The sequence below is a fragment of the Marmota monax genome, unplaced genomic scaffold (assembly GCF_021218885.2).
Source record: "Marmota monax isolate L192 unplaced genomic scaffold, Marmota_monax_Labrador192_F-V1.1 WCK01_AAM20220418_F8-fsc00961, whole genome shotgun sequence".
NCBI classification, from domain to species: Eukaryota; Metazoa; Chordata; class Mammalia; order Rodentia; family Sciuridae; genus Marmota; species Marmota monax.
The window spans coordinates 1-115,051 of NW_026693090.1; the positions used below are offsets into that span (position 1 = coordinate 1).

General features: G+C 38.1%; 1 protein-coding gene and 2 non-coding genes across 3 annotated transcripts; 2 read left to right on the plus strand and 1 right to left on the minus strand.

Moving 5' to 3' along the window:
- Nucleotides 1–34,127: 34,127 nt before the first annotated feature.
- LOC124099601 (U2 spliceosomal RNA) lies at nt 34,128–34,318 on the plus strand. The gene has a single exon (XR_006854007.1). It is a non-coding gene; the product is annotated as a U2 spliceosomal RNA (small nuclear RNA).
- Nucleotides 34,319–50,957: 16,639 nt separating this feature from the next.
- On the minus strand, nt 50,958–96,913 carry LOC124099600 (growth factor receptor-bound protein 10). Its single transcript, XM_046454751.2, has 3 exons — nt 96,675–96,913; nt 92,734–92,872; nt 50,958–51,264 (listed from the first exon to the last, which is right to left on the minus strand). Exons 1-3 carry the CDS (start codon nt 96,857–96,859, stop codon nt 51,097–51,099), a joined length of 492 nt encoding a protein of 163 aa, XP_046310707.2. The 5' UTR covers nt 96,860–96,913; the 3' UTR covers nt 50,958–51,096.
- Nucleotides 96,914–108,375: 11,462 nt separating this feature from the next.
- Nucleotides 108,376–108,481, plus strand: LOC124099602 (U6 spliceosomal RNA). Its single transcript, XR_006854008.1, has one exon. It is a non-coding gene; the product is annotated as a U6 spliceosomal RNA (small nuclear RNA).
- Nucleotides 108,482–115,051: the final 6,570 nt, after the last annotated feature.

A 115,051-nucleotide genomic window follows, 5' to 3' on the forward strand; every position in this document is an offset into this window, starting at 1 on the left:
TATAAAAGAGCAAGTTCAGTCCCCTTCTTCCTCTCTTGCCTGTCTGCCTTCTGCCTTGTGATAATACAGCAAAAGAGCACGTGCAGATGCCTGTATCTTCACCCTGAACTTTCCAGCTTCCAGAATTGTGAGAAAATAAATTTATGTTCTATATAAATGACCCAGTCTCAGATATTCTGTTACAGTAGCACAAATGGACCGAGATAAGGATCTCCTATTTTTTTTTCCCTGTAAGAGGTCAATAAAGACTTTTCTCTTAATAACTCAAACTTTATATATGGTTTTCAACATAGAATGTCAGGCTTTTTTTTTTTGCTTATGGAGCCTGGGATATTTATGGAGGAAATTGCTTATGCAAATTCTGAACCCAAATTTAAAGATAGAGAATCTTGTGGGGTATAGACATTACGTATGAACTTCATCAAGAACCATGGTTGCAAGGTGAAAATAACTCCTCCCAAAGCCAGCCTCTCATTGTGATTTGGGTTCTAGGATTACAGTAATGAAGAAAGGAGAGGAGAAAATTGTCCAGATGTCTTTAGCAGTAAGATATTAAGAATACCTGGATGTAATAAAATCTTGATATTTGGTTATGTTAGTTCATTTAAAGTTATTTCCCTATAAGGGAAAATATAAAGTTAGAAACAGAATTCCTTTAAGTGTACAAATTCTAGAAAATAGGCTGTTTTCCCCACAAACATGATTATGACCAGGGCAGTTATCTGCATTCACACTCACAGTAAGAACCAAATTTGTCTAATCACATTTTTATCCACAGCTCCTCCTTACTAGAGAGAATATTTTTCCAAGGGTGGTAACCTGTTTTCACTGGAAATACCTCTTCACTGCATAGTCTGAAGGTACAGAGTGATGGAGGCGATGGAGTTAGGTATGGTTAATGTGCTACATCCTTGTAAAGACCCTTGCACTCCTTTGGCTGAAGAACTCCATTGACTATTGACTATTACAGTGAGATTAGTATCACTTTTTATTTTTTGACAACTTCTTGTCATCAGATCAAGAGGGTTTGAATATAATTATGCTCCTTCTGCCTACCACATTGCTCACTGAACAGGCATGAGAAATAGTTGCCACTGGGAAAGCAATTAATTTTAGGAAACAACTGAGAATTCTTCAGACTTGGATGGCTGGTGTATGAATTCTGAATTGGCATCAGTGCATGATGATAGGAAGGATGGGGACAAAGATTCTTTTCCCATTCTTCTACAAGAAACAGTTCTATTAGGTTCTTAGGTATTTTATTGAACGTGGGATTATAGCAAGGAAAGGATTAGAGCAGAAGTGTATCTATTTTAAGCATGTTGATATAGACTCTGCATTTTACAACATTACCAAAGACACTTTATACTTCTAATTATGTTACCAGCTACTCTAGCTGCACACATAAAGCATATAGAAGAGGCCTGGAATATAGTATTTGTTTATCAAGTTTTAGTTGCTGTATTCATTAATATTACCTGCTGAATTAAGGTTCTCCCCTGATTGCTTAGAAATAAACAGAGTGCCAATGCTTCTCCTCCCCAATTTGGGAGAATGTGCATGCACTCAAGTCTCTGCAAGGCCACAAGGAACTGAGAAGCTGACATTCCTCAGCGCTTCTATGGGTATCAGGCATCACTAAACTCAGAGCAATTGATGCCCAAACATAGAATATTGTTACTGGCTTATAAGACTAACCCTGCAATCATTTTATATAAAGGGAAATCAAGATAATAGACTTGTATGATAAGTTGTACCATGGCTCTAAAATGCCACTTCTCAGAATAAGATGAACAACCCAAGCAATAGGAATGCTCTACTATTATTAATAGTTTATAACTAGGAACATTTGCTGATATTCACTAGAAGCCCCTTGGAATTTTCATTAACACAAGACATATCATGTGTCTAAAGGGTAAGTATTTTAGGAATAAAAGTGGTTAAGCAATATGTATACATCTTATTAGCATACACTGATATTTGGTTTCACATTTGAGAAGGAAGTACCTAGGATAAAAGTTTAAGTTAAATATAGCTAAAGTTCAAGTAAAACAGAGAATGAATGCTCAGATCCCAGTAAGTCTGGATCTTAACTAAGTTATCACTTCAAAAAGCATTAGAACAGAAAAAGAAAAAAGACATGCTTTTCTAAATTAATGAGTGAATTCTGACAAAGAGGAAATGTAGGAAGTAGCCTCATTCTCAATTTGGAAGATAGTGACCACAAGGGAGGGCAAACCTATAAGAATGTTGTAGGCAGGCTACAGTGCAAGAAGGTACATGGCATTATAAATATAATTCAACAAACATGCATTGAATGTATGTGCATTGGTATTAAAGTACCAACTAGGAGCTGGGATTATTAAAATGAATTATTAATGATTCACCCTTCAAGAATTCACATTTTTGAAGAAAAAAAGAGACATGATAAAAAGCATTGCATTTATTTTTGATATTCATATTGCTATAATGGAGTTATGACTTCCAGCCTCAGGAACAGTCTTTAAAAGTGCAGCTTTGAAGATGATTAATTTTTAAAATATTCATCCATGTGGATTAAAAGTGAATTTAAGACATTCTTTATAATCTAGTCTATGAGTTAAAGAAAACACACTTCATCTCAATGAGAATTAATATTATTATTATTTTCTTTTTAGTGATGAACACCCAAAATTACAGACTTCAAAAAACACAGTTTGTGGAATTATATTAAAGTGAATGTGCACATATAATAACTTCTGGGTTTTAGCTGCATGGTAGAAATTGTTCCTCTGTCCCAACCAATTTCTACTTCCTGCATCCTCTCTAAAAAATACCTCTATCCTAACTACTTAGAATAGAGATTAATTTAGCTTGATTTTTTGACACTATGTATATAGAATTATGTGACATATTTATTTTAATTGACAGATAAAATTGCATTTATCATATAAAGCATTTTGTTTTGAAGTATATATGTATCATGAAGTGGTTATATTTAGCTAATTAATGGAAATCTCATATAGTTATCACCAAATATTTTGTTGTATCAGGCTTGTTAAAATTATTTGCAATTTATCCATAATTTTGCATGTTTATGTAATTTGTTTAATTTTATCTCTTATTGCTGGGAGCCATTAGCCAAGTAGGTATGACAATTTCCTTGCCAGCGTACCCCATGTTGCAGTGACATTGAATGTAGGTGACCTTGCTCAAGGACCAAGGCGGATTAGGGCGTTTGGGTTTAGGTTCCAGGTTTAAGGTTTAAGATTATTCCTGCTGGGAATAGGGCGTATCCTGCTGCCTGAGTTCCCCTTGAGTTCTCATGGGATTCAGACAGTATATTTTGGAGACAGAAGCCCAGTGGAGGTGGATTTGGGCAGAGAACGTGGATTTCCCCAGAACGTGATTGTAGACGGCTGGTGTGAGTTCGGGAATAAAGAGTTGCTGTTTGAATCTACAAGCTGTGTGGTGGCTCGTGATTGTGTGCCCAGCCAGACTGCGGCATTTGTGCCCAGCCAGACTGCAGCATCTTATGATATATTATCATATGATTATGTCAGAATGAATTCATATATTCTATTATTGAATGTCATTAATAAAAACTTACAATTGTTATTATGAGTAATAGTATTGTAAATATCTTTATCTTACTTTTGTTATGTATATGCATGAACTTTTGTTTTGTCTCAAATTTAATTTGTAAGACACAATTCCCAAGTTTTTGTTCCAATTTACATCTCCACCAGCAATGTGGATTCCCAATGTCTATATCCTTGTCAGTCAATGTCCTTCAATCCACTGTGAATGCTATAATAAAGTACTATAAATTTTGTAGCTTATGAGGAACATAAATTTATTTCTCAGAGTTCTTAGAGGCTAGGAATTCCAAGGTCAAAAATCCACCAAAGTTTATGTTCAGTGAGCCCTACTTAGCTGTTCCTGGACATCCAACCCTGCTGTATTCTCACATGTCATAGAAGAGACACATGAGCTTTCTAGGGCCTCTTTTATAAGGCTGCTAATCCCACTTACAAAATTCTACCCTCCTGATATCAAAATCCCCAAAATCTCCAACTCCTAACAAAGTCACCTGGAAGGTGAGGATTTCATTATGTGAATTGTGTGCGTGGAAGTGAATGCAAACATTCAGACCATAACAGTCATTTAAATTTTGTATTGTAACATTGGTCATTTTAGTTTATTCTATTTGCTCTATAAAACCAGTTCCTTGTGTTTTTTTTCTTTGAATTTTTCTTATTTCTGATGAACTTGAGCAAATCATTATATATTTATTGAAAGTATAAAGGTCTTCTTGGTTAACAATATGCTTGGCTTGTTCCAGGTACTTTACCATGATTGTTATTGCCTGTTTTACTTCCTGATGTATAGCTTTTTATGCTTGAGATATGGGCCCATTTTAGTATCTATGCTGGAATTATTTTTTTTTCTCATTCTGTAGTTTGTGTGTCCTGCCTTCTAATTATGTAGTTTAATCCAAAGAAGATTTTTACTGATAATGTGTTCTCCTTCATAATGTTTTTAAAAATGTAGTGTTTTTTAATCATGTTTAAAATATATTCTTAAACCTGATAGGTTGACAAAAGGTTAGTAGGATCTATGTATGCTACCCATGTGTTACAAATGTCAAAAAGTATTTGAGATGCAGTTCCAGCAGGAAGATTGAATAAAATACTGACTTAAAATTTCAGATATTTGATTCGAAGAGAAGATTAGGAACAGAGATCTAGGCAAAATCCTAGTTAAAGCAAGAAAGCACAAATTCACAGACTCATAAAATTAGCAATAGTATGTTAATATCATGGTGCTACTTCATTGGGGATCTGATTTACAAGGGAATAAATGTAGGATTTTGGTCATTCCATTAGGTCATTATGTTTCCTATAAATGAACAGAGTCAGGCGCTTGGAAGTATTCACTAGTCATCCTCCAATCTTCAACTAATAAGAATTCTGAAAGCCCAGTGGATTGGATATGTGAACTGATAATGACTGAACACTTTCTGGAATGAATCATGATTTTTCAGTTATAGGAAATGGGAAGGGTTTCTTGTGAAATGAGAGTAAAGGAAATTTAGAAATGAAATCCAGAAGACCACTGTCAAGGAACTAGGAAAGATGGAGGTAGAAAGACTTCAGTCCATTCACTTATGCTTCTTAAGGAGATAACTAATCTGAGACCAGTTTGGGGAGTATTATTTCCCATTGATGAAATAAAGTTATAAAGATGTAAATACACTCAACACATTAGAGGTAAAAAAAAAATTGTCAAAAATAAAGCTTAATCTAACAGTGCTAGAGGTGTAGCTCAGTAGTAGAGTGATCAAGGGGCCCTTGTTTTGATCCCCAGCACTACAAAAATGTATATATGTAAATAAATAAATGATAAATAAATAAATAATAAAATACAACTTAATATAAATATATATGTATATTTTTGATTATAGGAAGCCATGACCTACCTATAAAACTTCACTTACCCAAATATAACAGTCTCCATCTTATCTTGGTTCTTCTGTGAGTTTGTCATCATTTATTTATTTTTCTTAATTACTATCAGCTTTTGATAAAATTTATCCATTTGTTTTAGATTATAAGCTAGAAAGCCTGTATGTGCATGCAACTCCTAACCGAATGCTTTTGTGTTTCCTGTGTAATTCTACAGGACAGTGGAGAGACTTTTCAGTTTCTTTCTTGGTAATCTGGGAGTGTGCATGGGAATTTATTTTACCATAATTATAAACTGTCTGTAGATCTTCCTTTGCAGGAAATATTGCTTGGGACTCAAATAACTAACAAGTTCTAAAGCTTTCTGAATACACGTGTCCAGAGATATTCTCTTTCTTATTCTTCTTCCTATAAAATTTCTTAATTTAATGATGTAATTTTATCTGACCTGTTGACTTTTGCATCTCCTCATGCTGCATTGTCAGATGCAGAAATAAATTCAGTAAGGGTACTTCCCACTGCAGCTTTTGAGAGTCTAAATACTCCTTCACTTTATATCATGTAGAAACAGTTTCCTTCTCATTTTATTGATGAAGTTCCTGATATTTTGATGGGCCAGAATGTGAGCATCTCTCACTTCCTTCCTTTCCACCCTGATTGACCTGAAGTAAACCATTGAAACTTTAGAGGAAAACATTCCAGTAGTTTTACAAACATGTCTCTACTAGTGGCATTTTTAATTATTTTTAAAAAAGAATATTTAAATGGGAAGTTCAAATGAATAAAACACTTTGAGTTTATTTTCCATCTTATTTGAAAGCTCAAACTTTCTATATATTTCCTCCTCCTGATAATATTCAAGTCATCGTCTAAATGCCCTTCCTCAATAGGCATATCAAACGGTGTGGGCAAAACTTAGGAAATTCATAGTGTTATCTTCTATCTTGACACAATGGGGTACAGAATGTTATATTAAAACACAGGAAAACCCAATTTTCTAATTACTGTCATATGTAGAAAGTGTTTCTGGGATTTGAAGTGGGTCTGGATTAAGGTGAAGATTTGATCAAAAAAGATTGATTGGAAATCATGCAGATCACTCAAAATTATATACGATGGCTTCATAAATGTTGAATCTTCTTATTATAAATATTGTTTGTCCAGTATTATGAAGAGAGTGAATACAGGGAAATGTCAAGGCCTAGTGATGGTAGGAATATGGATTTTAAAGTCAGAATTATCCTGAGATAGAATAGCTCTCTGGCCACTGGAGGTATTCGATCTTCTATAAAAAAGGAAAAATAATACCCAGCTACAACTCCAGTGAATTTTAATATGATGAGACATACAAAAGTATCTGGCTCAATGCTCAACACATCAAAATCTCAGCATTAAATGTGGAATGTATAGTTAATTTGGAGCCATTAGCAAATTAGTGATGAGGAAGTTATTTAAGTTGAAAATCAGGCCATTTAGTAAACTGCATGGGAGTCAGGAAACATTAAAGCCAACTGAAGTAAGCAGAAAATACTGCAAGCTACTTGAGTAAGATGGTGTCCCTGAAATGGAAAAGAAACATTAAAATAAGATATGAAATAATGAAACTGAATTTCTTGACTTGTCTTTTGAGGAAGACAAAGGCTTGCTGCCATTCTGACCCAGAAGCCCAATGTTTACATTTTTATGGTGGTCAAAACTGTCACTGTGAAATAGCTTATAATAATACATGTGATCTTCTGTTTGTTTTTATCAATTGTCTGTACTGTAAACTGTTTCATTCTTAGGAAGTAGAAACTATTATTTCCCTGGTAAAATGATTTCCCCCATATGCATATTTTCTGGATATTTCCACCAAATTATAAACAAGTTCAATGGAGGAATTTATATTTCTTTCCTTGAGAATCTAGACAGAGTTCATCTATCAAAGAGAATTCTTTTGATAACTCATCCCAAACTTGCTTTCCTTTAATCACCATGTCTGACTCTGTGCTATGTTTTTTTTTTTTTTTCCTTTTAGCAGGAATGGCTACTGCTGTTACCCCAGTGAAAATGTTGGTCCATTGGGATAGTGCTTCCCACCAGTTCCTCTCACTGTCCCCCACTAAGGAAATCCAAGTCTTGAGATTTCTATTTTTATGGATACTTCTCTGAGAACACAGTTGCCCAAACATAATCATATAATCATGGAGCCCATCAGTTTTTTCAACCAAAACAAGTACTTTGCTATTATTAAGTCTTTAGCATTTTTGCATCATTCTTAGTAGCTCTTATGTTTCAATATAAATTCACATTTAATTTGTTTCCCATTAACACTCCCAGGAATCATTCAGTAATAATGGATTCAGCCTTCTCTGCTCATTGAATATCTATTACTATTTATGCATCCCTGGAGATATTAGTTTGTATTCTTCTCAGCAGAATTACATTTTGTTATTTTGGACTCAAGTTCTAAGACTTTTGCATCTATTTCAGTTGTATTTCTCTGAATTACAGTTTTTCCCAACAGTTTTAGATTTCATAGCTTTTCTAATAATTTCAGATTTCATATTCTATTTGGTTTAAAAATATCATATGATGGTATGTATTATCTCCTACAGATCATGCTAAGGCTGATATTAGAAGAAGGGAGTGCAACATGTAGGGTTTATCCAGAGGTCACCTGTGGATGTTATCTTTACTTCTTGTCACCTTTCATTTTGATCTGGTGTTTTAGATAAAGTGAGTGTATACTTTAACACTATGTGAATACATATTACGAAAAAACAGAAAAATAAATGTAGTTAAATTTTTAGATAGCAATAGCTCATAATAATTATATTAAAAACATAAATTTATTGAGGTCATCATTTGTGCCCTGCCATATTGCAGGGGCTTTATATGTATTACTTCAGAAAGATTAAAAATACCCCTGTGTCTTGGTGACCCTTCTTATCCCCATTTTTAGACAAATAGATAGAACTTCTGAGAGAGTCTGTAACTTCTCAAAGGTCGAGCACAAAGCCAGGAAGTGGAAAACCAGAAAAATCTTTTTTTTTAAACTGGTATATCATTATTCTTTAATCATGTTACTGTATGTTTATAAAAAATTAATATATAGCTAAAATTCAAAATAACTTCTCATGCAACTATATTGGGAAAGTTTGGAATCTGCTTGAAAAAAAATCTATTTATCTACTGTAGATAAATAGATATATAGATATAAACATATACACACACATACACATGCACACATTTTTTTTCACTGAATTCTCTCCTCTTTTTTGTGGATCTTTTCTGTCTTTTCTGAAAACTTAGAAAAAATCACATTTTATCAGGTTTAAATTATGAAAGTTACTAGTAAATAACAGTGTTCTTTCTAATGATTTCACTAAGTGTGAATAAAAGTTTTATGAATAAGAAATATATGTGATGGCTTATTTTTACAATATGGCAATCATAAACAGCAAGATACTTTTCTCCTATTTTGTTGAATATGAATATCAATTCTTCTGGATGAGAATCTTATTATAGTTTAATATTTGTGAAACTCAATAAATTTTACATGTATCACCCTTTTCAAATTGGTCTATTTGTTCTGTGGGGGGGTATAAAGACAAATCTTCAGGTAAATCTGTCATTTATTGAGTGATTGCTAAGAAATTGGGCTTAATTAGCTATTGCATTTTACAAGTTTGTATTTTTTCACTAGTATTTTGTGATATTTATCTTATTTTGGACTAAATATTAAAGAATATAGTTTACAACAGCATATCTTACAGGTTTTTTTGCCTGTATTTGGAAAGATCCTCCACTGTTTTGGCATGTATCGGGACAAGAACAGCTTGCCAGAAATGAGCACCCATTCTCCGAGTAGAGAAATCACACAGATTATGATCATGAACTAGAATTAGATTATGTTAGCATCTGGGCAAATGCCAGTCTCTCATTATCAATATCAAATGCCTTTTAGTTTCCTTGTGATAACTCTCATTTTTAACCAATTTTAAACTCAATTTTGCGATTTACCAAAGTAGACAAGCATGAAATGGATTTTTCATAAAAAGGGAGATTCTTAGTGAATAACAATGCTGTTGTTTTTCTCGATTTGTTTTACCTTCTTTGCTATGCAGCCCCTGTCTTGTTGTGACAGAGATGTGTATCTCTTGCTTTTTCTGGGCTTACGGTTACCTGCTTCCTTAAGCACTTGAAGTTAGGTAAGAACATAAGACTTACCTCAGGCCATGAAAAATGAGTGTATGAATTAAACCACCTTCATGCAGTTTTACAGCTTTTCTATTTTGATAGACACCCTGGAAATTAAGTGTTACAGATGGTGTGTTATAAACTGAACCTGGCCAGTGTCTGTCTCCCCCTTTTCTCAATACACACATGAATGTGTGCATAGTGCACATGTGTGTTCTCTCTCTGTCTCTCTCTCTCTCTCTCTCTCATATAACACTCAGACTCAGACACACACACACACACACACACACACACACACACACTGGACTTTGGTCTGAGCAATGTTTCTATAGTAAGCTGCTGAGATTTTGAGTATTAGGGTAGAAATTTGCCCTGAATAATACAATTAGAATTATTACAGGTGTGAAGTATACATAGTGAATAAAGAGTACAGGAATTGTATAAGATGTATTAGATGTACTTAAATCCATATATTGGCTTTCTTTTTGCTGATTGTGTGGCAAATTATTTAACCTCTCTATGTTTCAGCTCTTTTGTCTACAACATAAAAATAGAAGCTATCTTACAGGTTAAGTATTGAACAAGTACATACACACACATATATATAGTGCTTAAAATATAGTAATATTTGATAAGTATTAACTTTTTTAAGCTTTCTCTTTTTGTAGATACTACAGTTCTTCTTGGTCATACTCCATCCAGAAAAAACAAAATTGGACTCAACAAATACTCTTACTATAATGCTTCAGAAAGAGATTTAAATAATGAAAATCCTAATTAGGGAATGGTAGAACTGAAATTTCCATTTGATAACTGAGAATTAATTGTGTCTTCAACTCTTTTAAAAAGTTTATAGGAAGTAAACTTTGTTCATGATGATTACATTTTATTAAATATTATTCATTGGAACGTCAATCTGCACCTCCCTACCTTGCCCCTGCCCAATCCTAGATATCTGTTACTCTCTACTTGGGGCTGTGCTCAGATCTCCTTAGCTCTGTGGGAATTTCTAGGCTTTTCACTGATGTGTAGACCATATTTAATTGTCGGGTTGCTTGGAATCTTTCTTGGTCATGCAAGACACCCTGAAATGTCCATGTAACTACTCTAAGTCTGGCATCTTTGTGTTGAGATAATTATATTCACTCTTCTTGGAGCTCATATAATCTTTGAAAGCAAAGATTTAACTCGGATACACCACAGAAAATAATTATGAGACATTTTATATAGATGGAAATATTATAGGAGTAATTGCTTTTCCTTGAGTCCTTTATGATTTCAGACCCAATGGGCTAGATTCAGAAATCTTTTGCTAAATATTGCTCAGGAAAAACACCCTTTCATACTTCAAACTTCTCTTCTAGAGGAGGTGCTTAATGATCTTCATAGGGGAACAACAAAATTCTCATAGACAAAAAGGGCTACTCATTCTTGTTCTTTTGTTTTGCATCTGAGTTTTTGCATTCAATATAAAAATTTAGTTTGGCCTCTTCAAAGTTCATTGAGAATCAATCCAGAGAGGGGAACTTGAGTGTATAAGAAAATGTGAGCAGTTCACCAGGACTGGTACTCAGTGAAATGGAAGATACAAGAGAGATGGGTGCTACATTGTAGAGAGAGGTGATTGATAGTAGGTGTCTCGTAACACAAGCTCTGTGATAAAGGCAGTGGGAACTGCTGGAACGATTTCTAATGAGGGGCATTTGTGCTCAGAATCTACAGGAAGATTACTTTCAATCTGTATTTAGGTGCCTATTTAAAGATTAAAGAGTCATCATATCTTACAGATATCATTCATTCCTTGATTTGTTTAGGAAGAAATTGAAGGTGTCCTGGTGCTCGATCTAGTTAGAAATCACCTAGAGGCAGAGCCAGGGTAAGAGTGGAGGCCCCACATTCCAGACTCATGCTTAGTCTATTATAATGGGCCATTTTCCTTTTCACTTCTCTTTTTTTGCGTTTATACTGTATCATATTTTAAAGCCAGGTATGTCAAGTAATGTCACTGGATATTTTATAATTCCAGTTAAATTAAAACAAAGAAACGTGAAAAATTTGAAATTTACTTTTCCTTTTTACTTTTTTTTTCTTTTTAAAAATGTGTGTGTATTCAGTGTTTGTACAAGGGCTGTAAGTCAGTTGTGAAACTTTTATTACTTATTTAAAAGACAGAATTTTAAATGTGTTTCTGGGAAATGGAAATCTTTTTAAAAACTGGCATTTGTGATGACAATAAATACAATTATAGTAAAAAAAAAAAACTCCTGATGATGGATGAATATATACCTGAATATCTCTGCCAATCAATGCTAAGTCTGATTATTTGATTGATTAAGTATTTTGAAAATATTCAAATCTCAATTTGTAAATGAATTTATGCCTTTTATACTTAACAAGTTTGAAGTTTGTGTATGATTAAAAAATTAAAATTATCTGTGATTCTGTCTATTGACAGAATACCTGTAAGCCCAGCAACTCAAGGAGCTGAGACAGGATAATCTCAGCCTCAGCGATGTAGTGAGACCGTCAACAACCTAGTTGTGACCCTCTCTCAAAAAAGACAAAATAAGGACTAGGGATGAGGCTCAGTGGCTAAGCATCATGGGCTCAATTCTTAGTAAAAAAAAATCCCTTGCTTTTATTTGATAAAATGGAAACAATTCTAGGCTCAACAAGATAACACTATTTTGTACCTGTATGATCCAAAGAGTACATACTTGAGACTATCTACGAATGAAGTAGGAGTTCACATACTCTCCATTATGGTATGAATGTTATATTTTATCAAATTATGACCTGCTTCATAACTACCCAAATCCAGACCTAAACACACAAGATTTTCTTATTAGCATATTTTTAGTAATTCTTTTTCCATTTCTTCATTGTGGTGATGGACAAGGACCTCCCAACTTCTATTCCCTGAGTATAATTTTTAAACATCAAATTTTAGTGTGTTAGGTTTCAAATAACAGAGCTAATTGGCAGAGATAGAAAGAGAGAAAGTGAGATTATAGGAATTTGATTATGGAGGTCAAGTTCAATGTTCTGCCATCTGTAAGAGATAGTTCAAAAGGAGTCTATGGTATAAATCCTTGGCCAATTCTAAAGGCTTGAAAACCAGGGGCACAAGTGTCTGAGGATAAGAAAAAACGGATGTCCCAACTAAAACAGTGAATTCTCCCTTCCTCCTTTTCATTCTATTAGAACACTAAATAGGTTGAATGATGCCCACTCACATTGGGAGAGTGGTCCTTACTCAGCCTATCAATTCAAATGCTAATTTGTTCCAGAAACACCTGCACAGACACACTTAGAAATAATGTTTTACCAGCAATCTGGGCATCATTTAGCCCAGTCAAGATGGAACATAAAATTGACCATGACAGTTAGGAAGGAGAAATTACTAATGTGAATGAACAAACATCCCTCCTGGGCCTTCTATGTTGTATTAGTTTGGAAAAAAATTGATAAGCCTTTAAATACAAAATTGAAATAATTCAATAAATTCAATAATGCATTGGAAGAAGCAGGGTGCTATATCTAAAAACAACAAAAAATATTGAAAAAAAAAGAAGCAGTGTGTTTTTTGCCAATGAAAAGACTTTCAGATATGGAAAAATAATTTATGTATTGGAAAGGAAATCTGACTAGATAGCTGTCTCAGTCAGAAGAAGAATCACAAGGTGTAAACTGATAGACAAATTTATTTTCAGGAATTGCATTATGCAGTGTGGGTATATTATGGTTTAATTCACTCTCTCCTCTATATGCTTTGGGTAACTGAATGTGCTCAGGTGCTACCCACTTAGAGCTCTACCAACTGTCATTATGTACTCAGATCTCTATTATGGTCTGTGCCTCAAATTTTTATCTTTATTTTTTTTTGGGGGGGAGGTACCAGGGATTGAAATCATGGGCACTTAACCACTGAGCCACATCCCTAGCCCAATTTTTGTATTTTATTAGAGATAGGGTCTCAGTGAATTACTTAGCACCTCACTGTTACTGAGGCCAGCTTTGAACTTGCAATCCTCCTGTCTCAGTCTCCCAAGCTGCTGAGATTACAGGCGTGCTCCACTGCACCTGCCTCAAATTTTTATTTTTTGCTGATAAGCTAAGATTCCATTTTGAATGTAGGGTCTAGAAAGAGGTAGGAAGCTCTCCTTAAACATCTAGTATAAATCCATGAAATCACATTTTTAATAAGAGTCCTGTATTTGGGATAATGATAATTTTATTTTAAAATTATTTAGTATTTGATTTTTAAATGTATCTACTGTTCCTTTCACATATCAGCATTGGCAATACAGGATGAAGACAAAAAAATAATGTATAGGTATATTTAAATAGACCTGGACTTGATGATTTTTCATCTCAGTCCAATGAGATTGCCTAAATGAGATGTGTATCAACAGTGGGAAGGAGGATAGTCATTTAGGATGTGTTAGTGGGTGGTAGTAATAGCAGCTGCATAAGATACTTCTGGACAGATGATTTATAAATGACATGAAGAGTCCTCTCCTCCATTTTTTGTTTTCCTAATTGTAAACATAAAATCCCCAAATTACAATGATTAATATAGGTTGCTCTAGTGGTTAGTTTTACCTGTCAACTCAGCTAGGCTATAATACTCAGTTATACAAGAGCACTAATTTAGGTGTTTGGGTGAAGGTATTTCATAGATATGGCCAATATCTGCAATCAGTTGACTTTTAAGTAAAAGAGATTATCCTAGATAATGTGGATGGGCTTCATCCAATCATTTGGATGAAATCCTTAAAGGCAAAACTGAGATTTCCCTGGAGAAAAGGAAATTTTGTTTAAGACTAAAGCATCATCTTCTTCCTCTACATGGGACTCTACAACCTGTTCTGTGGATTTCAGACTTGTTAGTACCCTGTTTTAGTCAGCCTTTTCACTCCTGTGACTAAAAGATCTGACCAGAATGACTTTAAAGGAAGAAAAGTTTATTTGGGGGCTCATGGTCTCAATCCATAGACAGGGCTTGAGGTGAGGTTGAACATCACAGTAGCAGAGTGTGGGGAAGCAGCTCACATCATGATCAGACAGTAGAGAAAGAGGTCTGCATTTGCCAGATACAAAAATACACCTCAAAGTCATGCCCCCAATTCCCACCTCCTCCAGCCACACCCTACTACTTCAGTTGTCACTCAGTTAATCCCTATCAGGGGATTAATTCACTGATTGGGTTAAGACTCTCACAACTGAGTCATTCTCCTCTGAACCTTCTTGCATTGTCTCTCTCACACATGAGATTTTGGGGATCATCTCACATCCAAACCATAACATATCCACAACTGCATAATGCAGTTCCTGAAAAGAAATTTGTCTATCATCTCATATCTTGTGATTCTTCCCCTGATTGAGACAGTTGTCTAGTCAGATTTACCATCCAATACAGAAATCATTTTTCCATATCTGAAAGTCTTTTCATCAGCAGAAAACACACTGCTTCTTTTTTTCAGTATTTTTTTATTTGTTGTTTTTAGATATAGCACCCTGCTTCTTCAGACAGCTTTTTGCTTATTTATTGAATTATTTCAATGTTGTATTTAAAGGCTTATACTAAGTTCATTACTCCAGTTCAATTGTCCTAAAATCTTTTCAAGGTTATTTAAGTATACTTAAAGATTTCTTCTTTTTTTGTTGGATCTTGTGATGTCTGTTGACCAAAGTAGCACAACTATTATCATAATATGCCTTGTATTAAAATTCTGTATAAATACACTTTGAGCATATGGTGGATAAGGACTGTAAAGAACTGTGTTATATTCACATGACTATCCCTGTGAATTTCTTAGGTACTTAAGAATCATTGCTGAATTCTATTGCAAACTTGGGATCAGAGAAGTTTGCCTCACTATTACTGTTAACCAATGTTCTTCTCTTCTCTCTAGTACACTGGTTTTCAACTCTGACTTTAGCCTGATCACCTTTCAAAATTCCAGATACTACCCTGAAACATTTAAATGCAACTTTCTGGGATTGAGCCCAGGTGGGGGAATTTTTAAAGAATTCCTCAGATGACTCTAGTCAGGGTGAACAAATGCTTCTCTGGAATAATGTAGAACATCCTCCTGCCTCTTCCCCACAATACAACTTTAAAACTGAGGACATTTATTATATTACTCTGACTTCCAAGTGAAAGCCATATTAATAAATCAAATGATTATTATTGTTTTTTTAAGAACCTTAACCATGCAGTTTGACTTGCTTTGTGACTAATATTAATAGATTAGAACTTTCATTAAATTGTAGCATTCTCAGTGTGTAGCTTGTGAGCCTTTTGGAAACTATCAGCCTCCCAACTGAGATTCAGAATTTATGAGATAAACACCGTTTCTATGGAGTCAGTTTGTGTTTAGTTCATATTGCAAGTGAGACTCAGAGTAGTTTTGTTGGCTGTTCTTCCCTATCTCTGATGGAAATATACTGTTTAAAAGATTTTTTGTGTGTGTGTGGATTTCTGTCTCCTAAATAAATAACAGACCAAGATTATAGTTGGAAATAACAACAAAACAAACAAACAAACAACCCCTAGACTTTGAAATCTGACTCACCATGAATTTATTTCTGGTTCTACCAATTGGTTGCTACCAGATCAATTTGGGGAAGTGAGAACTGGAAGAAGAAACAATGGTATCCTGAAGTCATATTGAAAATTATAAATAACATTTGTAAAAGATTGATCATAGTATCTGACACTTTAGAGGTGTCTGTGGAGTTGTATCCATGATTATAGTATGCAGGGATTTAAGGTGACCACACTTCTTCTATTTGACCTCCAATCATTTCAGTTATTATTTGACTTCCTATGAACTATGCTGCAACATTTTTATACCAGTAACAGAAGTTCTAGCAAGGGAAATATTAGCATTACCTAGTTTTATAGCCAGGGAGCGCTAGAAATATACATGGACTGCAGAGCCATTCAACACTTCCAAATGATTCAGGCATAGATATTATGGGTGTGATCCCACCCCTTCCTGCTAGTAAACTTGTTACCAAACAGCTGAGGGTTTTTTTTTATCAATTCAGGCAGAAATCACAAATAGGCAAAATGCAGATCCTTTAGTGTTAGCATCTCTGAGCTTAGAAGACCAGTGGCTTTTAGCTCTTCCTATTAGTGACCTTCCTCCCTGATGTGGCAAACAGACCCCTCAGCTACTAGCAACTCTCTATAACTCTTCCAGCAACCCCAGCTAGTGGCTCCCAGCAACTCTACCTTGCTCCCCATCCTTCTCTGGCTACTAGTCACCTTTAGTGTTAACAGCCCCATTGCTGACTGCTTTCAGCTACTGTTATCAATTAGTGTTATCAGTTCTTCATTTAATCAGCTCAGCCTGCTCTACTCAAGATAGAAATAAAACAAAAAATTAAGATAAGTCATCCAAAAGAGGCTTTATTAGTACTGATGCTGAAGCACAAGGAGAAGCAGGATATGAACTGTTCCAGTAAGGGGAAGGGAAAGACTGTTTATATGGGAAAAGGGCAGGTTTACACATATTCAGTGCTTTCTGGCTAACTGTAGACTTTGTTCATCACTAGAGGTTGCTCTCCTCATGGACCAGAATGGGAACTGGGTTATCTGACTGCAGAGAGGTGGAGTCTTCTGGGATGGACCTTGGACTGATTGCCATAGCTAAAGCAAAAAGTCTCCCAGAGTAGTTATGAGGTGTATGGAGGTATATGATTTATTTGCAAACAGCCTGAGGCATGCAGGGCAGCCAGGGCTCTCAAAGATAGAAGAAGAAAAAGTCCTTCTAGGAAAGTGTTGGGATCTTCTCTTCTGTTTCAAACCAGAGGAGGCTGTTTGTTAGTCAGCCTGAATATCAAACAAGGTTGGTACAAGGTTAAAAGAGTTATGTAAAAAGGAAAAATATACTAGACCAGAATCAGCAAGAGAACAAAAGAAGGCACAAATCCCCCATCTCCTATTGTCTGAGAGGTCATGGAGGGACTAGGGCATTTGGGTCCATGTTCAAGAAGAAAGGTTGTTTATTTCCATGAGTTTTATCTTGTATTTGTTGTTTGTTTGTGTTTGTGTGTGTGTGTGGTGGGGGGAATGGTGCATAGTCATTTTTTAAACATAAAACATCAACCTCATCTGTGGGGAAACACTTTGATAATTTGTCTCCCAGAATTTAAGAATTTGTAGCTACCTATTGATAGGTATTTTCCAGGAAAAGCAATTAGAGTCCCAGGGAATCTTCTTTAGGGGGAAGAAAGTTACTGTTTCTGTGGGAGCATTTCTTGGATCAGCTCAATCTATTTGGAGAATGGAATCCCTAGTGTCCAGCAACTCATGACACCCAGAGTTAACTTTTTAGGACTGATATATTCTCTTCCACTTGATTTTGACCAAAGAGTCAAAAATCATATAAAAATGTTTATACTGAGAAGTCCTGCTTTTATACGAACTACTTTTATATTCCTGGAGTTTTACTATGTTTGCACATATTTTTAGGCAATGCAAGCAAATATATCTATATGTCTTTATATATACCCTGTATTATATTTAAAAACACAGGATACAATATTCTATTAAGGTTTGTAATGACTTTTGATGCTGATTTCACTGGGGCAAAAGTGAGAAGGGAGTAGAATATGAAGTGTATTTCCTCTTCACTAGTAGCCAGTTCTCTTATTTAATTCTCAGAGCAGTGAACTTCATTGTTTCTTACACTCATCTCCTACTATTTTTCCTTACAGATCTTGGTATAGCTTTCCTTCACTCTTCTATCCAAGTTCTTAACTTCATGCTGGGCACACAGGAAGTTTTTTATAATGATAAATGCTTGTGGAATGAATGACCAAATAAATAAATGAAGTATCTCAGGGCCTGAGCCATAAGGTTTTTGCATGGCACATCACAGCGTTTCTGTCAAAATATCACTCCGTGTTGTAAATTAATATGTGTCTCAAGAATTTCAGTACGTCTTAGGGGATAGCATTTAGTTTGTCAGTAAAGTGTGGCAAAATGTATTTTGCTCTTGCAATGAGACAGTTTCAGGTGCTCATGATTGTGCTGTGCACTCAGCCAGTTTTCAAATATATTAAAAAAATGATTCATGATGAGTTAGGCAAAGAACATTATGCAAATGATATACCTCAAATGTAGTTTAATTCCAAAGACTCAATCCTTCTCACCTTTTAAATATTAATCATTTGGTTGAAATGTCTGATTGTAGGTCAAAAAAACTGGAATAAAAGCACAGATTTTCCACTATTCAATTGTATCCTAATGCATTTCTGTCTCACTGGAATTTTAAATAAGTAATTGAGAATGGATACTGGATTATTTTATAGCATAGAATTTGAAGTCTTATGAAGATAGTTAATAAAAAAATTTCCACCAAAGAGAAACTGAAAGGAAATTTAATCACTTGGTCAAAATTATAATTGTCCATTTTAGGGTTTGCAATACTGAACTTAAATGACTGTAACAGTGCATTTAAATTTTCATACCCAATTCTGTTGGAGGATAAAGCTTCAGAATTTTGCAACATCGTGCAGGAATAAGTAACTCCTCTGTAGTGAAAGCATAATGGCGTTTTACATTAAGTTTTCCCACATTCTTTCCAAGAAATAGTTCCTAATGATAGGGGTAAGAATATATCTAAGTAGATTTCTTAAAAATTTATTTTCACATTCAATATTATTTTAAAATCTTATGTATAAATTTTGAATATATTTTGTTTTATTGCATTACTATGAATCAATCTCTCCATCCTCAATTGCCATCATATTTAATGCTATGAGTATTAAATAGTAACTCATATCAAGATTTGAGGTATTTAAAAAATATTCATAGTACACATACACACACACTCATATACTCAGATCCCAAAACTTCCAAATCTATGAAGAACTTGGCACTGAAATTTAACATTAGTATCATTACCTTAATTTTTTAAAGAAGTAAATAAAAATGAAGTCACTGTGATATATTTTCAAAGGAAAAAGAGACATGTCTCTGAAATATGAAGTTTAGATCCCTATTATTGAGACTGTTATAAAAAATACTGTTATGAAATACAGTATTATGCATCACAATGCAAATTTGAACAACCCCCATGAGATTTGTGGACTTGTTCACATGTTGGAAATGTAAGGAAATTTAAAAGCTTGTTTACTTTCCTATAATTCTCAGGAATTTAAGGAAAATTATTAAAAAGGATAGAAACTTATCAAAGCAGTATAACTTCCTCAAATTCTTCAATGTAATATTACTTGATTCAATGTATTTCTAATTGTAAACAAAACTTTACTACTTAAAGGAGTGAAATTCACTTAATTTCTACTGAACAGATTTGCAGTTAGTTTGAAGTTTGCTTATTTTAACATAGATGAGTATTGAGGTATATCTACAACTCATATTTTTCAGTTCAAACTGGTATTCAAACCAACATAAATATGAACAACTTAAATAACAAAGACAAGGAAATATTGCACAGTTAATTAAATGAAATTACATTGGTTTGAAGATATAATTTGGTGGATAATTGCAGTGAGGATCAGAATTTCTGACTTGGATATTGATCTCCAGCAAACTATCCCTTTACATTTTTCTTTTCTTTTTTGGTACCAGGGATTGAACTCAGGGGTACCTGACCACTGAGCCACATCCCCAGCCCTATTTTGTATTTTATTTAGAGACAGGGTCTCACTGAGTTGCTTAATGCCTCACAGTTGCTAAGGCTGGCTTTGAACTTGTGATTCTCCTGTCTCAGCCTCCCAAGCTGCTAGGATTACAAGTGTGTGCCATGGCGTCTGGCACCCCTTTACATTTTTGAGAAACTTTCTTTGTCAGTGTGTGATGTTACCATTCACAAAATTATAAATATTTGAAGCCATGAAGTTCACAGGTTGAAAATCAGTACTCAGCTTATTAGGCAGCATACTTTGGTACAGGGTTTTACCTATCATGAACAGGGACAGATTTTCTTCATACAGATTTGAAGTTCCCTCTCCCACTCTAGAGAAAAGACTATCCTGAGGTGAACTTCAAATAGTAATGAGTCAAGTGGAATAAGGACAAACTTTTGCAAATGGGATTTTCAGGGAATTGCTTGATAGGTAAAATAATGACAATTTTCTAGGAGCTCTGAATTCACTCTGCCCTCTTCAGTGGGTACTAGGCAGCTGGCTTTTATTGTGACTATAGGGCTACTAATTTTCAAGGCTACTATAGGCCAAGGAGATTTGAATGGGATTGGGTATGTTAAATTGCTACAATGTTCACTATTTTTACCAAGTTGCAGTCATTCATCTTGAATAATCACTTTCCAGTATTACAAACTTTTAATTTTCAGAGTTCTTAAAAAATGGATTTTGATTATGATTTTTTTGCCATTTTGTCATGGGGACAACCACGGTCCTGAGTCTGAGAAGTCTTAGGTTAAAATGGGCTAGTCAAGCTATCATTAAAAACAGGGACATGTGGCACAGGTTTATTTCAAACAAGTTCAAATGCAGCAATAACTTGGGTGACATATCAAATTTCCCCTTCATTATATGAAATAAAAAGAGCTGAAGGTGCTACTACTTTAACCCTTCTTCTTGATATTTGCATGATACAAAAGACTTCAATGAGTAGAATGTTTCATACTTTATTATAAAGTTTTCTACATTTTTTCTATCAGATCTATTGTTTACTGATTATTTTTATTTGAATTGCAAATGTAGGTAATTATATAGGTAATTTTCTTGGTTATATTTTGGGAAGTTGGTTAGAAATTTATCGTAGTAGTATTTGGAATACATTTACTCTGTGAACATAATGCAAATACATTCCAAGAGAGTGTTTTCTGTCAGAATAGTTAATTTTCATAAGCAGTCTACTAATATTAAGCAGGAGATGCCCATGTGTGATTCTATTTTGATGTGTTCCTATTTGATTCCATGAAATATCCTGATAAAGTCTTTGTAAAAGGGGACTCATAGAAAATGTCACAAAAATTCTTTAAAAAGATATATATTTATATTTCCCTCTCAAATTCCAAGCAAATATTTCTCCTGACCTGAGCTATGTAGACATATAGTGTTTATCCTCCCCCTTTCTTAACTATGCAATATCATATTTGTGCCAGTAAATAGTTTGTAATATGAGCCTAGACATAAGATGTGTCCAGAAAACAATGCTGACCAGGCTCCTCACTCAATGGGAGCTTGTCTTAGACTAAAGGTTGCTGTGAAGGGTAAAGAAGAGAAAAAGAATGCCCCTCTGATTTTCTGATTTGATTTCCCACCTCATTATGCACAGCTTCCTTGACCAAGAGAGTTCATCAGGTCAGATTATACCATGGCGCTAAATATGATATTATAATATAAAATAGGTGCTAATATTTGTATAATAGATGTCTATTCCTAGATAGGAGAGTCCCATTATTATACAGAAGTCAAACAAAAAACTTGAGGGTTCCTTGTTCATTTTAAGCACATACTCTCTTTTTCTTTTTGGTACTGGGGATAAAACTCTGGGGCTTGATAATACAAGCCCATGCTCTAACACTAAGATGTCCAGCCTTAACTCTAAACATGTTCTAAAGTGCTACAAAAATGCAATAAAATACCAAAGAAATTCATTTCAATATCTCTTATCCCGAATCCTAAGGAATATTTTAAAAACAATTAATACAGTTTCTTTTGGACTGCTTTATTAACTAAATTTCACATGATCCCAGAAGTCTTAGATTGATTTATGAGCTATAGTCTTACATTCATCATCATACTAACTTTTGAGGCTTGCTAATTGTCATTTGTGCCTGGTGTCTGTCACAGATCATTGTTCTGTTTTTTTTTTTTTTAATTGAATGTAAGAATGCATCTCTTATAAAATGTTTACATGAGTTTTAAGAGAAAAATAGAACAAACCATCTTTATGTTTGTCTCATGTTTTTCCTTAGACTGTTTAAAATTATAGATTTGTTTTTTGATTGAATATATTTTTGAAGTATAAGCTCACATACCATCACTATATTTTAAGCTGTTATAAAAAAATTATTTAATGATGACAATAGAATCAAGATTCTAAATTTTCCCCTAAGTTTTCTCAAAAGGTAGGCATAATCATCATTTTCTGAAGTGTTCGAGAAAGGTAGAAATATAAAAACATTTTCAGGAGTCTTACTTCATAGAGAAAAATCAAGCTCAGTTCATATATTTAACAAAGAAAAAAATAGTAAAAATGGAGTAAGAATATCCTTTCAGTGTGTGTATGCCTGTGTGTATGTATGTGTGTTGTGTGTTTGGAAGCAAACAGATGTTACCATCCCTATGATTATCACTTGTCTATGTGTTCCACAAAAATAGCACATTTGCAATATGTTTGTTCTTAAGACAGATATTTTCAGAGAAAAGATCAAATGAAACAGAAAAAAATCATTTTGAAATTTTTATCTGATCCTGATCCATTTAATCTTGAGCTCAGCTACACAGCAGCACTTTCCCCTTAAACCTGATTATCAGTAGAAAAACACTTCTTGTCAAACTACAAAGAAAATCTTTCTAAATCCAGACTCCTGTGAGGTCTGTTGTTTTCAGTAAGTCATAGAACTGGTGTGGTGTATTTGTTTGATTTAGAATAGAGTTGTGATTTTTGTTGCTGTGTTTGCTCATATTGTGTTTATTTTCTGGAAAACAGAAGTTCTTACATCACTCTATGAAACTCATAATGGTTTTAAATAAACTCCATGGAGACTTTTATTTCAAAAAGCTTAACTTTGGGGAAGTAAAAATACTCTGTTCTTCATGTAGAAGCATTTCATTTCATAATAATGTTTTTTAGCTTCACTGAAAAGTTTGTGGGGATCCATATACTTTCTCTGGCTTCATCTTTTATAAACCACACTGCAACCATCTGCCTTAGAATAGGATGGAGCAACTAGAAGTTAGCCCTGCCCTTTACCATTTAGCTTGAGAGGTTATCCTGGAATGTGAATCTGTCAGAACCAAAGCAAATATATTGACCAAAGTGGGGACTGAGCCATTAATCAGTTTCCAATCTCTGGTAAATAATCCACATCATAAAATATTTTATTAAATAGTATATTTGAAAATTATTTTGATATTTTAACTGCTATAGATTAGATCTAAAATGTTCCCCAAAGTCCCATGGGTTAAACCCTTGGTTCCTAGCCCATGGCACTATTAGGAAGTCCTAGAACTTTTAGGAGGTGGGGTCTAATGGAAGAAAGCTATATCATTGTGGGTGTGCCCTCAGAGGGTATATTAAGACACCATCCCCTCCTTTTCTTTTCTCTTTGACTCTGGGTTGAGTACCTTGCTCCACCACAAGCTTCATGATGTGCTTCCTTGCCACAGGCCCAAAGGCAAGGGAACCAAGTGATCATGAATTGAAACCTGTGAGACAATAAGCAAAGTAAATCTTTTCTGTATATAAGCTGATTATCTCAGGATTCTGTTACAGTTACGGAAAGCTGACTAACACATTAACCAAAGTTTTCCTTGAGACAAGGCTGGTATCCTGTCTATTTACATCCTGGGCCTCTTGGGTTTCAGTTCAGTATTTGTAACAAAAGGCAAAATCTGCTTCTAGAATTCTTTGCCTCTCTCCCCCGTGATTATGAGTATTTTTTTTTATCAATCAAGTTCACAAGGGGTTTAAATGAAAAATAGTGTTGCCATGTAATACCTATGTGATCTGCATAATAGTGTAAGATGAATAGAGTTTCTTCCTCTTCAGCAATGGGAGAACTGTGTATTTTTGTGTGGTTGATTTTTTAGCATTGTGCTTGATTGATGTTCTTGAGATGACACTTTCAGTGCCTTGCTGAAAACAAGGGCACATATCTGAGAGAAGCACATCAGTCCCAAGGCTCCTACAAATGTGATGCTTTCTGTTTTGAGATAGAAAAAAGTGTTTGTCCTGGACCCATTATTTTTTTTCCTTCTGTTTCTACAGTGGCTAATTTGCACATTTTCTAGAATATCATCTCACTTGACAGTTTTCATTAAATGAAGGAGTTAGTTTGTCAGTGTGCTTACAGGGAACTATATTTATCAGAGGTTTCTTTTTGATACATTATGATCTTCCTGAAGTCCTGGAAAGCCTGTGGAGAATTCAGTCCCTAGTGTTTTTTGCCTTTTTGGTTTGAGTAGGTCCTAAAGGGCCCAGGTTTATTCCACTATATTTGATGATTAAAAAGTCAATTGGAATATTAAAGGAAATAATTGCTTTGTAATCATTAGAAGAATTTTTTTAAAGACAATTATTATACTTTTCTATTTAATCTCTACACATTTGTTTGTCTTGGCCACATTCAGCTTTTTGCTTTTTGGTTTCAGACTATATTTCACAATATTGACACCAGATCTTTGCTTGCCAGTTTTACGGATGATTGCTGTTTACTATTTGCTACACTTTCCACTAATTAGCCATGGGAAAGTTGCAGCCAAGTTCATCAGTGTTTGAAGGGATCTTATGGCTTTACTTGTTGTCTCTCTCTGTGTTATAACAGCAAGATCCAGCTTTTGACAAATTTCCTCTTCTAAAATTTTCATAAATGCATTGAACAAAAGACCATGTGTGCTTAGGTATTAAAAGATGTCAAATAAGATGTTTAGGAAAGCTCCTTTAAAATCATAGGTTCTTTTCCATATAGGAGTCAATGACTACTTTTTGTCTCAGACTTCTTTTTTCACATTTATCAGTCATGCAGTAGATGTATTAAGTGTTAATTTCTGTGATTAGCAACTCTAATATGGCATTAAATCATGGATAAGACATGTTCACCATCCTTTAGGAGTTTATTGTGTTATATAATATAAAACTGTCATGAATATAAACTTGATTTTCATAAACTCCTTGAATTAACTGCTGCATCAAGAGATAAATCTCCAAGAATAAGCTGCTAACAATGGTGATATAATATTGTAGGAAATGTAAGGGTGTCAGAATCAGAGGATAAGGTTTCTGCCTTTGGTTCTGTCCCTGCAGCCAATGACGACTTCAGGTAGTCATTTTGAATTAGAAGATCTGCATTTTCACAGTGGAAAGAGCTTGATAAAGTATTGTAAAGGTTAAAGGTATTGTAGCAGTTGGTCAAAACAACATTGGTCATATACTTTTTCTTTAATAAAGTTGGCATACATCATAGTTGAATGCTATCACTTTCAGATGCTTCTGAGGAGAACCATCCTGTACAGAATCCTGGCCTCTCAGTGGAAAAAAAGTTTTAAGCTATTTTGGCCTTTCTTTGTTGTTCCAGTGATTGTAGGACTATCTCCTGACAATATTGATTTATGAGTTCCTTTTCACTTTTGTTAATATGCATGAAGAGTAAATAGGGTAATGGAAAAATAAAACCACTAGGAAAGAAGAAAAATTGAGCTTTGTAAGGTGTAGGAACTCTACATAATTTATTTCTGTGATATGTGCTAAACAGTGCCTAGCATATATATAGTCAGTTCACAGTAAAGTTTTGTTAAACAAAAAAACAGACAAAATGACCACTATTTCTACTTTAATAACTGTAGTGGCTAAAAAAAAATGTTTTCTTCATTTGGACCAATGTAAAATCTACAGGACTCAGAACTGATAATTAAATTTCAGACTAAACATTTGTTCTGCTATTTTTAAATAGCATAGGAGGAAAATAGTATTCAGAGAAATGTTATGTAAGTGGAACAGAATGACATTGGGCTCATTTTACTGCAGATACACTTGCCATAGCATGCATTGTTGAGAAAGGCAGTTGTTGAGTCAGTTTTGTGGTTAGGAGAAAACATATTACCTTTGTAAACAAAGTACAAAATACAGTAACAATGACAATTATAATAATTATAATAATTAAAACAATAAATTAAAATTAATTATAATAACAGTTAATATTTTATAGCTATGTGTTACGCATTGTTAGATATACTTTATGTGTGTAATCTTATTTATTTTGATGAGCGCTGTAATACACTGGGTACTATTATTATTTTCCATTAAAGATGAGGAAACAAAGTCACATGGAAGTTGGTAATTTGACCACAGGTATGCAGTTTTTATAAAGAAGAACCAGAATTGGAGCCCTGACCGGGCTGATTCTAGGATCTATAATGGTAACAAGCACCATGCTGCAAAATATGAAAGCATAATGTTCTTGTATTATGTTTACATCTAATTATAAAAAGACAATAAAAAATATTCTCATGGCACCAAATTAATTATAGCTACTCAATATAAGATAAGCCTCATCACTATCATATCTTCCTACCTTCTCTTACCTGATGTATATAATATTCATATTTTTACCTTTCTAAGAGAAACTTTATCACAATCATAAAATTCTACCTCTAGAAACTCACAGCACTGATGTTTAAGTAAGATGCTTAGGTGAACTGACTATGAATTTTATAAGTCTCCCATTACCCTGAAAACATTCATGATAGCTTACATCAAAATGGCCATATACAAAAAGCTTCAGAACTATGTTAGGCTCACCAGTAATTAGATATTATTTTAGGTAAGTTTCTAGTTGTTTTAAGGCTATTTCATGATTTTGAAAAATCATGATTTAATTGTCATCTTCCCAGCATTATTGGTAGAAAAAATTAATTTAAAAAATAAAGTGCATAGCTGAGTGGCTACTACATTAGAAGTGTATAGTAATTGTTGATGATAATAATATCATTAATTTATCAGAAGATATACATTTTTTTCTAAAATGATGTTCTAAAGTGCCAAGGTCTTTTAGATCAGAATTGCTCCTCAAAAGTATATATGTTAAAGGCCTGGTCCCTAGCACAGGGCTTTTGGAAAGTAGTGGAACCTTTAAGGGTTGTGGATTCCTGGGAGGATGGCAGATAATTAGGGCATTCCCTTGAAGGGAATTTTGGGACCATAGTCTCTTTTTCTTACTCTTTTTCTTCCTTGCTATGAATTGGACAGTTTTTTTTTTCCCACAATGCACCATTTGTCATTGCCATCTGGCATTCCACCAGAGACCTAAAAACAAAGGGTGTGTGTATTAATGGACTAGAAACTCTAAAACTATGAGGCAAAGTGCTCTTCCTCTTTATAAGTTGGTTGTACTGTAGGAAGCTGATTGATGTAGGTTCTATCTAACAGTCTGATTTATTAAACAAAGCATCTTGTAAAGGAAAAGAGGGATACATTTAGAATGAGTATATCCAGACACTAGTACTGGCTTTTGAGTGACCTGGGGATATTCTCACATTGATTTCCACAACTGCAGAAGTATCCTGGCCTTAGTTGTCTTCAAGACCATTTTTCTCCATCTTCCCTACTTCTATTGCCTTTTGTCTGAAATTGCCTGTTGGTGAAAACTTTGTAGTACTTTATTCCTTAGGACATTGCTTAGAAGAATCCCCTTGTCCTCCACCTGCCTGATCTTCTGGCTGGCTTCCTCTCTTTATTCAAGTTTTCATCTAAAGAGTACCTTTTATGGGGCAAGAAAGTAGAGTGTTGCTACTCACCCTATATAAACCTGCCTCAGCTGCCAATCTTATTTACATCTGTATAATTAATACCTGAAATGTTTTTATGTATCACTCTGTTTACTTGATCTTGTTTTCCTTTGATAGAATGCCATCTGTACAAAAGCACAGTCCTTATCTCCCAACCTTAAATGTATTATACCTAGATGCAAAGTAGGTTCTCAATAAATATATGTTGAATGGAAGAAAGAATATGTGTCTCAATTAACTATCCAAATATTCTAAGGTATTGACTATGAGATAAATAAGACAACAGATGTGAAAATTTCTCCTAAACTGTAAAACACATTACAAATTACTGTCACATGAATCTTAGAATTTTCATGTTACTCAGCCAGAGTGACATAGCTATTATATAGGAGAATTAGAATTTGAACCCACAAAGTCTATCTGACTTAAAGGCCTATACTTGTAACAAGGTTGCAACAGTTCACGGACTGCTACAGAAAATGAAAAGATAATGATACCTACTCTCTTCATATAAAATCATTCTTTCCTTTATAGGTTCAAAAAGATCTCAGCCTGCCAAAACTTCTAGTGGAGCGGATGGAACTCAAAATAAACGTGGTGATTTTTGCAATTTGCTTTAAGGACTTGGTATAGAATATTTAATTTTGTTTTAGTGTCTATGTCTCCTTTGATAACAAAAAAACTATTCAAATCATCACTATTTACCTTTCTATGTCAGGGACTTCATAGTGAAAAGTATACAATGGATTAGAGCTACATGAATCCCCATAACTTGGCAACCAACTCTTCTACAACCTCCAGAGATAAATGTGACTCCATGGAGGCTGATTTCCATATTAGGGCATATTTGCCTGGAGTGAACTCTCCTAGGAATTCATTCGCAGCTGCTAGGAAAAAATGATTTTGGAGAAGCCATATGTGCATTTTATAATTGTTTCAGACCCTACTTGACAAAATTCATTTCTTTTTGTTTACACTTTGAATATTGTTTATAGAACTGGCTTATATGTGTAACAGTCCTTAGAGTCTTTTTGTGATATAATCAGAATGTAAAGTGAGCTTGAGTTTTTCCTTATTCTCTGTCAATAACATTTATGCTAATTTAGTTGTCTGTGTAGTTCCTACATATTGTTCAATACATTTTTCTTTTAAACCTATAGCAATTTTATATTCTTATTTCATTATCAGTTACTTTATGAAGTTTGTCAGGGTCATAGAGTCATATGCTACTATTATGCCACATAGAAAATAATGACAATCTATTGGAGAAATCAAACCCTAAGGAACTTTTATTTTTTTTTATTTTTGATCAAATATGTTGTGTAATGAAATAATCCGAATTTCATAGTAAGAAAATTCCAGCTGGGTGTGGTGGCTCATGCATGTAATTCCATCAGCTTGGGAGGCTGAGGCAGGAGAATTATAAGTTCAAAGCCAGTCTCAGCAAAAAGTTAGGTGCTAGGCAACTCAGTGAGACCCTGTCCCTAAAATACAAAATAGGGTTAGGTATGTGGCTCAGTGGTATAATACCCTTGAATTTCAACTCTGTTACCCACCCACCCCTCCAAAAAAGTAAGAAAATCCCAATAAATATATCTGAAAATAAAATCTTCAAATCTAATGCAACACAGCTTCTCATATTTTAGAGCAACACTTATAAGGTAGAAAAAAAAGAATGCTTAGAATTCAAGAGTAGGTTGCACATCAATAATAAAACAGGTGATTAACCTAAGGGAGAAGAGGCCATAAAATTACTTACTACTATTCTCACAAAATGGAAGAAACATCCTCTTAAAGAGTATTTCAAGTTCTTGCCATGTGGTTCGAAAGTGTGACCCATGAGAATACAGATTTCTTATAGTAGTGTCCCTGACCTAGTTAAGAGAAAGGGTATTGTGTTAGGAGATGGTAATATTCTCATCACTGAAAATACTTAAGTGTGAAGGAGATATCTGCTTAGTGGAGACAGGATAGTTAGGAATGAAATTTTTGAATTGGCAAAATGTACTTTAGATTCAAATTCTTAAATTCTGTGGAAAATTTATTAGTGGAGCAGACCTTCATGTAGCATAAGAACTGAGATGGAGACCTAGTTCTCTGGGAAAACTGTGGGTGCCTAAGCAATGTTTTACCATCTTCTGTTTCTCCTTTAGATCTCGCTAGAAACTCAAGGGGAGCTACTTTCCTGTATATGCTATATAATATATATATATATATATATATATATATATATATATATATATATATATATATATATATATATATATTTTACATTATACGATATCAAATTCCAAATAGTAAATTTAACATTACTAGAAAGTAATGAGTAGTACTGAGTAGCACTTCTCTTGAAAATTTTAAGTACTGAGGAGTACTTCTTTTGAAAAATTTAAGGCTTTTCCTTAGTTACCTGGGACCAGCTTGAGATAGCAGTTTCCAGTATGATTCCCCAAACTCATGCCAAGGGCTGTGTGGGCCCCATTCTACTTGTGTTGTTTTTTGAACTCTGTCTCTATGCAAAAGGTCAAATAGATGCCCCAGAACTTAATACAAGGTAGTTTCCTAAAATTTCTGTGTTTGAACTCAAGCCTGGCAATTGCTTGCCACCATTTACCAGCATGTTATTCCTTTGGACAGATTGAATGAAAATTGGTTTTTGAATGGTGTGACTTGTTGATTCTCATACACATTAGACTCAGACTGAATTTAAGCTCTGGTTTATTGATGGTCCACTGAGAAACCCTGGGTTTAAGCCATATGTGTTTTTATGTGTACATTCTCATTCATTCATACGCCAATGTTGGTTAAGCCTCCAGGAAAAAGCAATTCAGGGCAACAGGCAACCTTTACCCTGTGTACTTGTGTCACTGATGAATTCCTGATGGCCACATCATCCTCTGCATGGTCTCTGTGCCATGCCCGCTGCAGCAACAGAGGTGATCTTTTCCACAGACTTTGAAGACTTTTCCTCCTCATATCTAATAAGATTTTCTCATTGATATCCTCTTTTGTACCCAGTTGGTGCCATGATGTTATCCTGCCACAGGTCAGCCTTAAGCCATGCTGGATAAAGAACAGATGTTCATTGAGTAAATAAAAACATTTATTACTCAACTTGTGAATTATTTGTCTATCCTTTCCATTGTTAGTTGTGTATGGAAAGCAAGGGTATGGTCAAAATTGAAATAAATTACATTCAAAGGAAGTCATGTTTAAGACCTAGGAAAGTTCAAGAGAATATATTATTGGAATTATGTGTTAGTCTTAATTATACCATATTAATTCCAAATAATAAGTTTAACATTACCAGAAAGTGAACTGCTATTTACATTTTTCTGTTTAATCTGGATGAAATTTGCATTCATGGTCATTGTGAATAATGCATAGTAATAACTCTGGAGAAGGCCAATGGAGTATTATCCATAGTTAGTACAATGGATAATAAAACCATTATGGGACATGATATAATTAAGTACACAGTATTAGAGAATCATAGACACAAGTAATTTCATATTATTGCAATATAATCAGGTTGTATTAAACCATTGCATTATAGATGATAGCACTGCTGATTTTTTTTCTGAAAATATAAAGATGTGACATTAGTAAAAAGATAGAAAATTTTGCAATATAGAATATAAAGGGAGAATTTTTGAACTTGAAGAGGATGAGAAGGTGTTTGAAACTTCATGTTCACTGACTGATGATCAATAAAAATGTACATTCTTTCCTACCCATTATTCTATATAATCATCAATTAACAGAGGTTTTACTAATAAATTTTAATGCAAGTGCTTATATAGACAGGAGCATCAGAGGAAAAAAGGAAATTGCTTAGGGTTCTTTATATCCTAAGGGTGGCGCTGATTATCTATTTAAGAAATTGGTCTGGGTACCATAAAAAGTCCTTTCTAACTCTAACAGGTGGTGACTGTATATTTTTTATCTTTTCATAAATATATTTGGCATTATTTTATCAAACTTAATAAGAAAAAGCAAATGGAAGAAGAGTAAGTTTGATGTGCAAATAAGATAAAATACTGTGGGATTGGCAAGACAAAAAACTGTATCAGATGTGAATACTATAAAGAATAACAATTCAATCTTGACTGAGTCCAGTAATTAATTTGACTACCTCACTAGCATGCAAATTATACAAATTACTCATATATAAATGCAATATCAAGGATAAGCAAGGTCTCCAGTGAATGTAGCATCTAAGTTTTTAGTTCCACGTGAGGACACAGCTAAACCTTGGGGATTTACCAGGAGTGCAAAATTCATCATGCTAGTGGAGCAGCCCTGAGAGATCTGTTTTTTATTCCACTTTAAGTGAGAGTCTGAGGAGAGCAGAATGTCTCTGCTGAAAAACCTTTTTTCACTGCATAACCAGAGCCACACATTTGGACAATGGGGTTCTTGCTCCATAAGTCAATATACTTGAGAGTTCCTCAGCCAGGCCTGGCCATGGCCTACCATGCACATGGTGACTCTCCCATTTACCAAAGCATCTTTCTTTCCAATATGGGTTCAATATAAGAGTTCTTTAAATTGAAAAATACTAAGAATTCAAATTTCCCAGGAGTTTAAGCATTCCTCCAAAAAAAATAAATAAATAAATAAATAAGTCAACCCCAGATCTTCAATCAGGGAATAATGGGCTTGATTATTATTTAAGATAGGGATCTCTGAAATCAGAATTTTTTTCCCTCGAAGTGTAAATAACAAAGCATGAAGCATTATATTACTCAGGGGCAAAAATAGAAAAGATACAGCCATAGGTGCTGTCACTGATTCCCAGGAAGGGGATGGGACGTGTTAGAGATTTGTAGAAGAAAAGTTGAATAGTAGCCCCAGTAGTGTCTCAAAACTAATTTATCAAGTTTCTTAGAAAATTGGGGAGGTAGGGTACCAGGGATTCAGAAATTTTATAGCATATTGGATATATATGTGTCTTAGCATCAGACAATTTGACGTTAAACCTCATTTACTATTTATTAGCTGTGTCCTCGTAACAGAGGATCTGTGTATCGTTTTGCAGCTTGTGCACTGCCCAATTATCTTAGTGAGTGAGGAAACAGCCAGTGATCTTGTTAAGAGACACTCAGGTTGCTTCTTTTGAAAGTACGGAAGCCCTTTCTTCATTCCTGCAAAGATACTATGCACTATCTGATCTAATCTTTTGTGTTAACCTCTCTGAGTCTCAATGTCTTCATCATAATATTCACTCTGCAGGAGTGTGAAGATTATAGATAACTTGTGTAAAGAGTATCCAACAGTAAAAGCACTGATTAGAGGCTGTTAGTTTAATAAGAATCTAAGTGTTCAGCTGTGTGTGTGTGTGTGTGTGTGTGTGCGCGCGCGTGCGCATGCATGGGGGATTATACAATCATGTGATATCTTCTAGGAGATTACAAAATATTTGTGGATGGTAAAATTTAGACAGTAATCATACTAGGTGGAAAAAAAAACAGAGTGTCCAAGGGGATTGAGTAAAACTACCTATCAGAGGCTGGGGCATTCTACTACACATTAAATATAACTTCTTACAGAAAGTTTTGAAAATTCTGTTTTGGAAAATGCACATTCATTATGATTAATAATATAAAAAATAATCCAGGAAAAGAAGCCTGGAGTGCAGTAGCATGTTAACAGCAAAGAAGAAACACAGTGGAGGACATTTTTGGAGTTAAAGAACTTGGTTTAGACCTTTGGTCTGCTCTGCCAGCTTCATGTTTTTTAACAAATTATTCTCTGAGCTCCCACTTCCTCAGTAAAAGTGTCTTATATAATAGAACCCATTGCATGCTTTTCCTGTAAGAATTAAATGACATTATGAGTTTTATAACTATAAATATCTATATATGCATTCCATGTGCCCTGTATGTTTTTAAACAGTTTATTGCCAATATACTGAGGTTAGGCTAGTTTTTCTGTAGCTGAAGATTTGAACAAAGAACTGTTCAGGCTAGGAATTGCCTGTAAGAGAAACTGATAAAACATCATTTGGGTGCTAATTTGTAAAAGTGCATGGTGATTGCTTCTTGGTCTTTCCACTAAGATCAAGGGTAGTATCTGTTCTTATCAGTTTAATATCTGATACGTCCTCCATGTGAGAACAATATATTTAGTGGATTTTTGGATCAGGGGGATGGAATAGGAGCTTGCTAGATTCACTCCACTCATCGACCTGGTATTGCAGTACTTCCAGGAATGGTGTACCCCCATCCTGTTTTCCGGTTGTTGAAAGCAGGTTCATGGGCTAGGGCTGGGGCTCAGTAGTAGAGTGCTTGTCTAGCACATGTGAGGCATTGGGTTTGATTCTCAGCACCATATAAAAATGAGTATATAAAATAAAGTTGCATCTACATGATGAAAAGATGAAAGGTAATTCCTGTTCTAGTTTCCATTTCAATCTTTTCTACTTGTGTGAAGGAAATTTTAGCTTGAGATCCCTCTGGCTATATTTTCAACATTTTAATTATATAAGCATTCCTTCAAACATCTTAGGAAGAACTGTTTTGTGAAATTTTTTCTGCAAATAATTATGTAGAAACATTATGAAAGTGTAATATTTAAAATTTCTAACCTACTTTTTTGGGAAAAAAAGTTATCTTCTTTGCATATGATTAGGAAAGAGCTTTAGCATATATTCTTTTCAAAATTGTCACAGGATTTTCGAACATCACACAAGGGTTGCTCAAATAACTTAATCTTGGATTCTTTTGTAAATAAGTCTTAGGATACATTTTTCATGGAGTAACAATATTTATTAATATATTTTAGTAACCATAAAATTATTAAAAAGAAAAATAGAAAATGGTCAAAATGAAATGCAAAAGTAAAATTCATATCAAAATTAATTTATTCTATAGTGCTAAAGTGTCACTTATTTTAACTAAGAGAATTAAGGAACTACTAGAATGACATTTTTCCTTCTTAATTTATTTATGTTTTGAAACTATTAATTGAGCCTCACTGATTAGAAGTATTGAATATAAAGTTCATGGCAAATAAAATGCAAAAGACAATTATGACTTCAGTATAAATGACAGCAATATGCAAAATCATTTTATAAATCGTGATGTGATACTTTAAAAGAAAGAAGTACTGACAAAGAATGATTTTTTTTTTGCCAAATTCCTTGCAGGTTTTTTAATACTCTCAAGTAGGTTCTCACTTTTGGGCTTCTGCATTCATCTTTACAATGTTTAATTTTAGTAAGAGTTGTGCCAGTTCAGTTTATCTTGAATCGTTTATTTCTGAGCATGTTCCATATTTGGTCAGATTCCTTACTATTCTCAAGGTAATGTGATTAGGTGCCGCAGTCTGGCTGGGCACAAATGCCGCAGTCTGGCTGGGCACACAATCACGAGCCACCACACAGCTTGTAGATTCAAACAGCAACTCTTTATTCCCGAACTCACACCAGCCGTCTACAAACACGTTCTGGGGAAATCCACGTTCTCTGCCCAAATCCACCTCCACTGGGCTTCTCTCTCCAAAAAATATACTGTCTGAATCCCGTGAGAACTCAAGGGGAACTCAGGCAGCAGGATACGCCCTATTCCCAGCAGGAATAATCTTAAACCTTAAACCTGGAACCTAAACTGGGAACGCCCTAAACAAGATTATCTTAAAACCGGGAACACCCTAATCTGCCTTGGTCCTTGAGCAAGGTCACTTACATTCAATGTCACTGCAACATGTCAGCAACATGGGGTACGCTGGCAAGGAAATTGTCATACCTACTTGGCTAATGGCTCCCAGCATCTCCCCCCTTCTGATTAATTAAACAACAAGCAATGTGGCTTAAGGACCGTGCCTGGTAGGTTGTCCAATTCAACATATGGTTCTTACCCGTCATCGGAAAACTGACCTTTAGGCGTCAGCCTCCTGTCTTAGGTTGATACCACTGCAATTGAATCATACCCGTCACTGACTACCGGTCCAGCATACAGCCATACTTGTGGATAGGTCTATGCACCAGTGGGGGGGTGAGGTTCTTTGCCTCACCTCTGTTGGCCCCCAAATTTGGCCTTGGTGCCAGTGGGGGAGTGAGGTTAATGTGGCTTATGGACCGTGCCTGGTAGGTTGTCCAATTCAACATATGGTTCTTACCCGTCATCGGAAAACTGACCTTTAGGCGTCAGCCTCCTGTCTTAGGTTGATACCACTGCAATTGGATCATACCCGTCACTGACTACCGGTCCAGCATAAGCCATTGGCCCCCAAATTTTAGACCATCACTAGCAGAAGGGAGGAGGATACAGAAATGCCACGACACCAAGCCAATTGACGGCTCCTTGGGAAAAATTGCATCACTGGTGACACCATCAGCAAAGATATGCCACCATTACCACAATTCGCTGCACCAAACGATAGTTACATAGTCCAGGCAAGTTCTGCAAGCAGTTCAAAGCAGAGGAATCTATCAATATGTCCATTTCCTCCCAAAATCCGTTTCCTCCCAAAGTAAGTTGACTCTTTGATTGAGCATTACTTGTTGAGTTCTTCACTGGCACTGGGATGGAGATAGGAATTCTGGCAATGATGCTAAAGAGACATTATCCTGAAAAGAATTATTAAATATAATGAAAAGGAAAGGTGAAAGTAAACAAACAGATCTGTTAACCTACTTTAAAAACAATGCTTAACAGCCTTTTACCTAATTTAAACTAGTAAACAAACAGATCTGTTAACCACCTTTAAAAACAATCCTTAACAGCTGTTTACATAATTTAAATTAAACCATTTAAATCACGTGAATAAAAAAATAATAATAATTCGGATCCATTTTTTCATGAGCGCTCCTCATATAAGAAATATGGACATACGCACATACAGACATACAACACAAAACACAAGAGTGTACACAAACGTACAACACATAAGAAAATAGTAAAGGCCTTGTAGCTTTACCTGGGTGAAATCTCCATTGCAATGTTTAAAAACTCCACAGTCAAAAAATAAAACTGATCAGAAAAACATTAACCTAGGTTTGTATGAGCTCAAAAAATAAAAATAGAACCTTATGATGTGGAAAAATGCAATAATAAAATAGCTATTGAAAAAAGCATCCTGGTTAATCACTGTCGCAGATGTAAGAATGGCCAAGCTGGAGTTCTGGATATCAACTGTTATGGATTTGAGTCAAATCATCTTCTTTTCGATCTGTAGAAACTGTTTTAGTTAATCTCTCTGGAATCCAAATGGGCTGCTGTTCTCCCTGTGGAAAAACACAAACAGACCCCCGACTCCAGACAATCACTGGGTCAGGACCTTTCCATTGTCCTGTTAGAATATCTTTCCAAAGTACTTTAGGCTTATGTACATTTTTTGGATACATATGCCTTTCCGCAGCACTAAGTCCTGATGAATCCAAATTTAAAAAGTTTAGAGTAAAAAGCGTTATTTTAAGTTTATCTTTGGGGGATATATACCCCCTTCCAATTCCCTCTTTTTGCTTTAATAAGTATATGTCTGTATCTAATAGTTGTCTTAGCTTTTTGCATTTTCTATCTGTGTAATACCTTACTTGACATTTTCAACCATTTTCTATCTTATTTCTATCTTCTAGTTTTTTTTTTTTTTCCTAAGGTTTGTATTTTTACCCTTAGTTGCTTATTTTCCTCCTAGTTTTTTTTTTTTTTCTATTTTGTGGGTTTATTATTGTCTTCCTACATCTTTTCTATCTTCCTATATCTTTTTTATCTTTTTTCTTTTTAACTTTCTATACTTCTGTCTTTAAAGTTTTTCACTTCAAATTTTTAATCTTCTTTATCTAAATATCTTTTATCCTATTATCTTCCCATTTTTTAAAGTAATGCCTTTAAGATTAATTAGGCTTCGAATGATACAATAAAGCAATCTTTTTTCCGCCATGAAGGTATCTCGACCACCTTCAATTTAACCTTTTAATTATCATCTATACTGTACTTTTAAATGTACTTTTTCACCACCTACAACTTCACTCTTTTAAACGAGGCTTAGATTTTGTTTAAATTGCTTTAATGTTAGTTTACATGGCTGCCCTTCAACCAAAGGCTTTTTTTTTTAAACTCCATTGAGAAGCTTTGTCTCAATCTGCCATGTACAAATACCTTTTTCTTCTTTCTTCCTTTCTCAAGCTTTTAAAGTAAGTCTAGTTTCCTCAAAATCTTTTTAAATGGCATTTACAACTTTTTACTTTACCACACAGAGATTATCTCATCTAGAAACATTTCTTTTTCCTTTAACCTTTTATATTAAAATATATTTCCACATCTTGAATCTTTTTATATCTCTTTTTTAACTGTTAACCCTTTTTATAAATTTACATTCTGAAACAACTCTTATAAAATTTCTGATTTAGACAAATTACTCCACTTTAATAAGATGAAAAACTTCCATGTTTTTTATGATCCTATAATACTATAATTGAAACCCAACTGAAAATTTTTCTACTCTTTGTATATAAATTACACATGATAGAATCTTAACACTTAGTAACCTTGTTTTAACAAAGACACAGACCAAAGCAATATTAAACCTTTTTCCATTTACCAATTTAGGAAAACACACATAATGTTTAAATATATTACCTTATGGAACTTAATAAGTAAAGAGTACTTGATTTCATATTTAGTGGTTGATATTTTAACACTTTAGCTTTGTAAATTAATCAGATGTCTGTAAAAACCAAGATCTTAGACAAATGTAGTAAACAGAACTAGCCATCTCTTTCTTGTTGAGGAAAAATCCTTCTACAGGATACCATGATGGTCCCATTGATATACTTAATAACTCGTCTTTAAAAAGCCATGGGCTACATTTTTGTATTGTATCAACATATGCCCTAATTGTTCTTGGTCTCACTGGGGTGCTTCCTTCCTCTAACAATTTCTCTTGCTCGGAGGCGAATAACTTCAAACCTTGAGTCAACCATTTTCCCCAGTTTGCCTGAGAAAGTTCTAGGAACAGGCAACTTGAAATAAAAACAAAATAAATCAAAACAATAACACATTGTTTTTTGAAATGTTCACCCATTCTTTCTCTCTTCCTCAAGGGTGAGAAATTTCACTTACCTCTAAGATTCAGAAGTTCCCCGCACGGGACGCCAAATGCCGCAGTCTGGCTGGGCACAAATGCCGCAGTCTGGCTGGGCACACAATCACGAGCCACCACACAGCTTGTAGATTCAAACAGCAACTCTTTATTCCCGAACTCACACCAGCCGTCTACAAACACGTTCTGGGGAAATCCACGTTCTCTGCCCAAATCCACGTTCTCTGCCCAAATCCACCTCCACTGGGCTTCTCTCTCCAAAAAATATACTGTCTGAATCCCGTGAGAACTCAAGGGGAACTCAGGCAGCAGGATACGCCCTATTCCCAGCAGGAATAATCTTAAACCTTAAACCTGGAACCTAAACTGGGAACGCCCTAAACAAGATTATCTTAAAACCGGGAACACCCTAATCTGCCTTGGTCCTTGAGCAAGGTCACTTACATTCAATGTCACTGCAACATGTCAGCAACATGGGGTACGCTGGCAAGGAAATTGTCATACCTACTTGGCTAATGGCTCCCAGCAATTAGGCTGGGCTTATTTTACCAAGGATCTTATTAAATTTGTATAGCCAGAAACTCCCTGTGTTAACCAGCTTTTCATTGCTATCACAAAAATACTGGCGATAAGAACTTTAAAAAGGAAAAGTTTATTTGGGCTCACAATTTCATAGGTATTATTCCATTGTCAGCCAGCCTCATTGCTTTGCACAAGAGGTGAAGTAGAACATCATGGTGGAAGGACATGGTAGAAGTAATCAGCTAAGCTCATATCATTTAGGGGAGGGAGGGAGGGAGGGAAAGAAGGAGGGAGGGAGGGAGGGAGGGAGGGAGAAAGAGAGAGAGAGAGAGAGAGAGAGAGAGAGAGAGAGAGAGAGAGAGAGAAGCCAGGAACAAGATATAGTCTCAAAGCGAATGTCTCCAGAGTCCTACTTCTGCAAACCATGCTCAAACTCCAAGAGTTTCTTCTTCTTCTTCTTCCCAGTAGTCCATTCAAATTGTGAATCCATCAATTAGATAAATCCACCATTGCTGTTAGAGCCCTCATGATGCAATCACTTATCTAAAGTTCCACATCTGAACACTGCTATATTGGGGATCAACTCTTCAACTCATGTGCTTTTGGGGGACATTCTGGAATCAAACCAGAATTCAAATCTAAACATTTTTTTTCTTGATATTTTCAATCCACTGCCTCTAACCGGGTACCTTAGCTTTAAATTACCACTTTTCCTTTTGTGTTCAGAATTGAGTCAGATCTCTTTTTGTTGCTACAAAAAAACTTTTTATAGCCTCCTGCAAACCTATTGTGATAGTCTTTGTTAAATAAAGTCTGCCTTACCATTCATTAACAAGTGCTATGAATATTTTTATCTTCAGCAGCACTAAGCACTGTATGCATTAGTGTAGATAGCAGTTTTAGCTCTGTAAGAACACAGACAATTAAATTAATGGTGCAAAATTTCAATTCTTCCCTGAAGGATAGCATTTCATCTTGTAGAGATAGAAATAAATGAAAGCTCTTTCACACAGACCAAATAGCAAAAATAAAAAAAAAAGTTGATTTTTAAGTGACAGTGAGCCATGTATCTCCCCCAACATCTCAACAGGTAATTTAAAGAATAAAATCTTGATTGTCTGCAAATAGAATGCTGAATACTCAAATGCTCTCTCCCCTTTATTTATACTGTGTCTTGAGGAAAATATTCCAAATATACAGTTGATATCTTTTTTTTACCTTTCTTTATTCTTTATTCAATTTTATATAGTTTAACAAAATACATAATAAAAATCAAAATTCTTATGATATAAAAACATGTTTCTTATTTGCATTTTTTTAAAATTTTTTATTGTTGGCTGTTCAAAACATTACATAGTTCTTGATATATCATATTTCACACTTTGATTCAAGTGAGTTATGAGCTCCCATTTTTACCCCATATACAGATTGCAGAATCACATAAGTTACACATCCATTGATTTACATATTGCCATACTAGTGTCTGTTGTGTTCTGCTGCCTTTCCTATCCTCTACTATCCCCCCTCCCCTCCCCTCCCCTCCCCTCTTCTCTCTCTGCCCCCTCTACTGACATTCATTTGTCCCCCTTGTATTATTTTTCCCTTTCCCCTCACTTCCTCTTGCATGTACTTTTGTATAACCCTGAGGGTCTCCTTCCATTTCCATGCAATTTCCCTTCTCTCTCCCTTTCCCTCCCACCCCTCATCCCAGTTTAATGTTAATCCTCTTCTCATGCTCTTCGACCCTACTCTGTTCTTAGTTACTCTCTTTATATCAAAGAAGACATTTGGCATTTGTTTTTTAGGGATTGGCTAGCTTCACTTAGCATAATCTGCTCTAATGCCATCCATTTCCCTGTAAATTTTATGATTTTGTCATTTTTTAATGCAGAGTAATACTCCATTGTGTATAAATGCCACATTTTTTTTATCCATTCATCTATTGAAGGGCATCTAGGTTGGTTCCACAGTCTTGCTATTGTGAATTGTGCTGCTATGAACATCGATGTAGCAGTGTCCCTGTAGCATGCTCTTTTTAGGTCTTTAGGGAATAGACCGAGAAGGGGAATAGCTGGGTCAAATGGTGGCTCCATTCCCAGCTTTCCAAGAAATCTCCATATACAGTTGATATCTTAAAAGAAAATTTCACAACAATGCACATTATAAAACTGAATGATTGCCAGAAATCATTCAGAATGAAGTGACATTGGTTCTTTAAGTTTTTAGTGCTTTAAGTATTTTTCCACACTATGAAAACCTGCTTATGCTAGGATTGTACAGTTAAGCTATAATATACTTATGCAATTTTAATTTACCATAGCCATACTCTGTGACCCCAGAATTTCCTCATTCTAATTCATATTTTGCACCAGTTCCTTATTAAACTTTTTAAAAAATAATCTATGCAGGCTTAATTTAAAAAGCCAATTTTTATCCTTACCTATGTGTGGCATCTTCTCTGCTAAGCACTGGGAGGACTGTGGAGATAAATATATATGAAATTCATTATATATATATAATGAATTGTTACATATATAGATATATATATATCTATATGTATCTATCTATATATATTATATGTTATATATAATATCTATATATATGTTATATATATATATAGATATCTATATCTATATCTATATCTATATCTATCTATATATATATAGATAGATAGATAGATAGATAGATATAGATATAGATATAGATATATAGATATATATATAGATCTCAGATGTAGGTGGACACAATAACTGTATTTTATCTTTATGTGGTGCTGAAGATCAAACCCCGTGTTTCATGTGTGCCAAGAGAGTGCTGAGCCACAGCTCCAGCCCCAGGATTGTGGCTTTTGTGGACTATATATTCTGCAACCACACCATTCTCCTACTCTAAAAAAACTAAAATAACTTTTTTTCTTTTTTCAATATTTTGCACACCAAATCAGAATATTATGAAAATGTGTATTTTTTAACAAGTTCATCATGTGTGAGGATTAATATTCAGCATACATATCTACACTTTAACAACAAAACCTAATAATCCAACCTATAAATGGGCAAATGATATGAATGCACACTTCAAAAAAGAAGATGCACAAGTAGCCAATAAATATATGGAAGAAATTCTCAGTATCTTTAGCTATCAAGGAAATGCAAATCAAAACTAAAGTGAGATTCCATCTCACCCCCATTATGATGGTTATTATTTTTAAACATGAAAAAATTGGTCAAGTTGTAGAGAAAAATATATTCTTATGTACTGTTACCAGAAATGTAAATTAGTGCAATCAGTATGGAGCTTCCTCAAGAAACTAAAGCTAAAACTTCCATATGACCCACCTATCCTTCTCTTCAGAATATATCCAAAGGAAAATAAAGTAAGTTTAGAAATGAAATACCTGCATACCCAGGCATTGAAAGACTATTCACAAAAGCCAAGATATGTGTTCAGCTAGGTGTCTAATCACAGATGAATGCATAAAGATAATATGATACATATATATATGAATCATGTGGCCATGAAGAAAAGTGTGGAATTGTAATATATTCGGCAAAAAGAGGAAAACACAGAAATACAAATATTTCATGTTCTTTCTCATATGTGGCAAATTAAAAAAATCAAACACAATTAGAAGAAAGGGTTTTGAAATGGGGTCAGGGCAGGGTAGAGGAGGTTATGGGAAGAAAAGTTAGAAAAAGGAGAAGAAGAGAGAGAACATGATCAATGTGCAATATATACATATATGAAAATGCCACAGTGAAATTCATTAATCTATATAATGAATGTGTTAATCATTATACTGATTAAAATTCAAACTAAATCAAATAATAACAAAAGGCATTTCAAAGACAAATGCCTAGTAAATTAATTTTATTTACTCTTCTATTTAAATTAAGTACTACTTACTGATAAGTTTATATTTTGCAAATGTTTCTACAAATCACTATAAAGGTTAAATGTGTACTGGGAAACTTTATTCAACTATCACAGAACACACTCTTTTATTCCCCATATCAAATTTATACCTACACTTTAAAGGCTATCTCAGGCTTGATCTTTTTTTTATGATCTTTGTTACCAAATTAATGTAAACAAACTAGACCTATCCAGCTTTGACACTTTTATACACAAGTGGGCATAACATTATATGTATATGTTAATTAAACTAACCCAATGTCACTATCAGCAGATGGTGTCAAAATATGAATGCATTAATTCCAGCTGAGATAAGGCAAATGATACTGAAGGTCTTGAATAGATGTTAGTGATAGTGTTGACTAATAATCATTGGGACCTACAAGTAAGGCCAACATGATGGTAAATGAATAATAAATGGTAACATAGATACTAAGCCATTGCCAAAAGCTTCATGTATGGTAAGACAAAGAAAAAAATAGACTTAGGTAGATCCTTGTAACACCAGTCGAAATATATTAAAAACAAAATAGGAGTGTTGAAAACAAACACTAATTATTTGATTAGAATGAAGCAAAATTTCATGTAATTTAAAAGAGCAACATTGCCAGAAGTCTAAGAACCCTACAAAATTCATATTTGATTAGTGAAGGGACTTTTAGTGGACGATTAGGATTGGATGTGGCCATGAGAGTAGGGCTTTGACGATGGGTTCAATTCACTCTAAGAGACTGATAGTAGAGACTTTGCATACTCTTGTCTCTGTCATGTAAGGTCACTGAAAAAAAAAGTTGTCCTGGAGAAAGACAGCAAGAGAGTTCTCACCAGAACATGGCTGTGTTGATACCCCAATTCTGAGAATTTCAGCCTTCAGAAATTTTATTTTATATACCTCCTGTATATAGTATTTTTGATGGCAGTCTGAGCAGATTAATTTAGGTATCACAATATGAGGTGGTATGGTAGAGCCATTATTTCAAATGTACTAAATAAATTACATAAAGAACAGATTAGACAAAGGGAAATGAAGGGAAGGAAGAGGAAATAGGACAATGAAAGACAGTGAAATGAATCTGAAATAATCTTCCTATGTACTTATGTAAATATACCATCATGAATCCCACCATAGTGTACATCTCTAAGAGTTGGGTACTAATGAGAATAAGATATATTGAATGTTTGTATAATTATATCTAAATGAATTCTACCATCATATATAGCTACAAAGAATCAATAAAATAAAAGAAGTAGGAATGGAGAAAAAAATTACATGTACAACTACTCTAGAAACTGAAAGAAAAAATTCTCAACTTGGTGGAATGAGGAGTTGACATGTCTAACTAAATACTAAGAGAAACACTCCTTGTTATAGAAGGAAAAGAAATGCAGAAAATCATGCAGGAAAAAAACTGCATTTTTAATCACAAACTAAACAACAAACTGAAATTAGTTTATTCTCAGAGAATTAGTTCATGAATGTTCTATAGAAATTATTGGAATCACAATACATTTAAATTTTCACTTTTTTTAGTTTTACATAGTAATACATTTGTTCAAGTTATAATTCATATTATAATTTAGATTTTGTTACTGAAATATTTTCTTATTTTAATTTACTTCCTAAACATTAGTACCTTAACATTGTATATTTACCTTTACCTCTGAAACAAATGTTTGTTAAAATGTATTAAAATGTACATAAATTTTGAAACCCCTTTTAGTGTAAGGGATGATTGTTTGAATATGATAAAATAGTTTTCAAAGGCTAAGTTGTCATTGTGGCTAAAGATTCTAAATAATGGTCTATAAATTATATTGCATATAAACAGACAGAAGCCTATCATAGAAACTGTAAAAAACACCTGACAATAAAGCACAAAATAGTAGATTAGGCCCTCTAAAAACTATGTCCAGATAACAATTTCTGATATTTTGTTCAGGATTTGAAAGAATCTAATATATGCACAACCTTGTAGTCAACATTCTTCCTCACAGAGGAAATAAGCTATCTCCAGTTTGTAAAGTGATGCATATAAACATAGTTGCTATAAATTATGCATTCTGTTTAGAGAACCAACTCCTTGGAACTATGCTATCTGGAAAAATACAAATTATGTACATTGTTTAAAAATTAGTAGTATGTCTACTGTATTTAATAGGTTTCTTTTCATGCAAAAGAAAATGTGATTCCTTTTGTGCTGGTTTTACATGGTTCCTATTGTGGGTCGTGATCATGTGTCCTATAGCTTTTCCCTTTTATGCATCATGTCTGATGCAGTGAAAGTACAATGACTGGGTAATATCACCATAAAAAAAAAAAAAAAAAAAACTATTAGATTTATGATTCAAAATAAATTGAATTAAAGCATGTTGTATTTATTGAAAAAAATATTCATTGCTAAAGTAAATAAGACTGAAAGAGGGTAAAAGGGTATTATAATTAACAGGTTCTGCAGTCTGGAACTTGTTAAAATTAAATCTATAAATTTTATGTATTTAGGTGACTGTATGACCAATGTGATTCTGCAACCTATACAATCAGAAAAATGAGAAATTATACCCCATTTGATTCAAATGTATGAATTGTGAAGATCATTGTAGTGTCATGTGTAGCTAATAAAAAAAGATCATTATAATGATACCTTAAAAAATCTGTAATTTGCTTAATCTGAAAACAAAGTTGGAACAAGTGGCATAGGGAATAAATTTTTGTACCAAATTTTTAAGGGTGGAAAAGACCAGCAATTAATATAATATTTCTGTAAATGTATCTTTTAACTTGGTTTTACTCCTTCTTCTAATGGGAGGAAACTTTTAGCTAGTAGCTTAAAAAACACAGACAGGAGAAGTCTAGGATTCCTTTAGCCCAAAGTCAGTCCACACTAATTATCAGCATTTTCCCCTTTTTCTGAAGGGGTCTTCTACTTTTACCTCTATGCTTTACTGTGATTATTGATTTCAGCAATTCAACAACAAAAACAGGAAGTTTGGGTAGATTCTTGCATTTTGTCAGTAATGATTTTCTCAAAAAATTTATTGTATTAAATGATGTAAATATTTCAAATTGTTGAGGCTATCGCAATGATAGACCTTAGTTACAAATAATATAGATAATTATCTTTAAACTAAAGTGTGTTGGCAACATTTAATGTTTCTTTATCAAAAAATTATATAAATCAAAATGTATTATAAAATATCTAAGTAAAGTTATTTAAAATAATCTAATTAATTGTGATCAAATTGACAGTGTGTTGAGTATTGTTAGTATATGTGTGAGAGTTCACATGGTGTGTTTTAAAGGAATTGAAAGGAAATAGGAGAAATATTCATAGATACAGCTACTACTGGGAAAAAAGTTATTTAAATTTTTACATCATTTTTTCTCTATACATAATTTGGAAGAGCCAAATAGCTTAAGTGACCTACTTCATGTCACAAAAGCAGTTGCAAGTGCTCGCACTCAATTTGCTCCTACCTAATGGTTTGCAGAAATTACTGAATTTCGCCAAAATAAACACTAGAAAAATACTTCTTTGAAAGCACTGTCTTGAACAAAAGAAGGCACTTAGCTAATGTTCTCCCTCCCTGATATAAGTAGGATGTCAGACTGTAGAGTCCATTTACTAAGCACAAAGTGGTGGAGAAATGGGAAAGAAAGGAAAGGTTTGTTTTTTATATTGGCTTAACTTTAAAATAAAGAACAGTTTACATGTAGTCCTTCAATTAATATATAATAGCTTTATTTAAAATAACTAAATCTACATGCTACTCCACGGAATCATGATAGGAGACTATAAAAGGTATTAGGGAATTACAAATTGCTAAGAACAACAGCAGTCACTGCAAAATGCCACAGTCCTCTCTTCCTCTAGCCACTTGATTTCTTTGTGGAAGGTTCTTGATTTTTTTTTCTTTTACAAACACAATGAGATTTTAAATTTTACCATGTCATGCTAAATTTGATAAGAAAATATCCTGGCTAATTAGGACTTTGTTCAGTAAATTAGGCATCTGCTAGTACTGGGATGTTCATCTGCCTGAGGCTTGGCCTTAATGGAAAGTCTAGCCTATTGCCTTATTTTTACCTTTAAAATTGATTTCATTATTGGTTCTTAATTTATATGCATCAAAATTCACTCTATGTGGTATATGGTTTTATGTGCTTGATAGAAGCAGAGCTATATGTCCATTACCATAAGCATGATATAAAACAGTTGCATCACATTAAAATTTCTCCCTCAGCATCTTATTTATAATTAACCATTGTCACTACTCCTACACTCTGGCCACCACGAACCTACTGTTGGTCCCTACAGTTTTGCCAGACAAAAACATTCATTTAATGGGTAATCTTTCTAGTTTGTCTCCAGAATGTGTGTTGATAAATATAAATCAAAACCACAATGAGATGCTGTTTTGTCTCTCATTAGCATTGCTGAAATTACAAAAAAATTACAGACAACATGAAATATTTTCTAGAATACAGAACATTCAGAAATTGCTGAAGGTATGTTTCATTCTATAACTGTTTCAAGTATCTGTGTGTCAGTTTTATATAAACACATTCATAGGAAATGATTCCTTGTATTTACACAATGGAATGAAAAATGTGTCTTTGAAACAACTTGAAAAATAATTACTATGACAATATTATTTATAATAGCATTTAACAGAAATCATTGGAGATAGACAAATTTCATTTTAGTCATAATGTAGAATATGACTAAATATTAAACAGTTTCATCATTGGTGATAGACAAATTTCATTTTTGTCATAATGTAGAATATTATTCACCTATCAAAAGATATGAATTACAGATACATAATAGATAATTTCAATTCTAGTATGGTAAACAAAATAAGTCAGATATGAAAAAGCCAGACTGCAATTTAAAGGATTTTGAATCTACTATATTGGAAAACTAACTTGTATGTTTTGAAAAAGAAAAGTCCTTGCCTTTGTAAAGCAGAGAAAGGATAGATGGGCAGAGTAGGAATTGACTCAAGAAATACAGACAAGATTCTCTCCTGTATTAAGTCGGGGTTCCGTGTGGTGACATGATTGTTCAAACTTCTCCAACTGAAGAGTTTAAAAATGTGCAATTATTAATGTTTTAGCCTTCAGTGAGATGAGACATTTTGGTAAGAATATGCAATTCTAGCCATTTTTTTTGTGTGTGTATACTTCAATTTCAGAAATGTTTCCTCTTCATTCTTTCTCTCTTTTTTCTTTTGAATCAAATAGGGTATAATTTCTCATTTTTCTGAGTGTACAGGTTGCAGACTCACATTGGTCATACAGTCACCTATATACATACAGCAATACTAGTGTCTATTTTATTCTGCTCCCTTCCTATCCCCCCTTTCCCTCCCCTCCCTCCCCATCACTTCTCTCTACCCAATCTAATGTGACACACTTCTTTTTTTCCCCCTCACATCATCATACATGTATTCTGTATAACGATGAGGATCTCTTTCCATCTTCCGTGCAATTACCCTTCTCCCTCCCTTTCCCTCCCACCTCTCTTCCCTATTTAGTGGTAATCTTCTTCTCATGCTCTTCCTCTCTAGACCATTTTGAATCACCCCCTTATATCAGAGAAGACATTTGGCATTTGTTTTTTAGGGATTGGCTAACTTCACTTAGCATAATCTGCTCTAATGCCATCCATTTCCCTGCAAATGACATGATCTTGTTATTTTTTTAGTGCTGAGCAATATTCCATTGTGTATAAATGCCACATTATTTTATTCCATTCATCTATTACACTTCTCAGAAAAGGATATACAATCAATCAACAAATACACGAAAAAATGCTCACCATCTCTAGCAATCAAAGAAATGCAAATTAAAACTACTCTAAGATACCATTCTTACTCCAGTAAGAATGACAGCCATTATGAAGTCAAACAACAAGCACTGGTGAGGATGCAGGGAAAAAGGTACACTCATACATTGCTGGTGGGACTGCAAATTGGTGCAGCCAATTTGGAAAGCAGTATGGAGATTCCTTGGAAAGCTGGGAATGGAATCACCATTTGACCCAGCTATTCCCCTTCTCGGACTATACCCAAAGGACCTAAAAAGAGCATACTACAGGGACACAGCCACATCAATGTCTATAGCAGCACAATTCATTCTGATTATTACCTTTAATTCTCTTTGTTGAATAGTGCTTCTGCACCTGAAACATAAGTCATTGTCTTCACTAGGTCATCTTTATGAAATTTGATTTGATTTTAAGATTTTTGAAATGAGTCTGCAACCATATTTTGAAACTTTCTTCCCTTATTCAATCCTTATTCAATCCATGGGCCTGGGTGTTTCTAAGGGATAAATAGCACAAATTTCTGTCTCAGTCATTAGGGTTGAAATGGTTCTTAAATATAACTGAAATACTAAAAAATTTCCCTGTTTATTCATGCTTCTCACCCAACTCAAATATTTTCTTCCACTGATACCCATCTATGCTCCATTCATATTGGAAGTTGCTTTTAAACTTATGCTTCCATCATGACTATAGTTTTTGAATATTACAGCAGTCACTGATCGAGTCCCTCTTCTGATATTTATTTTTATTTATTTTTTTTTAATTTTTTTTGGATTCTTTCTTTAACTTCCTCTCCACAGCTACATTATACACTCTTTGATTAAAGTGATGGTATATAAATTTGTATTTTCTTTATACAAACTTAAGATAAAAACACATAAAATACACAGAGTCTATCAGCTAATGTCTTCCTGTTAAAGCAACTCAGGGCTTAGATGGAATAAACTAGTATATTAATAACATAATGCATATTTATCTACATTTTTTTTAATTCTAGTATTGTGATTTCAATCATCTCAAGCAGGATTTACAATGACAGCTTATGAATTTCTCTTTTGGACAGTCTTGTGCTAGACTGCCAGGTAATGATGATGGGATTAGAGAAATCGTCACTGTTTCACTTTTGTGAAACTGACCTTCTTTAAATTGGTATATAATCATGTACTGCATGATAAAGAATTTTTTGTGGGTCAGGGAACTCAGCTTATGGAGCTTTGTGGGGAAGGCAGCACCGATTTCCTTCAAAATTGTCCTGACAAGAGACCATCTCTCTGCAGCTCACTGATCTTATTTTCAGTAAGTTTGAAATTCTAGGGCTGGGGATGTGGCTCAAGCTGTAGCACGCTCACCTAGCATGCGTGCGGCCCAGGTTAGATACTCAGCACCACAAACAAAGATGTTGTGTCCGCCGAATTAGCTAAAAAATAAATATTAAAAATTCTCTCTCTCTCTCTCTCTCTCTCTCTCTCTCTTTAAAAAAAATGTTGCTAGAAAGTAGAGTTTAAGTGATATCATTACACACACACACATACATACACAGTATAGGCAGTAATGAGTATGTTAATTAGCTTGATTTTAATAATTATTTCACAGTGTACATGTAAAACAGATCATCACATTGTACACTTTGTACTAACATTTTGCAATTGTCCTGCAATGAAGATGAAAAAGCAAAACCCAACGACAGTATACTATGAGTGATGTTTTAAGACATGAAGAATTATCTGCCATTTTATCCGGCTGTTGTCATCCACGCAGTGACTTTTGTAAACCAGCAGCTGGCACAGGTCCCTGGCCGTCATATCTGTCAGAATCTCCACCACCTTGCTTGTTCCATCTTCACTAAAGACTTTAACGTCCTGCAACACACAAAGGGGACAAGTACAGATAAACAATTTTGTACTTATAAGAAGTAAAACCTGAGACAAAACAGAAAGAGTAAAAATAGTATACTATGTTGAAACACATGGACAACTTTTTTTGGCTGCAGTAATGCAGGATGAGGGCCCGTTGACGTCCCCCTTCTTCTTTTTCCTCCTCCCCTTTCCAGCTCTTATGGACAGAGTGGGTAGGATCATGACACAACATTTTTAAAATGCCCATGACATTTCACAGGAACATGGAGGTCACAGCCAAGCCACCAAACTGGCTCAGGAAGCAACAGAATTCACTTTAAAATACTGACAGTGGTCTCAGGGGTTGGATATTTTATATTTGAACCAATTGCAAAAACAAGCACATCAACAAAAACTCCTGTCAGTTTCCCCTTCCCATCCTAACTCTTGATGACTCTGTTCTCCATTTTCTAGGTTCTGGGCCAACTGCTCCTGTGTCCCCCACACATCCCACATTCCCTGAAGCTGAGGAGGATGAAGAGATAAATGAACATGCATATGCTAAAGTTTAAATCAATAATAAAAGGGCTCAGTAAGAATACAGTCATGACATTACAAGCAGGCTTCATTTTTCTGGTCCTGTTCAAATCCATAAAAACCTAACAGGTCACAGGCAAAGGGATGGTCAAACAGAAATTCAGATTTATAATTCAGATTATAAATACAGTTGGTCCCGGCCTCAACACGGACAGGGACGCAATCTTTAGAGGAAGGTGAGATGGCCAAAACTTTGGTCTTTGCTCTCACTCCATTCTTGCCATGCTGGCTACAGTTAGTTTTCAAACATGCCATTATTCTTTCTGCCTAAAGAATACTTCTCCCTGGTATCTGCGTGTCTCTTCCCCCTCCTTCAGGCTTCTATTCAAACCCATCAATCCTTACCCTATTTTCTTTCCTTTATAACATTTATGTAGTAAATATCTAGGTGATGCTCATTATTCACAGATTCTATTAATATTGTTTGTCTGTGTTGCTCAAATTTATTTGTAATCCCCAAATCAACACTTGTGGCATTTTTTATAACATTCATAGATAGGTGCAGAGCAGAAAAAAATTTGAGGTACCCAATGTGCACATCCCCAGCTGAGTTTAGATAAGGTGATACTCTGCCTTCTTCTTTCAGCTCTAAAGTGGCCCTAAATGGTTTCTATGGTGACAAATTTTACAGTTATCTCACACTTGGAGGTTTCTTTTCAAGATTTTTCTGTTTAAAATATCTTCCAAAATGGCATTAGAGAAGATTATGTTAAGTGAGGTTAGCCAATCCCCTCAAAAAACAAATGCCGAATGTTTTCTCTGATATAAGGGGGGTGACTCAAAGTGGGGTAGGGAGGGAGAGCATGGGTGGAAAATTACCTCTAGATAGGGAATAGGGGTGGGAGGGAAAGATAGGGAGAAGGGGAATAGCAAGGATAGTGGAAGTAGACCCTTATCATTATACAAAATACATGTATGAAAATGTGAATTTGGTGTCAACATACCTTATATACAAACAGAGACATGATAAATTGTGTTATAACAGTATTAAGAATTGTGATGCAAAAAAAAGAGAGCTCATTTATAATAGCATAATTTGGCATGAACATACAGAGTTATGAAAAATTGTGCTGTGAATGGATAATTATGAATGTAATGCACTCCACTATTGTCATGTATGTAAGAAATAAGTAAAAAATAAATAAAATGTCTTACAAGCAAAAAAACAAAACAAAACAAAACAAACTTACCTAAACTGCATGGAAAAAGCAGTCAGAGGGATAAGATGGCATTTTAAATCCTGATTGCCTTTCACACAGGAGTTTGTTCCTTGTCTCCCCAAACTGTTCCCAGCAGGCTGGGCTCCCCCTTTCAGTCTGTGGATGCCAGTCCTGCTGGCTGTGCCCTGACTAGCTGCTTCTGCCCACACCCAGCTGTCTCACACTGGTCCTTAGGTGGTGAATCAAACCACTCTAGTAGCCCAATGATGTGTTTGGACGTATGTTTACCTCCACTCCTTTTGGATCCCCACAAAGGCCAGAGTAGCAAGACCACGGTATTGTGGGTTGGGCAGGAGGCTGGGCCACTGCTGCAGCCTGAGGCAGGGGATGGGCACAAGAGTACATATGCTCTAGTTATGGCCTCTGTCCCTGACGCAAGCAAATTCTGGCTACTACCACAAATATTAGAGCCCTCAGACCACACACACAACACAAGTCCCCAAGACAGAACATCAAGAAAAGCATTACATATGCCAGTCATCTCAGTTCGGGTCAATGCAAGGAGCTGTAGATGAGAATGTGTGTAATAAATACGCAACACTACACAGAAAGACCCCACCCCACCCTGCTGCAGAGCTTTGAAAGTAGGAGTTTCTGGAAGAAGCATTTTGAACCACCTGAACTGCCTCTTAAGTAACCATCTGGGCAGTGCTGGGGGTTCATTCAGATTGCAAAGGAAGGTCCTACAGTTCAGGAGTCAGCTGCTCCAAGTCCAGGGCTCCTAGGGAGCAGCCTGGATCCTCCTGGTTCATCCAGTACTTACACTTATTGCACAGAGTGAACACAGAAGGTTCTCTCAAGCAGGTCAAGACCCTGTCCCACAGCAACTCACAGTTCATCAGGGAAAGATCAATACCACAGGCAGTAATTTTCCAGGGGAGCTCTGTGCAGAGAATAGATGAATCTGGGTAATATCAAGAGAAGGTGGAGAAGTTGGAGAAAATTCCATCCTGGCTCAGCCATCTACTAGAGCTGTGAATTCAGGCAGGTAACTACCTGCCCCAAATTCACTTTCCTTCTCTTTACTCACTGCTCGGAGAATCAGTGTGGTGGAAGTTACGGCACAGGGGTACTTTCAAGTAGAAGCTCTTAAAATCAGAATAGGCTGCAATTCTATTTCATTGGTTATTAGTTGTGGAAATCTGGCTGAGTTAATCAGCCTCCCTGGGCCTCAGTTCCCCTATCTGTAAAGTAGGAATCCTTAAGGAGCACTGGCCTCATGACTTTCAAGTATCTGCCATGAAGTGGGCTCCAGCTGAAGCCCTGCAGAACGACCAGGGAAGGGGTGAAGGTGGGACCCTGAAGACTGCTTCCCACTCAGATTCCAATTCTAAGAAAGCAGACTTCATGACCAGTATGATGCAGTGGGAATGATTCAGTTGGGAAAAGCCAACTCCCAAATCCTCAATTTCCTTTTCTCTACTGCAAAGAAAACCAAATAGCTAACTGCTTTTAAAAACAGTAATATGAAAGAGGGTGTAATTATGTCAACAGCATAAAACTCTCTTTTAGAGAGTGGGGGAGGAAGCTTTGATGTACCCTTGGGCTGGTATGCCACTGCATCCTGTTATGGAAGCTTGAAGCAGTGGTAGAATGTTCCACCATTTCCAGACTTTCCGTGGTCATTTTTTTACACATTCACTGTACAGAGAAGTAAGTGTTTCATTCTTTGCAAATTTGAAGGAAGGAGCTTAGGAGCAATTAGATCTGAGGGTAGAGTCAGCTCCATGGTCCAAACTCCACTCTGGGATGCCTGGCTCTTAATCTCAGTGGTCCCCAGCAGGTACACAGTGAGGGTCTTCTGGGCCCTTCCAGTTCCTAATATCAGCATAGACATCCCATTTCAGCTTTATGCAACAGACAGACTTTGCTGCTGCTGCTGGCTGACTTACAAGTTCAGGGAATCTCGTTACTGAATTCAAAAGACCTCCTGACTTTGGCAGTGAGCCTCTGCCAAAGGCTCAGTGATAATCACCTTATACAAATAGAAAATGGGCCACTCTCAGCTCTTTGCCTCCCTCAGAGCCGTCTGCAGTGCAACATGTCCATGGGCAGACAGCTCGGCCCCGTGGTGCACAGACTGACCAAGAATTGCTGAGGTTCCCTGCCCCCAGGCATCCATACAGAAACCAGGACCTCATAGGGCATCTGCCCCAGAAGCTGGTGGGCCTAGTGTCATCTTCATTCTTCTTCACTCGAGGTAATTCTTAGGTTAGGAACTCTTACAGGATGTAGGCTGGAGTTTTCTGTAACTCCAGAAGCCTCTTCTGAATACTGGGGAGTAAACACTTTGGAGAAGCTGGGTTGTAATCAAAGAGCCAAGAGGAGGCTGTCCTCAGGAGGAAGGATACGCCATGGAACACTGATGGGGTCCTATTTTAAGTGGTACAATGCCGCAGTCTGGCTGGGCACAATCAGGAGCCACTTGTCAAAAGAAACTAACTTTATTTTTAGAACCACACACGACAAACAAAATAGTCTCTCAGGAAAAACCCTCAGAGCCTCAACTGCCACCACCGGCTTTCCACAAGCCTCTCTCTCCCACCCAAGCTTCTCTCCACCTCCCACAATCGTCCTGCTCTTGAGGCCGATTGGCTGGGTCACGTGGGGGGAGCCAAAAAAGTCCCCCAATGAGCAGCTCCGTGGTCTGAAAGGGCAGGGAAACAGTCCAATGAGCATCACCGCAGAGGAGCCAATCAGCTAGATGTTGCTGGGGCTGCTGTGAGCCAATCGTCAGCCGGCAGCTGGAAGTTTGCTGGCAGCTGGAAGTTTGCTGGGGCCCCTTCGGCTGTGGCTCTCAACATCTCCCCCTCTCTGTTTAAACAACAAGCATGTGGCTTAGGGACCGTGCCTGTTAGGCAGTCCAATTCAACATATGGTCCTTACCCGTCATCGGATGAACTGACCTCTAGGCGTCAGCCTCCTGTCTTAGGTTGGTACCACTGCAATTGGATCATACCCGTCACTGACTACCGGTCCAGCATACAGCCATACTTGTGGATAGGCCTTTGCACCTGTGGGGGGGTGAGGTTCTTTGCCTCACCTCTGTTGGCCCCCAAATTTTAGACCATCACTAGTAGAGGAGGATGCAAAATGCCATGACATTAAGCCAATTGAGGGCTCCTTTGAAAAATTGTACCACCGGTGACATCATCAGCAAAAATACTCCAGCACTACCACAATTTGCTGTACCAACAGATAGTTCACAATGCATACAGGTGAGCTCACAATGTGTCCAGGCAAGTTCTGCAAGCAGTTCAGTGATGGCTATTGTAGAAGCTGTAGATTGGTTTTATGTTTGACTTCACCAGCACTGGGATGAAGATAGGAATTCTGGCAATAATGGCTAAAGAAAAAATTATGTAACATTACAGAAGGCACTAAAAGAAAACAATTTTCTTAACAATTTACACTGTCTTCACCGGCACTGGGATGAAGATAGGAATTCTGGCAATAATGGCTAAAGAAAAAATTATGTAACATTACAGAAGGCACTAAAAGAAAACAATTTTCTTAACAATTTACATTATCTTTAAGAGAATTATTAAATATAATGAAAAGGAAAGGTGAAAGTAAACAAACAGATCTGTTAACCTTCTTTTTTGTTTACATATTAAAACAATCCTCAACAGTTGTTTACCCAATTTAAATTAAACCATATAAATCACATGAAAAAAAAATATTTGGATCCATATTATCATGAGCGCTCATCATATATGATATATGGACATACGTACATTCAAACATATAACACAAAACACAAGTGTGCACACATAATATAATACATACAACACATAACATTATAGTAAAGGCCTTATAACTTTTTACAGGTGAAATCTCCATTGCAATGTTTAAAAACTCTATAGTCAAAAAATAGAACTGATCAGCAAAACATTAACCTAGGTCTGTATGAGCTCAAAAAACAAAATAGAACTTCATGATATGGCAAAGGGCAATAATAAAATAGATATTGAAAAAAGCATCCTGGTTCTGTTTCAGATGTAAGAATAGCCAAACTGGAGTTTTGGATATCAGTTGTTATGGATTTGAGCCAAATCATCTTCTTTTTGGTCTGTAGAAATCGCTTTAGTTAATCTTTCTAGAATCCAAATCGGCTGCTGTTCTCCCTGTGGAAACACATAAACAGACCCCCGACTCCAGACAATCACTGGGTCAGGACCTTGGTTAATCTCTCTGGAATCCAAATCGGCTGCTGTTCTCCCTGTGGAAACACACAAACAGACCCCCGACTCCAGACAATTACTGGGTCAGGACCTTTCCATTGTCCTGTTAGAATATCCTTCCAAAGTACCTTGGGCTTATGTACATTTTTTGGACACATATGCCTTTCTGCAGCACTAAGTCCTGATGAATCCAAATTTAAAAAGTTTAGAGTAAAAAGGGTTATTTTAAGTTTATCTTTGGGGAATATATACCCCTTCCCAATTCCTTCTTTTTGCTTTAATAAGTACATTTTAATAGTTTGATGAGCTCTTTCAACTATGCCTTGTCCCTGTGGATTGTATGGGATTCCTGTTATATGAGTAATGCCAAATGTTGAGCAAAATTGTTTAAAAGAGGTAGAAGTATAACCAGGGGCATTATCTGTTTTTAACTGTTTTGGAACACCCACAGTGGCAAAATTTTGTAAGCAATGAGCTATAACATCTTTAGTTTTTTCTCCGGCATGAAGGGAGCCCATCAAAAATCCAGAAGAAGTATCAACTGTAACATGCAAATATTTTAATTTTCCAAATTCTGGCAAGTGTGTGACGTCCATCTGCCAAATATGGTTAGGTATCAATCCTCTAGGATTGACTCCAAGATTAACTTGTGGTAAAAAGGTCACACAATTTTGACATTGTTTTATTATTTGTCTAGCTTGTTCCTTAGTTATTTTAAAACGCTTTTGTAAAGTATTAGCATTGACATGGAACTTTTTATGAAAATTTATAGCTTCTTCTAGTGTAGAGAAAATATGTATGTCATGTGTAGTTTTATCTGCTAAATCATTGCCCAAACTAAGGGCTCCAGGCAATCCTGTATGTGCCCTGATATGTCCTATAAAGAATGGATCTTTTCTGTCCCAGATTAGACTTTGTATAGTGGAAAGCAAAGAGAAAACAGTAGAAGAAGGGGAAATCCTACCAGCATCTTCAAGAGATACTATAGCATTAACTACATACTGACTATCAGAAAATAAATTAAATACAGAATCTTTAAACATCACAAAAGCTTGTAAAACTGCATTAAGCTCTACCTTTTGAGCTGATTGTTTGGGTACTAAAAATGTAAAAGTTTGATCAGGGGTAACTACTGCTGCTGTACCATTATTTGACCCATCAGTGAATATATTTGGAGCATTCATGATAGGTGTTTTTCTTGTCATTTTTGGAAAAATTACAGGATGCAATGACCAAAAAGACAATAAAGGATTAGATGATAAGTGGTTATCAAATGAAACATTAGATTTACACATGATTATTGCCCAAGTATTTAACTCATTAGCTAATTCATCAATTTGATTCATAGTATATGGAGTAATAATTTTATTGGGAGAAATTCCAAACACTCCCTTTGCTGCTTTTATTCCTTTGAGTATTAATTGTCCTACAGCCTCAGGATACCTAGTAAGAATAGTGTTAGGAGAATAAGATAAATGTATCCATAATAATGGACCTTCTTGCCAAAATACTCCTGTAGGAATATTTTTTGTTGGTAGTACAATAAATAATAAAGGCAAACTTATATCAATTCTATACAAATGCATATTTTCCATATATGTTTCAATGATTTTTAATGCCTTTCTTGCTTCAGGTGTTAACATTCGGGGTGAATTTGGATCTGATGGACCTTTTAGGATATCAAATAAAGGTCCCAACTCTCCTGTTGGTATACCTAAATAAGGCCTTATCCAATTTATGTCTCCTAATAACTTTTGAAAGTCATTAAGTGATTTGAGTTGATCTACTCATATTTGAATTTTTGGTGGACGGACCATGGTTGAGGATAATAGAACTCCTAAATAATTAATTGGAAAATTTAATTGTACTTTATCTATTGCTATCTCTAGATTATAATTTTTTAATAAGTTTGTAAGTGTGGCATAACATTCTAACAATGTGTTTTTATCTTTGTGTGCTAATAATACATCATCCATATAGTGAAATATTTGTAGTTCAGGATTTTGATTTCTAAGTGGCTGGATTACTTTGTTAACATAAATTTGACACATAGTTGGGCTGTTAGCCATCTAAACAATCTTTAATATCTATAACTAAAACATACCAGGTTTTTGGCAAAGCAGACAACTGAGGAATCCCTGATTGAGCAGGTCCCATAATAACCATCTCATTATTAATGGCTCTTAAATCTTGCAATAATCTCCATTTACCAGATTTCTTTTTGATGACAAAAATGGGAGTATTATGGGGAGATACAGAAGGTTGTATATGTCCTTCTGCTAATTGTTGTTTGACGAGGTCATGGGCTGCTTGTATCTTTTCTTTAGTCAGGGGCCACTGAGGAACCCATACTGGTCTTTCTGATTTCCAAGTATTTTTTATTGTCTCAGTGGCCCTTTCTGAAAATCCAACCCATGTCTGTCTGTTCCTTGATCTATTTGTATTGGTGCTGCTATACCTTGTTCTTGTTTTTCTAATCTTTTTCCTTTCCTAAAACCTTGTCTAGTCATAATAGTGGGTGCATTTTGGTTGATGTTATTTGTTAATGTCAAACCTAATTGATCTAGGACATCTCGTCCCCATAAATTTACGGGAAGATGATCCAATACATATGGCTGTATGGTTCCTTCACATCCTTCAGGATCCTTCCAATCTAATACCATTGCACTTCTATGGGGATTAGTCGCCACTCCTAGGCCTCGAAGCGTTTGAGTGGCTTGTTGTAATGGCCAATGTTTTGGCCATTCTTGACGAGAGATGATGCTAAGGTCTGCACCTGTATCCAGTATCCCATTAAATTCATGTCCTTGAATATTTAGTTTTAGCATGGGGCGAGAATCTAAATTTAAAGAAAGCATAGCCCAATCTACACCTGTGGAGCCTAATCCCTTGGAACCTCTTTCTACAGTACGACTGGAAAATTTATCATGTAGGCTGGGTATTATTAGTAACTGTGCTATTCTGTCTCCTGGTGAAATTACTGATATACCCTTTGGAGAACTGGCTATAATTTTTATTTCACCTTCATAATCGGGATCAATTACCCCAGGACTTATCATAAGTCCTTTTAGAGTAGAAGAGCTGCGTCCCAATAATAAGCCTACTGTTCCTTTGGGAAGAGGTCGTTTCACCCCTGTGGGAATGATTTGAACTCCCATCTCTGGAGTTAGTACTGCTCTGGCGGAGGCGCAGATGTCCAACCCTGCGCTCCCTCTGGTTTGTCTGATGAGGGATCTGATGGACAATGTGTCCTGGGCACTACCCTGATGGGGTTGCTGGGTTCCTCCAGTGCTCCGTATATTTGTGGTTTTGGGCCCCGGAGCATTGGGCCCCCCTGTCCATTTTTTGGCAATGGAGCCCGATGCCTTTCTCCACGATATCGTGGATAAACACCTGGTCCTTGTTCGTTTTTTGATAATGGAGTACCCTCTATGGTGGTATGAGAACGGCATTCATTAGCCCAATGTCTCCCTCTACGGCATCGTGGGCAAATACCTGGTATTCTACTCCTTTGATACCTAGTTTTGTTAAACCCTCCTCCAATGGGGCAATTCCTTTTAAAATGTCCTGTTTGTTCACAATTGTAGCATGTTCTTGGCCTGGCATCTAAAGCCTGTTTTACTGCAGCTGCCACAATTTGCCCTTGTTCATTAATGTCTCTGGCATCTAAAGCCTGTTTTACTGCAGCTGCCACGACTTGCTCTTGTTCATTAATGTCTCTACATAATTTAATATATGTGTTTAAATCTTCATGTTTCCATGGTCTAATGATATCTCTGCACCAACGATTCGCTTGCTCATAAGCCAGGTGTTTTAGTAATGGCATTGCTTGTTCTGTATTCCCAAAAACTCTGGTAGCTGTTTGAATAAGCCTATCTACAAATTCAGCATAAGGTTCATTAGCTCCTTGTATTACCTTAGATAATTGACCTTGTAAACCTCCATGTCCTTGTAAAGTCTTCCATGCCTTAATTGCATCTGCAGCAATTTGTGCGTATACGCCAGGATCATATGCAATTTGTTGCTGCTGATCCTCATAAGGTCCCTTTCCTAACAACATATCTAGATTTCTCTGAGGATAACCAGCTGCTGCATTTCGCCTAGCCGTCTCCTTGCAAAATTCCTCATTGGCAACCTTCCATAACAGGTATTGTCCTCCATTTAGCACAGCTTTACACATATTAGCCCAATCTGCTGGCGTCATGTTCAAGTTGTTAATGGATTCGACCAAGCTTACAGTGAAGGGTGCTTGAGGACCATAGGTTGTTACAGCCTCTTTTAGCTGCTTCACTGTTTTGAAATTTAAAACTTGGTAAAATCGCTGCCCTCCTGCCTCAAATACAGGGCATGTTAATATTTGAGACCTTGTCTCAGGATCCCAACTATCAACTGCGGGGGTTGGGGGCCTCCCAGCATATGGAGGTGGCGCTGTTGGTTGGACACTTACGCCCTCTGGTGATAGAAAGGTGTTAGTAGCAGTCTCCTATAGAGGTGGTGCTGTTGGTTGGACACTTACACCCTCTGGTGATAGAAAGGTGTTAGTAGCAGTCTCCTGTTGTAACTTTCCCCCTGATGGCTTTTTCTGTTTTACACTTTCTTTCTCTGTCTGACTAGCTTGAGAGGCCTTCTCTTTTATTTGAATCTTTTCCTCTGTCTGACTAACTTGAGAGACCTTCTCTTTTACTTGAATCATTATGTCTTCTCCTTCCTCTACCATTGTCTGAACTGAAGGCTTTGGACTAAGCAAACAAGATACGAATGTCCACAATGGCAATGTGCCAACTGGCAGAGTCCCTGGGCTTTTCTTTTCTACTCTTTTTAAATCTTCACCATGATGGTTCCATTGTGATATATTTAACAACTCCTCCTTAAAAAGCCATGGGCTACATTTTTGTATTGTATCAACGTATGCCCTGACTGCTCTTGATTTTACTGGGATGCCTCCTTCCTCTAACAATTTACTTAACACTCTTTCAGTTTGTTTTTTACTAATTTCTGATCCCATATTTCTACTATAATACAACCCAACAAGATGACGCCAAACAAAACCGAGACAGAATGAAATAAAAAGGGAACAACAAAAAGTCATTATAGCCTTTCTATCCTCCTGACATGGGCATCCGTCCTTTCTCCCTATCTGTTCCTCAGATGTAAATAGTTTTTCCTCAGATGTGAGCGGTTTTTCTTCCGTCTCACTCATCTCCAGGGACAGGCAACTTAAAACAAAAGTGAAGCAAAATAAAAGAGGAATCTTAAAATGGCTACCCATCCTCTCGCCCTGCCCTCAGGGGCGAGCAGTTTCACTTACCCTCAGTCGCTCCCCGTACGGGCCACCAAATGCCGCAGTCTGGCTGGGCACAATCAGGAGCCACTTGTCAAAAGAAACTAACTTTATTTTTAGAACCACACACGACAAACAAAATAGTCTCTCAGGAAAAACCCTCAGAGCCTCAACTGCCACCACCGGCTTTCCACAAGCCTCTCTCTCCCACCCAAGCTTCTCTCCACCTCCCACAATCGTCCTGCTCTTGAGGCCGATTGGCTGGGTCACGTGGGCGGAGCCAAAAAAGTCCCCCAATGAGCAGCTCCATGGTCTGAAAGGGCAGGGAAACAGTCCAATGAGCATCACCGCAGAGGAGCCAATCAGCTAGATGTTGCTGGGGCTGCTGTGAGCCAATCGTCAGCCGGCAGCTGGAAGTTTGCTGGCAGCTGGAAGTTTGCTGGGGCCCCTTCGGCTGTGGCTCTCAACAGTACAAACCCTGTTTTATTGTGATTCTATGGAACCTCAAGCAAAGAAAGCAGGAAGACAGCTGAGCCAAAGCAGGTAGAGAAAACCAAATGCTGAAACAGATATATCACATCCCTTACCAGATGTGCAGTTTTTTTTCTGGAAGGCAGCAAACCTGGCACAACATGAAGGAGAATGGAAAGTACTGGAGCCAGAAGTTGAACTCAGGGCTCTCTCATTCCATTGCCCTTGTGCAGAGGTCACTTGACTGGTAAGATCTACTTACCGAGGAAACATTAGCAAGGTGCACCCCAGCACCTAGAATCTTTCTTGCCAGGAGGACTCCAAGGCTCATGTGAAAAGGCTTTTGATCCTAGGTGGTCCTAATGTTTCTAAATTTGGTGGGGAGGAGGTTCTTTATACCTAGGAGGTTTGAGGTAAATTCAACTGACTTTGAAATATGCAAGAGGCTAGGTTTAGTTAATTTAAGTGAGAAAGAACAGAATTCTACCAAGATTTTTTTTTTCACTTTTGCTCTAGATGGATGGTGTTACTTTAAAACAAAAGGAATGATAACCAAAGAACTACATGTGAATATATGTCTGTGTTTGCCATCATGAGAACATACACAATAATTCTGTTCCATTACACTTACTCAAGTTTACTTTAAAAATATTTGCTTTATTAATCTATGGATTCCAAGTTTTCAGTGAGATTTTAAAATATTTTAAACTTGCAAACTTCTTCCAAAAGAGATATAGTTCTAAAAATAACTTAAAAAATAGTTCTTGAAAGTCAACCATGGGTTTGGAGACACAAACAGGACTTTACTCAGTTCTGAATGGGTCTCTCACCAGTTAAGTAACCCCCCACAACAGTTTTATACCAGGCAGAGAAGTTTATCTGGAAGAATTTATTTCAATTTGGTCATCTGGGTATATATTTTTAACTTACCTAAAATGGCTACGTACAGCCTGTTATTTTGACAAAAGCAATTTTTATAAAATGGTCTCATTTATAGAAAATAAAACTGAAAACTACTTTGAAAAGAATCTTTGATGGGTGAATTGAAGAGTAGCAAAAAGAAGGTATAGTTACTCTTTATCCACAGCAGGGAATACATTCAAGATCTCTAGCAACTGCTGAAACTGAGGATTCTATACACATTTTGATTTTTTCTCCTATATGTGCATACCTAGGATAAAGTTTATTTTTATAGACACGGTAATAGATTAACAATAAAAGCTTAAAGCACTTTATAGCTTCTGTTTGGTACCATTCAAACTCCCAGTGTCACTACTTTGGGCTTTAAGGACATTATTAACTAAAATTAAGTTTACTTGAACATAAGCAGTGCAATATCATGGCAGATGATCTGGTAATCAAGATGGCCACTAGATAATTAACAGGTGGGTGGAGTATACAGGGTAGATATTCCAGATGAAGGGATGATTCATATCCTAAGTGGGATGCAGGGTGACGGCATGAGATTTCATCACCTTACAGACACACAATTTAAAACTTAACATTTATTTCTAGACTTTTTCATTTAATATTTTCAGATAGTTAACTTTGAATAACTGAGGAAAGTGAGAGCATGGGTAATGGGACAACTGTATGCTATAAAAGGCTCGGGAGCTGTGACCATCAATACAAGTATCCTCATGTCCTTAATGGGCATGGTCATCTTCAGAAAATCCTGATCTGGGTTGGGGACAACTTCAAGGGTCTGTCCAAAGCAGATCAAGGCCCTCTTAGAGTCACTGGAGTGAAGATTTCAGAAAAAGCACATAACTGTGCTTTGTTGTTAGATTTCTGTTTCCAAACATGACTCCTTTTTTGTGTGTATGTGTGTGTGTATTTTAAGAGAAAACTGACATTCAAAAGATGGCTTGGCTGGAAGTGCTGGAGACCCAGATATGGACCAAGTTCTGTTATTTAAATTTTCACTTTAATCATGCACTGTCATGACAGTGGTGGGACCAGGTACAGAGTGACAATTGAAGAAATAGCCATAACCCTCCCGGTCACCTTCAAATTGGTAATGTCCCAGAGGAATGCCCATGGAATATTTGGAGACTATGAAAACAGGCCAGGTTTACCAAAAGCTGAGCATTTTATCCTTGCACCCTCCTTCCAGAAAATGCTGAACTTCAGAAAGATGCTGCAACCTCCAACCTATTGTATTTAGATTTAGAATTTATGTATTTGCCTTTGAGTCAGAGATGACCACAAAACTGAACTATTAAGAGATTAGTAACTTCTGACACACACACATACATATTCTCTCATATATATATATATATATATATATATATATATATATATACACACACACACACACACACAGAGACACACAGAAACATTCATATGCACATATAAAATGTGCAAACATGAATGTGTATAAAGCATACACACAAACATGCATTTACAGACAAAACGCATGCACAGTACACATGTGCACACAAGTTCACACTAGCACATACACGTACATACCAACATGTGCACAAGTGCCGATATGTGCATACATGTGCAATCCCACATACACCTAAATACAGATACATACATGTACGCACAGGTCCATGTACACCCTCATATATGCAAACATATGCATGCAAATATGCGTACACATGTATATATACAAACAATATACATACATAAATGTACAAATACATATATATATATATATATATATATAAATATACATATATACACATACAGTATATAAGCATACATAAATACACAGGCATAGACACATACATTATTATTATTATTATTATTATTTGCAAAAATAATGTGTTCATTGTAACAAATTAGAAAAATACAATAAACAACCAAGGGAAAAAAGTTCCTAATAATAACTGAAAATTCCTAGACTTACTGTTGCAGGATTCTTTGCACAGATATTTACAAACAGACACAATGCAATCATTTTGCATCCAGTTTTACAATCACACTTACGTAGCTTCAGGCTATATCATCAACATCTTACCAGGTCAACATTTCTTTGATGCCTTATAGTCTTCAAAGTATCAAACATGAAGAATAGTTGAATCAAACACAAAAAATTCTCCAATGTTTCCCATTGGAGTTTTCTCTAATCATTTGTTCTTGTCATGGCACTGCTAGGAATATCCTTACCCATGAGTCTTAGTTGTATGTTTATTTTCTTTAAATAAATTTTTAAGTATAAGGATCTATTATAATATATCTCCAATAAAAAAACCTTTTCAAGAATGGAAATGATCACCAAATTTTTGGTAGAATAATCTTGCTTAAAGTCAAATCTTTTGAGAACAGATGGGAACTGTGAACAAGTCCATTTAGCATCTCTGGATTTTCAGTCTGCTCAGTAAACACTTGGTGAGCACCTTCTCTAATGTAGTTTTCACTCCTCTGAATAGCTACAGTTTCCCTGTGGAACATGCCCCTGCCCATGTCCAAATTGTTCAAAAGCACAATATTGGAAATAAATTCTGGCACAGCACAGATTCTGAAACCTGCTAGTGGGGATTCAAGCTGCAACTCTGCTGCTTGCTGCCTGTGTCAACCCCTCTGTTGATGTTTTCAGCAATAAAATGGGGGATTGTCCCATAGGCTTGAGGGTCAAGCAGCATAATGTTCCTAATAGATTAAGTACTAAGTAAGTGATCATTTTGAAACAGACTCATGTGTCTTCTTCTGTGGCCAGGTTGCTAGGGGGGCATCTAGTGCCTGTAAGACAGCCTGGGGTACAGCTCCAGATCAACACCTCTGTAGCATGCACCTAGATGGCATTTGGGCAGGCAGAAAAGAGGTTATCCTGCAACTTCTGCTCCACAGATATTTAGGGTAGTTTGAACAGTGTCAGGTTTAAACAGTTGGGAATCTTGTAATTAGGAGTTTGTCTTCTAATTACAGAAGCCAAGGTCTGATGAAAAAGGAAGTGATGGTTTGAGAAAAGGAAGTGGTCCCCCCATCATATACTGACCATCAAGGGGAACGGGAAGTGAACAGAGTGCAAAAGCAGGACACCACAAGGGTTGGAGGGAGGGCTGTGGAGGGGTTTTCTACTTCAGTATCATCTAGATGATCAAGAGGTTGAGATATGATTTCTAAGCAGTTGATCTGATATGATCGCTAAGCAGGTAACCAGATGATCTCCAAGCAACTGATCAGATATGGTTGCTAAGCAGGTGACTAGATGCTCTCTAAGTAGATGATCTGATCTGATCTCAAATAGGGTGGCCAGATGATCTGTAGGCAGTGACCTGATGATCTCTAAGCAGGTGACCAGATGATCTCTAAGTGGTAGACTTGATGTGATCACTATATGGGTGACTATATGATCTCTAAGTGCCTGATCTGATATGATCTCTAAGTGGGTAACCCAATGATCTCTAAGTGGCTAGAGCTGATGATAACTAAGCAGGTGACCATATGATCTATAAGGGGTGGACCTGATATGCTCTTTAAGTGAGTGATCAACTGATCTCTAAGTGGCTAACCTGATATGATCACTAAGTGGGTGACCTGATGATCTCTAAGCAGCCCAACTGAGAATCTCTTAGCAGGTAACAGATAATCTCTAAGGGGTGAAGAAAGCTTTTGGAGGACAGGCATCTCCAAAGCATGAATAAAGGGGATGTAGTCTGCAGTGCAACTTTGGGCCCAGCCTCTTCAAGAACAGAGTATTCAATGGGATTAAACTCTTTGACACTAAACCTTTCCTGAGGTTGCAAAGTCTTTTACTGGAACTTGCTACACCAGGACTGCAAAGAAGTAACTTAAAACATATCTCTTAATTTAAGTCTTAGGTAGAACAATCGCATTTTAGCATTTTCTGGTCAATATATATATATACAAATGTGGCTGGAGATATAGCTTAGTGGTATAGCACCTGCTTACTGTATGCTAGGTCCATGTGTGAACATTACAGAAAAACAAAAACACACAAAAAAACCCTGCATGACATTTTACAGAAACATTAAAAAATTTAAGGATGAATGATAGTACAGCTGTAATTCATGTCAAAACATCACAAAAGGCAGTAGCTCATATGGTAAGGCTGAGACAAAAGGCCACAGGCTGACGGATATGGGAGCCAGGCAAGAGGGACATGGAGGTTCATCACAATATTCTGTCTACTTTTGTGCAGTTTTAAAGTCTTAAAATTTAGGAAATAGACTAGGGAGAAAAAAAAAAAAGCCTAAACATTCTATGCATCTCTTATTCTTGTTCTACGACTAAATTAAATGAAATATGTTGCCACTTTTCCTGCTCAATCTATTGGAAGAATTCAATGGTTTCTCTTACTAAACATAAAATTCGGGAAAGAAACAACATTCCTTCACCCCCTTTCTTAGCAGGGGCTGAGGGAGGGAGCTGGATTTTGCCTACAATGGATATCTGCACTCCCCGTGATGACATGTCTGGTTGTCAGAATTAGCATGAGTGTGGAACTGCTGTCATTAGTAGTGCCACATCACCTAGACGACAGTAATGACACTGTCATCTGACAGCAGTGCTGGAGGACTGCTGTCACCTACTTGGTGGAAGTCCCAGATGCTGCTCAGCTTCCAACACTGCACAGGGAACCTTCCACAAGGAGTTATGCATACCAGTGCCAGCCCTGCTGACTGCAGAGCAGAAAAATCCTTGATGAGGTAGTAAGGAAGCAGTTTGTTAGGGACAGGTTGCCAGGAAGCAGGAGCTGGCCTGAGAGAGGCTTCCACAGGCACCAAACATAGAAGCAAGTGATATTAATGGAGTACAAGTCATTTACTAAAGTGATAATAATTATGTCATAAACAAATGGGAGAGAAGGCATTCCTTACAATAAAACATCAACTCAAAAACACAGAATGAAAGAGTTAGAAAGACAAGAATCATTAACACATGACAAAACTAGTCCATGAAAGTCTGGTGGGAACAGAGTATTAATACAGTCTCAAATTACTTTCCTTTGAATTATTTCTTAATTACAAAGGGAAAAGCAGTAACTTAACAAGGAGAAACTTAGCAGACAACACCTAAAGCAAGCATTAAATACTGATATCAGTACAAACTGGACAGATTATCACATGAGTATCCTGAGGTGATGTCCAGAGAAGGACATATCCTCCTTTCTGAGGACCTGACTAAACTCCAAGGATGTGCCACACAAACCATACTGGGTCCTTCAAGAAAGAACTGTTGGCCAGATGCAGTGGTGCATGCCTGTAATCCTCACAACTAGGGAGGTTGAGGCAGCAGGATTGCAAGTTCAAGGCCAGGCTCAGCGACTTAGAGATGCCCTGACTCAAAAAGAGAATAAAATAAGGCCCCCCTGCCCCGGTTTCAATCACTAGTACCAAAAACCAAAAACAAACAAAAAATAAACCTCTCTGCTACCAGAGATGTGGAAGGGTTGAGTTTCACACCACGGCAAAAGAAAAAAAAAAAATTAAAGAGTTTATTACAATGAATGCAATTGGTTTAAGAATCAGAAAAGCAGAAAATCTTTAGGATATAATAGAGAAAATCAAGGAAATCTGAGCATGTTTTGCAGGCAAAACACTGTACTTTATTGATGCTAAACACCCTAATTTTAATAACTGTACTTGCTGTAATTGAACAACCGTATCTTTAGGAAATGGACACAGAGGTATTTAGGAGTAAAGGGAATTGATATCTACAAGTTAGTTTGAAATGGTTCAGAGAAAAGAATGCTATATATTCATGTATTAATGTATATACATGCATAAATGTAATCTCTACATATGTGCATACACACATGCGCGCACATGCACACACAAAAAAATGCTTGAAATATGCCAAGTATTAACAACTGGGGAATCAGAGTAAAGAATACATGAGCTCTTTGTATTATTACCACAACTGTTCAAGAGGGTTGAAATTAATTCAAAATGGAAGTTAGAAAAATATGCTGTGTGAAAGTAATGGTATGTGGGTCTCCTCTTCCCACCTGGCTTTTCTCAAGTGTCTTTTCACATCGCTAACCATTATCCCCAGAATATGAAACTTTACAGATGACACTGAAGGTATTTCCTTGGTTGGTCTCTTTACCAAGAGCGCTTCCATCTCTTCTCCACCAAGCAGTTATCTTCATTCTTCTGGATATTTATAACACAATACACGCAGGCACCATGGCTCAGTCCGAGTCAAATATCTCACCAGGGGTCAACAAAATATCCCCTGAGCAAATGTGGAGCTCTCTGAGGTCATTCCTGGAATCAGGCCGACTTACAGATGTGTGTCTGTACCAGCCCAGGCAGGTCCCACAAGGCTGGCCATCACAGGGCTCCAGGCTAATGCCTATACTATTTTGGTGGCTATGGGAAGGCTCAGGTCAGGCACATAGTGGGGAAATGAATTTGCAACCTCACCCAATGCAGTTCCTCCCAACCAATCTAAAATTAATCGAGTATAATGAATTTACTTTTAAGAAAATACTCTGGTTTTACTAGGGCAATTTACAATACAAGATTTTATTTTTTTTTAACTCAATTTTGGAAAAATTCTTGCCTATACCCATCCATAAGCAGGAGAGACCCTAGTATTAATTTTGAGCAAGGTAACTTTTAGTAGCCTTTTTAAGATCAGCTGTGCTAGCAGTGCCCTGGATGGCAGCACTGGATTACCAAGAACAGAACATCAGCCTCTACGCAGCCTACTGGAGCTCAGTTGGACGTCTGCAAAGATCCCACTGTGACTGTGGTGTTGGTGGGAGGGTGGGGTACACTGCTGAACAGACACATTAATGACAGACAGACAGACCTGGGGTCTGCAATGGGTAGACACTTTGGTGAAGGAAGACTGGCAGATTTATTGGAAGTTTAGAAATTGGGGCAAGAGAGCTCATTCAGGATGGTGAAGATTAATAAGGTCTGTACCTTTTCCAGTTCTGAACAACAAAGAAAATGAAGGACATGATAAAACTTTCATAGAGAGCTGCCATTTAGGGTCATATCCAATTCATCCCCAAAATACAATTGCTATGAGCACAGTTTATACATATAATCTATATACTACCCATAACTTTTTGAAAAGTAAATTATTCATCATTAAAATGGATTACAGAATCACAGAAACACTGATGACTAGCAAGAACTAAGTACATTAATTATCGAGATTTCTTTAAAAAAGCAGAATACATTCACTGAAACCACATGGTTTCCCAGATTGCTGTTTTTCCAGCACACAAAGAAACTAGGCAGCCCAAGCAAAAATCACCCGAGCTGACGGCCTATGGCAACTTCCAGTTTCGTACGCAGATATGTCCGCTGGACAAACATAGAAGAAACTTAAGCCAAAACACAGCAATGTGGGCAGTGACTCTTCAAAAACCAAGAATATGAAAAGGTTCTACATAACATGAGCTGGGAAGGTCTAACACCAAAAGGAATAAATATCAGAAACCAACAGCGCACATCTTACCACCATCCTCCAATTGCCTGCTGTCCTCAGGCTCAAAAAGGTTTCCAGGGTTTATATGAAAGCAAATGTCACTTGTCAAACCTCTTTGGATTTGTTCCTCTGCTCTCTGACAGGCTCAGTAAACATCTTCTAGAGTTTCTTGAACTATAGAAACAGGCAATCAACACGATGGATTCCCTGGGACACCGCCTTCACCATGACCTGAACCACTGTCATTCGAGCTCCAGGGCTGCTAAGTCTAGTGGTGAGAAGAACTTGCCCACAGTCACACTGCAACAAATGACAGAGCCCTGGCCAGATCACATGCCTTTCCATTTTATGACAAGGGATAGACAGCACTTTGACGTGATTTATAAAATGTATTTTACACATATAAAATAACACATAAATCTTTTAATCTAACAATGACACTACTAGAAATTATCTCTCTATCTACCAATCATCCATCCACCCATCCATTAAATGAACAAAGACCTATGAACGAGAACGTTCACTTCATTCTGTTAATAAAAGAAGGAACTAGAAACAATGGAACTGCTCATTGACAGGTGATTTGGTTAAATAAATCTTGTCACCTCCATTCAGTGGGATACTCATGAGATTTGGGGGGTAAACTGTGAAAAAGCACATAAATTCTGTAAAAAAGACAAACAGGATACTGTCTACACTGCTCATCTGTGGGGAATGAGACTACAGTTGGGAAGTGAGGAGAAAGTGTCCTCATTTTTTATTATATACCTTATTTTAGTGTAAATTTCACTTTTTGTTATTACTGGGAACATTTGTTGCTTTTATAATTTAGAAAAACCAGTTTCTTTTTTCTTCCTGGTTTCCTGGTTGGACACAGAACATTTGCTAATGAATCATAACTTATTCCTGACTCCTAATCCTGTTTGAAGTGTTATGTTTGACAACTGTCATGCTCCAAGTGGATGAACTGGCTTCCTTGGATGGCGATAGGTGGGGATGGATGAGCAGACATTCCAATGTGAACACGTATAGGGGAAAGCTAGACTCTAGTGCATGGCTTTTATCAGAGGGTTCCCCCCCCCCGGTAGGGGTGACCCTCAAAACAATTAGTATAAAGAACCAAAGACCAATTATAGGTCCCATGTACAGATTTCAACTGTGGCTGCTGTGAGTGCCATTCCCACCTGGCCAAACGATGGAAATGAGAGAGGAATGCTGCTGCACAGCAAGTTTATCATTCCTTCACTGAGCTTGACCACAAAGTCAGCTAATGCAGGTGTCTCTAAATGAGCTTAAAAATGCCACAGACTGGAAAGGTGCAGAACAGATTGTGCATAGGATGAAATATGCCTATTAACAGAAGAGAGCTCATTTTGTATGAATAGCACAATTATAGTGCAATTGTCTTTACTGACAATCATCTTAAGACAACAACACAAACAAGGAAAATACCTCTTAAAAGCTAGGCTTTTGCTGGCACTTGCCTCCTGTAATCGGGAGGCTGAGGCAGGAAGATTACAAGTTCAAGGTTAGTCTCTGCATCTTAGTATGATCCTTGGCAACTTAGCAAGATCCTATCTTACAATAAAAAGAACTGGGGATGTAGCTTAGTGGTAAAGCACCCCTGAGTTCAATCTCCAGCACCAAAAAACAAATCTTAAGATCTGTCATCTTCTACATTGAAACCTTTGCTATAAAGATACAGCATCCAATCATAACATATTGCAACCTGAAAAGCAGATCAAAATAATCAGCACTACACAATTACAAGTGGGATTTCGATAAGTAACATTTTTAAGAGGGTTTTTTTTTCAAAAGTAGTAACCAAACATAATGTGAAATATTAAACCTAGAATGTAATAAACCATTAAAGACTATATTTTTATATTGGAGTTAGATTGGGGGAAACTTTTTGATCTATTCCAGATCTACCTGCATGAGGAAGAGAAAAAAAATTAGAGAACAATCAGAGAAGCAAAATCCAGACAGTGTCAGATGCTGGAAAGTGAAAGACAAAAGTTCAGCAGAAGGTACCAGGGAAAGGAGGTCCTCACTAGTATCTGAGAAAACTTGGGCTCCCACCATGAAATGCAAAGTCCTTATGCAAAAGATGCCATGCTCTGACAGCTGGCTTTCAAATCATCACTTGAGTGCTGTGTGGGGACACACCCTGGGCAACAGCTGAAGCTGAGACATTCTGATGTGGAAATTTCCACAAAGGTCTATGAAAGAAGGCAAAACTCGGACCTAGGTTCTGGTAGCAGAGGTAGAAAGACTGTTCAGTTCTGGAACACTGACTGATGTGGTATGGAACACCACAGCTAAGACAAAAAGGAGATCAGAGGTTCTGACCTAGGTGGCTGAAGGACTCGGTGCCATTTCACTGAGGTGGGGCATCTTGGAAGAATCAGGTTTTGGGGGCAGAATCACATGTTGAGTTTGAAGTGTCTTTTAGACATGTACATGGATGAGATCCCAATTGGAAGCTGGAAACATGTCTGGATGAGAATGTAAACTGATTTTCAGAATGGACATCCAAGAGTGTTTGGGGTCACCCAGGGAGTCAACATGGAGAAGAAGGGATTCAGCCCTAAGCCCTGTTGGCCACTCCTCAGAATGGGAAAGTGGAAGACTGAAAAAAGAAGGCTGAGATGGGACAGTCATGGAAGAGAAGAAGAAGCCAAGACCAAGTTTTGGGAAAGAAGAGCAGATGGTGTTTCTAGGCAGAGGGAGAAGCAAGAGGAAAAGGCCAGATGCTGCTGAGAGGTTCGGCAAGACTGGATGGACCCTCTGGCTTAAATCACTATGATGTCACCATGATGACAACAAAGGGAATTTGGTGGAGTGAGGATTTCAAAGGCAGGATCACTGAAACCTACTTAAAAACACACCCCATCCCTCCTGCTGCTCCATTATTCTGGGTATTGAGTTAAACTCTTTAGTGTAATACACTGTAAGCCTCATCCTACTACTTCCAGAGGCCATCAAGACACTCAAAATATTTTCATGGTGCAAGTGCTACCTGGCCCTGTTTATTTTGAAGCTTCCAAGGGACACCATCCCTACCTCTGTGATTCTACCTGTAGAAGACAAAGAAAATACTCTGGGCTTGATTCCCAGGCCATGGGTCACCTTAGCATGGTTTGATCTATCTTTTGATGGAACTGTCTGTTGACAAGATTGGGGAATTTTGGTTAGAAAAAAAAAAGTTTCCTCTTTTTGCTATTTCGTGGAAGCAGATTTGGATGTAAAACACTGTATTTAAGAACTGGGATTTAATCCTTCCTCTGCCAAAGCGAGGGCAACCATCCCACTGGGGCAACACATGGCACTTCCATGAAACAAGCCCCACTGCTTTTGTGCTAGCATATCTGGGGTGTACTGGACTCCATTCAAGGAGACCTTGATCCTGTCCTCATATTCTCATGGTAAATGTTAGAGGACAAAGGTACCAACAAACAAGTTCATCTCAGGAGATGCATGGACATCGCAGCAGAATATCATGTTAGAGAAGGGCTGCGGCCACTGCTCACCCCAAGGTGGCCTGGGAAGGACCCCAGAGGGAGTGATGATAGATGACAAAATGGCAATCGAGGAAAGATTTCAAGAAGGAGATCCTGAGGGTAGAAGGAACAGAGACCCTTGGCTGAGTCTGGATTTAATTTGAGGTACAGTGAGAGAAACATGGGATTTATTTGGTTCTCCAAAAATGGCACAAAATCTGTGGGCAGTGGGTAGTGTGGGAAGACGGTTGAAGAACTGTTGTAATGCCCAGACGCAGACTAGAAATTTAAGTGGAGACAGCCAAAAGTGGCTGGACATGGGACATTCTACAGATGGACAGTCTGCTGGATCCGAGCATGAGTCAAAAAGAGAAATCAAGGATGAAATGCTGCATTGCTGGCCAGAGAAACTGAGTGGACAGCCAAGCCATTGTGTTAGGTTGTGAGGCTTCAGCAGAATGTATTTCAGCTGTATTTCATTTATGCTAAATTTCAAATACTAACTAGAAACCTAAGTAAAACATCTTCCAATAGTGGATAAGTCCTGGTATTTGAGGACAGAGCCCAATCCAGGGAATGGAGATAACATATAATGGCCTGGTTGCAAGTGACCTTACTTAGGGTAAGCAGTTTACTGAAGAATAGAGGAGACCAAAGACAGCAAATGAAGAGATGTAGAAACAGAGATCATGGGATCTTGGAGAGGGAAGTGTGTAAGAATCAAGGCTGTATCAGAAGCTGTCAAGGTGTCTCTGAAGATACCCCTGGAAATGTACCACTGGCTTTGACAGAGGTAGGTGACTAGTCTTCTTGAGAAGGTCCATTTCAGGCAAACTAGTGGAACTAAAATAATCACTGGGGTAGGCTAAGTCAAGACCAGGAGCTGAGAAGTGGAGACAGTGAGTCAAACAGCTGGTCCAGAATTCTGCCAGAAAAGTGACAGAGAGCTGGAGCAGCAGCTGGAGAGGGGGGCAGTGAAGGGAGGGCCTCCCTCAGATGAGACATATTAAGGCATGTCTGGACACTGACAGGAATGACCCAGGAATGAGGACAAGACTGCTGATGAAGGAAGGAGAGGGACAACTGCAGGCAGCATCCTTGAAAGGGCAAGGCAGAGGCTGAGAGTGGAGGGGCTGGCCCCAGGGAGATGCAGGGACATGTCCCTACATGGATGGGAACACAGGTGGTGGGTGCAGAGGCAGGTGGGATAGACAGGTGGTGGACAGAATAGGCAGCTCTTTTAGACAGCAGTTCCTGTCCATTAAATCTGAAGCAAGGGTAGCAGGGCAGAGGGAAGAAGAGGTATGAAAAGCCGTCTTTTTCTTGGGAGGAATTAAAAGAACGGAAAGTGGAAAAAGTCTTTGGAGGAAAAGAGATAAGGAACAAAGAAAAGAGATTTATCTTTATCTTATTGATTCGTAAGAGTTCTTTACTCGGGATATTGAAAACAAGTAGTGCAAATATTCTCTCCTATGTTCGCAACAGCTTAACATTTAATTTACAACATTCATTTTCTTTACGGTCAAATCCATCGCTCTTCTACTCTGTGATTCCATCATTGCTTTAATAGGTAAGGTGTTACTCACTAGTCCCAGGGTTATTCCCTAGTTCCCTAGTCTGAGGACTAATTAAATATTTTTTTCCACTTAACTTTTTTTTTTTTTAATTAACAGATCCATCCATCCATCAATCTAAAATTTATTTTAGTATATGTGTATTCATTTGCTATGGCTGTTGTAACAAAGTGCCACAAACTTTGGGGGTCTCAGAGGCACTTCTTGCCTCCCAGAAATGGAAGTCTAAGATCACAATGATGGCAGGGTTGGTTCCTTCTGGGGACCTCGGAAACATCCATTCCGTACCTCTCTTCTAACTTCTGCTGGGCTGCTGGAAGTCACTGTCATTTGTTGGCTTATAAAAGCACCACTCCAGTCTCTAATGTTCACACAGCAGTCTCCCTGTGTGTGTACCTCAGTTCAAATTTTGTAAGCCCCTTTTTGTAAGGCTACCAGCCATACTATACGAGGGGCTACCCTACTCTAATAGTACCTCATCCTAATACATCTGCCACATTCAGACATATTGGAGGTAAGACTCCATGATATGAATTTGGGGGGACATAACCCATAATATTGCTAAGAAATATATGACTCTTCATCCAAATAAGTTGTAAAGTGTCATAGTACAATGAATTCAATAATGATGCCATGCTCGTAACTGTCTAACAAAGAAAAGAGATTTATCTTTATCTTATTGATTATTGGTGCAATCTCCACTACGCCAGCACATGGAACTCATTTCTCCATTCTTAAACCAGCACTGTGTGGTTCTCATAACCATAGCCGTATGATAGCCCAACCACTCTTCTGAAGGAAGTACCATCAAAGATGCAATTCAAATGGCCTCTTCCATGCTCCCATCAAATGCAACCTCTCTTCAGGACTGGACCCCACTGACAACCCTCGTGGTCTGGATGACCAGCCTCTCTGGGCCCACATGGGCTGTCCCTCTGACTGTTTCATCCCAGACACCTAAAGTGTTGTCCACACTCAGAAGTGCCCTGATCTATTCTGGAAGTTTTCAGTAGAATTTTGGATTTTGAAAAAAGCTAGACTGTGAAAAATCACAGCACACCAGTAGGTTTCTGGTTGATTCAGTGGCTGAGACAACAAAAAACAAAATTAAAACAAAAACTCCATCTATAAGACTCAGTAGAAAAGCATCTATAATAAAGAGAAAGCAAAAACATATGCATTGATAGTTTTGTGGACATCCCTTAAGTAGCTGAGACCTGGCTAGTTGAGCAGCAGGTTTCATATTCACATCAGGGAGCATGGATGGCTCTTATAGTCTATGAAATAAAAATCGTACACCTACGGCAAAAGCTTTGCTTCCTACAAAAGCCACTTGATCTTTTTATACTACGTAAGATGGATGCAGGATAAGAGATAAAGGACCTTCAGGGAGACTGGGACGCATACCTGGCTGCTTAAAAAAAAAAAAAAAAAAGAAAAAAAGCCTTTGGGACAGGTGGCCATGCAGCATCACTTGACATGCAGAGATGAATAAGATTCAACAAATGTGTGTCCAAAGACTGAACAGTTTTTATAGTGGAAGGAGACAGATTCAGAGACTTCTACTGCTTAATAGCAATCAAAACGGTCCTAGAAAATAACTGAAACTCATCATAGCATAAGACTTCCCAGCAATGACACCAAAGAGACCTTGTTTAGACTGCAAATTTTCCCATCAAAATGTTATTCCTTAGCTATCTCCTCCACTTTCCTTACTTCATAGTTTGGCATATTCCCCCCTATAGAGTTTGTGACTAAGAATCACCAGCACTAGGATTCTACCCTGGATTCTTGAAGGGCTTGGTCTTCCTTCTTCCAATTCCTTTTTTTAATAATACAATTCCTAGTTTTCAAAAACCTCCCATTCCTAAATGTGTTCCGCAGTTATGGTCTTGATACATATTGAAGTCTTAATGGAATAAAATTGTTTCTTTTGCTTTTTGTATAACTGATTACAAAAGAGGTAAGCAAGCTGAGCACAAAATAATCAGGGCTTGCTTCAAACCAATTCCAGCAGCTCTTGAGAGTTGGCTACCTCCTCTGTGGGCACAGGGTTGGTAGGGGTCACGGGCTGTCCTCTTGAGCACAGGCAGCAGTAGGCACTGCCTTTTCCACCAACTCCCAGCATCATCAACTCCAGGTCATGGACCCCAGTATGTGCTCCAAGGGAGATTATATAGCTGTCCAGGAAAAAAGCAGCCAGAGCCGCAGGACGGAGCCTGTGTTATATCACTGCCATCTCAGCTCATCACTGACCTGGCAAGTAGGAGCAGTGTGTACAAGGGTGAAATGAACACAACTAACTTCTTATAGCCTCTGAATGCACTGCACTTCAAAACCATTGGTAGCAGCCCACCCCAGGGCATCTGAGATGGCCAAGGGAGCAGAAGGGCTCTGGGAGAGATTCAGACTTGATGTTTCATCTCACAGAAAAAGGTATACATGTGCACACATATATAGCTTATATGACTCTATACAACTGCCCATGTGCTTTAAGCCCTCCCAGCTCTGTCAATCTTATCACATTCTGCCCCCCCCCACCAACAAAAAGAGACCATGCAAGCCACTGGCTTTCCCTGAGCTGCTGCAGCAACACATCCTGAAAAGGCTTAAGTTTTAGTTCCACTCACTTTACCACTGTTTTCAGAGTCCATTATCAGCCCCCGTGGATGAATGAAAGATCTACTCACATTCAGCAGATCAAAAGAGGGCATCTAAACTTTAGGCTCACAGTAGTACAAATTTAAACAAAATCTTCCTCATGCAGGCTCTTGAGATGGAAGAGGTACAGATGGTCATCTAAATCAGGCCCAAAGTGTGAGGAAGCTGGCTCTGCCTTTGAGGTGATGAGGTATTCATTCCTTTACCTTTTATCTTCTCAGGAGCCTTTCATCGTACATGAGGGCTCAAAAACTAAAGTCTCAAGAATTCTTCTCCTTGGATGATGTCAATATGCACCAAAGCAGAGCATGGAAAAGACTAATCTACTTAGCAGTGTTTTACATGAACACATGATGGCTTCTCCATATGTTTTAAAATTAAAGAAGAAATAGAAGCAGCATGTGCTAGACTTCTCCTCTGACAAGAGTGGAGTGCCTGGAAGAGCTGTGTGACCCTAGAGGAACTCTGGGCATGTCTACTTTTTCCAACAGCATCAGCTCCCAAAGATGCCTTGGCCCCAGAAGTCAATGAAACCCAGCAACGAAGGTCCACTGATGGCCAAAAATGTCCTTCTGCCTTTAGGTGGCTGCTGCTGACCCTCACCAGAGGACTAAGCCAGGGCATGCCCTCAGAGTCTGACCTGATGTGTGTATTAGAAGATGCAGTCTTGGGTTGGGGTTGTAGCTCAGTGGTAGAGTGCTTGCCCAACAGGTGTGAAGCACTGGATTTGGTCTTAGCAACACATAAAATAAACAAATAAAATAAAGGTATTCAGTCCATCTACAACTACAAAAAAGTCTCTGAAAAAAAAAAGATACACTCTTGCTAAATATGGAGAATTGTGGAGGCATTTTCTGGTGACTTTGCCTCCTGCCATATTTTTTCTCCTGGAGAATAGCACACTGAAACATCTGTGCTTACAGAGGTATATATTTTTGGTTTCAAACAGTGTTTTTTCTTCACTTAGCATTTTATTTTGAAATGATTTCAGACTTGCATATAATTTGTATATAGTACAAAACCTTTCCGCATATCTTCATCCCGATTCCCCAGATAGTAAGTTTGGTTTATGGTATTCTCATTTTCTTTCCTGTCTACAAGAGTGGGCTGAACATATCTGGCCTTTTGTCTGCTGGATGGCTTGGTGTGGTTTTCCTAAAAAGCAAGGATGCTCTCTTACATAACCACAGCACTGTGAACAAAATGTGGGAACTGACACTGATCTACACCGGGAGCTAAGTTATAGACCTCATTCACATTCAGCTGCGTGTCTGACTACTGTCCTTTACAGAAAGGGGGAGAAAATGTTTTTCTTGGTTCAGGATCCAGTCCAGGACACAAGCTGCACTTGGCTGTCATGACTCTTTAGTTCATCAGAAATCAGTTTTAGTTTTTATGGTTAGTTTTTGTTTCCTGGGGAGCTTTTATGACCTGGACAACTATGAAGAGTTATGCCACTTTGTAGAATGTGTCTAAATTCTGGTTTGGGTAATGTCCCCTAGGATTTGCTGTAGCTCTGGTTTGGGGAAGGATCACTGCAAATGGAGTGCTGTATCCCCAACAGTGTGCCACTCCAAAGGCATGCCACATTGAGCTGCCCGCTTCCTGGAGGTGGCTGTTGGACCACCTGGCTGAGGGTGCTTGCCAACCTGACTCCCCTCACAGAAGGTATTTTATCTGGACCTTGTATTTGGCTCCAGATTGTTATGACATGTCCTCTTCATTATCTAAGCACCTGGAGGCAACCATGGCTCCATTTACTGGTAAATGGTATTTAGAAACCAACAATATCAGCTATGAAGTGTGTGTGTGTATGTGTGTATGAAGCTCGCATTAAGAAAACTTTATGGTTTAAAAAATGAATTAAAATGTATATGAGATTATATCTGCCTTTACTAAAGCCAGGTAAAATACAGAATGATAGGTATTGGACCAAACTATGGGCAGATAAAAACAGCTAACTTTGTCTTTTACTGCTATGCACTGAATGAGTATCCTCCAAAGGTCCATGTGTCAAAGGCTTGGTAACCCAGATGGTAAAACTGGGAGATGGTGGAACTTTTGGGAGGTTCTTAAGTCATTGGGGGTATGCTCTTGAAGAGAGGACTGTGAAACTCTGGTCTCTTCTTCTCTCTCTTTTCTGCTTCCTGGCTCATGAGGTGAATAGTTTGGTTTGCCACTCTGCTATGATGTGTCACCCTTACTAGCAATCCAAAGAAATGGGGCCACTTTATATTTTGGACCTCCAAAACCCTGAGCAAAAATAAACCTTTTCTTTTTATAAGTTAATTGCCTCAAGTATTTTGTCAAAGTAATGGGGAGCTAACATATTTAAAATAACTGTTTTGTAGCTCAATGGTCAGGGCTAAATGGTGATCACACTGATATTTCAAGTTCAAATGAAAAAGAACGTGCTTCCCACTACCTCGAGTATTTGTAATATTCCTGCCACTATTCTGGTCTCCTTCCAGGGCTCTGTGGAGAGCCTAGGTGCTGTGTGAACAGAAATGCTTCCTCTGAGCAAAAGCTGTGGAATGTGCTGCATAACTTGGTATTTCCATTTATCTCATTTCAGGGTTCTCCTCATATAAATGAATCAGAAGATACCAGCATTCTATATAAGGGATAGGAAGAGCTGCTTTGATTCGGGAGAATATCTATTGTGCAGTTATAAGGAGGAAATTACTTTGGGATAAGGTAAAAGAAAAACCATCCTACTCATTAGCACTGGCTCTCTCAGGGAGACCCCCCTCCTTCCCAACCCTCACACACACATATAAAATTACCAGCAGAGAATGTTTCATGCACTTGTAAACCTTCCCAAACGGGGTCAACATCTGTGTTCTCTTTCCTAGAAATGTTGAGACTTGGCACCAGCAGCAGGAAGATGTTTACCACATTCCCTCTTCCAAAGGCACTCAAAACACCCTCTGGTGTCCTCCAGGGAGTCTTTGAGTCATTTTTACATTTTTATGACTTCAATTACTTTTCCATCATGCTAACTAAGCGACTGAGGTGAGAACCTAAGAAAGGAAGAATAGAGGAGATAAGGAGGGATAGCAAAAGTGGTTGCCGTGTGGGGTGTAAGAGGCATGAAGGGTCCTTCCAGGCACTGCACAGGGAAGACTGGCTGGGTGGGGCCGTGGAGACCAGGAGAAAGGCGACTTCCAGCCTGGGGAAGTGTGTTTTATGCTCTGATTAGTATCTGCTGCAGCAGGGAAAAGGCTTCAATCTTACACCCAAGAAGGAGAGTAAAGACTTCCCCACAACATGGAATGCCCTCGACCAAGACCCAAACATCTAGTTGAGGAGAAGACTCGTCAAGTTCAGAATTTTTTAAGACACTTAATCCTACACCAAGAGGAACTGACGTGTGACTTGTAGCGCAGACTACAAGAAAGAGCAGAATTCTCTCCTGACTGTTCACAGATACAGGTCAAGTATTTCTTACCCAAAATGCTACGGACCAGAAGTCATTCTGATTTTGAATTTTTTTTTTTTTTCAGATTTGGGAACATATGCAGGTACATGATGAAGTTATCTGAGACCCAAGTCTAAACATGAAACTTACTTTCATTTCATATATACCCTATCCAGTTAGCATGAAGGTCACAATATTTCTAACAATTTTGTGCATGAAACAAGGTTTCATGGTATGCAATTTTCCATTTGGAATATCATGCTGGTGCTCAAAAACTTCTGAATTTGAAGCATTTTTGATTTTGGATTAGATATGCTCAACTTGTTTTACTAAAGCGTTGATGGTCATATTCTATGGATCTAACAAGCATCCTCCATTTGGTAAACTGCGTATTCCAACACAAGCACAAACACAAAATGGCAGGGTGTTTGATCACATGCACCATGACAAGCCATCGTAAAGGATAATCAAGGGGAAAAGCTGACTGCCAATGACTTCCCATTTTCTAATGAAACTAAGTCAAAGCAGTGGTAAGAATGAGCAGCTCACTCTGCCAATGAAAATCATTTTTTATTCCTTGCAGAACATGTGGGCCTGTTTGGAGAACACCAATGAGCACAGGTAAGTCCTAACTCCATTCAACCTGGGCTTTAATTCTGCAGCAGGACTCTCACCATACTGGGTCCGCACACCAGTAAGGCAAAGATGTAGATTTGGGGCAAAAGTATGGCAAGTTTTCCTGCAAAAGACATAGATCATTGAATTGCTTAGGTTTCCAGCGCTCCTGAAAGGTAACAGGTGTTTGATGCTAGAATAAGGGATCAGTTTTAGAATCCTTGAATTGAGAGAATTTATAGTTAAAGAGATATTTATAGTCCAGTGAAACATTAGTGTTTGGGATTTCACATGAGATTCCTAGGATGATTTCCTGTCTCATATTTAGCCAAACACATGGCCTGCTCCAGGTCATGACTCCTGCTTCAATTGCATCACTTGTTTGGAGGCAAACATAGAAACATGAAGGTACTGTCACGTCAGAGCCGTAAGGATTATTCTTAGGCTGCAGGGGCTGCACTCCCCAGAGGGTTGTGAGGATTTAGCAATACTGCTAGAGAAATGTGAAACAGGCAGTTACAGCCTTGACCGGTTTAAATATGATCCAGGACAACTTAGCACCCTTGCCCAAAATGGGTTCAGTGGGAAGTTTATAGGTGCTTTGTGTAAAATGGGTCTGTGATTAAAACAGAACAAAACCAAATCAAAAACACCTTGAGGGTTTTATGTTAATTAAAGTCAAATGCATTTTCTTTTCTGTAGGCTTTTTGAATCCTCCAAAATGAAACAGGAAACGTGAATTTATAAGAAAGTCACAAGAGATGCAGAGTTTCCTTAAAGTACTGGACTTCCATGGTTTTCAGTTTTAGTTTTTTCTCTTCAAAACAACAGGTAACTGGAACTCCAGAAATTGCAAGGTATGAAACACAGGTAGAAAGGGCTCTTAGCCAACTTGGCTAAAAAAAAAAAAAGGAAAGACAGTATCCAGACACCATGGAGAGCAGCTCAAGTTAAGGACAGGGGGAGGGGCCAGCAGAGCTACCCTTCAGGAAGGAACAGTTACCTTACTAATTAAAACCTATGCTATTAAGCAAGGACCAGGCCATGGCAGCCACCAGAAGCCTGGAGACATTAGGCTGCTTACAGGTTCCAGGATTCTAGGGGTCCTGTACATATTTCTGATGTTGAGTTGCTAATCAGCTATGTAATATTCTATTTCTTCATGTCTCTCTCCTCTGCCTGCCCAGGACTGTCCTTGAAGACATAATGCATGACACACTCACCTCTGTCTCAGGGCCTGCCTGGTACAGAACTTCACAGAGGAGTGTGGGATCCAGGACCAGATGGTCAGAAGGTCCACCCTTACCTTTGTCACCTTAACCTCAGATACAGCATTAATCTCCAAGATAAAAAGAGAACACAGGAAACCAAATAACCCAATCAATAAGTGGGTAAAGGAACTGAACAAACACTTCTTAGAAGAAGAAGTACAAATGGTCAACAAATATGTGGAAAAAAATGTTCACCACCTCTAGAAATTAGTGAAATGCAAAGTAAAACCACACTGAAATTCCACCTCACTGTAGTCAGAATGACAATTATTAAGAATACAAGTAACAATAAGTGTTGGTGAGGATATGGGGAAAATGTTCCACCCATCCATTGCTTATAGGGCTGCAAATTGGTGCAACTACTCTGTAAAGCAGTGTGGAGATTCTTCAGAAAACTTGGAATGGAACCACCATTTGACCCAGCTATCCCACACCTTAGTATATACCTAAAGGACATAAAATCAGCATATTCCAGGGATGCATCCACATCAGAATTTATAGCATCTCAATTCACAATAGCTAAGCTATGAAACCAACCAATGTGCCCTTCAACAGATGAATGAATAAAGAAAATGTGGTGTGTGTGTGTGTGTATCTGTGTGTATGTGTAAACACACACACATACATACATACATATATACACACACAATGGAATATTATGTAGCCATAAAGAAGAATGAAATTATCATATTTAATAATAAATAGATGGAATTGGAGACTATCATGCTAAGTGAAATAAGCCAATACCCCAAAAAATGAAAGGCAAAGACAATATTTATGTTTCATTAATGATGGGTTTACAGTATGAGACTAATTGTATTTAAACAGCAGATGGAAAAATGTGCTGTAACAAGTTATTATGTGGCCATATGAAAATCTTTATTGGCTGAAAGAAAGAGCAGCTTGTCAAAGCCTTCCCAAAGTACCCACTGAGCTCAACTTAAATTCAGAAATAAAGAAGTTGTTATTAGCATTTCTACGTTTTCCTAACTAGAGCTCCTCCTGGGGGCTCTCCTGGCCTCCTTCCTTCTCTCTTCTCTCCTCTCCTCCTCCTCCTCCTCCTCCTCCTCCTCCTCCTCCTCCTCCTCCTCCTCCTCTTCTTCTTCTTCTTCTTCTTCTTCTCTCTCTCTCTCTCTCTCTCTCTCTCTCTCTCTCTCTCTCTCAGCATTTTGGCACATTAGTGGTATGTTAATTCTCTCTGCTTCCTCAATATGTAAATCTGTTCTGGGTGCCTCAGTTTCCCTCTCCATGTGAGACTGTGCACCTGGCTCACAGAGTATGCAGCAGTTGCCTCCCGGTGACACACCCAACTCTGGTCTCACCAGCTCTGGCCTCAGAGACAGTGCAAGCCTGTGGGGTTATAGCTGACTGCCCCAGATTTCCTGCTCTGCAAAAGATAACTTTCCAGTCAGGTTGGGTCTTGGGTTTCCTGTAGCAAACACAGTCTCAGAGTATTTGGTTTCCTGCAGTAAACACATTCTGAAGCAGAGAATTTTGGATTTCATAAATCCAGCAGCTGTGTTAGTTTTTTTGTTACCTGTGATGGTACAGAGCTGCATTCTGTACCCACACCCAGGTGCCCTGTTCTTCTCGGTCTGACATGGATCCCTCACAGTCCCAGGCTGGAGCACTGAAGTAAGAATAGCAGCTTCCTATGGTGCTGTCCTGCAGAGGCAGGGGGCCTCCTTCTCCAAAAGCCTTCCTCAACCATGATCGCTACTAAGTTAGTCTGACGCCATGACAAGGCTCCTGTGTAAGTGAACTCAAAGCTTCTCATCACCCCTCCTCAGAACAAAGGGCTCTTAAGAAACGGGTGCTGAACTCCCACCACTCCTTACACGAAGCCTCTCTTTTCAGCAGTGAATGCCAGTGTGTGCTACATTCTAGGGTGGGGCAGAAGCAGAAGCCTTCTTGAAATCCAGCAGGGTGCTGGGGGAAGGTCTTCCATTGACAAATAAGACAAGGCATCTGGGTTCACCTAGACCAGTGTGTTCTCTGCCTGAACTGCTGGTTGGCTGCATGATTACAGTTAAAGTATTTCATCTTGCAGGGCTTCAATTCCAGGACACTGATGGGAGAAAGGACCATCTCCACCAGATCTGGGATGCTCCTCCCTACACTGTCCCTGGCCCTTGTTCTAACCTATGAGCCCAAAGAGCAGATGCCCCTCATCAGTAGGTGCATGATCTTCAATCATTCTCCATTTTCCACTTTCCCTCTTTTTTAGGACCTGGTCCCTTCACCTGGGATGAGCTTCATGTGATTGGGGTCCTTCTCCTGACCCTTGATGCAAGCAGGATTTTCAAAGTAGCCCTTCTCTGTCTCTCACAAGCAGCAAAAGCCACAACCACTGTCCTTTTTGTGGCACTTTTCTGGTCGCTTATCATTTTAGCTCACTGAGACCTTTTTGGACACCAACTCTTGTGGTCCATCAGTGAGTGCCACTATGGCACAGCCTCTGGGAGGCCAAGGTAGGTGACCCTGGGACTCACCTCCCAAGATGCCACAGTCTTTGTGTCTCTAACAGAACCTAGGTGGCTTGCCTGCAGGACAAAAACCTGACTGCAAGGCTGTCTGCTTTGGCCTATTTTATGGGTTTAGAAAATTGAAACACACAAAATCTAGAGAATCCAGATTTCAAGAGTATGAATTTTGATTTCTCTGGAACCATCCAAAAACTTGGAAACAATGGGCCAAGCTCGGCTATGGCCACTCAACCCCTCTCCCCCAGTGTGCACCCTGACCACCAAGTCTCACTATGTGATGATGCTTCTCCTCAAACTTTTGATGCCTCTAAGCTGAGTCCCTCCTAAAATGACCATCAGAAAAGCTTAGAGGATCAGGTCTGGGAATGCCTTTGGGATGAGTTCTCTCCTGGGTCTCATGCTCAGAAGCCCGAATAGTCAGCTGTCCCCAAGAGGACGCTGCTTCCCCTCAGCTTCTGGGAGCCTATACCAATATCACCCAGCATTCTTGGTAGGAAAGTGGTGCCCCAAGTGATCTTCTCTTCCCTATGACATAATAAGGGTACAATAGAGGGAGATAATCACCAGGGCTGAGGTGTGGCAGGAGAGCCTACAGATGTTCTGGGGTCCATTGCATTGTGTGTGGTGTGGGGGGTTGACTCTGATGTTTATCTCCTACTACCTGGGATCTGGACTAAGGGCAAATTCTGCCTTTGAAGAGCATCTCTTCATACTGTCCCCGAGTGCTTCTCACTCCTGACCTACTGCACTAACAGTCAACTCCTGGAAGACCATATTCTTGGCTCAGAAGTGCAGACCAGAAAGACAAGGGCCCTGACCCAGAACTTAGGCTCTGTCAGGTCCAAAACAATGTATCCCATTCCATCTCTTGGGCTTTTGCTGTAGCTCTAGGCTTCTCAGATCAGAGAGCAGGTGCCACTCACATCCTGGTAGCCGGAAGAGGCCAGACATAGAGTAGGCACTCAGAAATGCTATTAGATTTGTATATACCTTGCCAAGCTCTGGGCTGGTGATTTTGAGGCAGAGAAGGTCCTGTGGGTGCTCCACAAAGGAGACCCTTCATGGCCTGTGTACACTGAGAACAAAGGGCATCTCACTACAGGCCAGGCCAGCAGAACTGACTGGTGGACCCCATCTCTCCAAGTCAGTGTCCCCTGTGGGCATGGTACTCCATATTCCATGACTCAGAAATCTTTGCTATAACCATCATCCTTATCCACAGCAGCCTGTCTTTTTCAAATGAGTCACAAAGCAGTTAAAAATGCCATACTGATTTTTACCAAGAATTCAGTGTTCTGATACTTGACTGATTTAATTTCATTACCCTCTGGAGAAAAGAACTTTAATACTCAGAAAGAAATCTTAGGCATTTGCATTTTTGATAAATAAATGATGAGATGTTATTAAATTACTTAAATAAATTAAATCACTAAATAAAATTAAATGCCATTAAATAAATGATGGGATGATTTTCTCAAAGTTGTATCTCCGGATAGGATTCACAAATCTGTTTTAAAATAGCTAAGGAAGACTGTTATAATCACTAACAGATTCTACGTAAGGTCATAGTGTTGCAATTCATGTGTTCCCTCTCATTGGGCAAAGGTGGAGGCTTCTCTTAACACTAGGTATATTCATTAGAGCTCAAAGCCTGTATACTGAGGCTTTGCATCCACGGATTCAACCAAATAGGGATGGAAAAATGTTTTAAAAAACAGCATATAATAACTATTTACATAGCATATTTGCATTGTATTGAAGATGATAAATAATTTAAAGGATTCAGGAAGATGTGCATAGGTTCTAGGCAAATACTATAACATTTTTACCTAAGGGACTTGAGCATTCACAAACTTTGGTAGCCATAGGGATCTTAAATCAATCTCACCCACGTACTAAGATGACTGTACTTTCTTTTACCTCCCACGAATGAACAGTTCTATGTGTGCTCTCACTTCATTGGCAAAGCCATAGAATACAACCTTAGATAAATGCAAGATCTGTAGACTCTGGCATGTAAATATTTACAAACAAACCAACACAGTGGTCTTTTAAAATCCATAAAATCCAGTAAATCGAAAAAGAAAACTCCAAAAGTCTGAGTTTAACCCAGGCAAATCAAAACTTCTCACGCTGTTTATGATCACTGAGAACATTAGGGAGGACCCTTGAGCACGTACAGAAGTCACACCACTGGAACTAGGAAGTGTCTGGGCTTGTGGTCTCCAAACTCCCAGCCATTCCTGCCGAGTCAACAGCACTCTGAACAAACTGTACTCGGGACAGTTGTAGAGCAGGCACCAGGCCAGTTAGGGGAGGTAATAAGCCAGGGTGAGGCTGGAGAAGTCAGACCTGCCTTGTAATGCTCTGTCAGAGTACTTGGGTAGGATCCTAGACCCAGGAAAGAAGCAAAGCCTGGGAAATCTGTGGGAGTCAAGACCAAGGAAATCAGACAGGACTGCACCAGGGGGCAGTCAGCTGGTTTTGTCCCAGAACAGTGATCTCTGATCTCTGATCTGGTTGGTCTCAGTGTACCCCAGTTTAAGGATCTGAGATGCTTGTATGAAACTTAGCTTCTCCCACCAACCATGAAGACAACCCAGTTAAGCCCTGTGGGCACCCTCAGCACAGCACCTGCCAAGAACTCAGCCATTTCTCAGTCATTAATCTGGGGTGAGATCTTCATGTAAGAACTTGTAGAGTTTGCCCTGTGGCTGCTGCACCACTGAGATTCCCTAGGGCAAGGTGCAGTGGTGCTCAAAAGAAGACTTCCCCATCCTTCTAGATGGAAATGACAACCTCTTTCTTTCCACACATCACCATTACTTATTAATGCCAAATACTCCCTTCTGCCTTCATCTTGGGTCACTTGTCATTCTCTGCACCATCTTGACAAGCTCTGAGCTACAGGGTCTGCAAAGGAGCTGGCATAGAATAGAGGCTCAGGGTGACAGGGGAAGGCAGACAGGTCAGAGAGAGAGTCAGAAGTTCCACATGCTGCTGGGAGTGGTGGGGCTGAGGGATCTGCTCCCCCTATGACTGCTTTACTGCAGAATTTTTCTGTGCCTTCATTTCATCGAGTCCTAAGGGCCACCAGCCTTTGCAGGATGCTGAGTTTGCATCTGGCACAGTGCACAGCTGCAAAGCAGTCAGGCCAAAACTGCAGGTAGAACTGAGACTCATGTAAACCTGCAGAGAAGAACAATGAACCGGATACAACTCAGCTACCTTGTCCCTTCACTTTATTCCACAGCACTAAAGGTCTGCTTTGGTATTCTTCAGTCACAGGAGTTGGCTCAAGGGGCTATCTCCATCTGGGCCATGTCCATCCACATGCCATGGCCCACTAGCTCACCTCCTTGTCCTCCTGGGAGGTCAAGCCAGGAAGCTGGCATCCTGTGATGACCACCAAGTCCATATTACATGGTCTTCTTCAGAACTGGGATCCAGGCACCCACCTGACCACTCTGCTCCATAAGCAGCCACCAAGGGAAAAAGAAAATCAGAAGCAAAAGAAAAGCTGCCTACTTACCTAAGTGAAGATTTTAGAATGCTTTAGCTATACAGCCTTGGGCAAGAATAATTTTTCCTTTCTACAAATGATTAAGCATCTCCACTTGGTTTTCCCTTTCTGGTTCCAACATAACCCTCACTAGAGAACATAATGACATGACCAATGAGCTTTCTGACTGCTCACTGTCCCCAGTTACCAAGGAGCTTTATACTTTTCTTTTTTCCTATGTTGACTTGAGTTCTTCCCAGATATTGTAGGGGACTGTGTCCCCTCCTGAGCCTGGAATCCACCTTGCCAATATTTACACAGGCAGGATTCACAGAGAATGTATCATATCTTTTTATATTACATCAGAACGTCCTACTGAACCCAGGTCCCATGGTTCCACTTTTGACTTCACGTGAAAGGATAAAGAATGTTATATTTCACTCCTCCCCTCAGGAAAGTGACAAAGAGTAGAACCCAAATGCTTTTGCCCAGTAGCACCTCCCGCCATGATCCTAGCTGCAAAGCTCTAGCAGATGACTGCAGGTAGCTTGGATCCCACTAGAGAAGAACCAACACAACATGCTGTCCCTGAGACCACAAGTCAGGAGGAAGTGTGGATGAAGAAATGACCCTTCACACAGGCTATAAACAACAACAAAAAACAATGGCTTTCTACAAATAGTGCTAAGTGAGAAACATCCTTCCTGTTCTTGCTCGTCCCAATTGGCTTGAAAAATTTGGGCAACACAGAAATCAGCACAATGTTCTCACTGGGAAGCAACTCAGATCCCAAGAAAAACACCATCAGGCAAAATTCCTGGGTTTCCTTATTCTTACAAATTTGAACAATCCATGGGGTTGGAGGACTGTTTTCTTGCCAATCACTAAGAGGGCCAGATAATATTTTCGTGGTATTATTTTAGGAAGGGAAACTTTGTAAACAACCTCAGCAGCAAATCCATAGACAGCTTGTCTGGATCCTTATTTGAAGCAGAAGGTCACCAGGGAGGTAGATGTCCCAGATGCACTTTAGGCATGTGACAATGTGCCGAAGCTGGGCCAGTGCTGGCTTCCAGACAAGGAATACTGACCTCACCTTCTAAGTTTTGACAGTGCTGTAATGCAGCCTGCCTGGGACGCATGTGTCAGAGTGGAAGCCATGCTCAGAGGCTGGCGTATAGTAGAAAAAAAAGGTCTGTCTCCCAAGAGCAAGGAGCCTACACGACACAGGACAGGCATATTTGGAGAGAATGGGGACTGCTGTCCTACTCTAAGAATAGTAAATGCGAACAAGTGGGGAGTGTGTTGGGAGAAAGAATGAGTCTAGTGGAAAGGCAAATAATCTTCTGAACTACATTTGTTTGAAAAAGGAGAGTCAAGGTGGCAGGAAGCCCATCAGTATTATGGCTACCAGCCCAGCTCTGAGTCTTGACGCCAGGTCAAACCCAGTTCTACCACAGGCCTCGATTTCCAATGCTGCAGAGCAGAGACAATGATATTTGCACTTAATTCCCTCGGTTGATATGAGGAATCAATGAGCACACCAATAAGCAAACAACAAACAAACAAACAAACACAGAAGCCTCTTAGAGCAGTGTGTCTCCCACACAGAAATCACTCAATAAATATCACATGTTGTTGTCATTCCCATTGCTATAATTACCACCACCACCCCCATTCTGTCATGGAGCATGACTGGGTCCCCTCCAGAGCCTGGAATCCATCTTGCCAATCAGTAGGGAGAAGCTGCCAGTGTATTTCTCTGCCAAATTCTCTCTGATAAGTTGACTAGCCATTTGACAGTCTTCTCACATGGGGACAATGGCTGCATGATATCTACATCACAGCTCAACTTAAATGGAGAAATTACAAATTCAAAAAGTTGGCTATCTCTTTCAGTGTCAAGTGAAAATTCTGCCTTGAACAGGTCATATTCAAAGTCAAGAACACAAGACAGAAACTCAACAATTTTACTGTACTGAAGTTCAGGTGCCCAAGTAAGCCTAGTGTTTTCATACTCAGAATTGTTGGTTAATGAGGATGATATGTGGTGAAATTTCTTTCAAAGAACTAAAATTCATCTTTACAGACCAAATCAATAATTTTTAACCATATTTATGAAACTCTTTCTAAAACAAATCAATACATCCCTAACTTAGTACACTTTAAAATAGCTAATATGGTAATTTTGGCTAATTAAAAAACCTCATAAGACAACAAGCACAGTATCAACAATAAAAGAACCCACAATAAAAAGTTCACAAATTCCTTCCCTTCTCCCCAAAGTAACAAGCCAAGACATCTGCGCAGACCCCATAGCAGCTACACAACAAGTGTACTGACCTGCTTTGTAGGCGCCTGCGGAGGCAGGGAACTTGCTGTGACCACAGGGGGTCTCCCAGGGCCACAGAGATCAGGGAATGGATTTGGTATGGCCGGCAGAGATGAGGTTCTGAACTGCTGGTCTTCCTCCTGAAGGCGCCTGTAGGAAAGAGGATCATCATGGCTGGTTAAAATCTGCCATCCCCAACCTGTCCCAGCCTTGCTACTTCTGGGTCCATGCCTAAAAGAACTGAAAATACCAGATTTGCAGCAGCACTATTCACAATAGTCAAAAGGTGAAAGTAACTCAACTGTCTATTAATAAATGGATGCAAAAGCAAAATTACCCATCCATACAGTGGAATATTATTTGGCTTTTAAAAAGCACAGAAATTCTGACACATGCTAATAGCATGGATGAACTTTGAGGATATTATGCTAAGTGAAATAAGCCAGTACTAAAGACATATACCAGATGATTCCACTTATATGAGGTATACAAAGTAGTTGATGGGAGCTTCCAGGGGTTGAGGGCAAAGAAAATAGGGAATTTAGTTGAGTTCAGAGTTTCAGTTTTATGAGATGAAAACATTCTATATATTAGAAAATTCTAAGTGTGCATTAACACGTGAACTGCAGACTTTAAAATAGCTAATATGGTAAGTTTTATATTATATATATTTTACCATGAGTAAAAACATATTTTTTGAAGTAGTTACTCTCAGACCCAAAGAGTATAAATTCCCTCTTCATTATACTCCCCAGGGGATGAAGAAGCCATGGTTGTAGTGACTTCATGCACATCTCCAACAATGCTCAATGTATGATGTGTACTTGGCATTTGTTCAATGAATACCTGGTGTGTGAAAAGGTCTTGTGAATAAGAGCATTTTCATGGGAACAAAGATGTTTCAATGTCCTTGAAATGAACCTTTACCTAACCAAAGGAAAAAACTGGAAGAGGCTTTATGTATCCTCATCTGACTGTAGAATAAATGCTTATTTATACAGAACGGTAGTTGATACTGAACTAATTAGAAATCAAAGCTTCATGTATCTACCCTCCTGAAGGGTAGCTCAGAAATACCCTCTAATTCAATACTCTACACTTCTTGGCACTTCTTCAGAGTCAACTCCTCCCTCCTCTGAAAAATGCAAAGTTCACCTGTCATACACTGAAGGAAAATGCACAGGATGACGAATTGGGTGCAATTAAGAAAATAGCAGAGAAATCATGTTCAAAGTCAAAGCAAAATGAATGCAAAATGCCCTGTGCTTTTCTTCCTGAGAGTCCTATGAACAACTTCCTGCCCACAACTCCAGAGCTTTCCTGGGAACTCACAGCCTCCTCCATCCATGCCTGAAGCATGTTGCCTAGGGCACAGACACCTGCCTTCCAGGAGAGGAGAGCAAACCTGAGCTATAGAGTCTAGTCCTAACCCTTTGCCTTGTTTAAATACACTTCAGAAGCCCCTTGCGAGGGCTGTGTCTTCAAATATTTTTTTTTTTACTATTTTTACAATTGGAGAAGAACAATGATCCGTTAGCATTCCTGGGGGTGGCCATTAGAGAATTCCCTCTGTAACTATTTTACTGTTCTCTCTTGACCCACTACTCTGATTTTAAAGGAAAGCCTGTCTATCCACATGCACCAGGAAATGATGTACTGATTTAAAATACCAGAACTCATATGGCATGAAGGGAACTTGTCCTGTGAAGAAAAGCCATTCCTATAATGGATTAACAAGTCAGAAAGTTTATTTTTACTGTTAACAAATCCTATTCTTCCTATAATAGCTTTGGCCTTGGCAGAGCATCCTACTGTCGAGTCTGACCACTATCATACAGACGAGGAGAAAAGGTGACAGAGTCAGGATCACTTTCAACCAAATGCCTCTACCAATGACTTAACCCCAATGACAGTTTTATCTTTGACTCACAGAACAAGATACAAATTTGTGTACTAAAGCTTCCCTCTTTCAGCGTCTCAAAATATTTTTAATTTAATTTTTAGTATTGGTTTTAATATTGTTTTTGTTTGTTTGTGTGTTTTACTTTCTAGTAGTTCAGATATTTCCTAAAGCAAAAACTAAGGGGTATTACACAAAGATGAAAAGAAAAAAAAATCCCCACTAAAGAGCCCCACAATAAAAGGATGCATCCTTTATAGGTCATTTCCCCAAAGAAAAGTTACCATGGTGGGGCTGGGGTTGTGGCTCAGAGGTAGAGCACCCACCTAGCATGTGTGGGACACTGGGTTTAATCCTCAGCACCACATAAAAATAAAATGAAGATATTGTTTCCACCTATAACTAAAAAACTAAATATTTTTTTTTAAAAAATACCATGGAGATGAGCTAAGATTCAAAGATGTCAGAAAGGGTGAAAAAAGTGCCATAACCTGTAGGCAGGAGCAGGTGAGGGCAGGGCAGGGGTGGAGGTGGGCCCTGTTCTGTGTTCTCTGTGCCTTTGCCTAGCTCATCCTTTTGTCCAGCTGAGAGCACACTCACAGTCCCTCTGCTCTCTCACCCAAACCCTCCTCCTCCTTCACAAATCAGCTCAACTCTCAGCAGGTCTATGAAGCCTGTGTACCTGCTCTAGGCTTGTCCTCTGTCCCTGGCTCCACCCAGCCATTCTGATTGTGGAGTGGCCACCTAGCTCCACACAGTGTGGACTGTGTTCTATGGACCCAGAACAAGGCTCAAGGCCTATCTCATCCAAGCTGCATAGCCCCTCAGCCTAGGTCCAACTGCTGGTTTCCCCACCTTTTAGGTATGGACCTATTTACCCCTGAGGCTGTAGGGGATGGATCTAGATGCCTGGATCCCAACTAGGTCACTCCCTCTGGACTGAACAGGAGACAGATACAGGGGAGACACTCTAGAGAACAAAGTGTGACAAACAGTGGAGGAGGAGATGACTCACCATCCCCAACTGTGACCAACAGTGGGAAGTCTGAGCAATGGCCCAACAGAACACCAAAGCACCCTCTCTGCCTCCTCAGGAAAGAGAAGTCCCTTTGGGTGAGATGCTTTAACCCAAGGTGTCAAATTGGAAATAAACTTCTTAGAAGCTTCTGGAAGCAAGAAAGATCCCCAGCAAAAGGAATAAAGCCATCCAGGTTATCAGTCTGACTGTCACAGCATAACATGCCTGTATTCAAGGAATACTTACTTATTCTATTTAATAATAGCTCCAGGAGCAAAAGTAGTGTTTTGGATGTGAAGTGTCCCCTAAAAGCTCACATGTGAGACAATGCAAGACTGTTCAGAGGGAAAATGACTGGGTTGGAAGAGTCTTAACCTGATCTGTGAATTAATCCCCTGATAGGGATTAACTGAGTGGTAACTGAAGGGGTAGGGTGTGGCTAGAGGAGGTGGGAATTAGGGCGTGGCTTTGATGTATATATTTGTATCTGGAGAGTGCAGTCTCTCTCTTTGCTTCCTGGTCACCATGATGTGACCTGCTTCCCTCTAACACCCTCTCCAGCCATGATGTTCAGCCTTACTTTGAATGGAGCCGGCCTTCTCTGGACTAAGATCTCTGAAACCACGAGCCCTCAAGTGAACTTTTCCTCCTTACAGTTGTTGTGATCAGATACTTTTCATCACAGCAGCAAAAAAGGTTGACTAAACCAGGTAGTGATGCTGGCAAATCTACTACAGCATATTATCATAATCCTTCTATTTTATTATTAGTTGCTAACCTCTCACTTCACCTAATTTACAAACTAAACTGTATCACAAGTCTGTTATGTATAGGACAGAACACTGTATGTAAGATTCAGTCCTATCTTTGATTTTAGGCATCCACTGGGAGTCTTGGAATGTGCCCCAAGGATAAGAAGAAATGACCACATCCATTATTAAAATAAAGGGAACTCATCTGTCTCTTGACTTTGCACAGTCACCTCCCATTACCACATCAAGGGCACAGGGCAGCATCTTGTCTGCTGGGCCTACCTGACAGCGAGGATGTGCACTGGCTGGGAGCGCAGCACTTTCTGCCTCAGGGACGCCTGTGGCTGGGCAGGCTTTGAGGCCGAGGCTGGTGGCTGGCTGCGGGCATGCTGCCCATTCTGCAGGAGAGGCACCGTATCGGACTGCATGTTGCAAGCTGAGTAAAGGCTCTCCAGAGATGCGTTCATTTCACTCACCAGCACTTCCAGGTCCACATCATCCTCTGTACATGAAAAGGCAAGAACAGAATGAAATGTTAGTGGCAGCAAGGTTTCATACCCAAATGTGCATTTTTTGGTGACTGGTCACCAAAGTCAACAATATTTTTTACATATTACATAAGGATTCATAAATATCTTCAAGTAACCAAACATATTGCATTAATAATTACTGATACATAGAGCCATAATTCAATCGCACCTCCACATGTCTTTACAGGGAGTACCAGGTGGAGCCCCTGAATAGCTTAATACCCTCCTTCTACACCTCTTTCCTTCCTCCCCACTGTCACTGGAGTGGGCTGTGCATAGCCAAGGTTATATAACATGACCCCACTGTCCTAGTCTTTGTTGGCAGGATCCCAAGTGGACAGTGAGCCCTAAGGCCAGACTCTTCTTCCTTCCTTGAAATTCCAGAAGTACAACAAAGACAAGAACAGAGTGGCACCAAACCTTGACACCAGTCCCAGTCCAACAAAACTAAAAGGTGGAGAGACAGTGGCATAGAAGTCACTGTGCAGCTACTGCTAAAACACATGCTTACAGACTTCTAGGCACCACCCTCCACCCCTTGAGTGGCCTGAAGTCTGAGGAAGCCCATTCTGACAGTGGAGGGCATGAATCACACGTAGACAGAAGGCACGATGGTATGGAGGGCAAGCCAAAGAGAATGACAGGAAACACAGAGAAAGGTATGAGTGAGCACACAAGGGCTGTGATGGTTAACTGTGTGTGTCAACTGGCTGAGCCATGGTATTCCAGCTTATCATCCAAATAGAAGTTTTCCTTTTAACAACCAAATAGAAGTTGTGCTGAAGGTGTTACTTACATTAATATTTAAATCAGTGGACATGGAGCAGGCAGACTGCCTTTGCCTTATCCAATCAGGCAAAGGCCAAAAAGAAGAGGACTGACTTCCTGGGGGGAAGGTGCAATTCTATCTCTAGACTTGAAACACAGTTCTTTCCTGAGTCCCCAGCCTACTGCCTACCCTGTGCATTTTGGACTTGCCAGCCTCCACAATCATTTGACTTCAGTGTGCATCTCTCTACATACATCTTATGGGTTCTTACTGATTCTGTCTCTAGAAAACCCTGACTGCACAGAGACATAGGGATGTAAGAGTACACAGAGATGGAGGAGAGTGGGGATGGGAAAAGAGACAAGGAACCAGGACTAGGTCACATAGGCAGCCCAGGGAAGACACATAAAACATTCTCCCACCTCTATAATAATTGTATTTTCATGTGTTTAAGCTATTTTGAGCTTGTTTTTTATCTGTCACCAATGTTTCCTAATAAAACTGACCCCTTTTTTTATTTTTGCATTTTCAGCTTTGCCCCTTTTTAATAAAAACCAAACAAATAATCACCTAGGCTCACTGTAATGCAGAACTTTGCAACTAACATAATTCACCATCTTATTTGCTCCCAAAATAATCTCAAGTGACATTCATCCCACACATAAGAATCACAGACATCAAGACCCTCATGCTACTAAAGGCTACATACAGGCTTCTAATAGGGAGGAAGTAACACAGAGACATTTGCAAACTTGGACACTGCAAACTTGCTTATTCTGGCCCTGCTCCTATTGCCTTGAGGCCCAGGGCGAGAGACTCAGCTTTCTATTCTTGGCGTCTTCAAATCTAACATGGGGTGAGCAATAGTAGTCACACCTTTGGGGGAGGGGGAGGATTACGCTTTACATAGTGCCTGGCATGGAGTAAACAGTAAGATGCTATTTATTAGCTCTATTTCATCTATTCCTTACAAAATAATATAAAGCGGTCACGACTAACTAGTTTAACAGCTCAACATATAGGTCTGGAGGACTTAGGTCACACAAGCAGTGTCTATAGAACCTAGAATTTGAAAACAAATTTAGCTACTCATTTGACCTCACCAGGTGTGTGCACAACAGATGAGCACACAGCTCTTCCTGGAACACTTGGCTCTTCTTGCCTCTCCGGTTCCCTACACAAAAGCCTCGAATGACAGCTGGGGAGTGGAGCTTAGTGGTAAAGCACTTGCCTAGCATGCTCAAGGCATGGGGCTTGATCCTAGTACTAAAAAAAAAAAAGTCTCAGAGGGTCTTTGCTTTGGCTTCCCTTATTTCAAGACTAAAGGGCATAACAGAACAAAATCACTTCAAAACCCAGCCTAAAGAAGGCCTGGCAGCCAAAATGGTACAGAGAATGGGAGAGAATAGAACAGGGTTGCCTAATGGTTAGCATCTGGGCATCTGTGGTCAGCAGGACAAGGGGTAAAGCAATGTACAGTTACAGGAAACCTTGGGCAGAAGAAGAAGGGCCATGGAATCCTCCATGTGCTCCTTACCCTCCAAGAAATGGTACCCAAAGAGGGTCTCTGATGAGGCAGGTCATGCTCAAGGTCATGAGGAAGACAGACAGACATCAGGGGACTAAAATAGCAGCAATAAGACCATGATGTCTGATGTGCCCAGTCCCAGCTGGAATGAAGAATGGAAGCCATGTGGGAGAGATGCTGGGGTTGTTGAGTAAATAGGAACTGGGAAAGAATGGGGATCATTCTGAGAAAGGTGCAGACATCAAGTTGGACCTCAAAACTTGGACTGCCCTGAAGGTCCAGGGTCTGTGTGGGGAGAAAGAAGAAGAAAGGACGAGAATGCTGCTATAGTTCAGGTTATAAGCAGTCAAATATTAATCCTGTGGCCAGATATTAAAAGGACAAAAGTGCTGAATCAATAACTAATGGTCACCATATAATTAATAAATAATATATCACAAGGGAGAACTCTCGGGGTCAGCAGGCAGAACTCCTATTTATAGTTGGGGGTAGGGGAAGACAGTGGAAAAAAGTTGGTTGACAGAAAACCAGAACCTGTGGGAGCTAGTGTATACATGCCTGTAGTTTCTGCTGTCTGCTGACGCTGTGTGGCCTAGGAGAAATCCTCCTCTGTACAGCATCAGGGCAACACTTGGCAAAGGCACAAATGTCGGGAAGTAGCTGTCCAGAGACAGCCAACTGCTAATGAAAAGACTTCATTTCTATATTTATTAGGACCTCAGAGAACTCATTGTGAAGAAAAGTGTAAGTTACACTACAGCTCACAAACATGGGGCTTTGGGAAAGTTCTAGAATACATGCATCATGAATGCCACTCACCTACACTCACCGCATTTAGCTGATGTGGTAATAGTGGGTTAATCTAAGCACTGTAAAACAATTAAGGTCACATGCTGCTCTTAACTCACCATATTAACTGCTCAACATTTCCACCTTAATGGACCATTTAAGAATCAATACTGGGTGGAACACAAAGTTCACTGTAATTATGGAGTAAGTCTTGGGGAATGCACCAGGGGGGCCTCATCACCTGCACACGCAGACTGAGGGAGCTCTCTGCCAATCCAGTGGCACTTCATGGAGGGATGTTTTTTAAGTATTTAAAGACAGGAGGAACCCTGGCAGAACACAAAGGCCCCTGTTTTCACCGCTCACATCCTGCTTTAGAAATCAAACGGTAATTCAGTTCTTAATCTCAGACAGGTCTCCTCTGAGAAAATAAAATGTCTCGATTCTTGCTGGCATATTTTCAGCTGCAGTTATTTTCCCCCACTGGGTATTTCTGACAGCCCTTGGCAGTGCCCACCCCCAGTGACAGTCCCTAGTGTCTCTGGTCTTTTTGCTCCTGTTACTTCTCAGTCAACCAAATAATTCCTGGGTTACACCTCTGTAGTCAAGTCAAATGCAAAACAATTTTGACATTATTTACAGTAAATATATGGTAAACAGATGTCAAAACAGAAAGGTAACACATGTCCTCAGAATATTTTTACTCTCTTCCGAAGTAGGTTATTTACAACTAATTTCTACTTCAGTACATTTGGGTTTCTTTAAACACACAGCCAGGTTAATCTGGTAACATTCACTTAGTTATGATTTTCACAAATTGAATATATATATATATATATATATATATATATATATATGGATGCTTCAAACCTGTAAACATTCTACAGCTTTTAGAGCAAAAACAAAGCTTTTTAAAGAATCTGAAATGCCCTCCTGTAAAATAAACTTTAAAATGTCCTGCAGGGTCAGTTAGCATTTTATCTGTTTTGATAATAAAATGACTATAGTTATCTGACTTTAGGCAAACTTCCTTAAATTCTAAAGTGAAACAAAATGAAATCTTTCTAACACTACTTCATATTTTACAGCAAGTTTTTAAAACTCTTAGTGTAGACTAGGATGTTACTGAAATCACATTTAGTTCTTATAAACATTCCATATGGCTTGTGTTCCATCAGCTCATCCATCGCAGTGAGAATCCTGTATGTCTCTTCCATACATGCAGCCAACTTCTACATTCTTTTCTAGTCCTATGAATCCAAGTAGATCAATAATCACCCATTTGTGAAAGGCTTTCTGCCAGGTAATGGAAGTGGGAACATCAGAAAAACTGATGCTTCTGGAAATGAATGTTCAGATTAAGTATCTATTCAATGCTAACGTGGTACAAAAATATTTTCCATGAGCTTATCTTTCTGGAAGGAATTCTAGAAGTGAAAGGGAAAATGATTTTATATATAAAATGCTACTTCATATGAATTTGTGAGAATGTATTTACTGCACAAATATAGCCAAAAAACATGGCTGTTAGGTTATTAATAGTTACTTTCCTTCCTTAAATAACCCAGTCCAAAATTGGGCATGTACTTTGTCCCAAATATTTGAGTAGCTCATCTTAACTCAAATTCACATCTCTTCTCTGTCACTGTCATTAGCAAACTGAGGCTAGTTTAAGTTCTAAAATAAATTCAGGGAAACAAATTTGCATTTGGCTTTATAAACCATTTTGAGTGAATGTTTTCCACAAACCAAGAGAGACATGCTGACCAGGAAATGGCAAAGAGGAGAAAGATGGTGTTAGCAGAGGAAGATTTAACTTCCTACACCACCTTACCTCCTTAATGAATAATGCACTTCTTAGTTTACAGCACCATCTAGTGTCTTCTTTATGTTAATTAGAGATTAAAGATGGCATTGGATTCTCTTCAATAAATTATTGTGGCACCTTAAAGATATGCAATTTGCACCATGTGTTTAGAATACACCCACTACTTCTTTTCTGTGCAGACCCACATAAGTCCTGGTAATGTGCAGTGCCATCCCTGTTTCCTCTCTTATCCCTTCCTTTTATTTTTACATTGAGTGTCCATCTTGTTAGGGAACAAAGAGCTGTGGGACAGGGGTATGTGTCATATATGGTTAAGCAAGAACAGACTGAGTCCCTACAAACGAAAAAAAAGGTGGTACTATACCGGAAAAGTTTCTAAGAGAAGTGCAAAGGTCAAAGTTCCTACCCATGCCTATCTGGAAAAGAGCTGAAGGCTAGGCTGTGAAAGTGTTTAAACCCAGACCTGTTCACTTGGCAAGCTATTTCTGCTGACTTTTAACCAATTACACGTTATGCAAATGTAGCAGTCTTACTGAAATATTTTTGCATACCAATTCATCTTCTATTCTCATATTTTCTAAACACATGTGTATAGATCGCAATATAAATTGGTTTTGGCCATAAATATGCATATGAAAAATCAAGTACTATACTATTAGTATATTTTTCTGTATTATTATGAATATATTTCTGGATACTTGAGGATATTCAGCTAATGTAAAAGCAAATCACTTAATAACGCTAAAGAAAAACTCAAATGCAACTTCTAAATCATGTCACTATTTAAAACAAAAACAAAAACAAACAAACAAAAAAAAAAAAACACATGGAATTGATGTTCTATTGCAGTAATTCCTAAAGGCAGACAAGAAATAAAAGCTCCAGAATTAGTCTGTCTAGTAAATGTATGTAAGTACTCTCATATATAAAATCAGAGTTGTTCATCCATAATACCAAAATTTTCAGTGTTTATAAGAGAAACTTCTTTTCCTAACCTTGGATGAAAAGGGCATCCTTTTCTCTCTACCCAACTCACATCAATGTTAGTTAATTGCCAGTTTCAATCTCTATTTACTGAGAAAATGCATACGAACAAGCTGATTGAGTTAATAATTTGTAAGAACACCATGCTTTTTGTTGTTGTTTGTTTTCTTGCTTGGTGGCCGTATACATTTGGAAGAGTGCCTAGAGCAGCTGCTGGGCTCCAATCAATGCATTGTGCCTGTGTAAATTCTCTAGCCCCCACCTGGAGTCAAGGACCCACAGCTTATGTGAGAAGAATAATCATCCAAAGTATTTTCAATGATCTGCTGGTGATATGAATCTGGATAAAAATAAACACATATCCTACGTATACCACAGTCTAACAAAGCTAACCTCACAATGGCTCTTCTAATTTGTCAATGCTGGCTCAACCTATCTGTTGCATTGTATTTACAGGTGGCATCTTAGTGATTTTTCTTGTAATGCTTTTCCTTTTCCTAAAGCAAATGTAAGGCCATGCATTCAAGGAGGCTGCATACATATTAAGTCCTATAATCACGATTTCCAGTGCTAAGCATTTTCTTCTATCACGTTAGAACTTTATCTGAATCCTCCTCTAAGAACATCTACTAACAAGTTTTAGGTTCAGAATCCTACTCAACAGATCTGTAGATAATACGAGAAATGTTAACCACTGATTCTGCTTTCATGAAATTTATATGCTGTTCCCCTTAAAACTGCATTTAGATTCTAATATTCCTTCCAAGTAAAGTACTATCCCTGATGATTATTTAAGTATCCATAACTGCTAATTAGATTCTGAGCAATCAACAACCAACTGAGATCTAAACTTTGTGTACAACCAGGCAGATGAGCTGCAGAGTAGGCAGTCCACGGCTGCCTGACTGGACACATGAGCCATGTGGTGGTCGGGAGTTCCCTCGAGAAGCCTCAGGCTCCCTACCAGTGCAATGCAAGAGGACCCTGGACTCACTCCATACCCCAGTTCCACTCTAGACAAGCTGCTCCCCATCCTCAGGTCTCCTTCTACTCCTGACTTGGGGGATGATATCAACTAAGGCCCCAGGATGGTGACCAACTTCAGGGCTGCCTGCACCCCTTAATCTTTAGTTCCTTGAAGATATGAGGATTAACAATGGATGGAGAAAATCAGCACTGCAGAATTGAGTTGCTAAAATCATCTCTCTCTCATGGAAGGCGGAAGTGTTCTTGTAATTCCCAAATGCTAAAACTAGAAACAGTCTAGTTGTTGAGTGAATCCAGGTATATTATCCCCTCTCCTGTGTTATGAAGCCCTAAAAAAATCTTCCTGGGCATCTGAGTGTATTTGAGTTCATGGGGTTCTTTGGAAACATGAAAGCCAATGTTTTGACACATTTCTCTGCAAGTTCCAGGTTGCGTCTTTCATGTTTCCCGGGAGCTCCACCATTCCATCCACACCCGTGCAGCAACTTCCTCATCAAACACTCTGCACTGGCTATTCTACTTCTACACCTGCACTTCTGTTGAATTTTACAGACAGTGATGCCATACTGGTAGAATTCTAGATTTTGGTTGTGTTAATGTTGGGTAAAGGAGCCTTGTAGGCCCCTAGTCAACAAATCCAGAATGTTAGGTGATCCTCAGACCAGCCAGAGCAGGGGACAGCTTCTCTCCCATTCTTCTTCTCCCTCCCTCTTTGACTAGTGGCTGAAAAATTGGGAAGGGACCTGAAGGGCATGAGGGATGACTCCAGGACAGAATGGACAACAGCTCACCCCAGAATGCTTTGACCAACTGGCTAACTAGAATTATTTCATAACTTCTTGGTCCCTTCGCACAGTGTGAAGTGAGAATCACACCAGTTATGCAGTGTTACTAACAGTTCTTTTCAGGTAGACTACTAGAGTATTTCATTTTTACCTAAACTGTAGCTAACATTTCCCTCAGATCTAGAATCCCTTAGGAAAAGTCATTTATTTCCCCTCAAGCCAAGTCAAAGATCAGTATTTTGGTTAAGTGAGGGGAAAAGATTGGTTAACAATATTTTGAAAAGATAATCACACCTACCATTGCTTGATAACATCCTAACTAGGGAAAAAGTCCCACTTTTTTTTCTGGTACAGGGGATTGAACCCAGTGACACTTTACCATGAAACTATGTCTTGTTAAGTTGCTTAGGGCCTCACTAAATTGCTGAAGCTGGCAGACAACTTGAGATCCTCCTGCCTCAGCCTCCTGAGTCACTGGAATTACAAAAGTATACCACAGCACCTGGCTCCCATTTTTGCTTTTTAGTTTCCAAGACTTTTCTATTTCCTGTCATTTTTCACATAGACAAAAAAGCAACCTGCATGCTACTTTGTTTCTCTGCATTTTGACTTGTCATTTCATAAAAGTGGCTTGAAAAGCTTCAAGACAGAAATGAAAATCTACATTTTGGGAAACATATTTGAATCTGATGAAAGGTTACCTAATAAACTTCATTATGAAAAACAGATTTGGTAATTAGCAACTATGTTACAATTTCCATTCCAACCTAAAAGAGAAGGAAACATAAATGAGCTACACCTCAATGTCCTATTAAAACATTGCAATAGAAAATTTAGGTATATTAATATTTAATTGTTAAACATCTTCAATAATTAGATGAAAGTCCTAAGAGTCAATATAGTTATTCTTTGTTTCATTTACAAACTGTAAAAGCAGGAAAGTGGCCCTACATTTCCTTGGATTCTACATTCACATATTCAACCAACCATGGCTCAAAAATATTCAGGGGATAAACCAAACCAAACCAAAACAAAAAACCCTGTGCCTATATTAAACATAGGCAGATTTCCCCTTTATTATTCCCTAAACAAGCACTGTAACAACTATTTACAGTGTTGACTTTGCACTAGTTATTACAAGTAATTGAGAGATGATATGAAGTATATGGGAGGATGCACACAGGTTATATCCAAGAACTACACCATTTTGCAGAAGGGACTTGAATATCCAAAAAAAATTTGGCTTCTGTGGGGTCTTGGAACCAATCCCCCAAAGATCTGAAGGATAACCAAATATACCCAGGGAAACTAAAGACAGAGCTTTAAAAAAATGCATAACCATGCTGACAGCAGCACTACTTGTAACAACCAAAAGATGGGTACAACCTAGGTGTCCCTCAATGGATTAATGCATAAAGAATATGTAATATACACACAAAAGACTATTATTCAGCCTAGTAAGGAAAGAGATACTAGCCACCCTATAACATGGATGAACCTTGAGGACATTCTTTCCATGAAATAAGTTCATCACAAAAATTAGTAAATAAAAACCTTATGATCCACTTACATGAGGTCCCAAGAGAGGTCATATTCATGGAGACAGCGCAATGCTGGAAGCCAGGGTGGTGGGGTGTGGGGAATGGGGAGTTGGTATTTAATGGCTACAGAGTTTCAGCTGGGGAAGAAGACAGAGTTCTACAAATGGATGTTGGTGGTAGTTGTGCAACAAGGTAACTGTTCTTAAAGTCACTGAACTGCATGCTTCTTAAGAAGGTTAAGATGGCAAATTGTATTTTAGGCATGTTTTATCATAATTAACCATAGTAAAAAAAAAAGCCATTCTAAAATTGGATTTGTCAATACCCTCAAACATGGTCAATTAAAATCTGTCTTCCTAATCTACCTTAAATGTGACACAGTGCCACACTCACTCTTCATGAAGAGAGTCTCCACCCCATAGCACTATGCACTGCCCCTTCTGGTGAGCAAAAGGGGTCTGCCTTGGGCTCAGCTCCTTCTCACTCCAGCCCTTGTGGGGATCATTTATCCCTATCACTGAACTGCCCTCTCGTCACTGTTTTCTAGACTCTTGGGCCAGCATGCCTACTCAAACTGATCCTCCTCCATGATTGGAGCTGAAAAACTCCAGGAATGGATGTCACTCAGGGTGGCCAGTTTAGGGGCTGGGCTAACAGAAGTCAGCCTCAATGTGGTCTTGGATGATCAGTGGTGACACAGGCTTAGTTGTAGGAAAATGTCAAGGGACAGTTCTCAAAAAGAAATATTCAATCAACAAGATGAGGCATGGACCTGGTCAGGAGGAAAAATAAGACTCATAAAAACCCCAACAAGGAGGAGGCCCAAAGCAACAGGTGAGAATGTGCAAAGGCACCTGGAACTGGCTTCCCCTCCAGGTGATGACAAGCAGACTGGCTTGTTAAAGACAAGTCTGTCCATCTCTTTGTAGAGTTGCAGTAAACACATATTCCTTTATCCCAACAACAATAAGGATTTCTAGTACAAATTTTGCATGCTTCCTCCATCAATCCTCTGGACTGTGTTAGGTAGGATCTGCTCAAAGTGTTCACTTTATAATGGTATATGCAAACCCTCAGTGCCAACAGAGTCTCAATAAATAGAACTATATATACATAGAAAGTCTATCTACTCTTAGAGACAACCGTTTCCTCAGGGCGACTCCCCATATAGTTGGTATAGGCTAAGGTTTAGAGCAAATCTCAAAATCAAATCAAGATATCCTGGTGACTAGGCAATTCTACCTCTTCCACCACCACCACCACCACCAAAAAACAAACAAATAAACAAACCCCCAAAATAAAAGCAAGATAATGATTAATCCCTGTGTGCCTTGATTCCACTGAGATTTATATGTTAATCTACGTTTTAGGGCACTGTACAATAATCTATTTTTAAAATAAGGAAATCTACTTATTTTACTCAATGATTCCATTCATTAAAATTAAAGACCTGGCATCCAAGATTCAGTGAGTGTCACCTAGTAAAGTTTGTAAAGTATTCTTTCTTATATTTTATCTTGCCACATTGTTGCAAGGAAGCACCTGGGCATTACTAAATCTCTGTTGGGTCCTTTAAGACTGACTGAATTCTGCACCACAGAGCCTACACAACACACTAAAGGAATTTTCCACTACCAAAAAGTTTCACCCTGCCAAGTAAAGACCAAGGACCTGAGCTACGAATTGCATTTTAAAAGCACAGATTCAGCTATGCAATTTTTTTCTTTGTATTTTAGAAGAAACGGGGTAGGAGGAGAAATCTACCCAAAAAATATCATTTAAAAAGGGTGAAAGATAAACTGTATCTTTCTCAAGCAATTTAATGTTTCTTTTCAACCTTTTGATTTTAATTCCTAATTCTTCTATTACATCATAAATCAGGCAGAAGCCTGGGTACAAGAAACTATATAAATAACTTGTCATTCTGGAAGGTACCCATTTTCCATCAACCCTAAAAATATTAGTCCAAGAACACTGGAATTGAAAAGGGAAAATCCAGCTTATGGTCCAAAAGCCTGTCACTCACTGGCACTGGGCTCCCAAAAACAAGTCGATGTTTTAAAGGTAAATGAGACACTGGGGAATCTTTATTATCACATTCGATATTAACACTGTATAATTCCATGAACTTAACTCCATAAATTTAAAATCCGTTCATGTGACCAACATTTTTCTCCTTCAACAAATATTTACTGAAAGCTGACTGCATATCCAATATCGTTTCAGGTGCTAGAATACAGATGTTAACAAAGACAGGATTCACCTACAAATTGGAACGATACAGAGGCCATCAGCACAGCCCCTGTGCAAGGATGACAACACAAATGCATAGTGTGTCCCATGTCTTTTGAATATTTTCACCACAAATAAATGCATGTTTAAGGACACAGATAAGAGATGTTTCCCTTGACCTGAACATTACACAACTTATATATGTATCAAGACATCATGATACTCCATAAATACATATAATGTTTATGTGTAAATTAAAACAAAAATCCCTGCCACCCAGATGTAATGCCTTAAGCAACAAGCTCTGGAAAAGGATTCCAATGCTAAATATAAAGTAGCACAGAAGGATATGAAACATTTTTTTACTACCTCTGGAAAAATAATTCCCTCTACAAAGAAGTTAAAACCTGATCTGGTTAAGTGGCAACTAACAAGGAGAAAGGAGGTAGATGTATCCTGTAGGAATAAAAGAATAGGCTTCCAACTGAAATGGCATGCCTCAAGCTGAAAAGGGCTGGGATGGGGAGGGGAGGTCCCAAGACCCTGCATTTTGAGTACAGTTTAGTGATAGGTAGGAAGTTAAAGGGAATATGGAGTACAGATCATGTCCTCAGACGAAGAGATCCGTGGTGAAATGAATAAACTTCCTGGTCTATGAACATATACCAGGGGCCAAAAATTCTCCTAGCATGGTTATGCTTATTGCTTGGCAGAGAGAAGAGTTTTAAAATGAGATCTCTGTTTCCAGGCAAGTCAATCATGGAGAGGGTATTCAGCTCAAAAAAGCCTTGATTCTGAGGCATCTGGAGGTGGAAAGTCATCCCAGGAGAACCCTACCAGGTGATTCCAAGAACTGGCACATCTCCCAGAACAGAAAAGCCCAGGAGACAGGAGCTGGCTCTCCAGGACCTGGATGGGAATGCAGTTTATCCAGGACAGGGCACTCAGGATGGGGCAGAGGGGTGTTTTACCCAGAACTTCCTCTGTCAACCCATCCATTGGCAGGACCACCAGGGGTTGGGGGTGGCGGTATAGGTGAAATCAGGTTCCTGGCACTTACCTGATATACTGAATCCTACCCTATTGGGTTTGGCTCAAGGGAAGGACAGAGATCCTGCTATATCTGAATGCTTGTTTTCCTTGAAAATCTATGTGTTAACAGAAACCTAACTTCCGAGGTGAAGGTATGAGGAGGTGGGACCTTATGGGGTGATTAGGTCATAATGGTGGAGCCCCCTTATAAAACAGGCCCCAGAGAGCTCATTTAACTCTTCTACCAGACAAAAAACACAGCAAGATGGCATCTGTGAGGATGTGGACCCTCATATAACACTGAAACTGCCAAGGCCTTGATCTTGGATATTCAGTCTCCAAAAGTGTGAGAAACTGTAAAGAAGCTAGGCACAGTGGAGCACACCTGTAATCTCAAGAGGTGAGGCAGGAGGATCTCAAGTTCAAGGCTTGTCTCAGCAACTTGGCAAGACCCTGACTCAAAAACAGTTAAAAAGGCTGGGGATTGGATCAGTGGTAAAGCATCCCTAGGTTAAATCCCTAGTCCAACAAAAGAAAGGAAGGAAGGAAGGAAGGAAGGAAGGAAGGAAGGAAGGAAGGAAGAAAGGAAGGAAGGAAGGAAGGAATTAACTAAATTATTAACATATAAAAAGGATGAAGTATGTCCTACTTTGAATTGAGGTGGAGGTTCCACTATATATCTTGGTAACTGTGTGACTATACCTAGAAATAAACTGTTAGAACAGAGATGTGTTTGACAAATCATAAAACAAAGTGTGGTATGTTTAGAAGAACAGTAAAAAGTTGGAAAGGAATACAAAGAGGAAGCAATTTATTTTAATGGTCAGTGGAGAACAAAGGGAAGTGCCCAGGGAGAAGGCAGTAGTGGTATGGACCAAAGAATAGCTGAATTTAAACATACAGAAATGGTTATAGCTAGTCCTGGATGATGGGTGGCTAAAACACCAGATAGAAAGGTCACAAATCAATAGCAGATTCCAGAAAAGCAACCAGTCTATGTCACTGTGCCCAAGGGATGTGTACAGGTGCCATGTGGTGTGGTAAGTCAGAAAGTTGAGAGGCCTCCCACAGGGGCCACAGAATCACATTGAGAACTGCCCCATCTGCTCCACAGCTAGTCCACCTTCTATGATACAGGACTCAGCCTATTCCTCCATCAAGAACAGGGATGCAAGAGTCCCCATTCACTGCACAGAGTCCTCCAGCAGGAAGCATTAGTTATTAGTTTATGCTATTTGACAACCAAATACATTTAAAAATACACAGACAAGGGGCTGAAGCTATAGTTCAGTGGTGGAGTGCTTGCCTAGCATATGTGAGGCACTGGGTTCAATCCTCAGCACCACATAAAAATAAATAAATAAAATACAAAGTGTCCATCTACAACTAAAAATATAAAAAATAAATATACATTGACAAAAATGGGAGGGTTAAGAAACTAAAATTTAACATCATCTCATGGAGAATGTTATCAAGGACTTGGTCAGAATTGAATCTAGAGTTGAACAGCGACCAATCATAGGACATTTCCTATAGGAAATGGAGGAGGAAAGGACAGCAGCAGGCTCTCTAACCCTTGTGGATTCCAGGGGCATCCTGGATAGTTGATAGACTGTTTCACTCCCCTAAAATGTTTACTCCTTCTAGCTACAAAGATTCACTGCAAATATGCATGCATAATAGTGCCTATCCACAGGTGAGGAACTAACATTTTTGAGTAACTACTTAGAAGTGGGATTAATTCACAGTGGGGTATGCATTAGCTATGTTAATGAAAGTGATTTTTGTAGATCTTGTTAAATTGCTTCTGAAGGCAGTAGTACATTCTGTATTGAATGACAGAGGGCTTTTTAACCTTCCTTAAAATCTCTAGCTTGAGGTCTTACTTTGGGGATAGAGTTTAAAATTATGTAAGAAAAAGAACTCCTTCCAAAATTTTTTTTTAAAAAAGCTTTCTATGTACTGATACGGATGGAGGCTGATTAATACAGGTTAACTATAAATTTTTAAAAAATTAGGTAAGGTACAATATGGTGGAAAAAATATAATAATATTGAATTGTAAGAGAAAGGATAATTTGGGTTTTTTTTACATGGAGGAAATTTAAAGATATTCTTTCAGAATTAAATAAAAGAATTATTTATTTCTAAATGAATCCTGCTACAACCTAAAAAGAATTTGTATTTCCTTGGGCAAAAGGATCCACACGTTACATGATCATTAAGACAGAATTGACACAGGGATCACTGTGTATGCCCTAGGCCTGGGCCCCATGCCTCTCATAGCTTTGACAAGCACCAGACATACTCGTTTAATGAGTGAATGAACGAATGAATGGAAGTCATGGGAGAACCACAGGGCAAACGAGCGGAGGAAAAGCAAACCCACCAGGAGAACAGAAAGAGTTGCTGGGATAAAGCCTTCTATTGAGCAGAGAGCATCCTGACAGCTAAAGGAAACATGAAACATTAATGGAGTCCAATTATCTGCTCAAAGGGATGAGACAAAAGAGTGGCGTGAACTGTCAGAGCATCAGGAAAGCGAAGGCCCAGAATAGCTGAGACTTGAAAAATGACAAAGGACAACAATGGCTTTTTCAGTTCTGCTCCAAATAAGGACCAGGAGGAAGAGGTCTGCTGCTTGCTTGACATTGGGGAAAGACAGAGAGAATGCAAGCTCCTCAATGCCTTGCCTTTTTGTTCCTATCTTTTTTATTAAGATAAATGATCTTCAAAGTGGAAAGGAAGAAATAAGCACAATTAAGGGGAAGCCACGGTCCATGATGGGGGTGGGGCTGCAAAGATCCCATCTCCTTGGCTGCCTTCAAGGCCAAGGAAAATTGATCCCTACAGTTGAAATCTCAGTTCCAGTCACTGAAAAAATCTCAAGAGCCAAAAAGGAAGGAGAATACTGGTGGGCCTGGATAAGGAAGGCAGGCTAATCTGGAGGTATGAAAAGCAGAGGAACCAAAGGCTCAAAGAGGAGTCTACCGGCCTTGGTCAAATCTCAGTTCTGTAACACATGATGGGTGTGGCCAGGGCAACTCGCCCACCGCTGGCCTCTGCTTCTTCCTGTGGAAATAAGAATACCTCCATCATGGGGCAGTTAGGTGGACTCAATGGGGTAAAATGTTCTCAACACACACAAATATAATATTAAGGTGATAGATGTGTTAACTGTGATAATTATGATAATGACAATGTTCTGATATATCAGCATATATTAACATTTAAATAAATTTTATGTAAATCAAAAAATAATAGGAAAGATTTTTTTCTCCCCTACCAAATAAAAAAACAACTATAATTTAATACTGGATACCTTCATGAGTTCATACTGAAAAATTCAGTTACATTCTAACATCATAGGACTTATTGAGCCATCCACCATTCCTTTCTCATACTTTTTCTGACATTAAATCCCATTATTTAGATAAAATAGTTACTTCTTTGCTCAGTCCTTGAATATATAAAAATCAGTTACTAACCTAAACTTCTAAGTATGGAAATTCTTAATAGTTTAAGATCTTAATTTTATAATAGGGAAGTCACCTACATGGAGGAAGTAGAAGATGGGAAGAAAGAAATCACAGAAATCTAAAAGACTACCATATCATCACATTACCTGACACTATAGGAGGATCATCACCAACTTGTGTATTTGCCCTTATTCTATGTGGTATGGCCCATTTCATATCCCATAAAGCAAAAAGAACATGGACATTGGGAGAATTTTGTGGGGAAAGGATTATACGATGATTCTCCTAGCTTTTCTGGCATCTCAACCTCAATAAAAAGTGTTAGGCATATTGGGGGGAAGTGGAAACAAATCAAAATTAGCATAATCTTAGGTATCAATAGCCAATCAAAGGCCCATATTCACAACTATTCAGTATTCTATTTAGCATTTTGGAAAAAGAAACATATTTGAAAATAGTATAGTTTCGCCATAAGGAAATGATAATTGAGAAAAACAGAAGTTACTTTTACATATATATGAACACAAAGAAATGATTAAAAGTTGGAAGCCATTTTTGTAAGACTGTTGGACTAAATGAGAGGTCATTAAAGATTCTGCAAGCCTGGTTCAAAAGCAACCATGAGGAGCCACTGTCTTCTTGGGAGACTTGTGTGTATTCTCTATGATCCTGTCCTTATCCAAGCTTCTCCTGATGCCCGGGAATAGCCTGGCAAGAAGGGAAGGGCTTTGTCAGCTGGTTTTCTTTGCTTGCCTGGAATTACCAGAAATGTCACATGTGCAGGCAGGGCTTGAGAGTTTTCTGGAACTCACGTCTATTTAGGACATGTGAGTTCAGGAATTCATTAAATAAATATCAGAAAGCGCACTATGGTAGAACCTTCAGGATTAAAGTAAGACTTGGTTAGAGTCCTCAAGAAATCTATATTCTCTGGAGAAAGCGGACAGGGGAAAGGCAAAGCTCCTTCAAGTATCATTTTATGTATTTTCAGGTGTGTTCATGGTGGCCCTCTTGAATTATCTTAAACCTGGTGCTAAACGCAATTTGGCTTTGATTCCCATTCCACCATTGCACTAGAATGTCCGTGGTCATAGGAACATTATGCACAAAAACAAAAGGGGGAAACAACTCAAGCGCCCATCTACAATGAATGGGCAAACCAATGTGGTATATCCATACAACAGAAATATTATTCAGGTATAAATGACATGAGATTCTAATATGTGTAAAATGGATGAACCTCGAAAATATGCCAGATGAAAGAAGCCAGTTACAAAAGAATAGATATTATATAATTCCAATTATATGAGTTACCTAGAATAGTCAAATTCAGAGTCAGGAAGTAGATTAGAGGTTACCAGGGCTGGGAGAATTATTGCTTAATGGGTACAATTTTGTTTGGGGTGCTAGAAAGTTTTGGAAATAGATAATGGTGATAGTTGCTCAACACTGTGAATATAATTAATGTCGCTGAACTGCATACTTAAAATCATTAGAATGGTAAATTGTGTTTTATATATTTTACCACAATGAAGAAATAGTTCTTAGAAATTGTTTAAGAGTAATTCCAGCTATTACAAAACCAAGCACTTTCAAAGGAAAATGCACCCCATCCTGCAGGGTGCTACTAAGAAAGGCATGAAGCATTTTTAGCAACTGTCACACAAAAATAAGCAGCTTATGTTAGGAACAAGGTAATAAAACAAGAGCAATAAATCCTCTTTGCCAGATAGAAGTAACAGGTCAAGGAAAGTCACAGCTAATCTTATATTCTCAACATCAGGCCCCTTGTAAGGAACCAGGCAACTCCAGATCTAAATCAGAGTATCTGACTAGGACTTGAAAATTAAGGAAGCAGAAAAAGAAAATCAACAACAAAAAAATGGCAATATATCTTGTCATATTTGATCACACATCCCATGGCACTTTGTTAAAAAGAATCCCACAGGATGAACTTGGTGTCAGGCACAAGAATGGGAAGGGAAGGGAATGAAGATGTGAGGGAAGTACTGAGAAGGCACACCACAGACTCCTATAGGTCCTGCAGACTGTGCTCCATGCTGGCCTGGGAGACTGGCCGACCGCTCCCAGGGAGGGAATGAGCCTTTGTACTGCACTGCCAGAGAGCAGCACATCCCAGGTCCACTCATCATAGACTCCCAGGGCTGTGCATGTG

Bases quoted from the DNA above. Each gene is read 5' to 3' on its own strand.
- LOC124099600 (XM_046454751.2), bottom strand. From the start codon at position 96,859: ATGAACGCATCTCTGGAGAGCCTTTACTCAGCTTGCAACATGCAGTCC. The intron at 92,873-96,674 runs GTAGGCCCAGCA...TCTTTCCTACAG, and splicing joins GTGCACATCCTCGCTGTCAG to GCGCCTTCAGGAGGAAGACC. The intron at 51,265-92,733 runs GTCAGTACACTT...TGTGTGTTGCAG, and splicing joins CGCAGGCGCCTACAAAGCAG to GACGTTAAAGTCTTTAGTGA.